The sequence below is a fragment of the Mixophyes fleayi genome, chromosome 9, assembly GCF_038048845.1.
Source record: "Mixophyes fleayi isolate aMixFle1 chromosome 9, aMixFle1.hap1, whole genome shotgun sequence".
NCBI classification, from domain to species: domain Eukaryota; kingdom Metazoa; phylum Chordata; class Amphibia; order Anura; family Limnodynastidae; genus Mixophyes; species Mixophyes fleayi.
The window spans coordinates 116,347,267-116,469,503 of NC_134410.1; the positions used below are offsets into that span (position 1 = coordinate 116,347,267).

Here is a 122,237-nt window from a genome sequence, read left to right on the forward strand (position 1 = left end):
AGAACAGAGCCTTGAGGGACTCCAATAGGGAGAGGGGAGGGGGTAGAGGAAGAACCAGACGTGGATACAGAGAAAGAGCGGTTAGCAAGGTATGAGGTGAACCAGGCATGGACCGAACCGGAAAGGCCAAGAGAGAGAAGAGTTTGCAGCAGGAGGGGGTGGTCTACAGTGTCAAAGGCCGCGGAGAGATCGAGGAGGATGAGTAGGGAGAAGTGACCCTTGGCTTTGGCTGATAGGAGATCATTGGTAACTTTGGCCAAGGCAGTTTCAGTGGAGTGGAGGGGGCGATAGCCAGATTGGAGGGGGTCGAGGAGGGAGTTGACCGAGAGGTGTCTGGTGAGGCGGCTGCAGACAATCCGCTCGAGTAATTTGGAGGCAAAGGGGAGAAGAGAGATAGGGCGATAATTCGCAAGGGAGGTGGGATCAAGATTGGCTTTCTTGAGGATAGGAGAGATGAGAGCGTGTTTGAATGAAGAGGGGACTGTGCCAGAGGAGAGTGATAAGTTGAAAAAGTGAGCCAGGTGAGAGCAAGCAGTAGGAGTAAGAGAGCGAAGGAGGTGAGAGGGGATTGGATCAAGAGGACAGGTAGAGGGTGGAGAGGAAAGAATAAGGGAGCGAACTTCATCACCAGATGTAGGGGTGAAGGAGCACCAGAGCTGATTAATAGAGGGCGGTGAAGCGATGGTGGTGGCGGGAGAGGGATTGGAGGAGGAAATGTTCAGTCTGATGGCCTCAATTTTGGAAGAGAAAAAGGTGGAGAAGTCAGAGGCGGAGAGGGAAGATGGGAGAGGGGGAGGGGGGGGGAGAGGATGGAATTGAAGGTGGCAAAGAGGCGACGGGGATTGGAGGACTGAGAAGAAATGAGGGACTTGAAGTAGGATTGTTTAGCAAGGGACAGGGCAGAGCAGAAAGAGGAGAGCATAAATTTAAAGTGGAGGAAGTCAGCCAGGGAACGAGATTTCCTCCAGAGGCGTTCAGCTGTGCGAGAGCATTTTTGAAGGAAGCGTGTAAGTTTTGAGTGCCAGGGTTGGGGAATAAGGCGCCGGCGGCGGATAGAAGAGGCCGGGGCGACAGCGTCTAAGGCAGTAGTGAGGGATTTGTTGTAGACAGAGGACGCCTGATCAGGGCAGGCCATAGAGAGCAGCGGTGATAGGAGAGTTTCAAGAGAGGAGGAGAAAGAGATGGGGTCAATGGCATCGAGGTTGCGCCTGGTGAGGGTGGCTTTAGGCGAGGCGGGAGCGGGGGAGGAGGACAGAGTGAAGGAGAGGAGATGGTGGTCAGAGAGTGGGAAGGGAGAGTTGGAGAAGTCAGAGAGATCGCAGAGATGAGAGAACACAAGGTCGAGGGAGTGACCAAGACAGTGGGTAGGGGAGGAGGTCCACTGAGTGAGGCCAAGGGAGGAGGAAAGGGCGAGAAGTTTGATGGTGGCAGGGTCAGAGCAGTTGTCAATAGGGATGTTAAAGTCTCCTAGTATAATGGATGGAAGGTCAGAGGAAAGATAATGGGGGAGCCAGGCGGCGAAGTTGTCAAGAAAAAGAGAGGTGGGGCCAGGGGGACGGTAGATGACGGAGACACGAAGGTGGATGGGGGAGAAGAGCCGAATGGAGTGAACTTCAAAGGAGGAGAAGGAGAGGGAAGGTAAAGTGGGAATGACCCGAAAAGTGCAGCTAGGGGATAGGAGGAGGCCCACTCCACCTCCTGGACGATCATCTGTTCTGGTGGAGTGAGTGAAAGAGAGGCCCCCATAGGAGAGAGCAGCAGGAGAGGCAGTATCCGAGGGAGTGAGCCAGGTTTCGGTAATGGCAAGAAGATTGAGATAGTTGGAGATGAAGAGGTCGTGGATGGAGGACAGTTTGTTACGGACAGACCTAGAGTTCCAGAGAGCACACGAAAAAGGGATGGAGGGACCGGGGGAGATGTGGATGAGATTGTCAGGGTTGATGGAGCGAGGGGGAGGGTGAGAGATGGGGCTGCGAGAGTTAGGCCATAGGTGGGGGCTAGGGGAGAGTATGGGTATAGGAAAAGAGCGAGGTGGCATGATGAGAGATGGGGGACAAGGGAAAAGAGAGCGGCAAGAGTTGGCAGGGGAGGGGTGAGGGAGTAACAGAGGGCAGCAAAGGGAGATTGTAGTGGAACAGAGCAAATTAGACTTTTAGTTCCCTAAGGGCTGACGAGCAGAGTAGAACAGTAGAGGGCTATAGACAGGGTGGAAAAGAAAGGCAATGTCAGAAAACAATATGGAGTTCAGTAGACATAAAATAAAATTAAATTAAATATAAATTAAATTAAATAAAAATTAAATTAAATAAAATTAAAGTTGATATATATATATATATATATATTACATGGACTACAGTAGAAGTAAAAATATATCCACATGAAGTTAAAATACTAGTTGTACCAGTATGACATTAGTGAAGTATATATGTGAAGTAGTTTGCTATTAGGAAGTGTGTTATGCATTGCTAAACTACTTGTTGGTCATATACATTTCTCAAATATCTCTAGTTGTGATGATAAGCTCCTGAACTTTTACATATATTATACTTTTATACTTATATATATATATATATATATATATATATATATATATATATTTATATTAATTTTACATGTTATTATTTACATGCAAAGTGCATTTTAGGTTTAGTGGTACTTTAACTGTAATTGTGTTGCAACTACACACCGTTTGTAGTAAATAATAACAAGTTGCTGATGTTGATAACACAAGTAAGTTCTTGTTGTAGGTACAGTGTAGATGGTTTCATGTGAGTGTTGTGTAGTGTTCAGACAGAAAGTACCCATATATCCCAACTAATGTTTATGAAAGACTGGACTGTGAACTGTTATATAGAGCCTGTCTTTATGGATGCATGCATGGAATAAATGCATGGAATTTCATGGTAATTTTAGCATCGTCATAATATGTTTTGTTTTTGTAAGCTGACCCTTGTGATTATGGAATAAGACTGTATACTGAATCTAATATCTTGACCAGATAACAATAGATGTTTGCATAAATAGCTCTGAAAACTATATCTGACCTGGCATGGCAGTAGAGATATCTCCTCTGAAATACTGAATGCATGCTATGTGGTTGCATTAGAAAGCAACTCAATGTGGCCATCTTACACGCCATTCATTTGCTCCTGGACATTAAAAGCCTGCTGAAGAAAAACTGATGATGTACCCAAGTCTCACATATAAAGATAATGCATACTTGACAACTTTTCCTAGTTGGCTTCAGGGAGATCCTGGGGGAAGTCGGCGTGCGGAGGTGGGGCTATGATAATGCGATATTTACGTCATTAAGCCACCACTTATCTATTGCGGGGGCGAGAACCGGTTGGTTGCCCTGCTCTCCCGGGAGTCTCCCGGACATTCCAGGAGAGTAGTCAACTATGCGTTAAAGAAAAGCAGCTAATGAATCTCTAGAGACTGCAGTGTCTTTTACATTTCTGTCTCCATTACTGAAGTCATGTTGTCTTACCTGTCAGTCTTTGATTAAATCTTGGTCTCCATGAAAATGACCACCTCCATAGGCATCAATACATGGACATAGGACACAATTTCTGAACTGTGTCATCATGCCACAGATGGCAAAGCCAACCACGTCTTGTACTGGCTCAGCATCAGGGAGAATGCCAGACTCTTCAGGGAGTGAGGGAGATCACCCCTATTTCAGGGAGTCTCCCTGACATTCAGGGAGAGTTGGCAAGTATCAGATAATGCCATATAGCAATTTACTTCCAAGAATTGCACAATATATTTTGGCAAAGGCATATTATCATTACATGTAGTGCACTTTGTTCTGACCTTTGGCAGTAGGACTGCCAAGTATGAAATACATGACTGGACATATATAAAATACACTTTCAGCAAGTACGCATGCATCATGTATATTTCATACGTGCCTAGTTATACATGATACATCTTATACAGTAATTCCGGACAACCATATACAGTTCTGTTGTTCTTTTTGAATACGTTAATCATTCACAGTATACAGAAAAAAATTCCAAAAATAGTTTGTGCGGCTGTAAACAGGAAAGTACCCAGCTATTTTGTTGCCTGATCTGTCAACTGAGATGACACCCAAATTGCCATACACACAAAACAATTTAATAATGTGTATTCAAAAGATTTATTCTACAAAAGTGGAAGTTTATGAACATTTTCTTAGAAATGTATCTCCCCCTCCCATTATGTCAATGACATCATTTTAGGTCTCACAATAGTGTAGAAACCATCAATTTAGATATTTACCGCCAGGAAATTAACATTTTGAAATTAATTACCTACATTTTGCTGTGTCTCAAAACCTGCTGCTTAACTCATGGAGACATACTCTATCCCTTATCCATGCGCAGGGGTGGGCTGGGCAGGGGGGGCATCTGCTCCCCAGGCCGCTCAGTCTAAACGCTGCTTGGGCTGGCCGCCCCCCCCGACTCCCCCCGTGGATGCAAGCGGTGCCGTCCGCTTAAACTGAATATTACCAGCGACGCACAGGCGGCTGCATCACATGACACTCGATGCGGCCACATCATTGAAATTTTGCAGCCCGCCCCTGTCCATGTGAGTAGTTCTCATAGGCCCATCCTTGCAGTGGTAATATTTGAACATGAGGGAATAGATAATGGTTAGTATATTTCCATTGCATTTAATGTTTTTTTATATTATTAGATATTGTTACTTAGAAAAAGTGAAATAGTTGAAGTAAGCAGTTTTGGTATATGGTAATGCAGTTTTGTTTAGTGTAACACCCTTTTTAGCATGGATCTATCAGTGGACAATTAAATTATTTAACTGTTAGACATACTGTCTCTGTTACCTTGATTATACAATGGAATAGCTTGACTGAATTAGCTATTTGGCTGGATACACTAAACAAAGGGTTACAATAATACATCAAGAAATGATACTTCACGCTTGCATGAAACATTAAGACATTTGACACACTGTAACTGCAGCGTTATAAAATCTGAGTCTGTGATACATTTTGATACAGTAACATTAATATTGATACAAGATGACATATTCATCATCATTTATTTATATATTATACTGAATTCAATATTGAACTCAAAATATTACATGTGGGCAGCACGGTGGCTTAGTGGTTAGCTTTTCTGCCTCACAGCACTGGGGTCGTGCATTTGATTCCCGAAAACATACTAGTATGTTAATTGGCTGCTATTAAATTAACCTTAGTCTATTTTGATGTATGTGTGTGTGTGTGTGTGCTAGGAAATTTAGACTGTAAGCTCCAATGGGGAAGGGACTGATGTGAGCGAGTTCTCTGTACAGCGCTGCGGAATTAGTGGCGCTATATAAATAGTTGGTGCTAGCAGTATCCTGTGAAATGAATAGCAGGATGTTGCCATTCGTCCATGAACTGTACAAACTGCCCGCACAAAGATTTTGGTTAATTCATTTGTTCAATTCAACCAAATTAACCAATCTTTGTAGACCTTGTGGCCCCAACTTAGTCAATCAGAGGCTGATTCATGCTCGGCGTATCTTTTTGCGTGAAATAGCTCTTTGCACATTACAGCAATGTACGCCATCGCATGCAATTCATGTCCAGACGCAAATGACTAACCAATCAGAGTGAGGTAGGGGCGTGACTATTCTAAATGCCGCCCCCCCCCCCCCCCCCAAAAAAAAATAATCTAGGTCCGCCCCTGCCGATACAGATCAAGTCCTGTGTTTCTTGTAAGTATGCTGGCCTGTACCTATATCATTTGTACCTGGTGAAATCCCGACAGACAGTGATGATCAACACTGCATAGTCTTCGAATTAAAAAGTACACATCTGTGTCTAAGTGGCTATCATAGAACAACTGTATGGAACTGAGATATACTATGCATTGAATGTGCAGTATGCATTGAAATCATATTTATGTAAATAATGTAAAAAAATGTTTAAAAAATAAATATTTATATAAATTATTACTGTTTAGAATTCTTTTATTTTGTAAAAAGAAATAATTATGCATTCTGATGTGACCATTTATTGTATTACGTATACTTCAGTCTGTCCTGTTTGTCTTAGTATGACAAGTATAGTTTAGGCAGAGCATGCTTCCACCCAGATTCAACTCAACATGTATCATGAGATACGCTTGGGTTTGAATACGGTCGGAATTAAGTACAAGTTCCGTGTTCTTTTTAAAACACGACTTACGTGCAAGTTGCATTCGGACTTAGAATTAGACCCTCAGTATCCAATTACCATCGTTATACGTGTCTGGTCACTGGCCTAGCCTTCAAAGAAACTGCATATCCCAGCAATGACATACATTAATGTCAATAAGTGACTTTAGTTGATATTTAAATTGAAAGATAACCTGTGCAGCCTATTTCATTGCATAATGATCATACTATATCATTGCAATCTCATCTAGTCTGTGCAATGTGTCCATTTAAGTGTATGGCATAGGCAAACCGAGGGGGGGGGGTTCCTAGTGCCTGGATACCCCCCTCCAAGCCTGGGACACTGTATAATTGAGGTGGCTGGACCTTGCTCCCGCTTCACACAGCTCTGCTTGAAAAGGGAGAGCTGCGTGCACCTAACAGTAGTGCAGGCAGCATTGCCCATGTATATTATAGTGATAGGAAGAGTTGGAGAGCAGCCAAGCACTGTCTAAAATTGTAGCCACACCCCCATGCATGCTGGTCACGCCTACTGGTAGCGTGGTGTGGAAACCCCCCCTCTACAAATCCTGCGTTTCCCCGTATGGCTTAATTGATCATAGGTTCAATCAGTTGAAACGGCATGGGCCATCATAAATCTCTAATACAGTTCAGTTGCAATAGCGAATTAATCAGATACAGAGAGGGGAAATGCACAGAATTGGGGAATAGAAGACAACACTGACAGACACCCAGCCCCATCACATGCACATTTTTGGCACTTAGAGGTCAGCTATCAGTATATTTGTAAGTGATGTTGGTCGTCCTCCTGGATGATAAGATACATCTAGAAGCTAATAAAATACAGTACAATTTCCTTGGATAGTCAAGGTAGTGTAAAGGGAGCAAACGGACGAAGAACAAAAATATGGGAGGTAAGAAATATTTAGCAATGGAAGTATTTAATGTTTAACTGACATACAGTTTGGAAAAATCTATAATTCATAGCCTAGCCTGAGTAAAAGAGTAAATATAAGGTACAGTTATTACCTAATAGAAAATCAGAGAGGGAGTGGCACATTTGTATAGCTATCTGGTATTTCCTACTATAACGCCTAATTTATTACTTATAAAGAAAGCTTTGGTGTGGGCTGTCCTGTGGTCTGAAGACCTTGTGACTCTTGTCTCAATTGATCATTAAGAGCCAATGTGCTGAAAGCTGGTAGACTCACATTAGTTCATGACATCACAGAGAGTGTCTTAGAAGCACAGTGAGCATGATCCTGCTACTATATGGGAAGTTTCATTATTAAAACTTAAATATTTATACCTGCTCAGAGGATGGGTAATTTCATGTAGGCAGGTAAAAAGGTGAGCACAGTAAATAACTGATTTTATATGCACTGCCCTATGTAGTTTATCTTAATTGCTGCCAAAATAAGGCAGATGAATTTCTAACTCTCCATTGTAAAACTGAAATAAAAAAACATTAAAATACCATAGTTACGGGGGGCGTGGCCTGGCAGCCATCGTGAACGGCAGCACCTGGCAAGAGCTCCGTCTTGACCCACTGGATATCGACCAAACAACCCCTTCACCTAACCACCTTACCTGCAAGAGGGGACTCCAGAACCCCCCTGGACAGCGGTGACCCGTTTGGAGCGCGGATCTGCCAACGGCGACGGCACCGCTGGCTTTATCATCCGCGGCCAGAGCTCTCTTACAGCCGCCCGCCGCACTGTAGTGTTCCTGGCCCTTGCCTGCTAAACGGCGTCTCAGCATACATCCCGGTCAGGGTCTCACCTGTCTGGCTGGCAGCAAACGGCCCAGAGCTGCCGGGTTGTCGGGCGGTGCCCCCCTCGTGGGGATAGATCAGCGGGCGCTACAGCCTGTCATCCTGCGTGCAGGCCTGTGCAGAGGAGAGGCTGTGAGTGGGGGAGGCGGCGCCGCCGGGAACTTCATCGTTAGTTAATGGTCTGGATCCCAAAAAGCTACACCAGCTCCTTCATGCAGGCACTCAACCACCCGCTGCAACAGAATACAGAACCCGCTGCTGATCCCACCCTGGTCCCGCTGACGTTTTGAGGTACCAAATAAGATATAAATTATATGTCTGTTTGAGATTCCTGGCTGAGAAAAGTTAATTCGCTACAATTAGAAGGGCTGTAATACAGAACTCTTACAGAAAGAAACAATTACCTGCTAAATAACAGGCCTCATCCAGTGGAGGCATTTCTCTTCAGTTTTTGTCTGCAACAGAGCTGGATTGAGTCTTCCTAGTTTAACAATACTGACATCTGGTGGCAGATCCTTGTTACTACAATACCCAATCTAAGTTTACAAAGCCCACAAAGATATAAATTCTATAAGTTGTACAAGGGAAGTTCTGGACACAATGTAATATTACTTAAAACAGACCACGAACCGCGTCCCGCGGGATGGCTGCCTAGACAAATCATGAGGAGAGATAGATAGCGGCAGTCTTATCTCAACATTATGTACTATCTGCAATGATTATTATATTTTGAACAACAGGTTGCTAAACATACTTGGGATCGTCTTGATGGGCAAAGACCGTAAAAACTCAGCTAAGAAAAATCAAAGAAAACCCCAAGAGACCCCTCAGCGTTCTGATCTTCGCTCATACTTAAAAACCCCTGTAGACACAGAACCAGAAATGGCATCCCCCCCCGTTGCCTCAGGATCCACATCACCAGGCCTACGCCAGGATGAAACACGACATCAGAAGGGAACTGTGATAACAGAGCAAACCGATTTATCACAAGTGCTACAAATGCTTAAGTCTCTCCCAACTAAGCAAGAGCTGCCTTCAAAAAAAGATTTTGAAGCGCTAGAAGCAAAATTACAAGAGATTGTCCATCAAGAAGTGGTCACACTGCAAGCAGATATCGCACACCTCGGACATCGATTGGTAGCCCTGGAGGAACACAAAGATAAAGGGGATGAACGTGTTACAGCACTAGAAAAGACAGTGGCGGAACAGGCGAAGGCCCTGCAGGGATTCCAGCAAAAGATGGATGATTTAGATAATCGGGGTCGCCGTAATAACCTACGGATACGGGGCTTGCCGGAAGATATCCCCTCACAGGGACTGATTGATGCTTTGACAAAAATCTTTAACGAGGTCCTAGAGTTACCGTCAGACAATATAATAGTATTTGACAGGGCACATAGAGCATTACGCCCTAGGGGGGCTCCAACGGAAAGACCTAGAGATGTTATATGCCGTCTCCACTATTACACACAGAAAGATGATATCGTCCGCAAGATAAGGGGTCTCCAAGGATTGGAATTCAACGGTCAGGAAATACACATATTCCAAGATCTATCCTGGCAGACCTTACAATTTCGGAGACTGCTTAAACCCCTTACAGAGGAACTCCGGAACAAAGCGATTAGGTACAGATGGGGCTTCCCGCTCCAGCTGCAAGTTACACATGAGGGGAAATCGGCAGTTCTCAGGATTCCACCAGACTTGCCAGACTTCTGTGCCACTTTGAACATTCCTCTAATCACTCTGGCGGAATGGCAGGAGTCACATCAACGTTTGTATCCGGTAATGGAGCCTCAACACGATGATAGGTTCCATCTTCCAAACAGATCTAAACGGTCACCCCAAAAGCGACTGAACCAGCAGACACAAGAGAACACTTGAAAGCGCACAACTGGGTGCGATCATTCACGCCTTAGAAGAGAACCTCTTATAAGACCCAATCAGGGATCTGCTTCTGTGAACAACTTCCCCTGGGCAAGAGTATTCCTTTCTTTCTTCGTTTGCTTCCTTCATTTCCTTCATCTCTGGTGTACTGTCCACAAACGCTAGTGTCCATTATGGACATGTTTAGCCCATCAATACTTTTCTAAAGTTTTCTAAAGCTTTCCAAGGTTACAGTTTATAATGTTTTCTAATAATATAATGTTAAATTATTTTTGACTAACCGTGCATTAATACATAGCTGTTTGTTGTTCTTTTTACAAAAGTTGAATATGTTAGTACATATACGTAACAGAGTTCCTACGCCTCTCTGGAAGATAGGGGCCTGGGCGGAGAATACCCGGGCCACTGCGGAAGGTGAGGTGTGGGACATATACATATACTTGTTTGACTGTCGCTGTTTATTGCCCTCCTCAGGGCCCCAAGACCGAGTGCTTTATTTCGGACCATATTTGGACCACGGTCCTATATGGTTTTCCGGAACGGTCTTCTAAACCTGCCAATGATTCATAGTTCGTTATTGACACAGATATTTCAGTTTAAGCATTTAAGGCTCCCTAACCCTCTCTCCCCCCCCTTCATCCCTACTTTCTTCAACCCTCCCCAACTACAATACACTTATGGGTTCATACACCTTTTCTCCCTGTGGCGGCACACATGTAAATACCTAGAATTACTTGGTAATGGTGGGTAGACTCAAATGCGTTACCCTTAATGTTAAGGGTCTAAATATCCCTGAAAAGCGGTCCCGTCTATTGCGCGACCTGTTGGCTGAGAAAATTGATGTAGCCCTACTACAGGAAACTCATTTCAAACAAGGCTTCGCTCCCAGACTGAACAGCCACCAATTCCCACATGTCTTTACGAGTAATAATACGGATAATAAGTCCTTGGGAGTGGCAATCCTTATGTCCAAACGCTTGCCGGTTAAGGATATAGACACACATATATTACAGGAAGGCAGAGGTTTGGCGGTGACATGCATGATATCCTCCCAAATGTATACCTTTGTTAATATTTATGGTCCGAACTCTAACCAACCTGTATTTCTAGAAAAGCTTCTGGACAAGGTGGAAACGATAAAGAAGGGCATCACCATAATAGGCGGAGATTTCAACTGGGTTCTACATCCCCTGATGGACTCTTCTTCGGGATCCGCTAGGTTGGCCGGTAAGCTATATCGAAGGGTGAGACGTACTATGCACGAACACCAGCTGGTTGACGCGTGGCGCCTTAAACACCCCACAGGACGTGACTACACATTTTTCTCACACCCACACAATACATATTCGAGACTGGACTATTTCTTTCTTACACATAACCATTTGCCCCTGATCTCAAAGGTAGCTATAGGACAGATCACATGGTCAGATCACGCACCGGTGTACATGACACTCTTAATTTCTAAGACAGTTACTAGACCTTTCACGTGGAGGCTAAACGAGCTTCTAATTCAAGAAGCATATAGCAAGACAGTGTTAGAAGAAGCCATCACGGACTATGTCCAGATCAACGACACCCCCAACATTTCGAAGATATCGCTATGGGAAGCCCATAAATGTGTTATACGGGGCAAGCTTATTCAAATGGGTGCGGTTAGAAAGCGAGAAAAAATAGCCCATAGGGACTCGCTCTTAGAAAAAATAAAGGCACTTGAAACACGGCATAAATCAGATCTGGATCCCTCTGTAATGATAGAATTAACAGAAACCAGGAAGGCTTTAAATCAACTAATGTCAGACAAAATTAAGTATGACCTCCGTAGATGTCAGAACCAGTTCTATCAGTGGGGAGACAAGCCAGGGAAACTTCTGGCTCGTGCTCTGCGCAAGCAGAGAGCACAACTTTATATCCCTCAAATTAAGACAGACGCAGGGTCCACACTAGTTCATACTTCTGATATAGCTGAGGCATTCCGGGACTACTATACCAAGCTTTATAATTTGTTTGACGCACCTAACACAGCTGACCACCAGACCAAACAGGCCCGCATAGCGGAATACCTTGAACGCATAGATTTTCCCACGTTAGATGAGGACTCTGTACAACTATTAGAAGAACCCTTCACGATTGAGGAATTGGAGGAGGCGATTAAGACGACGCCATCAGGGAAAAGTCCGGGGCCGGACGGTTTTACCGTGCTTTACTACAAAACCTTCAAAACACAGTTAGCTCCCCTCTTGTTACAGGCCTTTAACTCTGTCTCTGCCCAGAAACACTTTTCCCCCCAAACACTAGCTGCCCAGATTACTGTGTTGCCAAAAGAAGGGAAGGATCCAGCCTCATGTGCCAGTTATAGGCCCATCTCTCTACTTAATGGGGATATTAAATTGTACGCTAAACTGATTGCAAACAGATTAAAACCATATTTGACCCAAATTATACACTCCGATCAGGTGGGGTTTGTTCCGGGGAGGGAGGCGAGGGACAATACCACTAAGATAATCAATTTGGTACAATATGCACACACCGCCAATATCCCCACGGTTTTACTATCCACCGACGCCGAAAAGGCTTTTGATAGAGTGGACTGGGAGTTTATGAGGGGAGTACTAAGACATCTGGGTTTAGGCCCTCTGAGTATGGCCAGAATTGAGGCCTTATATACACAACCAACGGCAAGGGTCAGGGTTAACGGGGAATTATCAGAACCCATTGTGATATCCAACGGCACCAGACAGGGATGCCCCTTGTCTCCGTTGATTTTTATCCTATGCATGGAGGCATTGGCTCGATCCATTCGGGCAAACCCTGATATATCTGGTCTACAGTTGGAAGATAAAAGCTTTAAATTGGCACTTTTCGCGGATGACCTCCTGGCAATCCTCACTAACCCTGTAGTTTCAATTCCAAATCTAGTGTCAGAATTCCAGAAATTTGGCGAGTTGTCTGGCTTTAAAATTAACTACTCAAAATCGGTAGCACTCAACATATCTACGCCCGGGGCAGTAGTTGAAGGCCTGAAGCCAGCATTCTCATTCACATGGCATCCCTCACGACTTAAATATCTGGGGGTGTTTATTAACAAGGACAACACAAAGATTTTTGAAGACAACTTTATTCCCCTCACTAATACAATTAGTAGGGACCTGAAAAACTGGTGCCCAAAAGGCTTTTCCTTGATAGGCAGAGTCAACGTGGTCAAGATGAATGTATTACCACGGATCCTCTACTTGCTCCAGACACTCCCCATTCACCTCCCCACCTCTTGGTTTAAGACGCTTCATAAGGCAGTTAGGGATTTTGTATGGAATGGGAGACGGCCACGTTTCAAGCACGAAATCCTATATATGCGGAAACACGCGGGGGGGCTACAACTCCCCAACTTTGCATTATACTATGACGCGACCATACTAAATAGGGTGGTGGACTGGACAAGGCAGAGACTAGACAAGCAGTGGGTTTGGATAGAGAGTTACGTTGTAGGCCAGGCACTTAAGTTCTCAACATGGCTACATACATTCCCCAAAATCATTCACCCGACCGTTTCACCAACCCTGACTAGATGGGCCAAATTACGGGCGATCCCTCATATTTCATCACGACACTCGCCTTTGACTCCGATATTTAACAATCCAGAATTTCCCCCAGGACTTACAAGACAGACATTTAGATGTTGGATTGGGGCAGGACTCCGCAGGGCGAACCAGCTGGTGGACGTGTCTGGGGTCTTACCCTTTACCATTCTCCAAGCCAAATGGGAACTACCAAATACGGAGATTTGGCGATATATACAGCTCCGCCATTTCCTGGGATCTTCAGAGGTTAGGAAGTCGGTGGGGCGGCCACTTACCCAGTTTGAATCTTTATGTACGACTGCAGTATACCCTAGACACACTTTGTCTCTCATCTACAGTATCCTCATCGAACATGCTTATAATAAACAACCCACCTTCATCCGAGAATGGGAGAAGGAGCTGGCCTGTTCGATACCTGAACAAGATTGGAAAAATATCCTCTTACGTACCCAATCAAGCTCGGTCAGTGTGCGGGTGGTGGAGACACAATATAAGATTTTGTCTAGGTGGTATAGATGCCCCAACCTGCTGGCTAAGATGGTTCCTGGGGCGTCAAACATTTGTTGGCGTTGTATGTCAGCACCAGGTACCCCGTTGCATATATGGTGGGAATGCACAGCTCTCAGAACTTTCTGGGATGCAGTCCTTTCAATTTCTAAGGAAATAATGGGCTTTGATCCACCTAACTGCCCCAAATACTGGTTATTGAATCATAATAAATTGTCCATCTCTAAATATAAAAAATCTACAATCAAAAATCTTAGCAATGCGGCAAAGGCCGTGATCCCGGTACATTGGAGAACTCAGAATATACCCACCGTCAAAGAGTGGTTTGCACGTTTAGAGACATATAGAACGATAGATGACATACTCTATTCATCAAGGGACAAATATAGGGAGTACTACCATATATGGTTCAAGTGGCTTGAATTTAAGGACTCATCATTGTACTCTCAATGGAATAAGTGAACCCCCCTCCTCTCTCCCTCCCCTCCCTCTCCCCTCTCTGATCTACCCCCTCTCCCTTGTTTTATCCCCCTTGGACTTTCCCCCATCCTATATGATGTTTTAAGGTGTGCTAAATGGTATTTGGTTTTCTATAACGGTGCATTGGCACATCCGTTTCGCACATTTGTATCTTTGTATCTTTATATGCATCATTTATAAATGTCTTTAATGCATCGTTCAATGCAAAACAGATATGTTTGTTAAAGATGTTTAATTCTTTCTTCAATAAAAAAAACAGATTGTAAAAAAAAAAAAAAAAAAATACCATAGTTACTTCATTTATAGCCTAGGGATAAAGTGATTATAATCTGCATTCTGGAGACACTGACAAACCTCCCACAATGAAAAATAGATATTACCCAACAGTAGTACAAAGTCACTACCTATATAAAACACAAAGAGGTATATTTACTAAACTGCGGGTTTGAAAAAGTGGAGATGTTGCCTATAGCAACCAATCAGATTCCAGTTAACATTTATTTAGTACATTCTACAAAATGACAGCTAGAATCTGATTGGTTGCTATAGGCAACAGCTCTACTTTTGCAAACCCGCAGTTTAGTAAATATACCCCAAGGAGTGTCAATCCTCATTACAGGATTGGTCCCTTCCCTCTTACAACAGAAAGAGATAGAGGCTGCAGTGAGATATGTGTTAAGGGCGTGATTTGTAATAAGGTGTTTAGAATTACTTACATGTACTCAAAACTGGCAAGTTTGCAGTCTTATGTAAGATTCTACATCAATTGGACAGATTTCAGGTAGACACCTTACTGGTGGATAGTGATTATTATGACCTCTCGATTGAACATCTTCTTGTACTACTCTAGTACATCTGAAATGCTAATTATACCCCATTCATACTGCACCAAAAACCCGAGTCATCAGACCCGGGAATTATACCCGGATCTTTTGGTGCGGTAATTCCCGGGTCTGCCCCGTGAAGCCTGCACTACGAATGGTGCAACCGTCTCACCAGACACAATGGTAAAGTAAAAAAAAAAAACACACATTACAAGAGGAGTCAATCAGAGCTCCTCTTGTGATGTTACCATGGAGACCCCGGGCAGACCCGTGTTCAGTATGAACGCGGTCTACCCGGGATTTTGACTCCGGGGGAGCCTCTAACCCCCTCTGTCCCCTGGCAATATCCCAGATTCATATATCCAGGATATTGCCTGGGCGGCAGTATGAAAGCGGTATTACATGATTTACACCTCATTAACAGCTGGATAGCACTACATTTGATACTACACCTTACTTAAAGGGTATACACTAGGCCTGATCAACTACTAGTATTCCAGGTGTTGTTAAACTACAAGTCACATCATGCTTTGCCAGTAGAAAGCCTACCAATAGTTGGCATGGTATGCTGGGACTCGTAGTTTCACAACACCTGGAGAGCCAGAGATTTGTCATGCCCAATATACACTTTCTTTTCCCATCCACAACAGGTTTATACTAGGATATATTATATATATGGTAAACCTCATCAGTTACATTTAATTTTGGATGTAGCCACTGGTTCCATATGTTGGCTTGATCAAGCACTTGTGAAAAGAAATGTTGAAATTAGTTTTAGAGAATAATTCACCTCATACTGCCTCTAGCTGTTCTGGTGTTGAATAAACGCTTAGTAAGGGGGGAGCCTAAACAAAATAGCTGCAAATGGAGATAGAGAGAGGCCAAATTGAGAGATTTAGCTGGTAAAAAAATAAAATCACAGTATAATAAACATCTTACTGCTGAAACTGTGCAAACACTGACAGACGTACAAGGACAGAAACTCCCTTTAAAGTCCATCAATAAACATGAGCACTTCTGTGCTCAGAGGCAATATTTACAGGGCAACGGGTGCGACTGGATAATTGCCAGGATACTGAAACAAAGAAAACTGTCCACATGTCTTAGATAAACCAGAGACCACAGAGATAAGATGTAGACATTGGATAATAAAATAACAGCTTCCTTTTCTGCCTTCTACAAAGATCTATATTATATTCAAATCACAACTCCCCATCTCTCTGCAACATCTTCTGTCCCCAATTTCTACATTCTCCTGTCCTGATCTGACAGTTCGACATCTTAGTCAAACCCTAGCAAAGGCCTTTGATCAAGTGGCTCCAGCTACTCTTCCCTCTTGGCATCGATCTTGATCTCAGCCAAAACACACTAAGGAAACGCACGCCTTCAAAAACTCTTCCACAGAGTAAAGCTGGGTACACACTACAGAATTTCCCACCAACTTTTTATGCCGATCGATTTTACATGCGATTGATGGTCCGATCGCTCGGTCCATGGACTGCATACACACTAGCCTTGTTTAGGACGATAAAGGGAAGAGCGGACGTCCCTTTGGCGACTTTTTACAGCCATGTTGTCGTGAGCAATGACTGTAATTTCGTACTCACTGTTGTGGATCGGTCGGAAGTTTATACACACTACACAGCGGAAACGAGATTGGAACGAAAATATTAAACGGTAGGACCAACCAAATGAGGCGACAATCATCCACTTGGGCAGACTTTCAACCATCGTGTCACAACACACACTGACCCGACTTTTGAACGAGCGGTCGTATGTCAGCTGATTGAGCCGATTATTGGACGAAAACCGTGTAGTGTGTACCCAGCTTAAGGCTGGGCAGTGTTTTCAGTTGATTATCGGGCCAGTCACATGATAAACGACTGTTCGGGCCGATATCGCATTAGTGTGTACATTCCAACGATGAACGATTATCGTTCCAAAGCTCATTGTACAGTTTTATTTGATTTTTTAACCAAACTAAAAATATCGTTCAACCATGGAACGATGTCGTTCCAATCCTGCAGTGTGTATGCACTCACGACCGGCAGTGTCCATAGATCTCTATGGAGTGTGCAGAGTCAGGATCTTTTCGGCCGATGGTTATGACAGATAAAGAGCACAGATATGACAGTAAATCGTGTAAAACGTGTACAGTGTGCACGCATATATCGGCTGCTGATCGGGACCTTTTTTTTTTCAGTCGTTTGTAAAATTGTTAAAGATGTCGCATCGGGAGAAATTTTCTGTAGTGTGTACCTAGCCTAAATCTAATACGTCTCATGACTTCCTCAAACATACTGCTATCTACCACTCTTATGGAAAAGCTCTGGATACAAACATATTTTAGGCTCCTAACCCTAAACATCTCTTTAATATATTTAAACCTATTCTCAATCATGCCCTCTGAGAAACATCACTAAGGACAAGATTCAACATGGAATGATATCCTCTTAGCCAAGCAACAACCTGCTCATTTCCTCTCCTGGACCATTCCCCTCATTAGATTCCACAAATGAAGAGGAAATATCTACTCTCTTCTTCTCAAACTCTACTACCTGTCCACAAGACCGGATCCCCTCACTAATCAGATGTTTGTTGTCTAATGTGCTCACCCCAGCCTTAACGAACTGTGATCTCTCTCTGTCCACTGTCATCTTTCCCTCATTATTCCAGCATGCAGTAATTACTTCTATTCTGAAAAAAGTACATTTGACTCTCACAGATTACCATCCTGTCTCTAAACCTCCACGTTCCTCAAGCTTTCTGAGATTCTCGAATATACTCGCGTCGCATGCATCCTTTCCTCATGCAACCTATTGGAACCTCTTCAGTCAGGTTATTGTACTCAACACTCCATGGACACTTCTAATTCTTCTGGATCTTTCGGGTGTATGTCATGCTGTTGACCACTCTCTTCTCATACAACTACATTCACTTGGTCTTCAAGACACACACACAGTGGCCTAGTGGTTAGCACTTCTGCCTCGTAGCACTGTGGTCATGAGTTCAATTCCCAACCATGGCCTTATCTGTGTGGAGTTTGTATGTTCTCCCTGTGTTTGCGTGGGTTTCCTCCGGGTGCTCCGGTTTCCTCCCACACTCCAAAAATATACTGGTAGGTTAATTGGCTGCTATCAAAATTGACCCTAGTCTCTCTCTGTCTGTGTCTGTCTGTCTTCCTCTCTGTCTATGTCTATGTGTGAGTGTGTGTCTATATTAGGGAATTTAGACTGTAAGCTCCAATGGGGCAGGGACTGATGTGAATGAGTTCTCTGTACAGCGCTGCGGAATTAGTGGCGCTATATAAATAAATGATGATGATGATGATGAAGACACTGTCCAATCCTACTTCTCAAACCATTCTTTTAGGGTTTATGTCTCTGGATCCACCTGCTCTCCGATTCCTCTAACAGTTGGAGTACCACAAAGTCCTCCTCTATTCTCTATTTATACCACTTCTCTTGGAAAACTAATTACCTCCTTTGGATGTCAGCATCATCTCTACGCGAATGATACCCAAATCTATCCATCCTCTCCGATCTCTCACCATCTGTGTTGGCCCATGTTACAGAATGTCCCCCTGCCATTTCATATTGGATGTCCTCTCGTCATCCCAAACTCAATCTTTCAAAAACTGAGCTAATAATAATATAACCAGTCAAATGAAGCTGCCTACCTGATATCTCTATATCTGTGGACAACACAAAAATAAACCCTACCCCTCAAGCTCGATGCCAAGGTGTCATTATAGTCTGTGTGTGTGTTAGGGAATTTAGACTGTAAGCCCCAATGGGGCAGGGACTGATGTGAGTGAGTTCTCTGTACAGCGCTGCGGAATTAGTGGCGCTATATAAATAAATGGTGATGTTGATGATGACTCAGAACTGTCCTTTGCTCCCCACATGCAGTCTGTATCCAAATTGTGTTCTACATCTAGAAGACATTTACAGAATATGCACATATCTCACATCTCACGCAAGACACTGCAGAAACTTGACTACTGCAATTCCCTATTTACTGGTCTTCCCCTAACCAGAATTTCACCCGTACAATCTATTTTGATTGTAGCGGCAAATTGTCCTTACAAAACGTTCTTCTCCAGCTGCTCTATCAGTCCCAACATTGGTTGCCTGTACTCTACCAAATCAAATATAAAATACTTCTGCTATCATAAAGAGCCATTAACAAAACTGCACCAACATATATCTCCTTCATTGTCTCAAAATATCTCCCTTCCTCTCTGCCCAAGATTTGCGCCTCTTATCCACACTCATTACCCGCTGCCATTCCCAATTACAGGACTTTTTTGGGCTGCACTTACTCCGTGGAATGCTCTCCCTCACATAACAAGACTTACATACGCCTCTATTATGAAACAACCAATATTAGAATGTTAGAATGGACAGATTTTTCCAAATTTGCTACTCAGCATCACCTTGATATACGATCACTATATAGACTTGGCCTAAAATGCTAAAGAAAGGTTGGTTATCGTCCAAGAGCTCTCATCTCCTCTCGCTTATTTTCAATCCAACTTTACCCAGGATTGGACTAGAGATGTTTTATAGATATAGATCACAAAGTGATTTGAGAGTCCTTCACTTGCTCTACAAATGGAAACTTAAAATGACTCAAGAAGTTAATTATTAGTTTGAGCTGATACCCTCAAGGCTTTGTCAGTTTCAACAAATACATCGATTTATGCATCCTAGTTCCGAGAAAGATATTTTTTTTACGCACTTTACTGCATTCGATTCAATATTTCTAGCTGTGTACTGATATACACAGTTTTTCTTCTACTGGCAGATATTTATAAATCACCTCTAGTTTATATATTTAGGAGGGAGCAGGACCTGGGCAGGTACATTATAAATGAGAGCTTATCTCAATTCATATTTGGTGGAAATGCACAAAAATAAAACGTTTATGAATGTCTGTTTTACCCAGTTTGTCTATTAGTTTACTATGTTTGTCCCCAATTGTAAAGCGCTACGGAATATGTTGGCGCTATATAAATAAATGATGATGATGATGATGGATTAAGGGACATACACTTGTGATATGGATTAGGTTCGATTCTCTGATCTATCTCCTGCACTTTAACAAAATGACAATGTCAAAATACAGTATGTAGAGAGTATAAGATCTCTAAATGGAGACACATTTTAAATGCAGCTATTAGAATAATTTCAAGACATTAGGGGTTTCCTCACATCCTGATCATTTCTGATAGGCTGATATTCAGATACCTTAAAGACCATACCCATGAAGTTACAGGTAATTATATTATTTATTATTTTTTTCAGGAGGCGCTGATTTCAGTATTCCATTTATAGGGATTTAGTAGATTAAAACCTACAACAACCTTCAGAGTGAGTATAACAATATATTATAGACCTGTGTGTATCAGTTCTAAGTAGATCTCTCTAAGGACAACACACGTGATTATACAAATATGCTAATTTCCCTTCTACGTTACACTACCTGGAGTATATTTACTAAACTGCGGGTTTGAAAAAGTGGAGATGTTGCCTATAGCAACCAATTAGATTCTAGTTATCATTTACTTAGTACGGGCCTGTCCAACCTGCGGCCCTCCAGATATTTGTGAAACTACAAGTCCCAGCATGCCCTTCCAGCTATCAACAGGTTGTCTACTGGCAAAGCATGCTGGGGCTTGTAGTTTCACAACACCTGGAGGGCCGCAGGTTGGACATGCCTGACTTAGTACATTCTACAAAATGACAGCTAGAATCTGATTGGTTGTTATAGGCAACATCTCCACTTTTTCAAACCCGCAGTTTAGTAAATATACCCCCCAGACTTTTCCCTACCTGATGTGACAGACAAGAAATACATCTACGTTAATATTGAAATAAATTTTGCAAAGAAATGACCTGGTACAAAACTTACTATTTTTTAACATGATACTCCTAGTTTTAAACAACTGATATTTTACTGGGGTACCTCCATTGTTTTTATAGCCTCTATCCCAGTGTTGGCTAACCTGTGACACTCCAGGTGTTGTAAAACTACAAGTCCCAGCATGCTTTGACAATATAAAGCAGCTTATTGCTGGAAGGGTATGCTGGGACTTGTAGTTTTACAACACCTGGAGTGTCACAGGTTAGCCAACACTGCTCCAGCCCATAGGGTAAGGTGGGGGTTTATGTGTGTTTTCATCTTCTATCCACTATCAGGCCCCAGAGAAACCAAAAGTAATGGCGCCACTTGGAGCATCGCGCAGCTGCGTCTTCGCTGGAGCACCCAGATCTTCGCCACATTTGCAAGGAAGTTTGTATGGAGGCCCAGTGGATATTGGAGAGATCTAGATTATAATGTACTTAATGTTGCATCAAGCTCTATCCTGGGTAATGGAAAAGTACAACTAAAATAACTTTGTATTTTACTTAAATTGTATTTTTCATTTACTTTCACAGTCCCCTTGATTAAAAAAAATAATCTGTGTAAATAAAATAATAGCTAGAACTCGTCTTCCCAGCACAAGCAAATGTCACACATTTTGAGATTCCACAGTAATCGTCCGTCATTCCACGTTATAAAACTTGTGTGGTGGGGTACAGGTGTGGGGGAGCGCATACGCAAAGGGATTAGTGTGTGGGATTAGGGGATGTGGGAGAAATAGGGTTTTTTTGGGGGAGAAATGCAAGTTTTTACTGATATTTCTGCATTGACATGGCGTATAAAACAGCTGTCATTCCATAGTAATTGTCCGTCATTCCACATGTAAAACATGACCAAGTACCTTAGCAATAAGTGTGTGGAAGATATATTTAAGAAGTTTAAGATTTTTTAAAATATACATCAAATTTCAATTTGCTAATAGAAGTCTATTGGCATTCCTTTTAGTACGTCCCCTTTACATAAATGTCACACACCCTTGCAAATATATGTGTATGTCCCCTAAAAACATGGCGACACTCACATGCCCAAAAATTATGTGTAAATAAAATAAAATAGGTTTGGGTTCATTGGTGCATACCAATAAGGATAGTATAGATCAATCTGTACAAATCACACATATTTGCAAAAAATATAAATCATGCAATTTAGAGGGGAACAAATACTAATTAGCAAACTGACATTTCTTGCAGCCCTTGAATTATTTTATTTTAGTTGTCAATAAAGAGATAAACATCAGACCAAGTTATTCCCACACCACTGACAGCAAAAACCATATAAATAACCCACCCACGTAGTCCATGATATATAAATATTATTGCCAATTGTTTGAGACTAAACGTGATGAGGGGTCATAACCTCCCCTATGTCCAGCACAGTACCCGGATACCAGCAGCCTAATACTACAGTAACGATAGTAACAGCAGCGGATCCTCAGCAGGAGGAGGTGATGTCTGATACTGTCAGGGTTCCTGTTTCCTGCCGGCATGTTCCTGCCCTCCCCCCGCATCCAGGGACCAGCGGAAGTCACCATGTCGAGTCTGCACAAGAGCAAGTAAGATATCCCCGGTGCTGGGGACCCCCCTGTGTGATGTCTGGGGTCCCTCCTGCCTGATGTCTGGGGTCCCTCCTGTCTGATGTCTGGGGTCCCTGCTGTCTCATATTAGGGGTCCCTCCTGTCTCATATTAGGGGTCTCTCCTGTCTCATGTCAGGGGTCCCTCCTGTCTCATATTAGGGGTCCCTCCTGTCTGATATCAGGGGCCCCTCCTGTCTGATCTCTGGGGTCTCCTCTGTCTGATCTCTGGGGTCTCCTCTGTCTGATCTCTGGGGTCTCCTCTGTCTGATCTCTGGGGTCTCCTCTGTGATATCTGGGGTCCCTCCTGTCTGATGTCAGGGGTCCCTCCTGTCTCATATTAGGGGTCCCTCTTTCTGATCTTAGGGGTCCCTCCTGTCTGATGTCAGGGGTCCCTCCTGTCTGATGTCAGGGGTCCCTCCTGTCTGATGTCAGGGGTCCCTCCTGCCTGATCTTAGGGGTCCCTCCTGCCTGATCTTAGGGGTCCCTCCTGGCTGATCTCTGGGGTCCCTCCTGGCTGATCTCTGGGGTCCCTCCTGGCTGATCTCTGGGGTCCCTCCTGCCTGATCTCTGGGGTCCCTCCTGCCTGATCCCAGGGGTCCCTCCTGCCTGATCCCAGGGGTCCCTCCTGCCTGATCCCAGGGGTCCCTCCTGCCTGATCTCACGGGTGGGGATGCATGAGTGCAGCTTCTGGACACACTGCAATGTCAGGGTTACATCCACCTATGTGCTGTCATTGTTGCATTGTTCTTCTGTTGTGAAATGATGATGAGTGTAAATAGTGATAGGTACGTTATAACCGCACATTGCATCTAGTTTATTGTCTAACGTTTTTTTTTTATATAGACATTTATACTGCTGTTTAATAACCCCATGCATAATCAGTTCTCTAGATTACCTGCCGGAGGCAATTGAGCTGAAGGTGTTGGCAGCAAAGGGATTAATTCTCCACCTTAATTTCAAATCTGATCTTTAAGACACTGTAACACGTTTCTAGGACAGTAGATATTTTATTAGGTTACTGGGTAGATCAGCTGTAAGTAAGATATGGCTTGGCAATGTGTGCTGAGACTTGTAGTTCCACAACAGCTGGACAGCTGTATAGTTGGCAAGCTTGTTTTATTGTGTGTGGGTTAGTATGCTGTTGTATATAATGGCATTATTTCACGTACACTGTAATAAAACTCCCTTAAATGTAGCCCATGAGGTCCTGCAGAGTATATTTGTTCATCTTTTAGTAATGCAAAACTGCCAAAATACAATATATACTATAAAGAGGACTAAATATGTTTGCTCGGATTTGTATAACTTAGTTTATTTTTCCTATCAAGTTAACATTTTGTACAGTTATCTCGTGAAAGTCCACCTTGTGTAGACAGTTTATATGTTACAACAAACATTTTAACATAATGAACCACAGTGGTCAATTTCAGATTGCCTTGTAAATGTTTCCATTATTTTACCTGAAGATTTAGTTTGATTTTAGACTTCTTACTCATTTTACACTTCTACGGATTTTACACCAATTGTTTGTGGGCGCTTGAAAAACATAAAGGGCTATATTTACTAAACTGCGGGTTTGAAAAAGTGGAGATGTTGCCTATAGCAACCAATCAGATTCTAGCTGTCATTTTGTAGACTGTATTAAATAAATGACAGCTAGAATCTGATTGGTTGCTATAGGCAACATCTCCACTTTTTCGAACCCGCAGTTTAGTAAATATACCCCAAAGTGTGAGTGTGAAGGGGGATTGTAGCGCGAGTGACATCGCTGAGACACAAGACGCTGCTGATGTCGTTAGTTCCTAGTGAGTAAATCTTCTGCATCCTTGTGATATTCAGTCCATAAAATGTCTATGCGGTATTTATAATTCATCTATAACACTTATCTCGGGTATTAGGAGGAGACTCCCTGATAACAGTAGTGTGTGCTGGCTGAGCCTGTTTATTTTCCTAGCAGGAAGGACTCTGTACTTAAGACAACCAGCAGACCGTGAATAGTCAGGTGATGTTTTTCTTCTGTTTGCAGAATTGCAGAGTTCCAAAGCATTCTCAGTGAACCACAAATCAACCTACCTGTACTGAGAGAACTTTGCTTTAACGGTAAGTTAATTCATCACTATTCAAGGGATATATGGGACTTTGGCTTTATTTAATTCTGTTTTCTTGTTTCCACGTGTTGGCAAACACAAAATATTAAGGTTTAGTTTAGCTAACTTGGAGTATAATTAACTATTTCAACAGGAAAGTGAACAAGATACACACGGTTGTTAAACAAATAGTCCGCCGCTCAGGACAAGTATCCTGCTATTTTCAGTAGGTGCACACGTTTTGTAGGCTCAACTCGAAGTCCCTGAACATAACATAAGCTACTTCTATATGGAAAGAGATGTAACATTGACAAATATGTGGTCAAATACTTTAACAGAGCTTAAGATAGTTGACATAGTATTTACACAGGATATATAGCTGAATATAAGCTATTGTTCTATGTTATCAGCTATTACAGTGACACGTAAGTTGAGTGCAGGGTCATTGAATAGATTAGAGGAAAAATGATTCCTCCAAAATTACATTGTGCCGTAAAACATATATAATGATTTTATGTTAGGCCATATCTAAGATTGTAGTTATAAATTCAGGTACATAACATTTCCCTGTGCATGTACATTAAGTCTGTAAATCTACTGATGAACCCAGCAAGCAGTAACTCGGAACATTGCAATCATCCGTCCTCCGATTTCAAGGCTGTATCTTATGTGTTGCATTGGGTGAGATGGGAATGATGGGTATAGGCCCCTGCTTATGGAAATTGGACACTAAAGGGGGGAGAGCAGGTCCCCAGCAGCACAGAGTATATCAGGAGATGAGTGATGTGTTTGTGAGGACAGGGTTGCATGTGACAGGGTTAGTGACATGATGTGAGGATAGGAATGGAGGCAGCAGGAAGTTACAGACTGAAAGTTATATAGTGGAAGGAGCAGGGTCCCCAGCAGCACAGAGTATATCATTAGATGAGTGATGTGTTAGTGAGGACAGGGTTGCATGTGACAGGGGCAGTGACATGATGTGAGGAGGGGAATGAAGGCAGCAGGAAGTCAGACTAGGAGTTATATAGTGGAAGGAGCAGGGTCCTCCAGCAGCACAGAGTATATCAGAAGATTAATGATTTGTCAGTGTGGCTCCAGTCAAATCAATTTAGGAAGATTGTGTTGTCAAACCATGTTCTGTATGAAATGACCTTTGTCCATCAAGCTTTCCGATTTTATCTTGGGATGATCATTTTCTTTGTCTTTCCTCAGGAATCCCATTTGAAGCAGGTATCCGGTGTCTCTGTTGGAAGGTGTGTTCCCCTTCAGATTGTAATTCCCCCAGACCATGAGTTTCTGTCCAGCCTTGAAAATGTCTATAACTGTTTTTGTTTGTTTGTTTCCAGATCTTGTTAAACTATCTCCCCCCAGAGCGATTATTATGGGATTCAGTGCTGGAAAAACAACGGTGAGGAAATATCCTCAATTTGTTCCCACATATTTAGCAAATCCTATTCAACCTTCTCACTAGCTGCCTTAGCAAACCTTCTAATATACTGGATTTTATTTAAATTAACTTCTGTCTTCTTTCAGGGAAACCTACACCCACTTTTTGAAAGAGATGATCATCCAACCAGGAATTGCCAAAGCCAATCTCGGGTTGTCCAGAGAGGATGTCACTTTGGAAGACCACGTAATTATGACTGACATACTTATATCACACACATAACTTATCGTCACCACCTCCCATCACATCTCCCTCACCGTCATTAACAACACAATTTCGTCATTCTCCCAAGTCCGCTGCCTTGGTGTCACACTTGACTCCACCCTTTGCTTTATTCCTCATATCCAAACTCTCTCCCAGTCCTGTCAACTCCACCTTGAAAACATTGCCAGTATATGCCCTTTTCTTGCCAAATATGCCACCAAAACTCTTATCCATTCTCTCATCATCTCCCGTCTTGACTACTGCAACCTCCTGCCATCTAGCATTCCCCACACCCATGCTACCCTAAATGCTCCTTGTGCCTTTCATAATCCATTTCAGATTATTCACCCTTACCTACAAAGCCCTCAACAACACAGCCCCTGCATACATCTCACATCTCATATCAAAATACTCTCCCTCCCGCCCTCTTAGATCTACCTCTGACCTGCGCCTTGTCTGGTCTCAGTAACCACCTCTCACTCCCGCCTACAAGACTTCTCCCGTGCTGCTCCCCACTTATAGAATTCCCTATCACACTCAATCAGACTTTATCATAGCCTTCAAATCTTTAGACACTCTCTGAAAACCCATCTCTTTATTAGAGCTTACCTGTTCCCCTGATGATACCACTCACACTAATGCACCCTCACAACTATCCCGATCTCCACTCTGAACCACACTCGCTCCTCTTGTTTCAGCTGTGCCCTCTTCCCCTCTCTAATGAGCAGGGTCCTCCATACCCTTTGTTTTTATGTCTGCATTTCTTTTGTCTACCTTGTATGTCCTGTTTTTCTACTGTACGGCGCTGCGGAGCACTGTGGCACCTTACAGATCTATGATAATAATACTTAGATCTACAAACTAATTCAAGTGACATTGCTGTATAGTCAATAGGCTACATGAGGCTTTGAAGGTTTATCCTGTCTTTTCTTGTCCTATAATTTATTACAGCCCCTCAATCCCAACCCTGATAGCCGGTGGAATACATACTTCAAAGATAACGAGGTGCTGTTGCAGATAGACAAGGATGTCAGGTAAACCAAGTGCCTAACGCTCAGACTGCCGACGGTGCCGCCGCTTAGGGGGGCTGATGACGGTGTCTATTACCTAATAAAATATTGTCACCGTTTATATGTTAATACCGTTATCTAGAATGTTGTTTAACCAGTCTCCTCTCTTTATATCTGCATACTGGCATTAAACAGGAGATTCCTGCAGGAAAGAGAGGAGGCAGATTAAATAACTTAAAAAAGTATTTGAAGAAAAAGGCAGCGTGATATAAATTATGTTATATATTGTATATTTACTTCTCGGTGCAGGATAATGATGGTACATAGAATGAGTGCTTGTTCCCTGCAGGACACCAATATGCAGTTGCCCCCACATTTATGGGTCTGTACTATGCCCCTGTTGGGCAGATTCATGGTCATCTGTGTGATTGCAGCAACTTTTAAAGGGAACATCAGGGCTGCCTTTATTTAAGATGACATATACTGTATATTTTACTCTTTGTACTGTGCAAGCTACAGAAAGGGGAAAATTAAAAAAACAAAACAAAAAAAAAAACCATATAATATATAACTATATAAATAAGTGAAACCAAGGAAAGTACAAAACCATAAAAAAAACAAATCCGATTAAAACACAACAAAAAATGATCAGACGTTATCAACGATACCATGAAATTCAAATCAATACACCTGCCTTCACCTTACCCTCGACCCGTGTCTGGTCCCTACGGCCCTGCCCATTTGCCCAGAAATATTGATGTCAATGTCTGCATGCAAAATCATTATTTTATCTAGAATATTAATGTGGAACAGTGAAAGCCCAGGGCACTCAAATTGTATTCTACACGGCCCTTTAATTGGATGACTTCACATCCTGGACCAAGATGTTAAGGTCAGAGTTCAGGAGAGACTCTACCTTTAATCCGAGCGGTCTAAATTCATGTATTTCAGAAGGTATATAGTACTATTGAGTTAGAACTTTGTACAAGGTCCTTTTTAACTTGTCATATGTGTAAACATTTAGATTTTCCTAAATGCATTGGTTTATATGTATTGTGTCTTATTTGCACCTATAGGAAGCAAGGTAGGTAGTTGAAATTTTTGGGACGGTACTGCCTTCTGCCAAGGTGCTGTCCAGGACAGGTCCATTTTCTAGGCCTAAAATTCCTGCAGCTCCTCGCAACTCAGGAATTCTTTCAGATACGTTCAATCTCTTCCTCTTCGGAATATGTTCTGCAAAACCAAATGTCGGGCCTGATTCATTAAGGAACTTAAATTAAGAAATTTCTTATTTAAATCTCCTGGACAAAACCATGTTACACTGCAAGGGGTGCAAACTAGTTTTCTGTTTTGCACATAAGTTAAATACTGACTGTTTTTTCATGTAGCACACAAATATCAACTTTAAATTTCAGTGTACAAATAAGCTATCAAGTATTTGTGTGCTACATGAAAAAACAGTCAGTATTTAACTTAGGTGCAAAACAGAAAACTAATTTGCACCCCTTGCATTGTAACATGGTTTTGTCCAAGAGACTTAAATAAGAAATTTCTTAATTTAAGTTCCTTAATGAATCAGGCCAGTTATGTTTGTGGATCAGGTGCACGTTCTGGTACATCACGTTGTCTATTCCTAATAACGGTCAGGAATGCCCCTTAAATTCCCACGTCATCCAGTGCAAAAAATTTGCACATTAAACATTTTCGTGCTCATCCATATGCAGTTCTATAACAGTAGGCGCACAGTCTGCAAATAGCTTTATGATGATATAATGGCACTTGCTGGACTCTCGCACCCAATAGCCCTGAGTCATTAAGGAAGGTAAGGCAAAAAAATTAGTAAATGTTCTCTGGGACAAACCATGTTACAATGCAAGGGGTGCAAATTAGTTTATTATTTTGCACATCATCATCATCATCATTTACTTATATAGCGTTACTAATTCCGCAGCGCTGTACAGAGAACTCATTCACATCAGTCCCTGCCCCATTGGAGCTTACAGTCTAAATTCCCTACTATAGACAAACTCACAAAGACAGACAGAAAGGCAGTCAGACAGAGAAGGAGAGACTAGGGTCAATTTTCATAGCAGCCAATTAACCTACCAGTATGTTTTTGGAGTGTGGGAGGAAACCGGAGCACCAGGAGGAAACCCACGCAAACACAGGGAAAACATACAAACTCCTCACAGATAAGACCATGGTCGGGAATTGAACTCATGAACCCCAGTGCTGTGAGACAGAAGTGCTAACCACTAGGCCACTGTGCTGCACATACGTTAAATACTGTCTGTTTTCTCATATAGCACATAAATACTTGATAGCTTTATTTTTAAACTGAAATTGAAAGTTGATCTAGGTCGTGCCCTACCCCAGCTATAAATCTGTCCCCACATTTTAAATGTACCTCCCCCTCTAATGCAACATGGTTTTGCCAGGTGAAAAGTCGCTCTTTGCTCTCCTTAATGACTCAGGCCCAATGTCTTCTTTTTCTGTTGTTGATTTAGAACCAACAGCAAAAATCCCCAGTTATAGCTGTTCCTTTATCTGTCTAATTATACAGGAGACTCTGTCCCGACTTCTCATTTTTCCTGAACCGCACGGAGTACCCCTGCCAGCTCATCATGGATCCAGAGAATGAATACGAGACTCTTAGGAAGCGCGTGGAACAGACCACTCTAAAATCTCAGACCGTGGCGCGGAATAGAAGCGGCCTCACTAATGTAAGGACACCGCTAGGAAAGAATCTCAGCCGTTCGGAACCAGTCTGTCTACATTTTTTATGGGTGTGCTTCAATCCAGGGCGACTTGGTAGGAAAATCTGTGTTTTAAGAAGCACAGAAATATTTGTGTGAAAGTTTGCATACCTTGGTGGAACTTCTTAAGACTGCGGAGAGTGAAGTCTATAAGTACAGGATACTTGTTTTGGCATTTAATTGTTCATGCAGACATTTTAACTAACAAATGAGTTCATGTAAACTCAAATGTATGTTACATGTGCTGTTTGATTTAAGTACAACTATATTAATCCAATATACAGGTAGTGGGAAAAAATGGAAACAACTGGGTGAATGAGGGACACCAAACATACTGAATTCAAGTGCTTCGGCACAGGTTTGGCGCATATTAATTAAGCAAACGATATCGCAGTATTATTATTATTATCATTTATTTATATAGCACCACTGATTCCGCAGCGCTGTACAGAGAACTCATTCACATCAGTCCCTTCTCCATTGCAGCTTACAGTCTAAATTCCCTAACACAGACAGACAGAGAGAGACTAGGGTCAATTTGATAGCAGCCAATTAACCTACTAGTATGTTTTTGGAGTGTGGGAGGAAACCGGAGCACCCGGAGTAAACCCACGCAAACACGGGGAGAACATACAAACTCCACACAGATAAGGCCATGGTCGGGAATTAAACTCATGACCCCAGTGCTGCAAGGCAGAAGTGCTAACCACTGAGCCACCGTGCTGCCCCAAGCTCCTTCACTTCTGGGTGGTGTATGTAGCTGCGGCAGCAGCTCTTTGCTGGTGACTGTGGCTGGTTTCTCCTGTTTACTTTGGATCAGGACTGCTGGGTAGCATGCCTTTACTAGGGCTATGTTCCCCACAGGACAACAGGGGTATGGGGGAGTGTGTCCGCTCTTATCTGTAGAAGCAGCACAGAGGACCACCATGGCGAGATTTTAATTTTTCCTTTTTTTTTTTTTTTTGTGAAACATTCAAATCTTTATAAATATCTATACAACGGCCCCCTGCTTTGATATTTATTTTATATATTTAAGAGGGGACCTGGCCACAGTGGGACTATGAGCGATAAACATCAGCGGAAGGCAACAGTGGGCTGACTCGTGTACTCCGGATCACACTATCCTTGCATTAATTTGAAGAGCGAGGCAAAACGGATGTACAACTGCGGATCCATTGGCTGCAGGTTTCAACCTGTGGCATGAGGAGCCAGTCGTCTCAAACACGGTCCAACGAGAACTTCATAGAGTAGGACATCCTAGTCGGGTTACAGTGCATAAATTATTCATCACGCCTGTTACTGCATGCAAGTGATGTGGTCATAGAGCACATGCAATGAATACAGCGTAGTGGAAAAAGATGATTGGTTAGAAGAATTGACCATCATCACCATTTATTTATATAGCGCCACTAATTCCGCAGCGCTGTACAGAGAACTCATTCACATCGGTCCCTGCCCCATTGGAGCTTACAGTCTAATTTCCCTAACACACAGAGACAGACAGACTAGGGTCAATTTGTTTGCAGGCAATCAACCTACCAGTATGTTTTTGGAGTGTGGGAGGAAACCAGAGCACCCGGAGGAAACCCACGCAAACATGTTCTTGACAAACAGACGAGTGCGCGTGTGGTGCCAGCCTGAGAGCTAGTTTCTCCCAGAGAAGGGCTCTGGCGGGTCAGTGGTGTCATGAAGCACATTTTCTTGGCATGGTTTGGGTGCAGTCATTCCCTTTAAAAGGAAAAGTCAATGCTAGCCAGGACTTAATGGTACTGAGTGATCATCTTCACCCCATGTTCCATCTTTCCTGTTGGAAGCGGTGTCTTCCAGGATGATAGTGCCCCCTGTCCACAGAGCACCTGTGGTCGAACATTGGTTGCTATCTATGATATTATCCATATCGCTGCCTTCAAAGTCATCAGCCCTCAACACATCTGAGCGTTTATGGGATATTCTGAGACGATGCCTTAGACCATGTTTTCCCACCACCATCAACCTGACATCCGATGAGAGACTTTATTGTGAAACCTGTTATATTCCTCCCACACAATACCCAACATTGGTAGACTGCATTCCAACTTCATCTTAAGTGACTTTATATTGCGGTTTCCATTTTTTTTCACCGCCTCTATATTTTATAGGTTTCACACAGGGGCGGACCCAGACATTTGCCCTACCCGGGGCGATTTTAGGGGGGACGATTTAGGCCACGCCCCCTTTCTGTGTTCTAAGGCTGCCGGCGGCTGCACAGTATGTGCAGGTCCGTTCAGCAGTGAAAGTGTGCTGTCCCGCTGCTCTGATTGTGTTTAAAACTTTCTGCTCTGTTTCCTGTATTGCTTGTTTGTGTTGGGAGTATTGAGAATCAATAGAATGTGCCAGGCATTCTGTGGGATTTGGGAGCAGTATGGAGAGCTCCTCCTCATACTTACCAACCTTTGAAAAGTTAGTTCTAGGAGATCCCGGGCAGGGGGCGTGGTTGGAGGGCGGGATGGTCGGGGTCACCGCAAATCGCTTCACTTAGATGAGCAAGTTGTAGTATGCTGGATACTTGCCTGCTCTTCCGGGAGACCTACTCAAATTTCGGGAGTCTCACGGACTTTCCGGGAGAGTTGGCAAGTATGCTCCTCCCCCTCCTTATCACTAATGAGGTTGAGGACTAGTAATTTAGTCTATGGATGTAGAACAACAATGTCATTGGATTTGGGGGAGGGGCTTCTCTTTCCTGGAGAATTTGTCAAAATAGCTCATCAGATTCCAGCAATTCTCCACATTTTAAGCAAGAGATGGGGCGCCCTTTTTGCTCCTCGATTTACACCTACTAGTGGTTGGTAAACGTAAACAACAGAGAGGAAAAACAGAATTATATATAATGCAGTCAACTAAAAGGCCATTTATGTCTCTACTCGCAAAACATTTCTTCTCCTCCAACCAGGTGAGTTCTCCTCTGAAGGCCTCAGCCTCTCATTCGCTGGGTGATTTAGAGCCTCTGCCCATTGGCTGCGAGGCACACTGGGAGGTGGTCGAGCGAATCCTTTTCATCTACGCTAAGCTGAATCCCGGCATAGCCTATGTGCAAGGCATGAATGAGATAGTCGGACCAATCTATTACACGTTTGCCACAAACCCCAACAGTGCTTGGAAAGGTGAGGTCATGTTTCTTGTACTACTGTTCTTTAATTCTTGGCAATGCTTTAAATTTACTAGAAAACATCAGCAACGGCGGTTAGAGGATGAAATAAGTTTTTTGTTTTGGTTTTTTCGTCAGCCCATTTATTATTAACGTTGTTAGGGTACGGCTCTTCTGAAGCCTCTCAGATTTTCCTGTGTCTCCTCTTACAATAAAGTGTGTAACTACGGACAGATGAAATGATAGTACTAGGTTTGCTTCTTGTGCATTTATACATTACTGGAATTTATTCGGCTTTCCAGCTGCTCTCTGACACCGTGCTGCTACTTGGCTTCTGTCAACTAGTATTCCCAAGTCTTTTTCAATCTTTGTTTGTTTTTTTTTATCAAGTTGTATTTAATGTGATATCAGTATAATTTATTACCACGGCCGAGGTGCATAACCCTATTACTGTCTACTACCATGTATATATGTTTTTGCAACAAAATCCAAATATAACCCATCCAAAATACAGTCTGACACTTACATCCTCATAAAAAACATATAATATTAAGTCACGCCAGCAATGTTATAAAATTATTTTCTACAATATATTTCAGAAACGCATCATTCAGACCTCCTTTAAATAATTTGCAGAAGTCAGACACAACGGTCTATAATATCCTGCTTCCGATTTTGCTGGATCAACGCTCTCTTCTGCAGTTAACTTTTCCCTTCTAAAATTCTCACAAAACATTTTATTGAAAGCCATGTTGGGTACAAATATTTTGTTGAACAGAAGCAGCAAAGTTACTGTCCCAGTTATAGAGCATAAGCAAACCGAGGGGGGGGGGGATTCCTAGTGCCTGGAAACCCCCTCCAAGCCTGGGGCACTGTATAATTGAGGTGGCTGGATCCTGCCTCTGCTTCACACAGCTCTGCTTGAAAAGGGAGAGCTGCGTGCACCTAACAGTAGTGCACGCAGCATTGCCCATGTATATTATGGGGATAGGAAGAGTTGGAGAGCAGCCAGGCACTGTCTAAAATTATAGCCACGCCCCCATGCATGCTGGTCACGCCCACTGGTGGCGTGGTGTGGAAACCCCCCTCTACAAATCCTGCGTTTGCCCATGTAGAATGTGATTGACTTCGACGTGTAACCGGAACCGGTCAGCCTCATGTAAACCTTGAAATGTATCCGTTGACTTGTGTGAACCTTTATCTCCGTCCTTCTCACGAGCAGAGCACGCGGAGGCCGACACCTTCTTCTGCTTCACTAATCTGATGGCCGAGATCCGGGACAATTTCATCAAGAGCCTGGATGACTCTCAGTGCGGAATAACCGCAAAGATGGAGCGCGTTTACTCCACCCTGAAGGAGGAGGACGAAGAACTTTACTTCAAGCTGGTGAGTGCGCTCAGATGGCCGTTTTCACAGCGATTCTAATATTCGCAGAACGAAACCAGATTAACAGAGCTGACGTCTGGTAGTACGTCCATCTCATTCCTAAACACAGTTGTGAGCAGGATTTGAACGTTAAATAGCGAATTTGTACTGGTCGTATATGGATGGGATGCACTGGAAAAATGATCTTTTGATTTTTAAAGTGTATCTGTTGCTTACAAACAGCCGTGATGTGCGCTGAACCAATTACTAGAAGAATACACTACGAGCCAATGACATCATTGACCCTCCGACTTGTGTTTCAGCTCACATGATAGTGGCCTCCACGGTCCCTGGGCACTAGGGGGTAAATGTATCAAGCTGAGAGTTTTCCGCCGGGTTTGAAAAGTGGAGATGTTGCCTATAGCAACCAATCAGATTCTAGCTGTCATTTTGTAGAATGTACTAAATAAATGATAGCTAGAATCTGATTGGCTTTTCAAACCCGCTGGAAAACTCTCAGCTTGATACATCTACCCCTAGGTGTGTCCCATTTTTTTTGCCAGGACAGTCCCGATTTTTCCACTGGAAACTGTGATCTTCCAGTGTATGTTCCTGTATTTCAGACTCTGAATGCACATAGCTAAACACAATTTGGGAAGTAGGATTCTTTTATTATAGCTATTTTTTTTGCCAGCCCAAAGGAAACATTGACCACTTTTATAAATGGAGCACAGGAGTGTCTCTGTTTTTTTTTTTTTGCTTTAAAATAATGGGAGTCTTATGTATAGTGAGCTATTTAATGGCTGTGAGCACTAAATAAAATTGCACGTTTGCTTGTTGAGTTCTCAGCCTATTTAATGTACATTGAAATGCGGTACATTTGGTGCTGAGATCTACCTTTAAATAGCTTTCCTATGTACTAATGTATCCTTATTGCTATATGCCACTGGCACTTGTTGATATACAGCTGGGTTGGCTAAGTATTTTGGGAAGCAGAGGTCGGCAATAGATGACCTTTGGAAGGTTGCTTGTACTTGCCTTTGAGTGACCATTTTCAGGATCAACTTAAACCATTGTTGGCTAACCTGTGACACTCCAGGTGTTGTGAAACTACAAGTCCCAGCATGCTTCGCCAATATATAGCAGCTTATTGCTGGAAGGGTAAGCTGGGACTTGTAGTTTCACAACACCTGGAGTGTCACAGGTTAGCCAACACTGACTTAAACCATTGTCTCCCCACAGCAAGAGCAGAACATCAAGCCTCAATTCTTCACCTTCCGCTGGCTGACGTTACTCCTTTCCCAAGAGTTTGTGCTCCCCGATGTCATCCGGATCTGGGATTCGCTGTTTGCAGACGAGAACAGATTTGACTTCCTGATGCAGGTCACCTGTGCGATGCTGATGTAAGTATTGCAGCGTAAGGATAATACTGGTATAATAACTACCAGTGTAACAACCTCTCGGAAGAGCATTTCTGTGAAGGGAAAAACAATTATTTTTATAAGATGTGTTATGAATATATATATTTTTTTTTTTAGATAATTAGCAAAATTGGTTTTAGAGAAAAATGACATCCACAACTAGAAACTTTGTTTCGGTTGGGATTACAGAAGGGGAAATATGTTATATAAGATGTCTGTACTTCCCCGATTCAGTGGGTCCCGCCTGCATTTCAGGAGGCCTAGTAGCGTTGTCAAGAACCCTCCTTCGTTAGCTACTTATAGGATTAATGGCAGTCTGGAAATATCTTCTGTATCTCTTCCCTTGTGCTCCTCTTAGATTGTAAGCTCTAACAAACATGGCCGTCACACCTCGTGCCTTATATTGGGCAGCACGGTGGCTTAGTGGTTAGCAGTTCTGCATCACAGCACTGGGGTCATGAGTTTGATTCCCAACCAAGGCCTTATCTGTGTGGAGTTTGTATGTTCTCCCCATGTTTGCGTGGGTTTCCTCCGGGTGCTCCGGTTTCCTCCCACACTCCAGAAACATACTGGTAGGTTAATTGGCTGCTATTAAATTGACCCTAGTGTGTCTCTCTCTGTGTCTCTCTCTGTGTCTCTCTCTCTCTCTCTCTCTCTCTCTCTCTCTCTCTCTCTCTCTCTCTCTCTCTCTCTCTCTCTCTCTCTCTCTCTCGTTCTCTCTCTCTCTCGTTCTCTCTCTCTCTCGTTCTCTGTAGCTCTGCGGAATTAGTGGCGCTATATATACAAATAAATGATGATATTCCTGAGTTGTTACGAGTACACCTTCAGTCTTTTGGACCAAGTCATCAGTGATGGGGTTAAGCTCCACCAGGGGATGTAGAGAACTTTGAATGATAACTCTTCTCCTCGTCCGAGTGTAACCCTGCTCCCCTCTGGCTGTACAGTGCTGTGGAACGTGTTTGCACTTTTTTAAAAAAAAATGTTTTTATAATGAGATCAACATTTTGTATTTCTGGACAGTTCGGAGAATCTCATTAAATCCAAAAGTAAAAAAAAAAAAAAAAACCAGCACCTAGGTAATACATAGATGTACATCGTAAGCAGCAATCTGAACATACTGATGAAATGTGTTATTAAATCTCGGTGAAAAGACATTGCACAATCTCTAATTATTAGGCAAGGCTCGGGCAACATGGCTCCACCACCGTTGTCGCGGAACTATAAGTCCTATAATAGCTCGGACTTCCCAATTCCAGGGCGCCTACCTCTGTTTCACGCTTTGCCCTTAAACTCTGTTGCAGATTAATCCGTGACCAGTTATTAGAAGGGGACTTTACAGTGAACATGCGGCTACTCCAGGTGAGATAATAGAAACTTGGGATGTGAATATTAAGCACGCTAACGTGATTTTTTTACGTTGATTGTAAGCTCCTGTGTACAGGGTCATTTAACGATTTTATTTATTACTTTTGTGTCAACAGAACTACAGTATTATGTCATGTAACATGACCAGGAGAATATGGGGTTAATTGCAGTCCTGGTAACAGGACAAAAATCTGGATACTGTTAAAATTATCCAAATTACTTTGGTTAAAAATGGGCGTTTTCTACAGGCTTGGTAATAGGTTATTCAAGCAATCATCCTATGTACATCTCTTTTTATATCGCTGCAGGATTACCCCCTCTCAGACGGGGACGTCCTGCCCATCTTAAAGAAAGCCAAGGAACTTCAGGACGCCAAATAGAGTGCAGTGAGCACTCTCCCCTGGCCGGCTGTCACTCTGCTACGGGGACATCATTCCTTCCAGCCTCGCTCTGAGCGCAGGACAGCACAACCACCGATTCAGTAAGCTGATAAGCGAGGACCGCCAGGGCCTTCACGCGTCTTACACGGACGCAGGCGCGTTTGGCATATTAACACGACAACCTTGTCTCGTACACTCCTGCAGGTGACACTCCTGCCCAGGTTGCTAACGAAGGATTTTGCTACGGGCGTTGTGCTGGGATTTAGACGTGTTCACACGTGCCTATGCTTTGGCCTCTTCGTGACCAGCCAATGCACTATAGACCTTTTTGGCATTGAAGGGGCTCCTTTTTTTTTTTGGGATCAGTACCTGGACTACTCATCAGTACCTGTCGGGTATTAGAAGACTGTTATCGATTACACTTGTAGCACCTACTGAAGGGAAGCCCCACAGTGTAACTAAGCTGCCTCTCTCCTCCGGCTGCCTAAGCCGCTCGTTAGTTACATACGTCTTTCGTTTTATGTTTATATGTGTTGCATTCCTACATCTTAAGGAAAAAACAAACAGATTTTACTGAAATTGTGTAATGGCCAATCAATTTTTTTTTTTTTTTTTTTTTTAATTATATACTTTTTTTTTTTTTTTTCATTTGTAAACTAATCAGATTTTGTTTGAAAATCTACTACAGGATTAGGGAACCTTTTGTCTTTCTAGATTTTGTGGAACTATGACGCTGTAGGACATGCTGGGAATTGTTGTTCAACACCCACTACGGGGCCAAAGGTCACCCACACATGCTGCAATAATTGTGCTTTTTGGAGAAGTGTTTACCTCGCCCTCACAGCACCTGACACTTTGATTTCTTTAAGGGAATATATTGTTTAAAATATGTTACATCATTATATATTTAGATGCCATACACTCCATGTCATTTGTAGGCGACACTTAAAATGCACCATCTTTTGGGCGGGACGATGTTCGGAACGCGGCCTCTCGGTGATGTCGTTCGTTCCCGGAGAATTGATTGCCTGCGTTATAACGAATATTGGTTCAATATTTGTTGTTTTACTCTGCAAAATGAACAGATCACATCTTGTTAACTTTTGTCTTGTTTAAACTTATTTTTGGCGTTACAATACCCGGTTGCATGTTTCGGTGCCGGTTGTATAGCATGGGGCTGATCACACTTTCCAATGTCATTTTGACGGCTGTTCCATGTGTTGCCATCTTCATATAAATAACAGGGTACATTTATAGAACCTGGTGCACAAGAAACAACAAACAAATGTGCTGTAACTCCTAGCAAATGATAAATGGCTTAATTTTTTTTGTACTAGGAAAATGACTGAATCTGGTTGCTATAGGTTACAGCATCTTTTATTCTCTGTTACCTGTGAACCATTTTTCATAAATGGTCCTTATAATGTGTATATTGATTGTCCTATGTGGAATCCTAGATACCAGTTACTGTTTCGGTTTAGAAACACGACTGCATGATCCGAAAATAGGAATTTATGTCATTCTGTTGCAGTGAAATTTCTGTGTGTGACATTGGTTCATCCGATTATTTGCATTTTACTGAGCAACACAATCTTCCAGGAGTGGGGAGGGGCTAGTGTTCTACACAGCCTTGTAAGGAATCCGCTGTTGCAATAAAGTTTTGTTATGTGACTCATTTGTGTGAATTTTTTACACAACGGCCACAAAAGTGTACAGTGTTCACATAGTCAGTAGAGGTCACAGCAACAAAATGTCACTAATATCAATTCATTGGCTACAACTCCGGGTGGGGCACGGTTTAACGGTGCGGAAAATTCCGACACCGAGGACACCTCCAAGGAAAATCCGATTGTCTAAAAAAACCGATTTGAATATAACCAGACTTAAGTGAATAAATCTTAACTGAAAGCGGCAACGACGGGACCCCTCAGGTTAAGTGTTGGAACACTTAACCCGCCACTGCCGCTTTAAATGAAGATTTATTCAGGTAGCGATGACGTTAAAGTCTTGTGCCGGTCATCTGTGTAGTCGGAATAACTTGCGGGGAGCACGCTGCTGCGATCGGAGAGGTAGAGCGTTGCTTTGGAGGTAAGTCTGGTTATATTCAAATCGCTTTTTTAGACAATCGGATTTATCGTGGAGGTGTCTTCGGTGTCGGAATGGTGGTAACGATTACCACCGTCAATTCCTGCCTTCCTCTACAAACGTTTGATAATCAAAATAGAATATCTTCACTCTGAACTATGGGACGACAATTTGTGGTTTGTAATCAGAATCGATTTCGGATTTGAATTTTTTTCTTGCACAAATAAAAAATTAATTACAGTTGTTTTTTCTTCAGTTAAAAAATAAAATATTGTATGGGTGTAATATTTATCTGCTCCTAAATCTTCATATGTATGTGGTCCTCAGTGTGTATCGGGGCCTCATGGGATATGGGGAAAGAGATTTACTCATAGTGGTTTGCGCTAATAAATTTAGCATTTCTCTTGTTTCTGTATTTACCTCCATAAATATTATTTATTTATAAGGCCCCACAGATTCTGTAGAGCCGGACAATCGTACAAATACAGATGGGACATAACTAATACAGTGAGCAAAATCAAATGCATGATGGAGTTACGCAAAGGTAGCACATATGAGTGTGAGAAAAACTGTGAGGACTCTCACAGGATCTAACAAAAGATGTGACAGGATATATGTGGGAGACAGACAGTATACAGAAATGAGACAATAGGTAGAGAGGATCCTGTCCATGAGAGCTTACATTCTAGAGGTAGAGATGGTGAAAGACTGTAGGAGCAACTGGGGTGAAATGTAGATTGAGGGTAAAGGGAGAGAAGGTGATGGTCAAGATGTGGTAGAATAGGCGAGCATGACGGGGTGAATTTTGAAGGAGCATTTGAAGAATTGTAGATCGGGGGAGAGGTGGGGTATGAAGTACCAAAGGTAGGGGGGCAGCACGGAAGAAGTCTTGGAGGTGAGAGTGGGAGGAGAGGGGCAGTATGGGGTTGTACCTCGAGACAAGGTCATAGATTTATGGGGGGGGGATGTGTTGGGTGAGGGCTTTGTAAGTGAGGGAAAGGAGCTTGAACTGAATTCTGAAACTGATAGGGAGTCAATGAAGGAGTTTACTAAGAGGAACGATGGGAGAGGAAGATGAGCATTCCGGATGGATTGAAGGTGGGAGTCAGGAAGGCCAGTAAAATGTGATCGCATTTTCTTGCAGAATTGTATATTTGAAAAAATTGGAACCGTGTACTAAGCTACTTTTGATAGTTTTACTTGCAATGTTTGAAAACTTTATATATGATTTAAAAAAAAGGAGGTTCTGATAGTCGAGATGATAAATTATGGCCGAATGGAGCAGGATTTTGGTTGCTTAGAGATGAAGGGGTGGATTTTAGTAATGCAGGACTTGGCGAGGGACTAGATATGAGAAGTAAAGCTGAGGGCAGAGTCGAGGGTAACTCCGAGGCAGCAGGCTTGGGTGACAGGAAAGAGGCTGATATCAACTGGGAGGGATAGCAACATTGGCAGGAGGAAAGATGATGAGTTTGGATATGGAGATGTTGAGTTTGAGAAAACGCAGTGACAGCTAGATACTTGGGATAGGAGGAGGGAGGTCAGGATGGAAAGATAGATTTGGGTGTTGTCAGCGTAGAGGTGGTATTGGAGACCAAATGAGTGAATAAGTTCACAGAGAGAATCCATTAAAATGGCCGCTTTCCATCTCTAATCCAGAAACTTCTCTAGACCTCCTGAGGAAAAAGATCAAGGAATTTGATTCAGTTTAGAGATTTCTAGGTCAACTTTGATAAATACATGACTATATATTTAAAAAGGGGACAATCCAAACCACCATGGGCTACTAATCTTTTACTGCGATGGGGCCACCAAATCAATCTCTTATTTAGGCATCCAGCTGCCCAAGACTCAGGCCCCCACATTGGGGGCCTCACGGGGGACGGGGAGGCGCCCTTAGCTCAGGGGCCTCCATTCCCTTAATCCGGCCCTGGGTAGCCTCGGTTAATATATTCAGTTGTCTTTGAGAATGGCCAGTTATAAGGAATTTCTGGATATGCTTGTGGAGATTTGCAACAACCGAGACGGTGAACTATCGTCCTTTTACACCTGAAAGGGCGGTACTGAGTGTCTTGAAGCAGAATACAAGAATTTCTAAAGGTGGGAAAAAACTATTAATGACAAGTTCAGCTGCAGATAGAAAATGCTTTCTCCACATGTGGATGTCACGGTCTGGAGACTGGATAGGAGCCCAGTGGCAGGGAGGAAGGCTGGCTAACAGGAGATTAGATAAGAATGGTCAAACGTAACCGGGTATGGAACACAGAGAGGCAATGAGGACCAATGGTTAGGGAAGAAGCAAAGTCGAGGGCAAGCCGAGGTCTACTGCATCACCATGCTACAAATCCTGTGTCTACTCTAACAGACATTGCTTTAACACTCGCATGAGTAGGAACCCTCTGGTCACTTACACCTTCACCAAAGAGCTAAACCAAGGCCGCATTTGGAGAAGTGACGGTATAGCATACCATCATATACCTAGGGCTGCCAAGAGGAATTCAGGGCCCCGGTACAACAAATTCAAATTCATGGGGCTCCCCTTGTAGTTCAGTATGCTGAAAAATTTTACAGGGGTGTAGTTATGCATTTGGGGGCGTGGCAAATGCGCCATTGGGGCGTTACTAACACATCAAAATCACTAGACTCTGAATTCACCGGAGCATCAAATATGTCCAAGCACTCCTGACTTTCAGGACATCTAGGACCACAGTGTAGTATACATAGAATGCAGTGTGTACACAAAGAGTTCAGTCTTGGCCTGCACCTTACATTGGGCAGAACACTCACCAAAAATTGCCATTGTCCCTACTAGAATCACAACATTTCACACACTCTGCTGCTCTCTCCTACCTGTTCTTCTCACTTTCACCACTTGTGGCTGCAGGTTTCTTTAGTTGCGGCTTGTCTGGATCCTGGAATGCTGGGGGCCTTATTTGGAAACAGATGGCTACATTTAGATAATTCCAAACAGCCCTGGCGTTAAACCCCTTTTTAACCCCTCTGTGCCATGCCCCTCCTAGTTTTTCAACCCCTCTGTGTCATCCTGACCCCCCCCCCCCCCCCCCGTTTTTTAACCCCTCCGTGTCATCCTGCCCCCCCTCGTTTTTTAACCCCTCTGTGCCAAGCCTCCCCCCCCCCCCGTTTTCCTCCCTTTACTTACCTTTTCCTTTTCTTCTCTCTTCTTTCTAGGTCTTCCCTGCTCCATTCAGACTGTCTGAATGCTGGGCGTGACATGATGACGTCACACCCGGCATTCAGACAGTCTGAATGGAGCAGAGGAGGGACGCCGGCGCCACGGTCACGTGAGTCACTTGAGTATGTTTATTCTTTTTTTATGCCCGGGCCCGGGTAATTAGTACCCGCTCCCCCCCCCCCCCTCTCGGCAGCCCTGCCCAGGCATCTCATATGCCATGTTTGGGTGACGTTGGTTGAAATTATTTGCTATAGCACGTGTGCTTCATTCTGCAGATATCAAGCCAATCTCAACACGTTCTGTTTGTGTTAGTGCCATTGTCATTTATGTCACTACCTGCAAACGAAAGCCCAGTTAAAACTCAAGAATGAATAAAGTTTTTCTTATGAACTTCTACATCTGTTTGATGTCACATGACTACCTTCCCATTTAAAAAAATTGCATCCAAGATGGCCGACTTCGAGATGTCCGCCATACTGGCCACGTACCCTAAAAAAATTTCCACCACACCCAAATCATATGTGTAGACACTGGATTAATATTTCCTTACTCATTTCTGTTTAAAAAGGGTCTTTCCACCCTGTACCTCCCATGCTGCTCTTTGCTTTCTCCAGACCCCTCCCAGCTGCAGGACTCCAGAGGGGAGGAGACTGTGGTTTCTTTTTTAAAATAACTTTATTTAAGACAAAAACATAAACCTAAAAGTTTGGTAATGCATATTGTGCCTATTGCACTAGTGAGTGGATGAGAGGAGCCTGGAAGTGCGGTCAGCTCCGTTCCAGGCTCCTGTTCAGTCAGTTAAATATGAAGCAGTCTTTGGGGTATATTTACTAAACTGCGGGTTGGAAGAAGTAGACATGTTGCCTATTGCAACCAATCAGATTCTAGCTGTCATTTTGTAGAATGTGCTAAATAAATGATAACTAGAATCTGATTGGTTGCTATAGGCAACATCTCCACTTTTTCAAACCCGCAGTTTAGTAAATCTAGCCCTTCATGTGCAACCCGACCTCAGGCCCATTCTAGATGAAATGGAGCCCAGGGCAAAAAGTACCAAAAGGATTTATACTGCTATGTCCACACAAATAATTATACTAGGAAAATATGTCTTGTCCCTACTTACAGTAAGAAAATTCAGCCTGCATTCTTACCAACTATCCTGATTTCGGTGGAATAGTCTCAAATCGCGGGCCTCACTCTGAAATGACAAGAGTCTTGCCCAAAGTCAGGATGGGCTTTGAGTGCACCAAGGACAAGGCATTATTTGTCCCTATTTTGCTTGCATAAATGTTGGGAGGTTGGTAATTGCAATTATATGTTTCTATATGTAAAATGATTTGAGGATACTGTACATTCTAAAAAGTTGAAAACGTTGCTGGTATAATATATATTATGTATAGTGTACATGTATACTCCCCAAGACTAGGCTGCAGGATGCCCATTTCAAGACAGTCGCTAGGAGTCACTTTTTACAGTCATTTGCAAAAATATTAATATCCTTGCAGTTTTTTATAATAATACCGTATTTTATAATAATAATTCAACAATTTTATTTCAGAAAATTGTTGAAATTAAAAATGTTTTTGGTATACACATATATATTTCTTCGGTTTGCACTGCAGTGGAATAAAACACAAAAAGCAGAAACTTTTTACATCAATACATTTATTTACACATAAATCAATAGCACATGGCTTTGTACAATGAGATGAGGTGAAATGCTCTGCAGCACAGACAGTGAGCAACTATTTACATATTGTAGCTGAATTATTTACACAACAGAATCATTTCTGTATACATACAGTCATAGACATTCACTGTTCTGCAAGTGAGGTCCCCACTATTCATCATTCTGCAAGAGAGGTCCCCACTATTCCTCGTTCTGCAAGAGAGGTCCCCACTATTCAACTTTCTGCAAGTGAGGTCCCCACTATTCAACTTTCTGCAAGTGAGGTCCCCACTATTCATCTTTCTGCAAGTGAGGTCCCCACTATTCATCTTTCTGCAAGTGAGGTCCCCACTATTCATCGTTCTGCGAGAGGTCCCCACTATTCATCATTCTGCAAGTGAGGTCCCCACCATTCATCTTTCTGCAAGTGAGGTCCCCACTATTCATCGTTCTGCGAGAGGTCCCCACTATTCATCTTTCTGCAAGTGAGGTCCCCACTATTCCTCGTTCTGCAAGAGAGGTCCCCACTATTCATCGTTCTGTAAGAGAGGTCCCCACTATTCATCGTTCTGTAAGTGAGGTCCCCACTATTCATCGTTCTGTAAGTGAGGTCCCCACTATTCATCGTTCTGCAAGAGAGGTCCCCACTATTCATCATTCTGCAAGAAAGGTCCCCACTATTCATCGTTCTGCGAGAGGTCCCCACTATTCATCTTTCTGCAAGTGAGGTCCCCACTATTCATCGTTCAGTAAGTGAGGTCCCCACTATTCATCGTTCTGCAAGTGAGGTCCCCACTATTAACCGTTCTGTAAGTGAGGTCCTCACTATTCATCGTTCTGCAAGTGAGGTCTCCACTATTAACCATTCTGTAAGTGAGGTTCCCAGTATTCATCGTTCTGCAAGTGAGGTCCCCACTATTAACCGTTCTGTAAGTGAGGTTCCCAGTATTCATCATTCTGCAAGTGAGGTCCCCACTATTCATCTTTCTGCAAGTGAGGTCCCCACTATTCATCTTTCTGCAAGTGAGGACCCCACTATCCATCGTTCTGCAAGTGAGGTCCCCACTATTCATCGTTCTGCAAGTGAGGTCCCCACTATCCATCGTTCTGCAAGTGAGGTCCCCACTATTCATCGTTCTGCAAGTGAGGTCCCCACTATTCATTGTTCTGCAAGTGAGGTCCCCACTATTAACCGTTCTGTAAGTGAGGTCCCCACTATTCATCATTCTGCAAGTGAGGTCCCCACTATTCATCATTCTGCAAGTGAGGTCCCCACTATCCATCGTTCTGTAAGTGAGGTCCCCACTATTCATCGTTCTGCAAGTGAGGTCCCCACTATTCATTGTTCTGCAAGCGAGGTCCCCACTATTAACCGTTCTGTAAGTGAGGTCCCCACTATTCATCGTTCTGCAAGTGAGGTCCCCACTATTCATCATTCTGCAAGTGAGGTCCCCACTATTCATCATTCTGCAAGTGAGGTCCCCACTATCCATCGTTCTGTAAGTGAGGTCCCCACTATTCATCGTTCTGCAAGTGAGGTCCCCACTATTCATTGTTCTGCAAGCGAGGTCCCCACTATTAACCGTTCTGTAAGTGAGGTCCCCACTATTCATCGTTCTGCAAGTGAGGTCCCCACTATTCATCATTCTGCAAGTGAGGTCCCCACTATTCATCATTAGGTCCACACTATATGTCCTATAGAATCATTTACAGTCTTTTCTCCTTGGGCTCACAGACTTCATGATATATATTTCTCTTTTCTACCGAGCACATTTCTATTCGGAGATTTTTAAAAAAAAAAAACTCCACAGCCGTTTCAGGACAACATTGAAATGAGACCCTGGGGTGAACAGCTGTTGATATATATACATTTGTGCAAACATATTTTCATTCATTGTCATTCCCTCACCTCCCGCAGCTCATCACCCTCTAATTTGTGCCCTACACCCTCCAATGTACAGCTGCTCCCGTGGCACAGAGTGAGGAGCAGAGTGTTTTAGGTGCTAATATTGGTATAAAAATACATTGGCTCCCTGTCTGTCTGACCTGTATTACATGCTAAGGCAGCATCTCATGTACAGACGACAGATTGTAGGATTTTATGCCACTTTTGTAAAACTTGTGATCTTACTTTTTTGGCTTTGTTATATGTTCAAAACACACAGTAATCCTGGATGCTATTTATATAATAAAAAAAACAAATTCTTATTTATCGATTTGCAAAGATTTATAAAAGATCTATTGTATTGCAGTAAATGGGAAAGCTTGTTGAACTGTAGAGGGGAAATTGTATAAAGGTGCTATAATGTAGAAGTCAGTTTGCAATAGGATCGGACATCGTGATGGCACAAGGCTATTCAATACACCTGTTATTCCCTTTACAACCACTAGGTGGAGTATAACCCATTGTTATAGCCTGTGCTGCCTTTGCTGGGGGTAGGAGGGCTCAGAGTAGCATACATAGGGCTCCCTTATATCTCAGTTTCAGCCGCTGCATTCATTCAATCAAAAATATCTTTTCACATTATGGATATGGCTGATGGCCCTGGATTTAGAGGCTCAATGAAAATGGATTTATAAAACTATTTTGCTATAATAAATAAAAAAAGAGTATACGGTGGCTTTTAATGAGGTGGCAAAAAAAAGCACCCTAGCCTGGGTCAAGTGTAAAAGGTTAACCTCTTCCACACCGCAAGAGCCAGTATGCACTACAGCGGATTATGTTGATACCCCCCCGAACAGAAAAACGAGTCATGGAAAAGTGCTATTTTTTCCCAGAATCCTTTGAGATGCTTTGGACACGCGTCCTGTCCCATACTTGTCCGTTTCCCTTTTTGCCCCAGAAGAGTTTTAGTCTCCTGTAGGTGCTTTGTTATAATTCACTGAAGCGCACGGAAGGCTCCAGCTTGTGTGAGAGGGCGGTGAGGACTTTATCAAACTTGTCGTATCTCTCGGCCTGACTGCCCGCTGCTCCCCGGCTGCCCCACAGCATCCGCATCTGGAACTCGGTACTGGAGAGCTCCGTGAGATCCGTTCTGTGGTGGAATCCTGGTCAGGGGGAAGGAGACCCAGAATGAGGCAAGAAAAGCAAAATATCACACACGCGTTATTCCGAAGATTCATGAAACAACTTTACTGTAATACACAAGTAATGTTAGTGTACGTATAAACTCCAGTAAGTAATATTTGTATAAAGAGTGAGCTCTGATGTCCTCAATTATAATGGGTGAGCTCTGATGTCATCAGTTCAGCGACAGCATAACAAATGGTCTTACTATCAATTGGGGCTGTGACTTATTAAACAAAACGTGTGTTTTTAAATATAAAGATATGCTATTAAATTTTGCCATTTTGTTCCAAGATGGGAACTCCCTCAACCGGGACAGAATGATCTCTCCAACAGGAATGTACCCACATCAGGGGCAAACGCAGGATTTGTAGAGGGGGGTTTCCACACCACGCCGCCAGTGGGCGTGACCAGCATGCATGGGGGCGTGGCTATAATTTTAGACAGTGCTTGGCTGCTCTCCAACTCTTCCTATCCCCATAATATACATGGGCAATGCTGCGTGCACTACTGTTAGGTGCACGCAGCTCTCCCTTTTCAAGCAGAGACGTGTGAAGCGGGGGCACGGTCCAGCCACCTCAATTATACAGTGCCCCAGGCCTGGATGGGGGGTTTCCTGGCACTAGTCACCCCCCCCCCCCCCTCGGTATGCCTATGCACATTATCATAGTCAGAAGTGGCTGTGGTGTCTTCACCACAGCCACTCCTCCTTCCTCTGTGCGGCCCGTTTGAAGGCTGGAGGGCCCTTCTGTGTGGCCCCCAAGGTAAGTCCATCACTGATTTCAACCATAAAGATTTGTCTAGTTGACTGGATGTTAAAAACAGAAAATAAACATTGCAATTGTATTATCTCTGCATCCCCAGAGCTACGGTGGAAGGGGCCATCTTTATTTTTAACTGCTAGAATGCTGGATAGATCTGCTCTCTCCCTCTCTATAGCATGCAGTATTCATGCAGAGCATTCTGGGACTTGTGATCCAACAAACATCAGCTGGGGAGCCACAGGTTACCGTTCATGTCAGGCATAAGACCACGTCTATAGAGAACTAGCACAATCATTTCAGCACTTAAAGGATTGGAGAGAGCCGCACATTTGATTTTTTTTTCTTCATATTATGCTGTGTTGGCAGGTTGACAGAATGAATAAGAGCACTGGGGCCATGCATGATGTAATAGCTGATTATACAGAGAGCAGACATGAGTCAGCCTTTTGGGTAGGCTTTATAAATTATTATTTTATTCATGTATGTGTCACGACAGCCAGTATGACCGTCATCTGGACTTAATTAGCTATATGGAGATGCATTAGCACAATGGACTTGATCCTAGCATGTGATTCTAGCATTGGAAACAGCCTGTGGAGGTCTCCTGCACACGGCTGACACGTTGGCCTATCTAATCAAGAATTATTCTGCATGTGTTCATGATTTGTATTTGTGATTCCTCATCTGACTTTACAATAGGTCTATCGAATGCAACATTACAGGCCAAGCACTCCCTCTGCTGGAAATACACTTACAACTAGTTTGTGTATGTCCGTCATGCTATCTGAGCCATTCCCTTACTGAATGCCGATATACTTCATACTGTGCAGAGCAGAGGGTGGGGCTTCTCTGTTTTGTATCACTCTTCAACGGGGGAGGAAGGCAGTGAACGGCAGCCCAAAGCTTCACAGATGTAAGTACTGGCTTGTAGTCACCTATACCACAAATTCTCTAGAGTAGATTGGAACACATGTATAGCACTGTCACTGCAACTTTGAAGGGGAATAACCTGACAATGTATGGTTTGCAGTTTTAGCTTTTTGGCCCATATCAGCAGCTCTTACTGCATTGGCTAAGCTTATTTTATAGAAATACTCCAATCAGACCGAATGCTGTGTATTATCTCCATGCTCTATTGATGAAAATGTTCTTTTTTTTAGTTGGCAATACACTTTATGTATTAGACATGTATAGAGTAGTCTAATAGTACTGCTCCTGAGTAGAAACGATCAGTGCTCTTACAAACACATCCTCATACATTCTATACAACACAATAAAACATTAGAGTATGGAAATTCCAAAACGCTTCCAACTTTCAAAAGCTTTTAAGTCAACGTGGACTTCAAAACTGAACACATTGTTCTCCATAAAGATAAGAGGAGTTGCACAGTGATATCGCTGGCTATAACTCTTTGCTTTACCTTGTAGCCTCATCTCTGCATTGGTGCGGTAGAGGCCTCCGTGATGTGCCACCATTCTGGCCGCCTCCAGGTGAGCCATAACCACTTCTACCCCGCTGTCAATGCTGTCCCAGGGTTCTGCTCCATCCAGCAGGGGGGTGTCTTGCTCCAAGAGAGTGATGAGCGGTATGATGTGAGGGAATGTAGTGTTGCTGAGCGGGAGACTCTCTGTATAAGAGAAAAGAAATGGTAATATTGTAGAAACACAGCGCTGCCACAGATCCATCTCATTCACCAGCAAGAAATGCTCAGTTCTCTCTGAGGACGAGGGTTAAAGAGACCTCCCAATGGAATGCATTAATAAAGTGATAAAGCTATAGCACATTTGGGTAAGGGGAGGGGAGACAGGGAAAGAGGCAGAGATATGTGGGGGAAGATATTTTTCTGCACACATCAGATTTCCTGTCAGCAATACCATAAACGGAAACTGTGTTCATCCTCATGTAACCTCCTTTTGCAGAAAACGGCTCCCTGACAACTGAAAACAATAACTTCCACTCAGCTGAACAACAAATGTAATATAGTTGGGGATGTCAGCTCCGCTACCGCTAAGGAAAGGTGCCCACTCCCCATTTGTTACACAGTGGAGCAAATTATATACTAAGGGAAGGTTTGCAAAAGTGGAGAATCCCTTTAAAATAACCAATTACCTTTGCCTTCGTTCATGCTCTTCAGGAACGGCTTCAGTTTCTTCTCATACAAGATGGCTCCCTCCGTATGTCTCTGTCTCAAGGCGATCCACGTCTGTTCTAGTCTTGAGATCTGTAGATAGTCAGGAGCGGACAGTCTGTTATTCTGTGCATGGTAGATTGATGAATCTAGCTGTGTTATGGCATTAATAGGCCAAGCAGGAGGCCTCAGTTAGTTGACTATGAATGACCCAACCTCCCCTGCGAGTTTACAAACGTGACATCAAGTGAAAACCAACCATATTATCTATCAGTTCTGCGGCACTTGTCCTGCTGTCACAAATACTACAAGTAAACTCTAAATCTAAAGTTACCAACACACACACCTGAGACACAAACAAACTGGGTTGGATAAAGTGACATTTGTTGAGCAGGCAGGTAAAGGACTGAGCGTATGTTGTGTACCTGCGACAGCTCCAAGGCGTTCATCACAGCGGCGAAGCTGAACATGTTTCCCAGAGTGCCTTTCAGCTCGGCCGCCAGCTGAATGGTCTTGTGGAGCAGGGCGGCTCTCTCCTCCGTACTGCCCGTACAGCCCAGGATGTCGACAGCAATCATGATGGACATGGTGTGAAATCTGTGACACAATCGTTGAAATCAAGGCAAAATAATGACTTCTCTGTTCGACTGCTACAATACAGTGCCATGCAAACTCTAATGAAGGAACTGTGCGATATCAGCAAAATTACTTTATTTTTCAATTAAAAATAATAAGTATAGGTGCAGCCCTAGTGTATTGCATTTAGGAATTAAAACAAAACAGAGAGACATTTGGCTTTGTGAATTTAAAGCAGCAAAGGCAGGACCCCTAAACTTGACAGTTTATTTGAAGGGTTAGGGTTAAGCTTGCCGCTTTAAATTCCCAAAGCTGAATTGTCTCTCTGTTTTGCGTTGTAAAACGGAAGTGCCGACATGCAGGGAGTTCGGAATTGATAGCAGTCTGCAAGGTAGTGTTTTCGGATATGTTCTATATCTGTATTAATGTAAGTCGGCATTTTAAGCAGGTCGCTTTTATGGCAGTCGGATTATATATGTCTTTATACTCAGTGTCGTTATTAAAAGCATCGGACTAACCATTACCACCGCATAGGAATGCCGCGTATCTATCACAGAACATACGGAATGTTGAGGAATAACATTGTCCTAGTTTTACTTCCGGAATGTTGAGGAATAACCCTAGTTCTCCCTTGATCAGTAAGGCTGCTGGTCTTCCAGGAGCAGTGGTTATAATAACAGATAGGCTCTATTTGGTATTCAGTGTGTACTGATCCAAGCCACTAATTAAATCTGTTCCCCACGCACCTCTCCAGAAGGTCAAGTCGAAGCTGGCGCCCGTGCGGCAGCGTCAGGAGCTCCATCCCTGAGCTGACTCCCATGATCCTCTGCATCTCCTTGGTAACACCGAGTATCCTGGCAACCTGGGGAGCAACGTGGAGACGGAGATTAATCTCTCCTAATTGGAAATAGATTGTTGCCTTATCTTGTGGGAAGTGTCCCCAAAGGGGGACGATAATAAACACGTTAATGGCAGTCGTTTGAATCCTGTTGTGCTGGCAAGAGATTATGATGTCATCGTGGTGATGTCATCGTAGTAGCTATAAATATCATCTTCTTATTCTCATCCCTGGCTCAAGATAGAGTCTGGAAGTCGGTTTTTCCACCCAAGCTTCCATTTATAATGGAATTGACATGTAAAAAATATTATTTTAAATAATAAATGACTTGGAAAAGTAAGACCTCTTTATTTTCCAATATAAAATGAACAAAAATGACTATATAATCAAATGTTTTAATTGGTAGCACAAAGTTGCTTTACAAAATAAAAAACAATTAGGGGTATATTTACTTAACTGCGGGCTTGAAAAAGTGGAGATGTTGCCTATAGCAGCAACCAATCAGATTCTAGTTATCCTTTATTTAGTACATACTACAAAATGACAGCTAGAATCTGATTGGTTGCTATAGGCAATATCTCCACTTTTTCAAACCCGCAGTTTAGTAAATATACCCCCTGAACTCACTTTTGGCGACTGACAATGTTTCAAAGACAAATTAACATTTCACGGCGGAAGTCAATTAACCGTGAGGTGTCTCCGAAACGTCTGTGACACACCTCGCGAAAGAGATTTGACAGACGTATCCGCTCATTTTCACTAGCACCCCTTAGAGGCGCGAGGAAAAATGAGCGGAGATTTCTACTGTAAGGGGCCACTCGTGGGTAAAAATGGCTTGGATGAAAACACACAAGTGTTTCCTCAACCATTATATATATTTCCAAATACCAGATTAAAAGGAAGCATTTGATAGCAGATAAATATTGGGTTAGCATTTTTATTAAACCCTTACAATGAAAGGAAGTGCCCGCCATGATGTATGTAAGTAACTGTGCGGAACTCTGGGAATGTTATAATGTTATTAGCGGAATCACTGGATAATAGAGGTTCTAACAACCTATGGATTGTATACAGGTGCAGTGATGTATACAGAGTAAAACGCCATGATTATATCAGTGCTCCTTACCTCACAGTCAGTTTTGGTGATATGTTTGGCAATGGTTTTGGCATCAACTTCAGAAAACAGCTCTTTGACCTTCTTCAGAATACACATCTCCAGGGGCTTGTTATCGACAGGGATCAGCACGGACTTGAACGCCGACGGGTTGAAAGAGGATTTGGCATCTAAGCTTGGCATAGTAAAGCACAGTCTATCTTTGTCAGTATCTTCAACCAAGCGAATGCCACCTGCCCTGGCGCCTTCGTCAACTTTTAACCTTTCAACGTAGCTCTTGGGGGGCAGTGGTTTGTTCGGGGAGTCGTGCGTTGGGGAGGCTGGGCGCAGCTGGCAGTAGTGCCCGTTATCTGGGTCGCTGTAACTGTTTATAGAGGGTGAAGGAGAGATTGGTGGGTATCCGTGGCTTGGCGTGGAATGGGTGCTGTCAGCCATGTTTAACGTGGCTTTGTTGTTTGCTGGACAGACGTAAGGCTCACTGGAACGCCTCAGGACCGGGGAGCCGGGGGTTACACATCCCGCTGGAATTCCCTGGGGCTTCACCCTGACAACTGTAAATGGGCAAATAAAACATGAGGTGCACTGTACACCATAGATGCTTCATAAACACAAATATATGCAACGTTATCCTTACATTGCTATCCTGAGAGCTTATCATTATTCATATATAAATTCCACAAGCAGTGTTTTACAGAATAAAAAACTGGGCTTAGATTTAAAGTAGTCTTGATTTTCAGAATAAAAAAAATTACGAATCTAGTTTCCTGATTATACACATACCTGTACTGTAGGCGGGGGATCCAGGGGTCTCAGAAATGGGGGACATTGGGGAGTGGAGGTCCTGGATTTGATCCACGCTGACTGCACAGGTCCTAATGATATCTCTGTGATGTGGGGAGGAGGTGCTAGAATAAGCAAAAGAAAAACAATTTGTACATGGAAACATTCGAAGAATAATTTGTATGTTTCAGTATGTTTGGTTTTTTAAATGCCATGTTTTATATTATGTAAAAAGAAGTACATGCTAATATGGTGGATAGGTGTGTAGTGAATGCAGCACCTGATTGGACAGGTGCCATCCAATCAGCTGCCATCTTCAGTACACACCTCCAATCCCAGGACATATAAACTTTTTTTCTTGCCATCTACATTTTAGGGAGGGGATTCTCCACCTTACCAGTAGATGGACACCCATTTATCATGAATAGATCTGTCACCTCCACTGACTTATTATTATCTGAATACCACAATAAATGAGCAGGACCCATCTACTGTAGCCGTTTTGTGGTATATACTTGACTATTCCTTGTTGAGGGGAACTGTACCTGTTTGGGCATCCATTGCTCTTGGTAATCTTGTCCGCGGTTAGCCCATCAGTCATGGTGATGCTTCTCCTCTTCATATGTCCCTTCTGTGGGCTGCGAGAGCCTTGCCTGCCCGGTGACAGCCCGTAGCTGGCCTCCAGGTATCGGAGTGGAAATGTCCGGTTGATGGGGCAATAGATGAGTGCACCGCTCTGATCCGACACTGCCCTCCGGCTACCGACATAAAACCGGACCAAGGCAGGGATGTTGTCAAAGCTCTCCTGCTCAAACAGGTATTGTATTCGGGTGTAGCTGTCGCTGGTCTTCACCATCACCTTGTTGATCTTGAAGTGCAGAGGTTCGTTCTTCCATCGGCAGGTCAACACGTAGTCGCCCAGGCTAGTCAACGAGTCTCTAATGAGGAAGTCGCCATTTCTCTGGATCATGGTCTCCGACACCTGTGCCAATGGATAATAAAACTTGTAGACATGGCCTGCGATTGACCCTCTTCCTCACAAAGTTGTCTGTAAGGTTAAACATCACCTTACCTCTCGTGGTATACGTCCGTGGTACCAGGCATGGCTACGCAAGTCGGAGCTATTAAGCTTTAGTTCCTCCTCTAATTCCTTGTGCAGTTTCTCAGGCGGAGTATCCAATATATACTTCTCCTTCGAGAACTATTGATAAATAAAGTACATTATAAATGGCGGACAACTTAATACATCACCCAGGTTGCACAATGTGATTTGCAGCCATTATATAAAGTCTCAGAGTATGGAATCTATTATTAGTAACAGAAGCTTCCTGTGGTTGAAAATGCTACTTGGAAATATAATGTAATGATGTCGCTCAAATCACGAAAGAAGCACCTTTTTCCTACCTAAACTGTAACCTCAAACCTCATTGATCCACAGCCTTCTGGATCAAACTCAGTAATTGCTCCCTAGAGAATAATACCATATAAATATTGCAGGTTCGCTGTAGTAAAGGGGACATGTGTTGTCAGCAATACTACAGAGATACTCCGACAGATGGAAACATGACTGTTCCTTTTTGGCTCCAATTTGTTGACATACTGCTCTGGTAATGGGCTGTATGCACCATCTGAAGAGACTTGAAAGGATGAGCTGCCTGGCACATCATTGGAAAAATCTATCACTGTCTCTAATACCCTGTTCTTTCTACTCTAATATGTTACATTTACTTGTGTTAAAAGGAAATTATACTATGTTTTGAGGGAGAGAGAGCGAGAGAGCTGGATCGCCATCTTCTGGCTAAAGTTGGTGATGCAGCAGCTGCAACTATTTCATGAAGACGGTGACCCATTGGCGTTAAGAAAGCCAGTGACACAACAATTCAAATGTGAAGGGCGACCAGCACTTACACCTGTGGTGGAGGGTGATAATGTAGAACACTCCACTGACCCCCTTGTGTTCACTTACAGTGAGAGCGAGCAAATAGAGAGTCCAAAATACAATGCTGCTCTTCTTATGGGGTCATGCTTTTACAGATGTTACAAAATGCTAGTAAAGCATGGTTTTTTTTTTACCGTCCGTGAGTAACTCCCTCCTGGTTCCTGCTTCATTTTTTTCTGAAGTGGGTGGCTGCCTTGATGCAAACCAATGTGCATTTCACCATCATGGCTTCGCAACCACTACACTGACGCAGATTGCGTTGTCGTGTGGCGGCAGGCAGGGCAGTAATGACAACAATCACATTGACATTCCCGCCTTGGAACCTCTCTTTTAGGATCTCTAGGATTGGAGATCCAAAAACTACGCAAGCCTTTGTGGGAGAATCTTCTCCAGGAATGTTTAAACCCTGTAAAATTGCCTTTGTTTCTAAGAAAGGTTCCATTTTTTGGTTTTTTTATGATGAACAGAGGAGTATAATTTTCCTGGGAGATTGTATATTACATGCATTGGTTCATTCGAGTATTGACTGAGCTCTGATCATGTAAACGTATCTATTTCTATAAAATCGAATGGTAAGGTTATAAAACCGGTAAAATACAGGTATGGCTTAGAGCCGACATAAAGTCTTAAAACACAGAAAGACAAAATGCAATACTTCATGTGTGGTGCCTTCCACTGCTGGTTAGAATTAAACAGAGTCTTGGGGTAAATCTATCAAGCTGAGAGTTTTGTGGGTTTGAAAAATGGAGATGTTGCCTATAGCCAGGGGCGGATCTAGGAAATGACTATACCCCGGGCGATGTAGGGGGGGCGATTTAGGCCCCGCCCCCTTTCCGACTTCTAAGGCTGCCGGCGGCTGCACAGTATGTGCAGGTCCGTTCAGCAGTGACAGTGTGCTGCCCCGCTGCTCTGATTGTGGCACTGTCACTGCTGAACGGACCTGCACAGTGTGTAGCTGTCGGCAGCAAGCCCCTGCTAGGGGGGGCGATCGCCTCGATCGCCCCCCTGGATGCGCCACTGCCTATAGCAACCAATCGGATTCTAGTTATCATTTTGTAGAGTGTACTAAATAAATGATAGCTAGGTACTGATTGGTTTTTCAAACCCGCTGGAAAACTCTCAGCTTGATACATTTACCCCTTGATCTGGGTTTCCCATACTCTACAGCCTGAGGACCATTAGAGTCTAAAGCCGGGTGGTCTACATTATTTCTGAGACATGTATGGAAATTGGTGCACCCGAAAAAAGGTGCTGTAGACCATATAGCAACCAATCAGATTCTGTAATTTTTCTAGCAGATTTCAGAAACTAAAAGGAATCATCGGATTTATGGCAATGGAATACTGCACTATCCAATAGCCATAGCAATCTCTCTCTCTTTCTCTCTCTCTCTCTCTCTCTCTCTCTCTCTCTATATATATATATATATATATATATATATATATATAGACACACATACACACATAGTTCTAGTCCTGCAACCTGGAAATCTGTAATCCTCCACCTATGGAGGAACTATGTGACCCCAGTTTAACAGGATCAGCGTTAGCCATTTAAATCTGACTGGTAATTCTTGTTCACATACGGAGGAAGCAGATCAGAATTATCAGCCTAATAGTGTGGATTGCGGGGAATGGATTTAAGCAGCACACGAAAGAGAATTAACGCATTTATTCTTGATCAGCCCAGGTTGCAGCTTCCCGTCCCTGCCTCTCTCCAGCAGAGCGCACGCCAGCATGAGATAATCCCCCTCTCTGCAGAGAATCCTATCAAACCTGACCTGGGTTTTTGAATAATACAGACAGTTTAGAGCCGTCGTCTGCATTGTAATGAGCTTTTTGCGGCCACGGGAACACCTGAGCCGATCGCTCATGCACCCCCCCCCTCTCTTCCTCTCACACTGGAAGAGCAATGATGTAATGCCCTGAGTCAGCTGGATCATTACACTACAGCAAAGGCTTGATGTGCTCTCCTGCGGAATTAGATTGCTAGCTCTCTGAGACAAGCCTGCACTCTTCTACAATTTTATAAATACCCTGTGCTTAATTGATTAGAAAGATAGGACTACATGTCAACGGAAATTATGTTTTACTCAATAGCCAACCTTACATGTCTTTATAACCTGTCACCGCTCTCTACAACATCCATCTAGTCCAATCAATTAATCCATGCTAGTAATTATTCCACTGAGTTACAATGAGAATGAGAATAAATAGACCAATTTTTTCCCTCAAAGTGATATTTACAGATTGGCATCCAGATTTATTGACCCCCAATACCTCCCTACTGTATAGGATCTAGCTGTGTTCACACAAACCGGAGATCACTAAACTGTAACCTATTTGCTGCTAGTTAGTCCACTGGGAAATTAAAGGAAACTATAAAACACTGTGCTGGCCCTCATTATATTGGTTAAATAAAATGTTAGGGTCTCTTCTTAGCAGCTGCTTACATTGCAAGATTTATGGCAGCCCCCCCTTCACACACACACACACACACACACACACACACACACACACACACACAATCCTGGCACTGATATAATTAACAGTATATGTATTTGTAGTATATTTGAAGCCTCTCTCTCACCCACACACAGCCCCCTGCCTACTGCTCACATAGTTCAACTATCAGACAACCTTTGCAAACCACAGCCACAATTATCCTGCATTTCTGACCATGCTGTGAACAGAGGAACATGCAGGGAGCCTGGTCTAATTACGGGTGGGGACATTCAGCCTAAATATTCCCTGGAGGGACCAAGCTTTAAGTAGATGCCGTTGCCATGCCAACCCACTCTTGTCAAGGCTGCATGTTCTCTGTTCTGTCTGACATCTCTACCCTGTTACAGGATCTGTCCACTGCCACAAAACCTCACCGTCCATGCATTGATTTTTTTACAAGTACACTGAAGAGGGGGGGGGGGGCTTTGCCTAATTCGATTCTAAAGGAAGAGGCAGCCTAGCGCTTCAAGTCATTGCTACGACAAAAAGGAAATACATATAGCACATTCCACCAATAAAACATTAACAGATTTTTATGGCGGCTTGAGAACGGTACAAGTGGCTCATTTTTCAGCAAGCCTTACAAACCTTCTGTGCATTCATTTTTTTTGCACTTATAAAAATCAATATAACTTGCAAATGATGTAATCATAATGGCCAGGATGTGCCAAAAAAGAGATGGATGTCTTCAAGACAGACAATGTCCCACAAAGGAGTAGAATGCTGAATATTGCTTGTGCCCTGGGGTCACCCTGTTTGTAAGTGTCTTGTGTCTCTGAATCGTTTCATTTTGCACCTCTGTTTCCTGAGGGTACATACAGATCTCTGATCTCTCCCTGGAGGAAGCAATCCCTGTGATAGGACAGGGTAGCTGCACAATGCAGAGCATGTTTCATTTAACTCCGTCCTGGAGGATTTTAACCCCTCTCCTGCCAGAACGAGTTTAACACTAGTGTGAAAATGATGAATGACGGGTGGGATTAATCAGATGTCATCCCAGTTTTTCCAATTTGTCTCACTGACAATATTGTTGTTTTCTTTATTGGGAATTGGATAGATATTTTTTATGGCTTGAGTCTTTGTTGCTGTAACACCAGTCCTGAGACACCTTTTTCTCATAGCCATTTTTAATTTGGGGGTACTGAGCTCACCCCTTCTGCTGCATATGCTGTCTGAGCTGCCATTGGTTAGAAATGATGTCACTGCTCCTAGCACCGGGTAATAAGCTATTGGTGGAGGTGCAGAGATGTTGCCGTCACCGTAGAGACGCCCAGTCATTCATACATTGCTCCACCACCCACCCTCTATAACCCTTGCTGTGCCAGAGTTAAGAAATTACTACACGTCATACACAACTTTCCTCTATTTCACCTAATATCTCCCACCACAATGTGCCTTTCTTGTAGCTAATAACCCATATATATATATATGTGGACCAGCGACATACCACAGTGTGGCCAGCTTCAAACTTTACACCATCGGCTGCGGAGCTTGCAATCTACCTGAGAAAATGAAATTTTATATATAACCTCTTTGTATACACTAGCTCCCAATTTAAATACCAGCCCTGGACATTCAGAGATTGCCCATAATCACAGAGGGGAGCTCTCCCCACCCACCGTTCCTGATAACAGGAATGTTTAACCGTGTATTTTCCACCTGCCCTTAGCTTACGTCCATCACAACTGACGGCTTCTACGGTTTTGGGCTACCTGTGCGTAATCTATGGCTTGCACGCCCTACCATGTAAGGATGCACATAGATACACACGTGTTTAACCCTGGCCATGTTGCCTGTGCTCTCGCTTCGATACACACTGACGTCATCTTATATCAACTCTGGTCCGGGGGGTGGTCTACGATACACCCAGAAAGTTCCCTCCGCCAGCTAGCGGGTAACGTGGCTGTAATCAACATCGTCAATCGGTAAGGATGAAATCCAAGGTACCTTTCCAGGTGATCGCCCGATTCTGAATCTATACATGTTATCTATAAATAATATGTCCTGTTTCACAAGCAATTCTGAAAATCAATCAAGAACATCTATCCTGTGTCAAAATGAACTCGCTGGAACCAGAATCAATCTGCTCAATGTCTTGTCTGTGTTCACACTATACAGACCAGGCAGGAAGACCCCTTAACCACTTATTACGTTACTCTACCTGTGAACCTGGTTAAACGTGGAGCTCACTGGAATAAAGCCACCTAATGCCAGAACGTCAGAAAGGATAGACCGGGGTACTACCCTGTTCCTTCCCATAGTGCGCCTTACCTGCACTTGCATGAACGAGCCCCGGTAGAAGCAGCATGCCGCTGCAGACAGCGCACTCCACAAACTGCATCTCTCTGTCATGTCGACAGCAAATCCTCCATCCAAATGAGGAGAGGCAAAAATCCCAACGCGTGCCCTCTCCTAGCTGGACCTTCTTGTCTCGTGGCTCCCAGCTGCTCAGTGCTGGTTGTGTAGCAGCCTGTACAACTGATGCCGACTGCTGGTGCTGATGCTGATGCTGGATTGCAGGCTGATGCTTCAAGCATTACCTCATCGCTTGTCAAAAGAGCATCATGGGAGGAGCCATAGAAATTCACCCATGGCTGAAGCCTCTCCTCTCCTCCATATCTCCCCTCCTCCCTCCCTGCTCTTATCTCCCAATTCCCTTTCTGTCTTCCAGGCTTATAGCTCCCCCTTTTCCCTGGCTTTAGTCTGGGAAGGAGGGCTGCAATGTCTGTGAATGAATAAGTTTCTGCTGGTGGGGGTAGGGCAGGAATGTGAGGTCACTGGGAGCATCCCAAATACTAGTGCAAGTGGCCTAAGAAAATGATTCCTTATTAATAAGTAGAATGTGTTGGAGCTTTTTGTCCATTCCTTTAATGATACAGTTTCCACCAATAAAAACACTACTGTGTGCAATCCTGTAGTTACAGCTTGTAGACAGTAAAGCCGCTGCCAGACCTTGTAGATTCAGAGGACGGAGGACTTGGCAAGGCGAAGGCTACAATCAAGTGTCTGTCCCTACTGGCCCAGATTCCCTTGACAGACGCTTTTGTGAAGCTGGGACGACAGCAGACAAACATGTGGTAGCATTGTGACTGTAAAGAGCAGCCTGCTTCATGCCATAACTTCTGTGACAAGACCTTATCTCATTAGGCTGCATCCTGCAAGTGCACCAAATTTACAGTAGATGGGAGTTTTACAGACCTCTTGTTATATCCTATTGCTAAATCCCCCTTTGCTGCAGATTGTTAAGCAAACTTGATGCAAGTGATCCCCACCTATAGTAAAAGGCATCAGCTGTAAACATTGGGGGGGCCTGATCTTCACCATTGGAAGAGATATTGCAATGTTTCTTTGCTGCTAGGGAAGCTTTCGCTAGAGTTTAGTAAAGAAAAAAAATGTTGAAACCCTTGATAAATTGGACCTGCCAACAACGCACAAGTGTGGCTGTCATTCTGCAGGCTGAACCAATATTCGGTGGTGAAAGCAAAGATGCTTCAGTGATGTCAAGAGTTTCTAGTGAACTAGTTGGCTGCATACTATGAGTAAGTGAAGAGCACTCTTTTTCTCTTTAATCAACACTGACATTCCTCTGAATACTGCCGTACTGAGAGGGACTGGTCAGTGGTTACATTTGTATTTTGTATTTGCCCCCTAAGACTGTTTTGTTGGCCGTCCTCCATCCCACTACTGCTAAAGTACAGAGCAAATAAAAAACTTTGAGGTTTAGTGCTTTCTGACTAGAGGACTAACTAGCCTGCTTGACAGTACCCCAAAATGTTACCTAACTTGTGAAAAAAGAGAGAGCCTCACATGGACCACTCTGTGGCTGAGCACAGGTAAGTGGCCCAAACTGGACAAGATCTGGCCAATCCGCTGTTTGATCACCTCTGGCGTACCTGGGGAATGTGAGTGCAATTAGAAGATTACAGCACTTCTTGTCTGATAACAATGATGCCAGCCATTTCAATTGGATTATTGTTTGACTCAAGGATTTTGGAGCACAATACCTGTGCTATGGTAATATATGCACATTTTTATAATATACACATATATATATAATGTATAAAATATACACACATATAATATATAAAATATACACACACACATATATATATACAGTATATATATATATATATATATATATATATATATATATATATATATATAAAATATACATATATATATATATATATATATATATATATACATATCTATACATATAATATATATATATATATATATATATATATATGTAACATAATAACTTAGTTGATGAAAAAAGACACCAGTCCATCAAGTTCAACCTATTTTGGATCTCCTGCGATCCTGCACTTACATTTGAAATTGATCCAGATTAAGCAAACGCCAATCTGTTTCAATCGGGAAAAATCCCCCCAGACCCAATATTGCAGTCCTATTTTTTCCCTATATCCCCTACTATCCTTCATTTTAATTAATGGTCGTTTCCTTGGATACACTTTTCCGCTAAAAATTTATCTAACCCTTTCTTAAACATATCTATTGAATCTGCCATCACAACCTTCCCTGGCAGTGAATTCCATATCTTGACTGCCCTTACTGTAAAGAACCCCTTCCTTTGCTGGTTGTGAAATTTCCTCTCCTCTAACCTTAGGGGGTGACCGCGTGTCCTGTGTATAGTCCTTGGGGTAAAAAGTTCTCTGTATTGACCCTCAATGTATTTTTACATAGTAATCATATCTCCTCTTAGACGCCTAAATGTATTTTTAATTTATTTTAATATAAACATATTTAATTTTTCCATACATGACAGTATACTGCAAGACTCAAATTGGCTCTACTTGTGAATACAAGAAGCAAAAGCCTGAATATACATCTATACATAGATGTATACACAGCCAACATAAAAAGCAAAGAGCTGTGGGAAGCCAACACAATGCAGTTTTTACTACAAAATATAATTGTATTTATACATATCTCAGAACTTTCATAAGCAGTGACACAAGTCTTGGAGACATAAATCCTCCCATTCTTTAGCCACATCTCATTCCCACAGAACAGATCCTACAACAGACCACACTATAGCGGCACTATCCCCTCCTCAGATCATCTCCCATCAGTCCATTATTCTTATTTCCTAACTGAATGTTTCTTTGCTAAGACTATTTTGACAAATTTCTGTCAGGATTGTTCCCATTTAAAACCGCCTCACACAATTTGTCTGCTCAGCCTGACCGCTGAACATTAGAATGTTGTCATCATTCTACCGAAACAGATCCACTCTGATCCAATGTAACTGAATTACGTTGAGCCCACCGTCTTACAGTGGTTGTTCAGTTTAGCCACACAGGCCCAGTTCACCAACCAAAATCCACCATGTATGACACAGGCAGCCTTTATAGTGCTAATCACTGTTCTTCATACGTGTTCTCACCTGACTGTAGTGTATCTCTGCTAGGACCCATCAGGCCAGTATTAGAACGAGGGACATTGTCTATGAATGTCAGGCTGTACTCATCCCTCCCCCCTTTACCGTAATTACAAGGTAGCTCTCTAGTTATGTTAATTGATTACTATTTTACTGCTCGAGTTGTGTGTACTCACAACCAGAAATGAACTGGAGAAGGCGAGAGAAGGGAATTCTCAATCCCGCTTTCCCACCTGTGACTATGGTCATCCTTGCAGGAGATATACCACCAATACTCCCTGCACCCACAGCTGTTATCTCTGCTGCATACGTATAATCCTTGATAATAAATGTACCACTACTTAAATATAACGCCTAGGTAGAATTATCTGACCATCTCTTTAGTGGATGACACAGTCAGGTTATCTCCACCTCCGTTCAGTCATGTGTGCACTATAGTACGCATGCTGCATGTACAATTCCCAGAGTGCCATGGACTCATTAGACCGATGTCAGCAGATGTGTTCTGGGTGTTGTCTGTCCTCAGTGTGACCTAGCAGACACAGGTAAACAGAGACAGGATGATTCTTACCTTGACGTACTCGCTTCCTCCATCCAGACTGTTACAGGTACTGCAAGAGAGAGATGAAGAGTTAGCAGATCTCCCACTTATAATATCACAGGTCATATCGAAATCTTTTACCCTGTATACTGAAATCACAGGTATCTCATTTTCTATCTCCAGGACAAAATAGAACAACAAGTTATTATTTGAATAGAACAATGCAGCATAGTAACCGCCTTTGCTGTGGACAACTAAAGTACAGGGTTTTCCATACAGGAAATCTGCCATTTAACTGTTTGTCACTTTATGTACTTTCCCGATTCTGGATCTCTCTATGGACCCATTCCGCCGCCAGGGCAGCGGACACTGCGTTCTCAGCCAGGTTTCCTGGCCGGGGTGAATCACTAACGGGTGTAGAGGGGTCAAGTGGCAGGGTGCGACTCCCTCCTGGATAATAGCGGAGCTCAGGAAACAGCCTGTTCCATCCACGATTGTGGACAATGCAAGGCTTCCTCACTCCTCTCCCTGCATCCTCTTATGTCAAGAAGGGGGAAACACACATACGTACACACACACACACACACACACACACACACAAGACTCACACACACACACCAAGGCTACAGACCTAATTAAGATCAATCAGCTAGAACATCTCATTTCTAAAAGTAATTTAAATTCCAAGCACCAAGCATCCATGCATTGCCAGTAGAAATAAGTAATTTCCCCATTACATTCATCTAACTATACGATGACATGTACATATCTGTTTCCATACGCTTATTACTTGGCTAGTAATGTTCATAAAATTGTACAACTGACTTGACATGTCTGGGATGAAACGTTTTGCTGTACTGAAGTGTAATTATATTCCCATTGTACACGTTCACTGGGAGTAAAGACCATGCAAGACAGGCATCTAATTAGTTGTCAACATCTGACCTCTGTCAGACCCCAACAAAATGTTTCCCCCCCCCCCCCCTCTCCTCTCCGTTGTCCCATAGATTGTAAGCTTGCTAGATGGGCCTTCTTACTTATAGTATATCTGTGTGTATTACCCAGTATTGTTTTATTACTGTGTTTGTTCCCAATTGTTAAAGCGCTACGGAATTTGCTGGCGCTATATAAATAAATGATGATGATGGCGATTTGATTTGTCAAAAAAAACAAAACATAAAAGTGATAACTCGGGCCCCATAAGGTTGCCCTATGGGTAATCTGGCTGCGACCTCCGTACATGATCACAGTCCTCTCGTCAGTAATCGTTATCTTACACAAGAATCTATAGAGATTTGCATCCAACCTACAATACAAGAGAAGTGGTGCTGTGTCATTTGATCGGGGGCATTGAAGGGACAAATTAGAGCATACTTGGACTACATGTGGTATTTCTGTATCTAGTAGTTGCAGTATGGATACAGCTGGAAGAGGGCATCTTACGAATAGCGCTTTGACTATTTGACGTTTTAGGTGGTTTGGGAAAGGTTGTAGCTTCCTGATATATAGCACAGAAATAGTCTACTGTCCATATTATATTTGCATTGACAGACTAATTAAGCACTGGGTTTCAACGTTCATTGTATTGCGGGTATATCCATTGGTTCATAGTCAGAGCCTGCTCGATGGATAGATGGAGACTGTAGGTCCATATCCTTTCATATCCTAAGACACGTCTTATCCACAAGCCACACACATTTACACTGAATACTCAGCAGCTAACTGGCGGCACCTGGGTTGGGTACGACCCTCCAAGACTTTTTATTTTTATTTTTTTACATTTTTGTGACCCCAGACACGTCCCAAAGACTCTACAATTAGTGCGTTGCCACAGAATGAATGCACTAGATGTTACACCCTTTGTGCTGCCCTGCAATGTGGCCTATTTTGCCTAGGGCAAGTTTTGCTCCTGGTTAATGAGAGAATCCTGGTATGAATATGGATGAATAGATATCTACATACAATTATGTGCCATCGAAACAGAAAAGACGAGCATTGTGTTCTGTGAACAATATAGTCAAAGGAGTTATAAGAATGGGAGACAAGAGCTCTCTTGTAGGTATTCTCTAAGCCACTGTTTCCCAACTCTAGTCCTCCAGCGCCCCTGAAAGTCCAGGTTTTAAGGCTTTCCATGTTTGAGTCTAGGTGATTTAATTAGTGTCTCAGACATTTTGATTCCACCACCTGTGCTCAAGGGTGGATATCCTTAAAACCTGGACTGCTGTGGGTGGGGCTTAATAACAGTAGGTGGGAAAACACTGCCCTGTCAAAGTACAAGGTAAGCAATGTGCTTAAGATGACAATCTCCCTAATTATGACACTTGAAATAACACCAGACGTTATGTCAGCTTACTTGCACAAATCTAATACTAATTTAATAAGGATTAAAAAGAAACAGTTAATACAAATAAATAAGGAGAAGGGAAATTCAATGAGAAGGGATTTGATGGCATATCGAGGTTCTGGGAAATTAAAAAAAGAGGAGCTCCATCCAAACGTAAATGCCCTTTGTGAATGAGAGTGTTCAGAAACATCTGTTAAATGGACACAGAGGAATAGTACGTAAGGTGAATGAAAAAGATGATTCAGCTTCTAACGAATTGCTGATGGTCAACATTATTTCACACTACTCTCCCGGAATGCCCGGGAGACTCACAGGTCCTCCCGGCAGAGTATGTCCCCCTCTCTCTCTGGATCCCGCCCATTATGGGGCATATCTATCATAGGGTGAAACGCTGAGGCTTTTGACTTTGGGGAAGCCTACGTAACAAGTATTGCTGCAGTACATGTAGAAGAACATTATTGAAACAATTTTTTAAATAAAGCATTTATTCAATTTTTTTAAAAAAAATATTTTTCATCTGTTGTTTAACGTGTATTGGAACTGAACGCCCAAATCTAGGCTTTCTGTTCCACTATGTACGTGTGAGCTGGCTGACGCATGCGAAATCCACAGAGACCGGACCGCTGAAGTGTTCAGTTATTCAGCCACCCCGGGTCAGTCTCACTGCGATATTTTATTGATAAATTGCAGTGATAAATGATTCTTCTATTGTCACAATAAAAAGTCCTCTTTATCTCTGGAGTTTGATAAATAGGGGCCCATAGATGCAGTCCCAGTGCATTGTATTAGTGGAGAACAGTGCTGACACAGTAAATCCCATTACACACACTGCTCACACAGTGCAGACATGAGGCCAAGGGGAAAAAGAGTGAGGTCAGCGCTCTGGACCACTCCGCCAAGCCGCGGGTGACCTCCCTATAAATAACTAAACTCTTAATTGTAACCAGATGATGTCAGCCAACAATGTCTTCGTGGGAAAGGGAGAATCCCAAAGAACAGAGGTACAAGATCTGAGAGAAGCTGTCCTGGAATTTGGAGGGTAAAGGTAGCAGACACACCGGGCTGATTGGAGCCAAGTTATAGAAAGGGAGAGAATATCTTGCAGATGGTCTCTCTGTGGATGCTGCAGGCAAAGTAATTGACTCCTTGGATTGGCGTAAATTCATGCCAGTCCATGTTATTCTGGCAGGGTGCTGAAAATTGTTAAATATCCCATGAATCTATATTGTATATTTTATTACTAAAGAGGTAACATTAGGGTTAAGTCACAGAAAGCTGCCACTCATTCCGCTCACCACCCTTATCAGACATTACAAACTCTTGTATTCTGCAACACTTCGCTCTGTTCTCCTCTGAAACCCCATCCGAATGTTTTATCACAAATATACAACTGACAGAATCGCTTAAATCCCCAATGATCACTTCTTACTGAGGAGGAAGCCGTTTGGCTATCCAACACTCATGTTTTCGGAGGGGGCATCTTCCCAAAACTACGTAGAGTAACTTTAAACTATAATAATCTCTTTAATACAAACACGGATATGCTTACACTATATAATGCCACACTGGGTTCTCATCTGCAGTAGTGACCAGCTGCTACAAGTCCAAGTGCTGAAAGCATTATTGTCATTATTATTATTTCCTTCTGCAGAGTGTGATCAATATGTATTTATGCACTAAACACTAAATAAGAGGAATTAACGCCTTGCTCAGATGGTATATAGCACAATCCTTACCAGTAGCCCAGAGGGTGAAATCTTCTCCCCACATCTGTCATGGCTCTGAAATCCAAACTCATCTCAGAATGATGCTGTCAGTTCCTGAGAAGCGGGGCCGTTTGTGAACTTAGGAAAGAGTGTGTTGGACCCTAGCAAACCTCCCTCCTCCTATCCCTGTGTGTCCCTCCCTCCACTGCCCTGTATGGAATGTACAGACTAACAGGGGACGGCTCCTTCTGACTCTGCTAAATGATGGAATTCCAGATCATTAAACAAGCTCTGGGTATCCCAGGGTCTCCTCCTCCAGTTCTCATGGTACAGAGAGAAGAGTGCAACAAACTTACAGGGGATCAGATCCAGAGACCGACCTGTAGGCTACGGAACAGGATAAATACTCAGGCCCAGGAGTTAGTTATCTTTACTAACATGTGAAATCTCACTAGATCACTGAAACATTGTGTTCAGTGATGGGAAATACACAATATGTATTATTTTCTATTCATTTAGGTTACAAAGTGGAAGAAAAAAGTTACACTATTTGCAAGTATTTCTAACAATGTTGTTCAGTATATGTCGCATGTATCATCATTTATTTATATAGCGCCACTAATTCTGCAGCGCTGTACAGAGACCTCACTCACATCAGTCCCTGCCCCATTGGAGCTTACAGTCTAAATTCCCTAACATACACACAGACACACACACAGACACTAGGGTCAATTTGATAGCAGCCAATTAACCTACCAGTATGTTTTTGGAGTGTAGGAGGAAACCGGAGCACCCGGAGGATACCCACACAAACACAGGGAGAACATACAAACTCCTCACAGATAAGGCCATGGTTGGGAATTGAACTCATGACCCCAGTGCTGTAAGGCAGAAGTGCTAACCACTTAAAATAGCTGCTGATGATGATAAATAACATGATGACAATTACATTTCAAGGGGGAGAAAAAAATATTTTTTAAATGTTTTTCATTAATGACTATGGGCCTGATTCATTAAGGAAAGTTAAGAACAAGTAAGCAAATAAGGCAAAAACATGTTGCATTGGAGGGGGAGGTAAATTTAAAATATAGGAACAGATTTATATGGTTGGGGTAGGGCATGTGCTAGACCAACTTTAAATTTCAGTGTACAAATAAAGTATTTGTGTGCTACATGAAATAAACAGCCAGTATTTAACTTATGTGCAAAACAATAAACTCATGTGCACCCCTTCCATTTTAACATGGTTTCGTCCAAAAAACTTGAGTAAGGAAACATACTCATTTTTTTGCTTAACTTTCCTTAATGAATCAGCCCCTATATTATTATTAATTAATTGAATAGTTTTTATTGGAACTTTATATTCCACATATGTATCATCATCATCACCACCATTTATTTATATAGCGCCACTAATTCTGCAGCGCTGTACAGAGAACTCACTCATATCAGTCCCTGCCCCATTGGAGCTTACAGTCTAAATTCCCTAATATACACACAGACAGACAGACAGGGAGACAGACAGACAGAGACTAGGGTCATTTTTTGATAACAGCCAATTAACCTACCAGTACGTATCCCATAGTGTATTGTGTCTCAATACAGCGAGTGCATATAGAGCATACATACATACACCTGTATTCGAGATGATTCTTCAGATCCACTTCTAGTAGAATACAGACATCCGTATGCCCGATTTATGCACACTTAAAAAAAAAAGAGCACAATGGGGCAGATTCAATTAGCCGCGATGTTCCTCGGATGTTTACAAAAATACCCCATAGAAGTACGAGGAAAAATAAGCGGATATTTTACTCTAGTAACTGGAAAAATGACCAGCCGCCTTGTTCTGAGGAACATCATCTTCGCGGCTATTTCGATTTTCAATTACCCCCAATGTGTTTGTTTTGCCTGCCTTAATGAATCAGACCCATTGTGTCTAAATACAGTACGAGCAAATGCAAAAGTCTAGGAGGTAGGATTTCAATGCAGATAGTGACAGTCTGGCATTCTCACTGATGCTGAGCCAGTACAAGACGTGGTTGGCTTCAGAAAAATTGTGTCCTATGTCCATGTATTGATGCCTATGGCGGTGGCCATTTTCATGGAGACCAAGATTTAATAAAATACTGACAGGTAAGACAACATGACTTCAGTAATGGAGACAGAAATGTAAAAGACACTTCAGTCTGTAGAGATTCATTAGCTGCTTTTCTTTAACGCATAGTTGCCTACTTTCCTGGAATGTCCGGGAGACTCCCGCATTTCTGGGAGATCCCCAGGGAGAGCAGGGCAACCTCCTGACCCCCCCCCCCCCTGCTGTAATCAGGGGCGGATCTAGAGAATATTTGTACCGGGGGCGATGTAGGGGGGGCAGTTTAGGCCCCGCCCCCTTTTTGACATCAAGCCCCTAGCAGGGGCTTGCTGCCGGCGGCTGCACACTATGTGCAGGTCCATTCAGCAGGGTCAGGCAGGGACAGTGTGCTGCCCTGATGCTCTGATTGTGTTTAAAACACAATCAGAGCAGCCGGGCAGCACACTGTCCCTGCCTGTCACTGCAAACGGACCTGCACATAGTGTGCAGCCGCCGATCGCCCCCCCCCCCCCCCCCCCCCTCTGGATCCATCACTTGCTGTAATTGGCCAAGAAACGTTGTTAGGTATGCAAGCATAACCATTAAATGATCCAATCAGCTTATATCTGCCTATTGAGCTTCTCTGGCCAATAGTCTGATCACTTCTGGCTCCATAACAACCCGTTACTGTTGACGGAAGATGAACGCACACAAAAGGTGATCCGGGCCCGCGTCGGTAATATTCCGAATGCGTTTACTGCCCTACCCAATAATGATCCTCTTGATGTTGTGGTTTCAGCTTATACACGCTGTGATACCCCAACATGTATTGGTAACTTTCCTCGGTTTGGACATCATCTTCCAACTGACAATGAGATTGCAGCACTGAGAACCACTAAACTACAACAATGACATTTTCACATAAGAACCCTAAAGGTGAATACATTGTACAGTGTTAACATGGCATTGCACTGCAGCTCTGTTAAAAATGTAAAGTATTAAATCACCACCTGCTACAGACAGCTAAAGCCCCTCCAATAGCTTTAAAACAGTGTCCTAATGACATCTGACACGGGTCAAAAAGTTGAGAATGCAGTCTGCTAAGCTGCCGTGACATCACTGCCATTTCTGCAGAGAAAGTTTATGAGTCTGTAAATTATTTTCTGCCTGTTTAGAGATGCACCTCCTATCTAACATGACAATAACCTGGGTTTTTGAGTCATTGTGAATGGGTTATTAGACATTTTTAGGACCCCCCCCCCCCCCAGCAGCCAAGTGTTCTGAATCCTGAAGAAAAAGGATCTTCCTTTAAAACTCATAGCTGAACATAAGGGACATCAAGGCTAACTTGTGCTATTGTTCCGTTTGGGGCACGACCTATAAATGTCCTGCTATTTGTGTACGTTCTTCTAAATGTAAATGTAATTATAAATTACCATTTACTGTGTGTCTTCCAAAATAAACTACTTTTTGCCTTCACCAGTGCACCAATGTAATCAATATTTCCATCCGTGTTCCTAAAGGTTAGCACTGGGACGATTTTCCTTTTGTTAAAGATATACTTTTCTGCTGCCTTAGAATACTGCATCTTCTGGCCACATAACAAAATTTGGGGGAGGCCCTCATGATGCTCTTTCATGAGGCCAAATGAGGGTTGAATCCGCATGCGCTGTACCCCCCCCCCCCACCACTGCACCCAGTGGGGGCCGCGTCCCTTGAGGCGTAGGTAGTTCTGTCACTGCTTTAACATTTAAAGCCAAGAGTTTGCGGCTTCCTATTGGTTCGCGGGATCACACTCTTGTCCGGCACTCAGGTTAACCAGCCCAACAAGACCCAATTCACAGAAACAGAAGAGCCCAGGAAAAAATTGCTTCATTGTGCAGATCCCGAAGCTCCGCTAATAGGAAGGAGCCGCTCAGTAAGTTACATTTTAACGGGGGCCCCACAATGGATATCATACAGTGCCCTGCTTTGGCAAAGGTCTGTCCTATTAATTATGCTATACTTAAACTTACTAGGGTGTTTATACTTATTTAAACATGTCATACATCTGCATCAGGGGGGAGAGGGTTCTTTAACTACCCCAGACAGTGATTGACAGCTGGACAGGGTTGTTATTTTAGGCCCTGAACATGTGTGGTGGGGAGCTTCAGCTGTCTGTAATGGGACAGAGAGGGTAAACAATTTATTTTATCTTCACGGTCCATATATGAAAATGACAGATCTGGGGTTTAGTGGCCCTTTAAATCTCTTCTGGTTTTGGGTCATGTATATAGATATTCATATACGTTACAAGATGCCTCTCTGTACAGGCTCCACATGTAGTCTATGTTTATTGGCCTGTAAAACCCACCACACGTTGCCCTGTTTGTGCAGGAGGCTCCCATCCTGCTGCGATGCTGAGGCAGCAATATGCTCCGCATCAGAGATGTCATGGAAGCCATAATGCTATGTGTAGGTCAAGGCTGTTGCTTGGCATTTCAGAGGCCCCTCTGCACAGGCAGTAAATGACATTAAAATATATTACCGTGGGATCTACAGAGGGATTCGTGCACCAGAGAAACATACAGACGGGAAAACATTCTGTAAATACTATGCTAAATGCTGAAATAGGATTCAGCTACACTATTTTACACAGCGATGATCGCAGTTGTATCAAAAGCCAAGAATGTAGTTTTACACATAAATATTAAGAATACATATATTTCTCAAACACTAATTTTATTTTTATGAGAAAAAAATATGTTCTCTAGGTACTATTTTTGGTATAGAAAATAGCAATGGACTTAAATTATACGAGAGTGGGGGTTATCGGGACTGTCTTTAAAGAAAAATTTCCAAATTTGTGAACTTGTTCCCCCATCTAAATCAAACCCTATCAATTATTATTATTATTACCATTTATTTATATAGCGCCACTAATTCCGCAGCGCTGTACAGAGAACTCAATCACATCAGTCCCTGCCCCAATTGGAGCTTACAGTCTAAATTCCCTAATATATACAGACAGAGACAGACAGACACACAGACTAGAGTCAATTTGTTAGCAGCCAATTAACCTACCAGTATGCTTTTGAAGTGTGGGAGAAAACCAGAGCACCTGGAGGAAACCCACGCAAACACGGGGAGAACATACAAACTCCACACAGATAAGGCCATGGTCGGAATTGAACTCATGACCCCAGTGCTGTGAGGCAGAGGTGCTAACCACTTAGCCACCGTGGCAATATAACCCCTATCCAGAACCAGATCATCCAATAGGCAACGTAGGTTCCCGCCTATGGTTTTATGTGGGGGGCAAAGGGGCCCAAACCAGTACCTTGCCTAGGCCATGGGGTCAAGATTTGGCCCTACCTAAGTCTTATCATTTGCTAGATACCCTCTAACAGACTGTATCTAGCACATAGTTTTGCTGTAAACTCTTCATCCTTGGGACTCCTATGTCTTTGCCCAGCCCCTGTCATCTGGACAACATCAGTGGCTTGAACATGAAAAGCTATTCATCCTACTCAGTTCAAACCCAATGACACTGGGTTTGCGCTGCACCAGGGGAACCAGGAGTAGACAGAGCCCCACACTGAGCTGGAGAGTATATACAGAATTTGTAGCGGGATAGAGGTTATATTTGCAAAATAGACTGTAGGGTATATTTCACATTTACCCCTTAAGAAATGTCCACAAAGATGGACTTGTTTTTTCTTATTTCATCATTTATTTATATAGCGCCACCAATTCCGCAGCGCTGTACAGAGAATATTGGTCACTCACATCAGTCTCTGCCTCATTGGAGCTTACAGTCTAAATTCCCTAACACATACAGACTAGGGTCAATTTGATAGCAGCCAATTAACACTTTTGGAGTGTGGGAGGAAACCGGAGCACCCGGAGGAAACCCATGGTCAGGAATTGAACTCATGACCCCAGTGCTGTGAGGCAGAAGTGCTAACCACTGAGCCACTGTGCTGCCCATATATTCAATCATCTTCATTGATGAACTAAAATGCCACAAAACAATGTAAACACATATTAACAATTCTAACGACAATCCTCATACTTGACATGTCTTTAATACATGTGTCACACATTAACCTTCAGGAACACGGAAGGAATAGGGAATATTCCTCCGCAAAAAGACTTCATGATTTCATTACCAGCTTTGTGGTTGCAGAGATGGGGTCTCGTCCTATCCTTTTAATGGGATATATTTTGCACCATCCAGTTGCATTTTGTGGAAAAGCTAATTTATAGATGCACTTTGATCAATGTAATAAAAAAATAAATTAAATACACAAAAAAAAACATTTCTAGATGACATGCAAAACAAGCAAAATTAGGTGTAGATTGATTTTCTAGAGGCAGTTCCGAGGACCAACAAGAAGGGTGGCACCTTAAAATGAACTTTGGGGATATATAGACACACTTGCACAGATAGGGCCTGATTCAAGTCCGAACGCAACTTGCATACAAGCTGCATTTAAAAAAAAAAAAAGAGTACGTTGCAGCGAACGGCAGTGAGTGCGAACCTCGAAATGTCGACTAAAGGTTAAAGGGTAGCTGACAGCCCAAGTACCTGTGGAGGTAACTCTAATGGAGACCAACGGGAAGGGGTTCAAAATGAGCAAGCGTGGGAGACAGCCTTTGTGAGCATGCGCAAAGCTAGTTCATGCAAGGTACGAAGATGAAGATGGCAAATAGGTTTTCATTTTAAGGGTTAGAAAACTGGGTGGATGTTATTATTATTATTATTATTAATATTTATTTATAAGGCACTACAAGGCATCCGCAGCGCCGTACAGAGACAAACAAAATCACAATACAATGGGAGACAGCACAGTACAGTAAACACAGCAACTCAGTACCCTCAATGCACAGCTAGAGAGGGCGGGGAAGGGGGAGGGAGGATCCGCAAACGACGGGGCCCAAGAAGGAGGGCGCGGAAGACAGGGAGACCCCCAGGGAGGAGGAGGGAGCGAGAGTGGACGTGGGGTGGAGGACCCTCGAGGAGGAGGGCTAAGTAGCTGGAGAGCAGAGTTAGAAGTGGTGGAAACAGGAGGAGAGATGGCCCTGCTCAGAGGAGCGTACAATCTAAGGGGAGGGGTGGACAGACAGAGAGACGCAGGGGAGAGAGGAAGAGTAGGGGGACAGAGGCAGAAGATAAGGTAGGAAGTTAAGTGGGAGACAGAAAGGCTTTAAGAAAAAGGTGGGTTTTTAGGGCCCGTTTGAAGCTGGACAGATTAGGGGAAGTTCTGATGGAGGGAGGGAGCTTAGAGAAGTTAGAGAAGTGGAGTAATTTGACTGGCAAGTGAAAGACAGTGTGAAAGGATGAAACGGAGAGTGGATGGGGAACAGCACTGTTCTGTGGAAACTCTGGAAAAGTTACTGTTAATAATAGGACTTGTTGGAAGGCTCTCATTATAATAAGCTTTTAGGTCTTAATTTCCCCATTGCTCAGAATAGACAGAACTCTGATAAATATGTGTAAGGGAGAGAAAAGAAGCGTTATCTCACAGACCAGTGCCATAGACGTTACTCAAATCTCCGAGATGCTGTACTGTAGTTGATAAGATCTACAGCCAGGCTGACAGTGTAATATTATTATACAAATATGTCTTCATATCTCCTTTGTAGCAGGGTTTCTCAAACGTTTTAAATATGTGCACTTTATATTGGTGAATGTTTACCAAGATCACCTATAAATGTATCCCAAATACCCCTGAATATGTATAAATATTTGCCAAATAACCCCCTATGTCTTTATTTAAAAAAAAAATAAAAAAAATATATGCCTTGTAATGTGTTTTTAATATTTCATTTATTTATATATTAAACTGTTATCATGAGTTTATTTTCACTAGTAGAATCACCTTTGACGTCACCCTGGGGGCTACACATACTGAGAAAACCTTTTTTTGGTAAATTTTATGTGAACATATTAAAAACAGAGTTAGAGCGGGCTTTAAACTAAGACCCCACATTTCTGCCCGTCGAAAAGGGCGTGGGGAATGGTTCTTTTATAAAAAAGACAGGACGCTCACTCTTACAACTCGCCAACTACAAATGTTGAGTGTTTCTGTCACCTACACGTTTTTGGGCTCAGGTAGTTGGCCATATTTGCGCCCCCACGGTACACAGGAATACGCACGCATCAGAAAGCGCATTTACGTCCAGCTGTACATCACTAGCCTTTGCGACAAATATAACACAAAAGTAACGTGTGTATACGTCCCACGATAGCGTAAGGAAAGTATAAGATGTGTCAAAAGCTGCATATGTTTGTCTTGTGTGCACGCGCAGTAAGAGAATGTGTATTTTCGACAAACAGAGATACGTCTGGGCCCCTTCGTGTCTCCAAGTTGCACATTACTGAAGCTAAACCGAGCAGTTAGTAGAAGAATGGAAAAGATGTACTTAATAAGGGGAGGTAGGAGGTGACGCTCGCAACGCTTGCTCAGTGCCCTCTTTAGATATTTATAGTACACAAATACTACACGGCTGCAGGTGCACTTCAAATCTATATTATACAGTATCTATAGTTAGTTTGTGTCTTCATCACAGGTTACATGCAGCAGCCGTGGTGCTGAGCAATGTATATTTGTTTGTGGTTCTGGTTACTGCTGCTGCTTTCTACAACAGCATCTTACTCAGGATGTGGTGGTGTTTGGGGTATAGAGATGCAGTTATATTTAGGTAAACATTATTTATTTTTTTAAAAAGTGAACACATTTGTGCAGCACTGCAAATACACCTTCACGTGGGTGTTTTGCAGTTGTGTATTCTCAGTGCCACGCACAGGGAGCTGTTGGAGTTGCAGAGCATGTAACAGTCTATTTGGAACACGGCACGCTGCATTATTTGTATGTATGTCTGCAGGGCTGCACCAAACCAGTGTGTTCTCTGAGCTGCCGCGTGGTGAAAATGGAGATTTTATCCCTTACACAAACTACCACAAAACTTTATTTTAATCGTGGGCAGCACGGTGGCTTAGTGGTTAGCACTTCTGCCTCACTGCACTGGGGTCATTAGTTCAATTCCCAACCATGGCCTTATCTGTGTGGAGTTTGTATGTTCTCCCTGTGTTTGTGTGGGTTTCCTCTGGGTGCTCCGGTTTCCTCCCACACTCCAAAACCATACTAGTAGGTTAATTGGCTGTTATCAAAATTGACTCTAGTCTGTCTCTGTGTGTATTAGTGAATTTAGACTGTAAGCTCCAATTCACTGATGTGAATGAGTTCTCTGTACAGCGCTGCGGAATCAGTGGCGCTATATAAATAAATGATGATGATGATGATGCATAAAAATAAAACAACCCACATGCTGCCAACGTAAATTTGAGGGCTCTGTCCCACCATCCAAATCCAGACAGCTCTGTCTCATGGATCAAGAGGTTGGGAGCTATGTTACGTATGGTGCATACCGCAATGAATGGGTGACTGGAGGGGAGTCGAGGGAGGGGCAGACTAACGCTTTATAAGCACTAGACACACCCCCAGGGTGTGGCAACTCTCCATCCCGATTACAGCGTTCCAAACTTTGGAGATATGTTCTATACGGCTGCTTGAGACCACTCTCTTATTATAGCCCCACTTTGTAAAATGTCAAAAACGAAAAAATCATATATTTGGTTTCTGTACTTTCAGTATGCATGTATGAAAATGCTCAAATAATGCTTTATTTAACGACTAACTTATTATATTTTATAGTACAAATAGTTAGCAAAACAACTCTTGACTTACCTATCCTCACAATTGCCTTTGTTCTGTCCCAGGTCACTCTCCATCACTGCATCTTGCTTTTTCTGTTCATTAATGTCTGGTGTCATCTCACAGGGCTTCTCTGTAGGCTCATCTACTGGTTTATCCCCCTGGTGCTCTGTCTCACAGGCTCGTACAGTTATCACAATTGATTCTGCTTTAGTTAATATCTTTCTTTGCGTCATTAAGGAGGGGACCACTATGATGTCGTTGGAATCGTCATCTAATAGGTCACTCGTTGAGCGCGACGTCATGGCAGCCGGCGGAGCCTTGCTTTTCTCTTTCTTGAGTTTCGAGGCTTTTTTGCTGAGTCTGGGCATAGTTCCCATGTGGCTGTACATGTCGCTCGATCTGGCATAGGAAGGGCTCTTGGGTATGGATGTGAGGTCATCCTGGGTCTTCTCAAAAACATTGTCCAAGTGGGCATCTTGAGACTCCCGTCGGCGGAATGCCCGGGGCAGGCTGCTCAGGCTGCCAAACACGTTTAATTTAAATAATTCTGCAAAAGGGAAAACGACAATGAAATAAAGAGGGCCATGAATAAAGAGTTAATTGGCAAAAACATAGACATAAAAAAACATTTATATAAACTATTGCAACAGTAATTGAAAAGCGCATTACGCAGATTACAAAAATCTTGCTAAATATTAACAAAAACTTTCTCAAATAGGTCTAAAAATAGTCAAAAGTTTGCAACATCAGACAAGTTTTACTTCTCCAAAAACAGGATGAAATTAAAAATATCCTACCGGAAATAGTATGTATATACTGTTTGGTCAGGAATGAAAAAATTAAACAAGCAGCCATATATTCCCAACAAAAGGTTTCCAAATGGACAAATGGTCATAGAAAATGCACAGGTGCATCCCTTTATTCACTCCCCCCCTCTCCTTCCTTTCCTATCTGTACATCGGAATTCACTTTTACCTCTTTGCCCTGTGCACTTCTCTCTGCTAAATTAGTACCTGTTTATACATTTTGCACTTTGTCTATAATTTGCACTTTGCTTTTACAGCACTATGTTTTGTACTACCTTGTATGCCATGTATTGTAACCCTGTACTGTTAGCCCAACCTCTATGTACGGCGCTGTGGACCCTTTGTGGCTCCTCATAAATAAAAGATAATAATAAAGTATGACAAACTGTAATAACCAGGGGCCTGATTCATTAAGGATCTTAACTTGAGAAACTTCTTATTTCAGTCTCCTGGACAAAACCATGTTACAATGCAAGGGGTGCAAATTAGTAATTTTTTTCTATGTGTTCGTCAGTGTTTATAAAGTAAAAATATTTCCTTTGTTAACCTGTGACAACAATAGACATCAAAGGTAGTAATGTATTTCACTATCAGGACATACCGCATTCATACCAGATGTGATGTTAAATACTTTTGTGTCAAAAAAGACAAAAGTATTATAGGAGTGAAACCTTTATTATACCAGAGAGTGAAAGACATTCACATTTGTTCATCTATCATATCTGAACAATACTTACAGCTTCTCTACTTCATTCCATACTTCCTTCATCAAACTGACTTCAGCTAAACATAAATATAGTCCCAAAAGACCCAATACAACCGCTGCACCAACTACTACCAGAACCACTACTCCATAAATTAACACAAAATCCTATCACAAGATAAATTACAAATGCATAATATTAGATGAGCTTTTACTACTCTGAGCCTAAGACCTGGGGGCATCTGAGTACCTGTGAGCATGTAAAGCTCTACGGGTAAGGCGGCTGCTAAAGGTGAAGATCTCTAGCTGTTCTAAAAGCTCCTCTAGGTGGTCGTGGGCCCTAACGGTTATGGAACTCTTTGAGGACTTATAATATCTTAACATTTCACCGTAGGGGCTGCAATATCACATATATATTGTACTCAACTGCGGGTGTTCTGATTGATGAATTTGCAGTGTCTATCTTTTGTCCGCTGGACAGCTGGAATGACTGATTGATGGTAATTTTACAAGCACTTAGCTGAATGTGTTTCCTGTGTGCTCGGATACTGGGCCTGGAGTCTTTCCTGAGACTAGGTAACTGGTGGTGTGCCATACCGCAAAAGGATGCTCAGCTGATTTCACTACTATCAAAAACTATATCATTTGCATCAGGTTTGTTAATTCAGAACCCTGAACCTCTTTAGATATAATCTCTAAAGAAGAAACTGAAGGGACTTTGGTCAAAACAATCTGCCATTTAGTGATTTGGGGCCTGATTCATTAAGGAAAGTTAAGCAAAAGTAAGTAAGTAGGGCAAAACCATGTTGCATTGGTGGGGGAGCTAAATTTAAAATGTGATGGCAGATTTATATTTGGGGTAGGGCACCTAAATCAACTTTAAATGTCAGTGTATAAATAGGCTATCAAGTATTTGTGTGCTACATGAAAAAAACAGACAGTATTTTCCTTATGTGCAAAATAATAAAGTAATTTGCACCCCTTGCATTGTAACATGGTTTTGTCCAGAAAGCTTCAGTAAGAAAACTTTTGCTTAACTTTCCTTAATGATGTGTACATGCATCTGTCTTTATGAAAAGCCTATGTATATGGGGAAAAGATGGCAGCGTCTGAAGAGGGCATAACATTTTGCAACTTCTGATGGGGGAAAATGGGCTAATCAGAGTATTCTTGGCTGCGAGATGTTCCTGAGGTGGAGAAGGTGTATTTTAGCTCGTTCTATGATTAGTGGGTATTTTCTGAGCCTCATTCTCCCAGCAAATGAAGAGTGAAAGACATTCATACATAGTGTCTGAGCAATACTTATAGCTTCTCTTCTTCATTCCAAACTTCCTTCACCAAAGAAAGAATGTTTTGTTTTACAGGTGCTAAGGAGGTGCTAGCATTCGGGAGTCATCCAGTAAAATTAAATAAAAGGTATCCTCAAAGATAATAAAAAAATAGTAATAAAATCCTTATAAAATAAAAAAAGGATTAGACACTACTTCCTTGTACCATGACAGCATCCTGTATTTACTCCATTTGGCAGTCTACACTGTAGGCAGGTGATCCAATAGCAAGAGAACATACTTCCGGGAAAGTGAATAACTACATCACTCAGTGTGACTATTCTATTTATACTGGAGGTGGTGTAATCCGTTATTCGGTCTTCAACTGATACTTGCAGCACAAATGATGATACACTAAACAGATGAGTGCTGGCAGATTCAAACTCTGCACTTACTTATGTAATATTTGCCTGTTTTTGCTCTGGGAGGGAACATGTGTTAGCTATTTAATATCAATTTATGTTTTTTAATCCCTTTTTAATAAAGACTATATAGTTACACCCTGCTTATACTGCACTGCTTCCATAGAAGGCCCAGCAGCGGACCAATGCGCTACAATATCACTATTGTCCTCATATCGTAGCATGTGTGATCCGACAAAGATCATGAGGCTCTATTTAAAATTGATAGGATTATTACCGATGCTCACAAATGCAGTGTGAAGATTACTGCAGCTCCCCACTCTCGGCCTCTGTGTGAGACCATTTTTGACCACACGAACAGGATCTTGTCATGGTAGACGCTGCTCAGCCACGGAGGACCAGACCTTATCCAGTTTAGCAACTACATGTATGGCCAAACTGAACACTGGTCCCGTCGCTTAATGCACTCACGTGGACCTGGAACAGCCAGTGTGTGGACAACTCTACCTTAAATGAGTTTGTACGCTGACCCAGAGATGGGTCTAAAATGATACCCTGTCTAATTGTCAGTGAATCGCTCCTAAATGTGTCATTTATCCTGTATAGTGATCCAAAGGTTCTGCACTATGTAAAGCAACCTCTTCTATTTGTTATTTTACATTAGCTTAATAAGAGATGTGATAGACAACAGGTAATAGTTGAAAAGTTATATAAATACTAATGATGGGGCTATATTATTCCAAACACAACATTGCAGAATCAATCTTTCATAAGCATCCTGCATTAAAAAGGGATCTGGTCATTTGAGAATTCAGCCACCATAAAAAGACGCATTACCATTAGTGATGACAGAACAGAAGGACACAGTGAAACAAAATAAAACAAGTGGCGTGTACATATATTTGTGTAAACGTGGGCAGACAGAAATTCCCCTTTGCACATGTGTAAGTTCTTCTGGGCATACACATTTGCCTAGGATAGCACATGCTAATAAAAGTATAAACTCCACTTGAAAATCCTCTCTAGTTTCTCAATTTAAGAAGAACCCATTTAAAGTTTTTTTTAAAAAAAACAAAAAAAAACTTTACTCCAACCAACAAACTTAGCAATGCAGAGCGTCCAATCAGCATTGTGGATGCACTTGCACTAATCTCTTTATTAATTTAAAGCTCTCCAGGGTGCTGATTACTGGTGAACTGAGTGTTACCCAAACTAACGCAGGGATGGGTACATTGAGAACTGTGGGGTCTCTGACATTAGAACACCTGGCTTATGCGAACTGGGCAGAGAAGTGTTAGTTTATTAAAAAAAATATATATTCATTATCATCATCATCGGTTATTTATATAGCGCCACTAATTCCGCAGCGCTGTACAGAGAACTCACTCACATCAGTCCCTGCTCCATTGGAGCTTACAGTTAAATTCCCGAACACACACACACACACACACACTAGTATGTTTTTGCAGTGTGGGAGGAAGCCGGAGCACCCAGAGGAAACATTCAAACTCCACACAGATAAGGCCATGGTCGGGAATCGAACTCATGACCCCAGTGCTGCGAGGCAGAAGTGCTAACCACTGAGCCACTGTATTGCAAGGAGAACTTATTTAGTCACAATGTTTTTATTTCTTACTCATTGGAGCCTCACTTATGCATTAAATGACTCATAATAGTAAGTTGACATAAGGGTTTTGTTTATTTAATTTGGTTCATTTTAATCTTTTAATGACATTTATTTTTTCGTACACATATAAACGCATTTTCCCATATGAAGTGCATCTAAGTGGCACACAAGGTGATAAACGAAGTGCTGCAACTGGCCACACACAAGGATGATGGATATAGACTATTGTTTATGAATAACACTTGGGGAAAATGTATCAAGCTGCGAGGTTCTGTCATGTTTGAAAAGTGGAGATGTTGCCTATAGCAACCAATCAGATTCTAGCTGTCATTTATTTAGTACATTCTATAATATTATAGCTAGAATCTGATTGGTTTCTCTTTATCCCCACTACATCTCACACAGTGCCCCTTCGAAATATGGGAGATCTTTATGCTCCACCCTGTATAACCCATTCGGGATGAGGTTATAAATATATAGTAGACCTCAGCCTCAGGAAATATAGAGAAAGATAATGGTGATATATGTTGAGGTATATATCAATTGGGTTTACTAAGACATCTCTCTATATGCATTGGTCTATATTTCATTATATGTTTCATCATATGTATCATTGATAACTGACTGTCCTAAGATAACAGAATCAGTACTATACTGCTATACATAGTGTGTAATAATCTACGTCCTTACGCGCACGTTACCTATGTTATAATAATCCAACTAGATGATTATCAGACATGTTGATGAATATGGTTAGCACTTCTGCCTTACATCACTGGGGTCTTGAGTTCAATTCCCGACCATGGCTTTATCTGTGTGGAGTTTGTATGTTCTCCCCGTGTTTGCGTGGGTTTCCTCCGGGTGCTCCGGTTTCCTCCCACACTCCAAAAACATACTGGTAGGGTAATTGGCTGCTAACAAATTGACCCTAGTGTGTCTGCCTGTCCCTGTCTGTGTGTATGTTAGGGAATTTAGACTGTAAGCCCCAATGGGGCAGGGACTGATGTGAATGAGTTCTCTGTACAGCGCTGCGGAATTAGTGGCGCTATATAAATAAATGGTGATGATGATGTTGATGAATATGGTTGGCTGTGTGTGCTTATATTCTGATCACAATAACAGGACAACCCCCCACAGCATAAAAATAAAGCATACAAGGTAAAGAATCAAGTAAATAGAACGGACACTGAAATGACCAGACTAGAAGGACAATTTTGTTCTCCTCTGCCATCGAATTGTACGTTTCTAGGCCAATATAAAGCGACACTTATTTGTGGCTTCTGCAGAACATCTTTGGAGACAAATCTATCTGCACTTGCACAGTAATGAGGTTAACAGTGGTAGTATTTGATGATAGATTGTGATATTCACTTGATATTCACTTTGCAGCAGTCTCAATGGCTTTGCAAAGCTCAATTATTATTATACTTTATTTATAGAGCACCACAAAGGTTCTGCCGGACTTACAGAGAGCAAGACAATACAATAAACACATTACTGGCATTCCTACTATTTGTTAGACAAGAAATAGTCAGCTCCTGGGGCTAGGTTCGTAAATTAGCAGAGTATGTTGAGAATAAAACTGAGTTTAGAGGCATGCATGCATATTCTCACTGTTATCAATGTATGTAAATAAGGCTTTCTTTAGATGTACAGTCATGTATTTGCATTAGCATTTGTATATCCCCAGGATAAGGGTGTTACTCTGAAAACAAGACTGATTTACATATCTTTACAGTTAGAAGACAAATTGGTGCTGAGAAACTAGACCACACTCCACCCAAAACAAAAGCCAGCTTCATCAATAAACGGAGGCATTGAAGGCCCATCAGCACTATATAGAGGGTAATATGATTACAGTGGACAGTGATCAGAGATAATCAGGTTGAAGCATGCTTCAGTCCATGTACACAAGGCACAAACAATGAGGATTAAAGCTGAGCTATGAAAACAGCAATTAATACGGCAAGTCAGAATGTGTCTGAGTCAGGAGGTCAGAACCCTTTGGCTTCTACAGTCTGTCATGCGTTTCATGCGTTTGCCAAAGGCATGAATGACAGGGATTCCTGGAACTGAGAGTGTCTATAAAGATTATTACAGACTATGCCCATTTACATGACATCACTCATACGGATGATTTCAGCACAGCTTGGTCTAAATTGACCAAAATGAACAAATAAAATTGTGAATGTGGCTAGCCTGGGGGGTATATTTACTAAACTGCGGGTTTGAAAAAGTGGGGGGTGTTGCCTATAGCAACCAATCAGATTCTAGCTTTCATTTATTTAGTGCTTTCTACAAAATGACAGCTAGAATCTGATTGGTTGCTATAGGCAACATCTCCACTTTTTCAAACCCGCAGCTTAGTAAATCTGGCCCTATGTTTTATATATGTCCAATTCAGATCAATGAAATCCTTTTTACATTATCGGTTTAATTATGCCCAATCCAGAGAGGTGGAAACCAACAATCTCAGAGATGAACACCAACGTAACAATCAGCAATCAAATAATTTGTGGACAACAATGAGCGTGTGGCCAGCCATATTTGTGTACAGATACAGACTTCTCACAATGTAAAGTGTACCCATCAATTACACTAGTGGAGGCAGCCATTTTGTCTGCCGGACCAATATTCAAAGAAAATTGGATTTTGTCCCACATGACTCAGTGACTGTACTAGCTCCTAACGAATTGATACCCTGGATATTGATCGTACCCACAAAATGGCTGCCTTCACTGTCTGTAAGCAACAGAAACCCTTTAAAGTCTCCTGTTCAGTAATTGTTCAGGGTTTAATCACTATAAGATTGTTGCCAGTTTAATTGTAGTGTCTTTGTGGTAAATGTTTTCCCATTCGCTGCTGAAAGTCACTTAAATATAATAAGAAGTAACTAGAAGGTTGATCAGGAAGCATTTAGCAATCTATGTACCCGCAGAACCTCTGATTAAGTGATGGCTGGCATGGAGAAGCTTCTTTATCGTTGTTTCAGCCATTTTGTTTCATGAACTATGCACTTATTCTTCTGAACGGAACCATTGATATTGATTTTCTGTCACACGGACGCTCACACGCTCTGACATCCATGACACACATGAATTCACCCATCTATATAATGATGCATCCATAACTGTTGTAATCAATGTGAATAACTCAAGTATAACCCAGGTTTACAAACAACCAAAGCAATTACTCATTGTTCTCAGAGCAATCCAGAAATGTACAGAAAATACAGGTTTCTACCATGATCATCACCTCACATATTACACTGGTGGTACGTGGCCTTGTTTTGTGTTTTCAGGCATGATAAACGTTCATTGGCGCCGATTCAATTCTTCCGCATTAGCAGTATTACCGTTAATACGGTCATTTTAACTTGGATTTCATCTCGCAGCTCAGGGAGGCGCCAGTAAAAATCCAGTGTTGGAATTACCGTATTAAGGGTACAGCTGCTAACGCCGCGTTATTCCCAGCAGAATTGAATCGTCCCCATTGTGCATTACCCGACAATACATTCCTTTGAAGGAACTTCTAAACCAACCTCAAAATATGTTTGCAGGCTTTGTAGGTGATAAATATTGGTAACAACAGAAGCCGCTGATCTTATTTGTTCCTCTGGAAGAAGAGGAAGGTGATGGAAAGAGGGAAGCTTATCAGTCACTGGCATGGGTGTGTGAGAATAGGGTCACTCCGTGAACTCTCACTTACGCATTCTCGGATGAAGAAGTGAGAACCAGGACTGTACTATGAACACCCAAAACCACAAGCTAAGGTTTACAATTCAAAAGGCCAAAAATTAGTTTCATAAATGCCCCCCCCCGCCTAGTAACCCTTTCATGACTAGACTTAGTAAAGAGCCCCATAGCCAGCATGTTTACCAAGATTGGGGCAGCACGGTGACTCAGTGGTTAGCACTTCTGCCTCACAGCACTGGGGTCATGAGTTCAATTCCAGACCATGGTCTTATATGTGTGGAGTTTGCATGTACTCCCCGTGTTTGCGTGGGTTTCCTCCGGGTGCTCCGGTTTCCTCCCACACTCCAAAAACATACTGGTAGATTAATTGGCTGCTATCAAACTGACCCTAGTCTGTGTGTGTGTGTATGTATGTTAGGGGATTTAGATTGTAAGCTCCAATGGGGCAGGGACTGATGTAAGTGAGTTCTCTGTACAGCGCTGCGGAATCAGTGGCGCTATATAAATAAATGATGATGATGATGATGAGAACCTGTAACATTTAACCAATTGTTCATGAAGAGTCTCCGCGTTGTCACTGGTTCCTAGTAAACTGATAAGCAGCATGCTTATGATTTAGCAACAGTAAACTGGCTGTCTCAACTGTGTTTAGCCATAAGTGCACTCTATAACACCATCCCTATTCACTACACATATCCTCTTAATGAAGGGACACATTGGACTGTTGCCCGGGGGCCTGTAATGCTGTTAGGCCGGCCCTGATTATACCCTTTGAATGTTGTTACTTTTATTTTTAACAAGCACGCTGGGCAGCCTCCCTATCTGCAGCTTTGATGCAGTGATGGACAGGCTCTCCGGACAGCCGTACGTTGCTCATTTGTGCTGTAATATCCACATCCAAAGCCACATGACGAGAAGTCTTGTGACAAATACTTTCTTCCCCTTGGCAATATAAAATATTTAACATGACATTATACATTATGGCTGTAAGAAATGTTTTATTATCTTGATTGTACAGATGATGGTTGAACCATCATTACTAAGTTTTATTTGATGAGGCAAGCTATAGAGAAGCTCACAAAGTTTATAGAGATGACAGCAGTTGTTATTCACTAACAAAGAGCGCTAAGCCATGGCAACCAGACTTTTGCATAGAGTGATTAATTTCTGAATGGTTGCTATCGGTTACTACGCATACAACCTCCAGGATGTTTTCTGCAGACAATAACAAATGTTAGGGTCATTTACCATGCACAGCAGAAGTGCACACTCACACATAAATCACAGGGAAGGCACTGGATGATGTGGCCATACCTCTCAATAGATAAGTCAGGAGAAATTAATTCCCATCAAAAAAACACACCTTCACCCACCCAACCATGATTTTTTGCATATTGTCGATACCATGGGGTATATTTACTAAACGGCGGGTTTGAAAAAGAGGAGATGTTGCCTATAGCAACCGTTCAGATTCTAGCTGTCATTTTGTAGAATGCACTAAATAAATGACAGCTAGAATCTGATTGGTTGCTATAGGCAACATCTCCACTTTTCCAAACCCGCAGCTTAGTAAATATACCTCCATGTCTACTCTCCTTGACCCCTCCCCCCTTTTGGGACTGAAAATAGGGACAATCCTGCTAAAATCTGGGACAGTCAGAGATTTGTAATGTTGGAATGTTGACTGAAAAATTCAACTGTTGCACCACATAGTGTCACCTGCCCTGCACAGCGCCACCATCCTGCTTGCTAACAATACTGCACAAAAACAAATACAATGATGTTTTATGTTTATATTAATGAATATTAATGAATAGTTATGAACCTCCGAAGAGGTTTAAATCCCCCGAAAAACTACGATTGTGTTGGGATTACTGCATTATGAAGTAACAAGACTGTTTATTCTTAGAGGATTGCAGCACATATCAGAGATATCTGCTGCTGTCCCAGCCTCATTGATTGCTAATCCGGTCCCCTTATGTGTCTATGGGGACTGCGATTATACCTTATTTATCAAGCTCCGAGCTTGACCTTAAAAGTGAACACCACCTGAAGAGAGCGTTAGCTGTTCTGTCCTATGGGAAGAGTATCACCGGAGGGGGATCTTGCTAATCAATCTTAATAAATTGCCACGTTAATTCATTTCTTATGACCAATATACAATGGGTTATAAATAGACCCCTTAGAGTAGTGTTGGCTAACCTGTGACACACCCTGTGTGTTGTGAAACTACAAGTCCCAGCATACCCTTCCAGCATTAAGTTGCTATATATTGGCAAAGCATGCTGGGACTTGTAGTTTCACAAACACCTGGAGTGTCACAGGTTAGCCGACACTGCCTTAGAGGAAACACAGTAGCTATGATGCAGAGCAATTAATACAATGCCCTATGTATGTTTAACTTACATTCTTACAAGACAGTACACGTTCCATCACACACTTATGTCACCCCCTATGGTAGTCTGAGACTAACCTGGCTCTATCTTGTTACATTTGGACCCAAACCTGTTGACTCAGTCAATTATATCACAGACTGGTCAGACAGCCCCAAAAACTGAATGACCATAAGTGTGCAAGCTGGCTATATATAATAATCTATGTTTATTCTTTAAAGAATCATTACATGGTACTAATATGGCACTTATTTAGTTAGATACCCATTGACCCTAGTCTCTCTCTCTCTCGCTCTGTCTGTCTGTGTGTGTATGTTGGGGAATTTAGACTGTAAGCTCCAATGGGGCAGGGACTGACGTGAGTGAGTTCTCTGTACAGCGCTGTGGAATTAGTGGCGCTATATAAATAAATGATGATGATGATGATTATCTATAAATGCACATTTCTCAGGAGAACTGGACCACTGAGGTCGCTGTTCGACTGCCGTCTACGACTGATATGTAATTAAACCTATGCAACATATGCCAAATGGTGAAAGCCATTCAAGTTAACAAATGGTAACCAGCAAGAAATATAGCCACTAATGCATAAATCTTGTTTGAAATGTTAAAGTTTATATTTTAGCAGTTGGTTTAGCGAGTTACGTTATTCACGAATAGGGATGTAACTAGACAACTTTTGCATTGGAAGTAAGAGACACTTTAAATGAATTTAAATGAATTATCTTGAAGTTGATGTGCCAAAAAAACAAAACAAAACTGAGACACCTGCCTAATTACAGGCGCACCCCTGGTAACGAAATCAATGTAGGTACAGAGAGGTTAATTATGAATTAAAATCAGGTCATTTTTTTTGCAATGTGTGTTGTTTTTACACACAGTCCTGTTAAACCTATTGTGCACCAAATGTGATTTTATGCAATCAGCCTCCAGTTTAATGTGACTGTGCCAAGTCTGCTTTAAAGCCTGCATCATTTACATTTGTATATTCACCAAGACTGATATGCTGATGAACCTCTCTCCTTCCCTGCAGCTGGACATTATATCACAATAGGAAAGTAAACAACACACTACAGATGAGATTACAAACAGGGGCTACGGGCACAGGTGGAATTTGCTAAAAGCACCAGGAAGGTTTCATGAAAGAATTGACTACACAAACCCAGACTCCCCGGCCTTCCCCAACTCAGTTTCAGTAATGCTTCACATAATTCTGCAGAAACTACACGTAAATATTTGTCACGAGGGGGGTAATAAAATGATGTTAATAGAACTTTGTGGAGGTGGGGAAGAGATTGTTATGTCATTTCTGTGTTCAAATAGTAACTATCATCATCAAACATTCATCGTCAACGTCATTCCTGACAAAACTATACTTTATTAATGGTAAGAACTCTTAGGGCTAGATTTACTAAGCTGCGGGTTTGCAAAAGTGGGGATGTTGCCTATAGCAACCAATCAGATTCTAGCTTTCATTTATTTAGTACCTTCTACAACATGACAGCTAGAATCTGATTGGTTGCTATAGGCAACATCCCCACTTTTTCAAACCCGCAGCTTAGTAAATCTAGCCCTTAATCTTTTCTTGAAAATAGGGATAATTTAAAAACTGAAAAACACATGCAGCACCTATTTCTGACGTGAACACCCACATTACGCTTTTTGAAACGGGCCTAGCAAAAATGCACATGTAGAAGAGAGTAAAAATGTTTTAAAGTCCTGTCTCCTACCACTTAATAAGAACAAGCCTTTCATTCATTGTAACTGTGTTCTGTTTTTATCCTAAAACACTGCAGATAAACCCCATTTATGTAATAACTACCTCGTGAGCGTCTCTATTATGTGTAAAGTACATGTGAATGTTTATATTACATTGGTAGAAATGTTAGGCTGGGTACACACTGTAGGGTTTTCAGCAGATTATCAGGCAAAACACATGATAAACGACCATCTGGCCCTATACCGCATTAGTGTGTGAGTGTGTGATGAACGATTATCATTCCAAAGCACAATGTTTCGTTTGATTTTTAAACCGGACTAAAAATCTTTGTAAACGATGGAACAATGTCGTTCCAATTCTGCAGTGTGTAGGTACTCAGCACCAGTAGTGTCCATAGATCTCTATGGAGTGTGCATCTTTTCAGCCAATGGTTATGACAGATGAAGAGCACAGATCTGACGGTAAATTGTGTAAAACATATTTAGGATGTATACATGAATCGGCATGCTGATCAGGACTTTTTTACTTTTAATCATTGGTAAAATTGTTAAGGATATGGCATCAGGAGGAATTTTGTATAGTGTGTACCAGCCTAAGGCATTCCATTGACTGTACAGGCCACCTCTTAGTACATGTAGAAGTTATGTGGGCAAAATAGCCCTCTAGCTCCCACTACACTGTGAATGCCCCCATATATGTGCCCTCTCCACCATGTCAAGCCACAAAACAGAATCTTGTCTTGACACATAGGAGCAAAAGGAGGGCACCTAGCCCACATTCAGCATGAAATGCCCTGATGCACCTCTCCTAAGAGGGAGCACATCTTCAAACCCTTTGTAAATGTTGCCATCTTGACTCATTTGGATTGTGAGCCCACATAATTATAAGCTCTTTCAGAAATAAGTAACCTCCTCTATCAGGAACACTTGCCCTAAAACAATTTTTCTAAATTCCAAATCATTTGAAAAATTGAGTTTCAAGAACATGGTTTCCACACCCTCTCCCCTCAAACTACTACATCAGTGCCGTCTCTCTCCCCTCCAGGTACCCACGGCTGAAATGAAGCTGTTGACTCCCATAATCCCTTGTACGGCGGATCTCTGTTATAGAGCTGTAGGACAGCGTAAGGGGAGGAGAAACGAACGCATGACTGTATTAACAGCCGGGTTCTGATTGGAGGACCGTGGCATCATAAGGAGCAGGCTATCATTTCAATCAATGCTTTGGATTATCAATAAAATCATCTCCTCACAGGCTGGCTAACCCAACCTGTGCAATCGATACGATAAATAAAAAATGGATCATTTAAATAGTACGTAATATTATTTATCCATACTGAAGTTTGTCATCCCCTCCCAATAGACCAACATCACAATGAAGGAACATTTATAACATAGTCATTATATAGAAAACCACTGTATGATATAACCTGGATAAATTGTATCCAGGTTACATCATACACATAGTTTAACCTATCAATATTCTCACATTTCCCTGCTGTTCCCAGTGGCATTATGCGTCACAAAATTATTAATCAATCATCATCGTTACCATTTATTTATATAGCGCCACTGATTCCGCAGCGCTGTACAGAGAACTCATTCACACCAGTCATTTATTTTGCCCAGGATGGTTATTTAAAGTGGAAATAGACAGTCGGTAATAAAAGTACAATCTAAAGTCTGGGAAGATGTTTCTTTTTTTCAAAATTAAATAAAATGAAATAAATCATAATTCATTCTAGGGGAGAAAAATTCAAACATCACAAAACGCATAGATTAGTTGTCATTGGAAAGACCAATTAATATATTATATTGTTTACGGCGTCATACTTACTGAATTTCTTGGAGTTTGACTTCTTTGCAGTGTCGCCCATGTCGCCCTTTTAGCAAATTGTAACGTGTTGAAGTTTTTCACATCCGTTAGACTGGGTGCACCCTGTCCTCTCTCTGTGCAGTTTCCCCTCTCTGTCTATGTTCCTGTAGTAGGTTAGTGCTCATCTTGCTGCTGTCAGGCTAGTTCTATGTGGTTTGGGGGGAGAATTTAAGATTAACCACAAGATGAGCTGTGAAGCAGGGAGGAGCCACTTTCTGAGAAAGATGTTTATCTGGAAGGTGTTAAAAAGAGTCTTTTCATTTTCAAAAGAGCCCTCACTGTCCTCCTTCTAGAATGTCTGGGCATCTATTGGGTACAGCATGATTCCGTTAATCTGGGGATTTTGCATATTGAGCCACCCAGAACTTTACAAGGAAAGGTCCATAGTGAATGTTCAGAACTGTGACTGGTTCATCTGACAGATCTAACTAACACAGTACACAGTGATAATCTTCACTTCCGCTATTTCTGCCTATGCCAGCTTCCTGTGAGGTCTTAAACACAAGTCACCTTTGGTGGAACAGTGGTACAAGTCTTCTTAGTAACAACAGAGGTATTTTCCTAACTGATAAAGTGAGCGACAATTTATCACTCAATAAAATGTGCAGCAATGGATCTCGGAAAGGATGAACTTCAATCACCAGCCACAGTTCTGTGCACGAAAGCAAAGCTACGTTTGCAGTTTAAAGTGTATTTGTGTTCCCCTGAACTAAAAATATCACTTCCCTGAATACCCAACCAAAACTCTTCCTCTTTCTATTATAGGATGACATGAAGGTTGTATTTCTACTATCACTCCTGTCCCCCCCCCCCCCCTCTGCTTCCCACTGCTCCTCTTTGATTAAAAATAACTCACGTTCTTGTATAAAGCACTTCATACTCATCATCACCATTTATTTATATAGCACCACTGATTCTGCAGCGCTGTACAGAGAACTCACTCACATCAGTCCCTGCCCCATTGGAGCTTACAGTCTAAATTCCCTAACACACACAGACAGACTAGGGTCAATTTTGATAGCAGCCAATTAACCTACCAGTATGTTTTTGGAGTGTGGGAGGAAACCAGAGCACCCGGAGGAAACCCACGCAAACACGGGGAGAACATACAAACTTCATACTTTTCTTGTTGCGTCTCATTGTGTATGACTCGTTGTAAAATGGTCTACTTAATTGGATCTATTATTGGCTTGTCTTTCTGACCAATCAAAATAAAGAATTATTTACAAAAATGTTTTAAATATATTTGTGCTGTTTTATGCATAAGAACTGTATACATTAACGGTTAACGCCAAAATAAATGTTTTCATGGCGATTGGCTAATGTCTTGTGCTGTCAGCGGACGGTAATTCATTTTGCCCTCGCTGACTGAACAAATGTACATATGTATACATTGTAAAACGTACATCATTAGCTCTTTTATAGAAGACAACTTGTATTTTGAGCTTACTGTACTTTAAAAAGTAGCAAAACATGTAAAGGAAAACTTAGGAAAACTGGTACTCCGTAAAAAGATATAACCCATATAAACGCAACAGTTAGTGAAAATACAATTACAATCTGATTAAAATGTGTTACATCAATTAAAATGTTACCAGAAATGCCCCCAATAAGGATTAAGGAATATTTAATAATTTGTTCCAATAGAACAAATATGATGCAAATGGATTTGTTCCCCAATTGATCTTTATAATGAACATGAGCGTAAAGGAAATGCATGACGAGCGTATGAAGTATGATTATCATGTGCTCTTTATCTGATAAGATGAATAAGAATCTGATGACAAGCCCGTGGGTATCGCCAGCAACTTGGCTGCACACTGAAATAGCTTGCAGAGAAAAACGTTACAGCATTTTCAACACTTTTGCCATCATAAAAGTGAAAACGTAGCCTTATCGCTCTGTATGTTTTAACTCTTATTTGTGTATTTGTGCTGACTGATTAATTGAGGTAATTTTTATACATTTTGTACCACTTGTAGCACAAAATAAAAAAGAATACAAACAATATTAATGTGCACACTCCGTAGCATGCTCAGTGGTAGCAGATAGTAATTGTGTTAGCACCCAACAGCATTAAACATACTATACAAGTTATCTTTACATATAATACCTCATACACAGTGTAGCTGCTTGTAGTGCTGCACTCTCTACAGTAGGGGTCAGGGAACTTTTTTACCTTTTACCCCCAAATATATTTAGATACGCCGACGTTACTCCCTTGATTTGAAAGGAAGGAAATCATATATTATTAATTATTGGAATTCAACATTTTATTGAATCTATTCAAAATTTCTTTGAAAGCTTCAACTTCAAAACTTCAGGTTTTGGAGAAATGATGTTGCTTCATTTTTGATAAGAGAGCATCAATATTGGGGCATTTTGATGTCAGAGCAATTTGGATACAGTCTTCAGCGTCCAATCGATTTCTCTACTTTGTTTTAATGTTCGTTAGAGTGGAAAATCCTTGTTCGCAAAGGTAGGTTGTTGCAAAAGGCAGCAAATTTTTACTGCCTCCCCATGTGCAATTTTGATGCCTTTGCAGCTGTTGACATCCAAAAATATGACAGATCTGCTTTGTTTTCAAATGTAATACGTGCTTCATTATTGCATCGCAGCTCAAGAAGTGCCTCTGCCAACCCTTGAGGCTCTTCTGGTACAACAGCAATTTCACATTTAAAGGGGTCTACAATCCAACTGACAGCATGTGAATCGGCAGCATTACCCCCAGGAATTACATTTTTACCTGACCATTGCTTTACAGCGTTCACTATGAAAGCCTATGTGTACAGAGGATGCGTTCCTCAAAGGATTCGACGATCCCTAATCTTTGGTACATTCACAGGATACATGGGATACACTTGAAAATCATGTATGTAAAAGGTCTAAGAATTGCTGATAACATCCACACATACATATGTTACCTTTATCATATCTTGACAGAATGTTAGATATTTCACATTGTATTTAACTTCGCCATATAGCTGAGTACATAATTTATTGTATTATTGGCCATATTCTGCAAAAGAAATGCCAAAAGTGTCTGGTTGCATTACACTTACTGGGATTACTGACAGGAAGTTTGCCCTGCTTGGAAAGATATCTGCCCCCACAATCACAACCTACTCTCAAATAAGTTCCTTTCTGATAAGCATCTGAAACATTTACACATATATTAGTGAATGCTATTGCCCAACTTAGGCTGGGTACACGCTATAGTAGAATTCTAAGAATGATATATTTTTAGCAATTTTAACAGCAACTAAAAAAAAAAGTCCCAGCATCTACCGTCATATCTGTGCTCTTTATCTGTCATAACCATCGGCTGAAAAGATCCTGACTCTGCACACTCCATAGAGATCTATGGACATTGCGGAACAACGTCCTTCCATCTTTGAACAAGATTTTTAGCTCAAAAAATACGATGGACTTTGGAATGATAATTCATTGTTGCAGGGGACACACTAATGTGATATCGGGCCAACCGGTCGTTTATCGCCTGATTGGCCCGTAAATTGTCGATAAACACTGTAGTGTGTACGTAGCCTTATTGTTTAGGTCTAGTGGTCATTTAAAAAATAAAAGTACAATATAATACACTGGTTTAAAGTGAAAAAGACTGTTCCCTAATAATTGTAGGGGACATATTCAATTAGCCGTGATGTTCGGAGCGCACCCCTATGGGGTCGAAGAGAAATCTGCGAAGTTACATCGCCACGGAGTGCCTTCGCGAGCGCTCCAGAGGCTCTCTGCGGCTAATTGAATGGGCCCCCAAGATTTGAAATAAGCAATAACTTTGCACTAAACAAGTTTCTCCAATAAGAAATACATATATTAATATTCAAAGTAGTTGAAAGCTACAGACCTCTCTGGTTTTCAGTTTCATGCTTTCAGTGGTTCAGTGCAGGGTCCTTCAGTAGCTCTCTACAGAGAGGAAATATGGTATGCATAGGAAAAACATGTTACCTCATGAACATAAACTTGACTTATCTAAAAATGTATTGAGCTACAACAATTTTTGGATACATTTATGCACGATAGTAGCATTTTCATAAACTCCAATTAAATTAAAACGAATTATATCCCATAGATTGCAAGCTTGCGAGCAGGGCTTTCTTATCCTTTGTCAGTATTACCCAGTATTGTCAATTACTGCGTTTGTCCCCAATTGTAAAGAGCTACGGAATTTGCTGGCGCTATATAAATAAATGCTGCTGAAGATGATTAGATCATTGCCAACTTTTTTTCAAAGCGCTACAGAATAATTTATTACTTATTTCACCCTTATTACATTATTCAGCAACCAAAAAGTAACGGGGTGAAACACTTGTGTGTTATAAATGTTTTAGGGTTGTCAATGTAAGCCCTTTTTATGACATTGTCCTTTAATGATCACCTGTACACCTGGGTACCCTCTGATTAAAAATCAGCATCCCCCAAACTTAAAAGTAGAAAACAAATAAAACACAATCTAAACGGCACACTGTATGTATATAAATTGTTAAACAAACACGGGGTATAAAGATGTACATAAACAACAATAATAATAATAATAATAATAATATTTGAACCAATAACGCAGCTTTGTAAACCCCCAATTGCCTAGGCAAACAAAATATATACACCAAAAACTCACAGGGGGGTTTTCAATTGACCCCAAGTTTTTTTTTAAGACCGAGTTAGGTCATTTTAACGGTTTTTTTATCATTTGACGTTACTCGCGATACAATTCAATTTTTAACGCTCCGTTTTTTTACATGAAACGGTCCTCTCGCACTCCAGTATAAGGTCTATTGAAAGTATAGGGTGTGCGAGAGGCAGCCGCGTTAAAAGCTATTCAATTGTTTTTTAACGCGGCGCGTTAAACAGGCCAATATGATGTCTTATCTCGCACCTCTTTGGGGTGTGATAAAAATAAAAAATCTAAGAAAACTATTTGAAATCATGTAATAATGAAAAAAAAGATAAACTATGTTTATCAGTAATGCCTAACATGTAAAAGTTGATTTTCTTATGAAAAAATAATGAAAAAAACAAACCATAAAAATAAAAATCACTAATTAAAAATATATTTATGTATGGTTTTGGTACAAATATGTATGTACTAATGTGTTTTGACATGGTATAGATGATTCTATAGTAAACAATAAATAAAAAAATGCTACAGAAAGTACTGTAATGTAAATATTATCAATAGAATGGTTATGTAGTACAATCTAATGTATGAAAATGTACGCTAATCCTTTTTTTGTGTTATACATGACCGCGTTAAACACTCCCCTTCAGTCCCCTAAAAACTCGCAAACACAATGATTAACGTGCGGGGGGCAGCGTTCCCTATTTTTCAATTAAATTGCACGAGTTTTCACTCTGCCTTAACTAAAAATGGTCGCTATAGCGGTTAAAAACCCGCGTGTATTTTTTTTTTTTAACGCTGCGGGGAAAAAACCCAACTTGCGGTCAATTGAATACCCCCTACGGCGCCGAAACTGGCCAAATATTACGTATTAACGAACAAACACGATGTTGAAATAATTTAAAACCAATTTATTATCCCTCCAACAATAATAAAATTGAAAGTATGTTGCAAAAATATCACACAAATGTGAAAAAAGTCTTCATAATATTCTGCTAAAGATGGTGAATGAAATTGATCCAGAGTCACTATAACAATGGTAACTTGATTAAATATTCTGGGTTCCAACCAACAATCTCACTATTGTCTAATAGAGTTTATGGGTTTTAAATTATTTCCACATCATGTTGGCTTCTTAATACTTAATATTTGACTAGTTCTGTTGCAGACATGGAAGATGATTGGATGAGAGGTGATTGTGTGTAATCAGGAGTTCTATTCACTTTCACACCTTTATGTTATGATAATGAGTCCTGACTAGACCCATGCTGAGTAAGAGACGCCTCCATAGCCCCAGTATCCGCCCTGACACTAAATTCCCGCCCTCCGAGCTGATCACACTGTGATCACTACTTATTGCCCACATTACTGATATTTGCACATAAATCTGTGTAATTATTGGGGGTCAGCAGTCCGTGTGACACGTCTGGACGGACACTGACGGTTACTTCCGCACTGAGGCCTAGCTGGACCGGAAGCCTTCAGAACGCCGGCAGTGGAGTTCTTAGAACGCCGGCGAGCTGAACGTTCCATCCGGTTTATTCGGCAACAGAGACCGGGCCTGGACCAGTTCGGGAGGCCCAGCTGAAGCCTCCAGGCGGTGTGTTCCCCTATGCGCTTCAAGACGGCTCAGGCAGCCTCAATCTCCCACGCCGCAGGCAGCCTGAACTCCTCGGCCCAGCAGCGGGAGAGGCCGCAGGGGGCTGGCGGCGGCCTAGGCCCGGAGTTGGATACCAGAGGTCCGTCCGGGTCGGAGCCGCCCCCTCCCTCCACCTCCATCCCGGCCATGGCCAAGAACTACGACGCCATGGAGTTCCCGTACTGCGACGAGGTGTCCAAGTACGAGCGGCTGGCCAAGATAGGGCAGGGGACCTTCGGGTAAGGAGCTGGGTAATGTGCCCCATTGTCTGTTATCCCGGAAGTCACACTAAATATGTGTCCTGCATGGGCAGGTGATCATCATATTAGTACATCTCTATGTTTATTAATGAGTCAAATTGTGCCATATATATATATATATATATATATATATATATATATATATATATATATATATATATATATGTATGTGTTATAGTTAGAATGATATGCCTTGTATGATGGAATAATGCATATATTCTGTAGTGAATAGTGTACCCCATCTAATGTGCAAATGCAAAAAGTGGCCTAAAGCTGGGTACACACTACAGAATTTTCCACAAACTTTTTACGCCAATCGATTTTACATGCGATCGCTCGGTCCATGGACTGCATACACACTAGCCTTGTTTAGGACGATAAAGGGAAGAGCGGTCGTCCCTTTAGCGACTTTTTACAGCCATGTTGTCGTGAGCAATGACTGTAATTTCGTACTCACTGTTGTGGATCGGTCGGAAGTTTATACACACTACACAGCGGAAACGAGATTGGAACGAAAATATTAAACGGTACGACCAACCAAATGAGGCGACAATCGTCCATTTGGGCAGACTTTCCACCATCGTGTCACTACACACACTGACCCGACTTTTGAACGAGCGGTCGTATGTCGGCTGATTGAGCCGATTATTGGACGAAAACTGTGTAGTGTGTACCTAGCTTTACTATAGGATTTTGGAGAACTTTCTGTATTTGCACATGAACTATAGGGATTTAGGTTTATCCTATACCCACTCCTATTTGCTGCTTCCAGTCCGGTATACGTTCAGGGCAACGCAGATAAGGCCCCCTCACTTTTTCTATACCCACTAGTGTACATTATGAATAGTAAAAGTAACTAATGAAAACCTTTATTTTGTTGTATGTTCTAACCCCCAGTGTATGGTGCTGTGGTACCCTTGTGTTGCCTTATAAATTTAAGATTAAAAAGAAAATTGAGCCATTTTACTGTTGTGGTTGTGCAGATCTGGTCCAGAAATTGTATTATCCGTATGATAGACTAACATAATGTAATATATGACTGAACTGGTTCCCCATTTAGCGCTCGTTCACACGGGACTTCTTACAGGCATGTTACCAAATGGCTTGTAAATAATGCGGAATGTGTGACTGTGAAATTGATCATTGAGCTCTATGAGAACTGCTACAGCTGTTCACATCTCAATGCTGGTAATATATAGACACACAGAAAATACTGCAGCAGCGATATTAGGAGAGTGTAAGTGTGACTGGGTAGGATCGGTTGTTCAATGGATCATTTATCCCCATGACTGCTGCATTCCTCCTGTATTGGGGGGCAGCACGGTGGCTCAGTGGTTAGCACTTCTGCCTCACAGCGCTGGGGTCATGAGTTTGATTCCCAACCATGGTCTTATCTGTGAGGAGTTTGTATGTTCTCCTCGTGTTTGCGTGGGTTTCCTCCGGGTGCTCCGGTTTCCTCCCACACTCCAAAAACATACTGGTAGGTTAATTGGCTGCTATCAAATTTGACCCTAGTCTCTCCTGTAAGCCCCAATGCGGCAGGGACTGATGTGAGTGAGTTCTCTGTACAACGCTGCAGAATATATATATATATATAATTTCCTTCTGTGCTTCTAAAGCAGTCATGGTAAACAGGCAAACGCCTATAAAAAGTGAGGTGTAATCTAGCCCATAGAATTAGTGCTGTCACCCCTTTCATATTCAAGGCATTGCTTTCCATTTTGGTCTCTTGTTGGTAGTCAAATTTGGCAAGAGTTTGGTTTTGGGACTGAGAAGCCTTATCACATCCATTCCAGATTGCATGTTTCTATGAATACATTGTAACCATTTTATAATTTATGGTAAGAAGACTTTGGTCATTCTGCTTGTGACCACATCAGCCAACAGGTTATCTCTGCATCCATGCTGTTGATTCCCCTGCCAGACTCTTAAATGTCTTGGATATGGTCCACTTTTGAGTTCTATGTTGGGTTTCTCCAGTCTTCAGTATAGAGACTAGGCCGCCACTGTAGGACACGTTGACATTATATGTAGTGTTGTGTGTTTTATGGTGATATCTGGGTTTTTGTGGCATTGGAACTAAATGGTTTGTCTGCTACAACACCACTGAACACATTTGCAGCAATAAAAATTTGGTCCCATAATATGTCCAGTTGATATAATCTTACCTGTGGGGAGGGAGATTGATTGGGACATATGTAGGTGTAGAAAAGCTGTCAGTATTAGCAGTCCTAAAACAGTTGATTTCAATCATTTTAATGTATAGTCTACTCCATTTATAATTGAATTTTCGGCATATTTGTGTTAGTACCCGGTCGTCTCAGACAACCGTTTTGTGGGTGGAATCGTGCAGCCTATCAGTTCCTCAGTGATGTCTCTGGTTTGTAAAGTGGAAAGTGCTCAGCTATATTATATATGCTTAAAATAATCAATGTTCCATTTTACTTGTGACAAGTTGTGGAAATTTCCAGACCTGCTCATTCAGATGTGATGTCTGTTCTCTCAACAGAGAGGTGTTTAAGGCCAAACACCGCCAGACTGGGAAGAAAGTGGCACTGAAAAAAGTACTGATGGAGAATGAGAAGGAAGGGGTAAGTTTTGGCTTTGTCCATCACATCCAGTCGTCATGCCCCTATATTTAAAATGGGGTTTCACCTTTTAGATAACTTGGATGTATATATATGTATATGCCTTCATCCAACTTGTTCAAAGAAAAAATACAGGTCATTTATCCACTATCCCACTATCCTCTGTACATTGGATATAGTTGTAACATAGAACCATTCTGTTGTATTAAAAGGTTACGACCATTTGTGGATCATTTAAATACTTTGTTAAATATTGACGCCTGTAGAAACATTGCAGGAGTAAATCACACACTATATTCCTCCCGTGTACTTTAGGATCCTCCACTAGACTTAAATAACTATGGTATACTTTTCAATATCACAACTTGTGCAGAAAACCACCACCGATTCCATCAGTTCACTAGTAATCTTGAAAGTTTTATCTATCCTGCAGGAGACTAGTTACATTCCTTAGACATGCATGGCAGAATATTTGTTCAGTTCACAATACATATGCCTCCGTTGTGTGTAAGGGGGAACTGTCACCACGTCCTCTAGTTTTTTTGTTTTGGGGAGTGGGGGTGTTTTTTCTTCACTGTATAATGACTTGTGTACCCAGGACACAGCATTTTATCCATCGTGCTATGCTTTCTCCGTGAAACACTTCTCCCAGCCGCCTGCTATACAGCAGCTCTGGTGTGTAATGGAAGCCGGCCTGGGCGCTTCCATCGTGCAATCTGCAACCTCCTCTTGGAAGCCAATTCAGGCTGTCATACTTGAGTGTTCACTCCTTTCTTCCTGAATGGCTAATAGTTCTACGGCACGGGGGGCTTAAGAGACCACAGTGCACTGGATAAAATGCTCTCCGGTTAACAGGGTTATATTAACGCGTTATTTTATTCTTAGAATGTGTGGGAATAGATTTATACATAAGTTTTCCTCCTGTCGTTCTATCTCCAGTTCCCCATCACTGCTCTGCGGGAGATAAAAATTCTTCAACTGCTGAAACACGAAAATGTGGTGAATCTCATTGAGATCTGCAGGACGAAAGGTACGGTATTGTGTCTTCGATCCGCCAGCGCATGTGCATGTACACACGTGGTCTTTGGGGTATGTTTAGAATTAGGGTGCTTAGCAGCAAGCTGAGATGGGAGTGCATGATTGGGGGCTATATACAAAGGACACCATTCACTGCCAGGGGGCTGATAAAGATCATGTTTTGCCTGTACTGAGGACTGGTTGTAATCTCTGCTCCCATTGGAAGACCATTTTAAGCACTAAACTATACAATAGTTGATTTGCTCACTCTCGTTCCTGATATCATATCTCAAAATAACTACATACTTCCTGCCTATCCTTTTGGTGATTGGTCACTGCCGTGCACTATTATCTGAGAACAAGGTGTTCACTTGCAAAATCCTTCTATTTAATGGTTCCATGAAAAGTTTCCCCTTGTAACAATGCCTTGGGGGGCATTTATGGAAGCTACAACACTGGTAACGACAAACAGGCTCTTAATGATAGATGTTTGCTTCCATTTTTACTGTAAAACGGAAAATCAGCAGAACGTGGTTTTGTGTTTTGCAAACCTGTGCCACAGTTCTTAATGTCACACGTTGGCTTTTAGTTCTAAATAAACCCCCTTTAAAAAATAAATAAATAAAGACATGCAATCCATTGGGAACATGATCTGTACACTGGCAGTGAAGGGGTCTACGTTAGTGGCAAAACTACTTACGACCAAATTGAACATATCATTTGCTAACGCTGCATTTGGGTGCAGATTTGCAGTAGCCCACAGCAACCAATCAGATGCCCTGTTTTATTGACTAACTCACAGTAGGCAGATGTAAGCTAAATGCTGATTGGTTGCTGAGGGACAATGCAAATCTTGCACCTAGGTGCAGTGTAAATTAGCTTAATAGACTCAAAGTTAACAATAAGTCTTTAAGATATTCGTTTTGAACTGTACTGTAAGACACCACGGGGGTTATTTTTTATAAAAGTGACTTTATAAACCCTTGTGGTCATTTTGAGGCGGCTTAAATTGAACAATTTGGTCCTTTGTGGTTCCTGCCATTTGTGCACCTGTCGCCTACACACTGTGGACACCATCGTTTTGTGGGTTGAGTCAGGACTTCCGAGCATGCAGCCTGTCCGTAGACGACATTGAGGGGGCATTCTTGGAATGACTGCATCCACTGTTCTGTAGACAAAGGGTGCACATTACAGAATGTTCCATGTATAAGCTTATGCTGTCAGTGCCAGATCCTTTCCGAGACTTTTTCGCCCACCTAGTTTCTCCCACAGCGAACCAGTATAATAGATGTAAGGGAAGCATCTTCCTGGTGTTTGATTTCTGCGAGCACGATTTAGCCGGGCTGCTCAGCAACGCTCATGTCAAGTTCACCCTCTCCGAGATCAAGAAAGTAATGCAGATGTTGCTCAATGGCCTGTACCATATCCACAGGAACAAGGTGAGCCAAATACCCAGCATATTATTGTCTGCGTTCTTCCATTTCCTTTTTAAGCTGGAAGTTTTTTTATAGAGCTTTTAAGGACTTACACACCTAAAATATTATATTATATATTTTTTTTAATTGGGAACAATGAGATAACATTCTCAATCTCTTGCAAATATATTTTAGAAATATATTCGATCTTGCAGGCCTACTTGCAATACAATGGTCATGATGGGACTTTTTGTTTCTGGGCTTCTTGCCTGTAAATATTCAGAGGTGGTGTATTTAAACCATAAGGCAGCTGGAAAAAAATATATATATTTTCAAATAATCTGTCCATTGTTGAATATTAAAGGTCACATGACCTTTTTATTTGATAATAAATACAATCAAAATATAATAAATAAAAAGAAAACACTATTCTAGATCTGTATACTAAACCAACAATAAGCCTATGGTTTATATAATATTATTCTTATGTCCTTTTGTTAAGGTAACTGAAGTTTGAGGCATATTGTTTATTTACAATACCTTTTAGACCATCATAACTAATATAGTAATTGCAATGTGTGCTCCACATGAGTTGATTTTTGTAAAACTGAGTTATTTAAATTTATTGTTCAAATATTTTTAGCAAATTTACAGTTTGAAAACAAGAAAGTTTTACTTTTCAAAATTTAGATGTTAACAAATGTTGTTTTGTATATAATTTCTCTTTAAACAGATTCTCCATAGAGATATGAAGGCAGCAAATGTGCTTATTACCAGAGATGGGGTGCTCAAACTTGCAGACTTTGGCCTGGCTAGGGCATTCAGTTTGGCCAAAAACAGCCAGCCCAACAAATACACCAATCGCGTGGTCACCTTATGGTACCGACCCCCAGAGCTGCTTCTAGGTAAGATTGTAGACGCTGGTCTAAGTTATATTAATACTTTTGTTTTATTGAAAAGTTAAAAAACAAAACATTTAGTTTATTATTCTTAAGCTGATCGTCCTACCCGTGGTACCATTATTCTGGCTTCTGATTGGTCCTCCTGTCTCCCCTCTGTAGCCAAGGGGCTAGCATAACTCTTCTACCACTTACGTCGTGGTCGTGCCGTTTAAACTGATAAAACTTAAATCTTACATATTTTTATACTGAATTAGTTTTAAAATGTTATATTCATCTACTAAACAAGAATCAAGACTAATCAGATTGTAATCGCTTCATGTTGTAATGCTGAATTCCTCAGCTTTGCTTTTTATAATTCGGATCTCCATAACCCTGCTTACCACAAGCAGCTGGTGGAAATAAATAATCCTTTTGTCTTATGAGCTATCCAAGTACTGGAGATCATTACTGCAAGCTTCACCTATTCCCATAATTTGTATTCCTGTATGTGATCGAGATGACGGATGAAGACCATTTGTAAAACTGACTCTTGTTTTTTTTTTTAGGCGAGCGTGACTATGGCCCCCCGATTGACTTGTGGGGAGCAGGTTGTATTATGGCGGAAATGTGGACTCGGAGCCCCATCATGCAGGGAAATACGGAACAGCACCAGCTGACCCTCATCAGCCAGTTGTGTGGCTCTATCACCCCCGAGGTGAGTGATTTGGGGGGAAATATGGCCGCAATTGGAAGCTACCGGGAGATGCTTCTGCAGAAATGATCTGGGATTAGTCATAAAGAAGTACATTATGTTTTCTTTTGTGTAACAAGTGTTGGTGACCAATTCTGGTGTTTTAATAGTCTACGAGTTGAATTTGAATAGTGTTCCTCCCACATTTGCAGGTTTGGCCTAACGTGGACAAGTATGAACTATACCAAAAGTTGGAGCTGCCCAAAGGTCAGAAGAGGAAAGTAAAAGAACGGTTAAAGGCCTACGTGAAAGACCTGTACGCGCTGGACCTTATAGATAAGCTGCTGGTTTTGGATCCGGTTCAGAGGACGGACAGCGACGATGCCCTTAACCACGACTTCTTCTGGTCTGACCCCATGCCCTCCGACCTGAAGAGCATGCTTTCCACTCACAACCAGTCCATGTTCGAATATCTGGCTCCTCCCAGAAGAAGGGGAGGTCACATGCCTCAGCCCTCGGCCAACCAGGGAAGGAATCCCGCCACCAGTCAATCGGAGTTCGAGCGGGTCTTCTGAAGACATTGATATGATTTACCAGAGAAATTTAGGAATAAGTTCTGGACTTTTTTGCAAGCCAACACTTGCATACCAAGGATTAATCCATCTTAAATATATTACAACATCTCATCGTTCTTTTGACAGTCTTAACGTAATGTTTAGAATTCATCGGCTCTTTAAACTTTTAATTGTGCATCTTGCTGTGTAAATCTTAAATGTCAACACACTTCTAAGACTTTTGACCTATGTTGAACAATGCCAAGATTTAATGTACAAGCATCGAGTTTGCTTCCCAACAAAACTTTTTATAAATGTCCCACCACCCATAGATGACCTTTCAGTGTCCTGGAGGTTTGTGTTCAGGATTAGTAGCTTGGAGCAGTGCTGCTGATCCGCCTCTTGCCCAGGATATGTAGCCGGACCGTATGGTGGTTAAATCGGACCTAGTCTTCCTGTCTCACTGCTGCATGTTCTTTTTATAATGTAATACGACTGAAGTCCTCTTCCATGGGCTTGTAGAAGGACTGTGAAAGACAGCTCATGACATCCATATTGCTGACTAGTTTATTTTTGAATGATTTGATGACATCGATTTCCCTTCCCCCCCCCCCCCCCCTCTATGTACCTGGAAAAGAATTAGTTTCTCTTCTCAACTACAATACTTGTCGTTGTTTGACTTGTACTTCTGCCACTATGATCAATCGGAGAATTCCACTGACGAATATATTTATAGTATACCCCCTTCCTTCACCTTGCACAGCAACAAATCTCAGCCACCCTGACCATTCTGTAAGCAGCCGCCCAAGTTTCTCTCAAACTGACTTCACAGACCTATAATTACTGCTGCTCTGCTACTCGGTGGGTTTGGGATCACTGTAGAAATATATATTACAGCCAATGGGGAAGTAGTAGTAATTTCAAGATCGGAAATGGCTCAAGTCTGTCCTGCTGCATCAGAAAATACCATTGTACTGTTTAGGACTTCTGTTTTTCTAATAAAATCTGATACCACCCCTTAAAATCTGGATTTAATTTTTTTATTACTGACTAAGAGTAGAATTGAACTTTTATAGTGTGTCACTACATTGGCAACAAAGTGGTCTTCCCCCTCCTACCTTACATGTTTCTAATGTGGGGCTTCAATGCTGCTTCTGCGGAGGACTTTGGTTTAGAGGTCGGTATTTGTTGGAGTAGTCGGTCATGATGTAACCCCCCCCACCCACAAGCACAGACATCTCCAAAACTTGGGGCTTGGTGACTGTCGCATCTTGTATGAAGTAGACTGCAGGGATCAGTTCAACGAAGTAATATCTCCCCATGATTCCTATGCAAGTGTCAATGTGGTGCCAGAAAGGTGCTTTATATATGTAGCATGTAAGTGTTCCCGGAGCAGTTATGCCAACTTTCTGCAGTGTTCGTAAAGTCTATCTACAGTCGTGTACTAGAAACCGGTGTTTATACTACATGGAATGCAAAGTTATAAAGGAAGAGGTTCCTGAGCAGTTATTTGCAGAAGTCCCTATCTGATACCACTGTTAAGAGCTGCATATTGCTCTCACTGATCATCTTTAAATCTGTATATTCATTAAAGTTGAATTTATTTGTTTTTTTTTCTTATATTTCAATCTTGTTTTTTCAAGGGAAAGGTACGGAAGGGAGAATGGAGGGGGGGCTAGCAGTTCATAGACAAAATAATGTGAACATGGTGACAAAGAAATGGATCTGCATTATGTACAACGTGAGGTTTGCAAGGATATAAAGTTAAATACTGAAGGCCTGTCCATATCTGGCTCCAAGAAGCTTTGGAAACAGAGTTTGTAGAAAACTGAACCTTTAGTGATTTTGTTTTATTTATATATTTATTTTTTATTTAAAGGCTTTTGTAGCAATGAGCAAGTAGCTTATTACATATTTGGACATTCCTCCACTGTGGATGACAGTGGATGATCTGCAAGAGACCGGTTTCCTCTTGGGCCAGAGATCAACTGGAATATTACAGACCAAAACAGGGTGATCTGAGGGTGATGCCAACAAATCTGGGCAAGATGAACTGTTTCCACACTTTATCCAAAAAAAGAAGGGGAAAAAAAATGACAAGAGCAACATGTGTAATTTAAAAGGGTTAAAGTACAACCTATTGTATTTGAAACCATACACTGGGTTCCTATGTGAATAGAACTGGACAAAGCAGCATTCTGTATCCATGGCGATGCCCATCTGCTGCTGGTCATATTGGTACGTTGACATAGTAAGACTTGTGCAGGAGGATGTACCAGCTAGAGATTGATCCTGTACGGGGTGGGTGGAGAGTAGCGGGTCAGTAAAGGTAGATACGGGGTGACAGGTTAGTGTGATAAACAGAATCGAATAGGTGTCTTGTGTTTAGAAAATTTGTAGAAATCTTCGTTACGGCTACACGGTTTTCTTAATAATCAACAGGAGTTCAGCTCAGGACCAGAATAGAGACCGCCTGCAGTGCAGACTTCAGCCTCCATTCAGTCCCTCAACACTAATAGGGAATTTTGAGGTAATAGATGGCTGAACAACGAGGAGGCATTTTAATTTTTCAGTATTTATGAGCTTAAGGCATAATGGTACTGGGCTGCAAGATGAGCCAGAGGCTACATGGGGGGGGTTAAACGCCGGATCTATGTCTTTGCATAACATTGATTTAAAGGTCTATGCTAAAATGATCGGTAATAGAATTATCCCTGGCCTCATTTAAAAAAAACAACCAATGGGGTTTATCTCTCTGAACAAGAGGCACTTGAAACGAAAGCCTATTGGGAGCAGAAGGGCAGATATTATGAGCTTTCAGGACCCACTTCTCAGAGTTACACCCCCCCCCACCCCCCCACACACAGTTTAATTTGGCCGCTGACTTTTCCCCCCCGACAGGTCCAAAGTGCTGAAGCTCATTTATATGTTCTAACAAAACTCACGTCTGACTTACTGATCTCTCAGTTTAGTTTATCGGACCCCTGGCGATGTTTAAAACACCAACTTAAGGATTACACGTTTCTGTCTCATGTGCATAATGTATAATAACTCCATGCTAACCTTTTCATGGCAGATAAATGTTTTTTTGCAATCAGTCACCAAATCATCCATCTCATTACATAGTCAGACCATGCCCCCCATTTTAATCAAGTTAATATTTCCCCACTTCATGAATCCCCCACCAATCGTGATCCATATCTATTTTCTAACCCACATGTCACAGACACTCCTATGCTCCACTATCGACTCTGGTAGTGGTTCTATACATGCAATTCTGAATCTGTCCCACCTCAGACACATTAATGTGCTGTGGAACAGGTCTTACGGGCACCTCAAAAGTTCCAATCAACTATCTCTCAAGATAGATGGATCTCAAGTGGTCAGTACAGAAACCAATCTGCTGAGCTGCGGTTTTCCTTTGTCACTGCATCCAGGATACATGGTCTCATCAGAAGTCCGTACTGTCCATAATTGTCCTGGAAATGGAAACGTTTATCTGGCTATGAGCACCGAGACGTTACTCTTTCTGGACAGTCAGGGTCCAACAGCGTTGTCTGATCTCAATCATCAGGAGAGAGGACAGAAGTGAAGGAAGCATCTTACATTCTGCAGTTGTCCGAACGTTCTATTTCTACCATCTCAGTGACCCCCTACATTCCAGGGGTGGACAGCAGGGCAGACAAAAAGAGCCATCAACGTTTGGACCAAGTTGAGTGGTCTCTTGCAATACATTCTCACACTCTATGGTCCTCCCCAATGGTACTCTGGTATTTTTAAGGTACGTTTGCCCAGGATAGAAGCACCTTTTGTGATTATTCTTTATCTCCTGAATGCCTGTCATTTCAGGAGAGTGGGTCTAGAATAGAGATGCTCACTGACCCCCATGAACTGGTTTTGGATCTGGACTAGCTTCGTGTTTTGGTTTTGGCAAGACTGCCCCCGTGTGTTTTAGTGTTTAGAAAAAATCCTAATATATGCTAAAATCACATCATTTTGCTCTTTTTTTGGGTTCCTACATTATTCTTAACCTCAATAACGCTAATTTCAAGTCATTTGCAGTCAATTGTGACCACCTCACAATATTATTTTCATACACTTTCAGACAAATACTGCAGCGACCTGGCTGGATGGTAAGCGACAGAGCAATGACACAAACGCAGTCCCTAGCACATCTAGGACACATTAGCACACAGCAGTGGCAGAAAAGATAGAATTGTCCTTGGGCCCTCCCACCCGCCGTTATGTTGGATCTTAAAAAGGAATCCAAAAATCCCAAGATCCGACGACGTAACAATGACGTTTTGCCTCATTTTCAAATACGAAAAAGCGAGAAGGTACCGGTCACTGTCACAAAGTGAGGAGGGAAATGGACACTTAGGGAGCCATAGACTGGGACTTTGTGCTATTGGGAACCCTGCTTCTTCCGCTGGCAAAGTGTCAAATGCATCTGCACATGTAATACAGTTCATACATCCAACGTTTCTCCTGTGCTAGTGGTGACAGACATTTCCCAGCTCTCATAATCCTGCATGCGATGCACCTCATGCATTTTACATCCATTTACATTACAGTTGAAAATACAGTAAGTTAATAGGTTTGCAGAAGCTTTCTGACCTGGTTTGCCAAGTGCAGTAACACTGTCTGCCACTAGGTGGTGCTCATTAAATAAGAGTGGAATGAGGATTTCAAAGGTAATGTATGGCTACTCAAATTAATACCAACCTGGTGGGGGGTATTCAATTGTTAGCGTTAACGGGGAAAAACGAGCGCTCAAAAAATATTACCGTTTATACGGTAATATTGCGCGAGAAAAGCGTTAATACGGTAGTTTACTCGCGGAATTTCAGCTGAAATTCCGCAAGTAATTACCGTATTAACGCTAAGATTTTTTGAGCGCTCGTTTTTCCCCGTTAACGCTAACAATTGAATACCCCCCGGTGAGTCCAATTATTCTAAATCTAGGAGTTCAGCCAGGATTATTTAACACGTTTCACAGGGAGTAGTCTACATGAGTGTTTCTCAAAATCCAGTCCTCAGGAACCACTAATCTGTACAGCGCTGCGGTATCAGTGGCGCTATATAAATAAATGGTGATGATGATCTACAATCAGAGCCTAGTATTCCTGGTTTATTTCACCCCAGAGGTAGGATGTATTTTGTACTTATTAACATCTCTGGTATTTTGCAAACTCTTTGGATGAATATGTATTGTCCATGATCAAAAATATATTGTATTCGAAGACATTTTTTTTACCCTTTAAATTAGATAAACATAAGTGCACCTTCATGTGTGGAGAAGAGAACAAATCTTTAGAGGTGCACTGTGCAAAAGTTTAAATGTCACATCATAAATGTACCAACTATACATTGGCTTGTCATTTATAAAAAAAAAATACTATGTGGGAGGGTTCATTATGCCAACATGATTCTGTTGATATAAGATAATGCCTTATTCACACGAGGAAGAGTGTGTGGGTATCTGGGCCCTATGAAGGATCATCATTATCTATTTATATAGCGCCACTAATTTCACAGCGCTGTACAGAGAACTCATTCACATCAGTCCCTGCCCCCTTGGAGCTTACACTCTAAATTCCATAACATACACAGACAGACAGAGAGACTAAGGTCAATTTAATAGCAGCCAATTAAATTACTAGTATGTTTTGGAGTGTGGCTACTACTTGGTCCTAGAAGAAGATGGTTTCTTATACTAATAGAGAATGGATATATGTGTCTTAATCTGTAGGTCAGGAACTGAAAATGGGTTGCCATAATCCTGTTTACGCTGATTGTATAGCAACAACGTATAAAGTTATTATTAATTATCCATGCATAACATGAGTTTCACTGATTTCCTGTTTGTTATGTGTTTTAACAATAATATTATTAATGGGTATGTCAGTTTTTAGACTGCAGTGGGGGCACCTCTATTGGAGGACTCCTTCCATCACATCAGAAAGTGAATAGAACAGTTGTCTACACCAGAGAAGCCAATAACCAGAGCTGTCCCAAGCACATTCTCCTGCAGGTTCTTTTACCACTGTAATAAGATTTGGAACCCCCAGTGCTAACAGCTGATTGTTTCTGGGTCTTCCAAAAGTAATTACATTTGTGAAAGGACACAGCGAGATAACGCAAAGGGGAAGGCTTCGTCGGAAAAGGGGGCCTGAAAGTAGACGGGTGTTTAAGTAAAGAACTGTAAAATAATTGACAGGAACAGCATTTTTAATTAAAACTGAACCATTGGTGGCAAACCTGATTCCCAGCCATAACTTGGTCCCACTTGAATAAGGTTGAAAATCATCATCATCATTTTCATCATCATCATCATTTATTTATATAGCGCCACTAATTCCGCAGCGCTGTACAGAGAACTCACTCACATCAGTCCCTGCCCCATTGGAGCTTACAGTCTAAATTTCCTAATATACACACAGACACACACACACAAATCAGGACATTCAAAATCCTGCCTCCACTAATGTATTTAGCTCTTACTGAATGGCCCTTAGTGCATGAGGTCAAGTTGTCCATATCATCATCATCATCATCATTTATATAGCGCCACTGATTCCGCAGCGCTATACAGAGAACTCGGTCACATCAGTCCCTGCCCCCATTGGAGCTTACAATCTAAATTCCTTAACGTACACACACATAGAGAGAGACTAGGGTCAATTTTGATAGCAGCCTCCGGGTGCTCTGGTTTCCTCCCACACTCCAAAAGTAAGTGTGTGTGTGTGTGTTTAGACTGTAAGCACCAATGGGGCAGGGACAGATGTGATATATAAATAAATGGTGATGATGATCTATTTGAGAACAATGGTGTGTGTGTGATCTGCCCTGCAGGTTGTGAGTTATAACCAGTGGGGCTGTAGTGTAGATTCTCATGTCAGAGGACAATCCGGTTTGGTTTGTTTTTCTACTATATAGATTGGTATTTATACTGGGATGGTCACACAACTCACAGAGAAATCTTGGTTTCTTGCAGTATGACACTTTTAATGGAGACCAGGAATAAGGTATGAACATTACACAACATTATTGCCTGTTATACATTTGTTTTATGTTGTCAATTTTGTATCTGATATCAGTTTTAATATGCAGTACAAAATGCAATTATTGATCAGCAATTAATGTTTAAGTAACATAGTTACATGTAAATGTAGTGCAAATTGTTAACTAAAGACGGGTCCCAGATGGTCCAATTAGTGTATGTCCCTATCATACTGAATACTGTTGTGTACAACCAATTAATAAATAATAATAATATCCTACTACAGTTACAAGATCTATTACATGGAATGTGTGGGACTTAGGGTTTTCCGGATAAGGGTTTATTGTTACTTGCACAATGCCTAAAATATGCTAAATTTCATTTCAAAATCCCCCGTCTATATTCTATACACTGTACCTGACATTCCTAGCGGTGCTCCTCACGGTGACTGCGTGATCATCTCTGTGTGTATGACATTATTACTTTTCCAAATATTCCAATCAATAATGATCCTATTGATTTTAATTGGGTAATTATTGGGCATCACAACTGCTCCACCTTTGTAGAGATTTAAAAAAAATAATAATAATATGTATAATAAAGGAAACCTCTACCTTAGGTATAACCATTGGTGAGATACGCTCTAGCATGCAATTGGATGTTTAAATTATATTTATCCACCCTAGAAAAATGAATACACATTTTCAGATTATTTTACTGTATCCACTAGGGACTAATATTCACAGAGCAATCAAGCTTTACATTTTTGTTTACAAGTCAAATTATTATCCAAAAACGTTTGCTCAGCAGTTTTTAAGACTTCGAACATAAGCGGACATGTGATAATGCCGCATGCAAGAGTGGCAGGTGTGCACGGCACCCATGTGCATGCTGGCACTTGTAGTGCCATAAGTGTGCAGCAAGTGTTGTCTCTGTCATAAATAATTATTGCCCCTGTTAGCTGTCCAATAATATTGCCCCCTTAATGTAATGATAAATTAATTAAAAATGCAACTTAATACATTTCCCCCAGAACGTTTTTTCCCCCTGCAAATTACCCGTCTATCTAAATAACGACAGCAATACCAAGATAATATAAGCGTTATTCAGTAAATAAATTTGACAGTATCCTTAAACTCATGATCTCATCTCATGACAGCCCAAGGGTTTATTAGTGGTAATCTAATTATGAACACCATGCTGTTGATAGTCAGGAAACACACTTTTCTCTTTACTGAGAGTAAATCTATAAACTATCTCCGAACTGAGCCTCCCAGCTCCACCTCTGTGTGTCTGTCTACACCCCCAAAACAACTGCACTGGATTGGATGAGATTCTCTGACACTTGTCAAAGTTCTTACAGTTAACGATATATGTTATATCATTCCGACACACTGCTAGTGACAATAACCTTTGGCTCACTGTTCACAGTGGTGTATACATCCGCATAATGATCAAATATCAACACAAGGTAAAAACTCTGGTTCATTATCTTCTGGGGCAATGCGATCCTGATTGACACTTGTATATATGCTAGCTAGAACTGCTATAGGTTATGTCATAGTAGGAGGCTAAGCAGGGAAGATGGTCAGTGGGCATACTGCATATGTGTAATTGTGGCCTATATACTCTATCAAGGGGTTAAAGTAAGATGATCACCTGCGCCAGACGTGTGACGTCCGTAATAAATGGGTATTATATAGAGGCACCAGTTCGAAAGTTCAGATTCCTTTTAATGAAACAAGTGTCTCTGTTTTCTTTATCATTGAATTTTCTTTGCTCTTACCTATAATGAAAATGCTTCCTCTGAATGTGTATTTTGTTTAACGTGTAATATGTAAACAGAGAAAGTCTGTTAACAGTATGGATTATGTTTTATCCCAAATCAATTACATTAGATTATAATATAACGCCACTGTGCTGTGGAAGAATTCAATATCTGAAGGCTTCTCTAAAGTAAACTACAAACTAGGTATACACCTGGAGAAGTGTTCATACTTGTATAGACTTGCCATGTAAGTTACAGAGCTCCCCTCCTTGGGGGGGAGGGGGGGTTGCACTAATATTTATAACTTGTCTCCTATATCAGGAGTTAAAATTTTGAATATGGAGGCCTATATACCCATAGATAATTAACAATATAATTTATTACAGATACATGGATCTATTAAAGCCTACTTCCACATTCCCACCTTTTGAGCCGTTACCAGGTCAACTTCTTTATTAATGTCAATAGTCATGAGGCCATCCACTAATTTGTCACTTTCTTATTCTCTAGTCTCTAAATGAAGCACAGAGTTTTAATTTGTTTTCTTTGCATAAACTTAAGTGGTACAGAACCATCGGTGATTTTTTTCAAACTGCACATACACAGAACTAGGTTGTAAATTATGCCACCGCTTTTCAATATAATAACATATATCATTATGCCCTTACAACATTGAACTTCACTTAGGCACACCTTTGCCCCAGTTTAGCTGCCAATCTGACCAATGTTTGTTAATAATAACTTTTAACATACTTCTCATACAAAACCCTCTTTGTTATACATGCGACTCTAGGCCTTTGCGCTGACAGAGTCACAGCTGATACGGTTTGTGACAGGTTCTTAAGACAATGCAGTTTGGACCTGTGAATAGAATATCTCAATATATTTGATTAGAGAATTACAATAGTTCAGAATCAGTTCACCAGTCAGTTGATGGTCAAGGCTGGATAACGATATAGTGGAAGGTGATGGTATATATTATTGGTCTACCCATATGGGCTAAGTTCAGTCTGTTTGCTGGTGGTGGATGTCACACTCAATGCCTGTTTCTAAATTAATTTTATCAACCTTGTTTTTCAAGTTACCACTCTGTCTCTCTACCTGATCAGAAGCCTGTGTAAACTCGTTCCCCAAGTTGGGGGTTGCTCTGTTTTTCTTGTCTTTTTAAGATCACCTACTTTATATGGATCCATGCATGACAATAATTTTGAGCAACCGATGTAAAGTTTGGGGGAAACCAATCCTGGTTCACCAATGAAATCATGCCTCCTTTGCTCATATGTGTCAACCTGTAGTGCATGAGAGTAAGATATGGCAGTAACATCGTAGGTGCCACTGAACGGGCATCAGCAGTGTAACACAAGTAATCAGACTGTAATATACAATCTCAAGACCTCCATGCAGCCTTATTAGACTTAGGGGCTTAATCTTGGAGCCTAGTAAGGTCCTCTTCTGTGGCCAGAGAAGAGAATGATCGTTCCAGTAGAATCATCTGTGGATTACCAGGTTTGGTCAGAGCTGCATATTTTGGTGATGATCATTTACTTTGGAGACATCACCATGTGCTTTGAGGAGTCCAGTGCATTTAATAATAGCAGCAGCAGAAGGTCATAGTAAAGTATCTAAGAGTTGAGCAACATAAGGGTCATTTTTAATTTGTAGCTCAGCTGAAGAGTAGAATCCACATTATTTCCATAGTTGCCCACAGTCCTGTACTACACCAAATGTACATGGATAATCGCTATAACTGTTTACAGATTTGTCGTTAGAAAGTGCTCATGATCTTCCAAAATATGATATAAAGGGGTAGAGAGGGTGCCTTTTTTGCGGTGTTGTTTGCTGCGCAGAGAGGCACACAGCCATTTTCTCTCTGCAAAAATACTTGAATCTTGCACCAGTTTAGAGCTGCCTGCCTGAGAGTCTGTCCTAATCGGACCCAATTATACGATAGATTTCACGTTGCATGCATCTTCAGATTTTTTTACTTTACTGGAAAATGATGAGAGCGCTACTTTAGGGCCCTAGCTTTTTTTTTTTTTTTAAAGTGCTAGGGAGACAAATTTAGCCCCACCCACAATCTGACAGAACCACGCCCAGATCCTCACAGTCACACCCACATTCACATTAAACCAAACACACTTTGTGTTATGCAACACCCCTCTCAGGGTCCAATAATTGGGGCAGTACCACCAAAACAAAAAATATTTTACTAACCGTAGTTTGGTCATAAATACATTTCCCTTTATAAAAATGTATCATTATTATTCTGATTTAGATGTACTAATGTGTGAAGATTCCCCCTCTGAAAGCTTTTAAGTGCTTATTATATAGTATGAATTTTTAGGCCAATTATCAGTGTTTATCCTTAATTACATCTGGCTCTGGCACCGGAACTGTGCATGAATGAACATGTACAGTTTACTATTTAGGCGTATGTCTATGTTAAATACAAACTAAAAAAATAGAATAATATTTTTAAAAAAATGTGATGCAATTTTCCCTTCAATATCATATAGATGGTGTAGCAGCCAATGTCAAAGGTTAACTCCAAGCCAATATTTGCTTTGTTTTTTACTTATACACTCTGTGCCCTTGAACGTTAGATGATGCAGCTCTTTGGGCTGTGCAAACCTTCTCCTTTCCCACAAAAACCTAATCCGGGTTCCTGCCAGTTCTTTATGATGGACCAATGTATGAATTTTCCCATAGAAGCATTTATTCTGGAACCACGGTCTCATTTAGAGTTGTTAGCAAGGCAAATAAGGAGCACATTTCCACCTTTGCAAAAGCATGCTGCATTAAAGGGGGGGGGAGGATTAAAATGTACACACAGATTTTGAGCTGGGAGGGGGCGTGTTCTTGCTCCTGTAAATTGCAGTGTAAAAATAAAGTGGGCCAGTATAAGACGATATATCACTACTGGCACTTCTCACCACTTGATGATCAATTGTCACAAACAACTTTGTCTCCAATGCAGAAGAAAATAGTGTGTGAGCTATTTACCTAGTCCTCAGTTCCTTTTGGTCTCCAGAAAAATGGCTGCCGTCTGATATAACTCAGTCAGTGATAGAGACACACTGTAAAATAAGTGAATTGTACCCTTTAGACTCAAAATAATGCAAAACCCCCTTCCTTCTCTCTCCATGAGCAAACTGTGACTCTCACAGGTATGAATCAGACCGAAAAAGGGGTGGTCCTTAACAGGAAAGTGGGTGGTGTTTTGTCCAAATTTGCCCATTTGTGGGCAGAGTTTGGGAGGAGCAGGACGCTCCCCCATTTAGAATCCCGCTTTTATTTCAAACCTGCAGTTTTGTAAATATTTCAGATGGTATCAATCTTTATAAAGCAAACCAAATCAGAACCAGGATATCGTAAACCGGTAACCCTGATTTCTGTCATGGTTAAATTATTATAAGCAATTCTAAGGGATGCGATTCTGAAATATATTGTAGAAAATAATAAGGATGTTCATGCCTAATAGAGATTATTAGTTTTTATGAGGAGGTAAATTGTGAACTGACTCCTGGTGGATGTGTTATATTTTAATTTCTCTGAAACGAATAAGCACTAGCCAGACATACTATTTTATTTGCAGAGTAACCTACGACTACCAACAGACTGGTCCAGAAGCTGCTATTTAGGATATATACCTCCTGCAATTAGAGAGATTAATTATCTTCCTACAGATAAGATTAGAGATCTGAGAGAAATTTCTTAGCCTGGTATTTTGCTGTTATATTCCCCATGTATAGAGTTGGCAGGACTTACAAGGAAGTTATATTATCACCCAGAGTGCTAGTAAATGTTAGCCATGAAACTGCAAGAACATTACAAAACATCACTGTGGAATGTCTGTCTTTAAAGCTGTGACCATGCTGAATATAAGGGCATTAAACTTTATACTGGCCATAAACGTAGGACTGTAATCCCTAAGAAATACAATACTGTGTCTCTATTCCTGATAACTCCCAAAATATATTTGAATACATGTTTTGAATACTCTCCTGGGGGTAAATGTATCAAGCTGAGAGTCCTCCCTCTACAGGGTCACATGTTGGATTTTTAGACGGTGAGTTTTTATGCCACTCCGCTATAGTGACCAGCATGCAATGGGCTATCATCATGGAGGACTGCCTTCTGGGAGAGTCGGCAAGCATAAAGTTTAATAATTGGGCATCCCTCCCTGCATCCAGCCTACACCTATTTCTCCCCAACCAGCCCGGCATTAAATTAATAGCATTCACATTTAATGAATAGACCTATTCCCCCCAACCAACCCTGACATTAAATTAATATTAATATTAGTGACATTTAATACATAGAACTTTGACCACCAACATGAAGTAGTTAGTATTCACATTTATTAAATAATCCCCCCCTTAACAGCCCCAACATAAAATAATTAGTATCCATATTTAATAAATAGCCCTTCTTCTCACCAAACTCAGCCCCACGTCCAATTAAAAGCCCACAAACCACCGCAGCAATAAATTAATAGTACCATCATCCCACCTTAAACAGGCACCACCACCATAATTAAAAGAAATAGCCCCCCATCAAATAAATGGACCCTATCATCATCCTACCAATAAATTAAAAGTTATCACCCACTATTAAATGATTAAACCTTCACCAATATTACATTATTAGCCCATGCCCCCACCTCCATTACATTAAAATAGCTCACCCTCTAACCATACTTACTTTCTTCGGTCCATCGCTGTACATTGCAGAGGTAGACTGTGTGCCTCCCGTCGCCTTTGCATATGGGATAGCGCTCATGTCACGTGGTGCTAGTCCCACGTGTGTCATGATGCACATGACACTGGAAGACCAGTGGCCGGTGGAGCGGAAAGCGCTAGCCATCAGGAAATATACAGTGCCCCAGCCCAAGAATGTGCTGGTCAGGTGAAAGGGGACTTCCAGGCAATTGGAACCACCTACCAGGGCCATCTTAACAACATTATGGGCCCCCGGGCAAAGCAGTGCACCGGGGCCCCTACATATATAGATTTTATATATATATATATATATATATATATATATATAGATATATAGATATATATATATATAGATATAGATGTATAGAGATACAGATATAGATATATAGAGAGAGATAGATAGATGTACTTGCTCAGTGCCCCTTGAAGGTTTTTTTTGCAGGTTTTTTCTTTTGCAGGATTATTTATTCTAATTAAGAGCCCTGCCTATGGGGCCCCCTTGCCCGTGGGGCCCCCAGGCACCTGCCCATCGTGCCCAATGGAAAAGATCGCCCTGCCACCTACAAGTGTGCTCCTGCTCTAAATACATGATGGAAGGGGAAGAGGAGGCAGTAGGACATTGTACTGTGTATCTAGGGCAGTGTTAGTCAAACCCAGTCCTCAGGACCCCTAACAGTGCAGGTTTTCCAGGTGACAAGGGAAATAATTATACCACCTGTGGCTCTGTGTCAGTCAGTAATAATTACACCTGTGCTAAAGCAAGGAGATATGGAAAACCTGCACTGTTAGGAGTCCTGAGGACCAGGATTAAGAAGCTCTGATCTAAGGGAGGTTAACAACAAGCTGTTGGTAAGTAAAAGCACAAGCATCAACCTTGCCAGCCAGGCATGCTGACACTTGTAGTTCCACAACATGTATAAAGCAAACTTGCCAACTTTTCCTCGTTGGCTTCAGGGAGATCCCGGGGGAGCTGGGCGTGCGGGGGCGGGGCTTGACGAAGCACAACATTTTGGCCCCGCCCCCTATACGATTGTCACAATGTTGGCCAATTACAGCAAGGGGTGGGGCTATGATGACGCAATATTTGCACCATTAAGCCACCCCCCCCCCCCCCCCGCCCATTATCTATTGCGGGAGCACGGGAGGTCTCCCAGAAATGCGGGAGTCTCCCGGACTATGCGTTGGAAAAAAAGCAGCTAATGAATCTCTAGAGACTGAAGTGTCTTTTACATTTCTGTCTCCATTACTGAAGTCATGTTGTCTTACCTGTCAGTCTTTGATTAAATCTTGGTCTCCATGAAAATGGCCACCTCCATAGGTATCAATACACGGACATAGGACACAATTTCTGAACTGTGTCATCATGCCACGGATGGCGAAGCCAACCACATCTTGTACTGGCTCAGCATCAGGGAGAATGACAGACTCTTCAGGGAGTGAGGGAGATCACCCCTATTTCAGGGAGTGTCCCTGACATTCAGGGAGAGTTGGCAAGTATGATATAAAGCAGGCATGTCTAACCTGTGGCCCTCCAGGTGTTGTGAAACTACAAGTCCCAGCATGCCCTTCCAGCTATCAACAGGTTGTCTACTGGCAAAGCATGCTGGGGCTTGTAGTTTCACAACACCTGGAGGGACGCAGGTTGGACAGGCCTGGCATTTAGTAAGCTTGTTACCATAGCAGCACTAGCAGTGTCAGACAGACTACAGGTTAAAATGATGGCTCAATGCGTTAAGTAGGGCGTGTGCGTGACGTCACCAGCCCTGCTGCTGACGTAGTGAGGGTTTATACAGTGGCCTCCTTTGCCACACACAAGATGGCGGCGGCCGCCTGTTGCTTGGGGTTACGACGGGGTCAGGGGGTGTGTCCTGCGCGCCCAGCATGGCTCCACGGTACCGGGCATTACACGCGGTGCTCAGACATTTCCCCTCCCCGTGTGGCGGGCTGCGGTTCCGAGGCTTCAGCGCACAGGCCCAGCCGGCTGTCAGGATGGAGTATCAGGTACCTGGAGGGGGGGGAGAGGGTTACATCAGCCGGACACGTCGGTGCCGGGGGGGGCAGGAGGGCCACGTAGGACGGAGTCATTCATATTGCGTTACTGTGTGCAGTAGGTGGGCACCTGCGTGCTCAGGGGGGCATAACATGCCATTATACCGGACTAGTTCTGTTGTTGTAGCTGCAGTTACATCGCTTGTGGCTTCCCAGCTGCAGCGTTTCCCACTGTACCTAATGTACAACATTCTGTACCTGGAAATGTCCCTATT

The 122,237-nt window shown here is 42.0% G+C and overlaps 4 protein-coding genes across 8 annotated transcripts in view; 3 read left to right on the forward strand and 1 right to left on the reverse strand.

The window, feature by feature from the left end:
- Positions 1–22,557: 22,557 nt before the first annotated feature.
- On the forward strand, positions 22,558–39,532 carry TBC1D13 (TBC1 domain family member 13). Its single transcript, XM_075185149.1, has 12 exons — positions 22,558–22,680; positions 24,729–24,802; positions 26,002–26,042; positions 26,136–26,197; positions 26,323–26,422; positions 27,392–27,474; positions 30,014–30,173; positions 33,136–33,346; positions 34,553–34,716; positions 35,938–36,098; positions 37,418–37,475; positions 37,790–39,532. The coding sequence occupies exons 1-12, from the start codon at positions 22,613–22,615 to the stop codon at positions 37,859–37,861; spliced, it is 1,254 nt and encodes a 417-aa protein (XP_075041250.1). The 5' UTR covers positions 22,558–22,612; the 3' UTR covers positions 37,862–39,532.
- A 6,846-nt stretch (positions 39,533–46,378) lies between these two features.
- Positions 46,379–97,468, reverse strand: SH2D3C (SH2 domain containing 3C). 3 transcript variants are annotated; one of them, XM_075185150.1, is made up of 13 exons: positions 96,666–97,468; positions 92,762–92,946; positions 78,322–78,838; positions 64,495–64,534; positions 55,149–55,277; positions 54,622–55,058; positions 54,077–54,201; positions 53,309–53,847; positions 52,091–52,206; positions 51,194–51,365; positions 50,750–50,861; positions 50,061–50,267; positions 46,379–47,856 (listed from the first exon to the last, which is right to left on the reverse strand). In XM_075185150.1, the coding sequence occupies exons 2-13, from the start codon at positions 92,799–92,801 to the stop codon at positions 47,681–47,683; spliced, it is 2,610 nt and encodes an 869-aa protein (XP_075041251.1). In that variant the 5' UTR covers positions 92,802–92,946; positions 96,666–97,468; the 3' UTR covers positions 46,379–47,680. The 3 variants fall into 3 exon arrangements, with proteins under 3 accessions (XP_075041251.1, XP_075041252.1, XP_075041253.1); XM_075185151.1 differs by lacking the exons at positions 78,322–78,838; positions 92,762–92,946; positions 96,666–97,468 and adding an exon at positions 68,545–68,643; XM_075185152.1 differs by lacking the exons at positions 64,495–64,534; positions 78,322–78,838; positions 92,762–92,946; positions 96,666–97,468 and adding an exon at positions 60,791–61,058.
- A 1,249-nt stretch (positions 97,469–98,717) lies between these two features.
- CDK9 (cyclin dependent kinase 9) lies at positions 98,718–108,103 on the forward strand. 2 transcript variants are annotated; one of them, XM_075185153.1, is made up of 7 exons: positions 98,718–99,314; positions 101,845–101,926; positions 102,863–102,953; positions 104,201–104,379; positions 105,089–105,260; positions 105,803–105,951; positions 106,140–108,103. In XM_075185153.1, the coding sequence occupies exons 1-7, from the start codon at positions 99,049–99,051 to the stop codon at positions 106,500–106,502; spliced, it is 1,302 nt and encodes a 433-aa protein (XP_075041254.1). In that variant the 5' UTR covers positions 98,718–99,048; the 3' UTR covers positions 106,503–108,103. The 2 variants fall into 2 exon arrangements, with proteins under 2 accessions (XP_075041254.1, XP_075041255.1); XM_075185154.1 differs by having other exon boundaries at positions 104,213–104,379.
- Positions 108,104–114,870: 6,767 nt separating this feature from the next.
- Positions 114,871–122,237, forward strand: part of FPGS (folylpolyglutamate synthase) — a 25,677-nt gene continuing 18,310 nt past the window's right edge. The window contains exon 1 of one of the 2 annotated variants that reach the window (XM_075185156.1): positions 114,871–114,955. In XM_075185156.1, the coding sequence (XP_075041257.1) occupies positions 114,935–114,955 (21 nt within the window). In that variant the 5' untranslated portion in view covers positions 114,871–114,934. Of the gene's footprint in view, positions 114,956–121,787; positions 121,975–122,237 lie in introns of those variants that run through there. The other variant, XM_075185155.1, reaches the window with a different exon arrangement.

Bases quoted from the DNA above. Each gene is read 5' to 3' on its own strand.
- TBC1D13 (XM_075185149.1), top strand. From the start codon at position 22,613: ATGTTCCTGCCCTCCCCCCGCATCCAGGGACCAGCGGAAGTCACCATG. The intron at 34,717-35,937 runs GTGAGTGCGCTC...GTCTCCCCACAG, and splicing joins AAGAACTTTACTTCAAGCTG to CAAGAGCAGAACATCAAGCC. The intron at 37,476-37,789 runs GTGAGATAATAG...ATATCGCTGCAG, and splicing joins TGAACATGCGGCTACTCCAG to GATTACCCCCTCTCAGACGG.
- SH2D3C (XM_075185150.1), bottom strand. From the start codon at position 92,801: ATGGGCGACACTGCAAAGAAGTCAAACTCCAAGAAATTCA. The intron at 78,839-92,761 runs GTAAGTATGACG...TCCCTTTTGCAG, and splicing joins GTCAAACTCCAAGAAATTCA to AATTATTTAAATTAAACGTG. The intron at 50,862-51,193 runs GTACACAACATA...GACTATCTACAG, and splicing joins ACGCCTTGGAGCTGTCGCAG to ATCTCAAGACTAGAACAGAC.
- CDK9 (XM_075185153.1), top strand. From the start codon at position 99,049: ATGCGCTTCAAGACGGCTCAGGCAGCCTCAATCTCCCACGCCGCAGGC. The intron at 102,954-104,200 runs GTACGGTATTGT...TCGCCCACCTAG, and splicing joins TGAGATCTGCAGGACGAAAG to TTTCTCCCACAGCGAACCAG. The intron at 105,952-106,139 runs GTGAGTGATTTG...CCACATTTGCAG, and splicing joins GTGGCTCTATCACCCCCGAG to GTTTGGCCTAACGTGGACAA.